General features: G+C 49.8%; 1 protein-coding gene across 1 annotated transcript; it reads right to left on the reverse strand.

Annotated features, from left to right (window-relative positions):
• Window positions 1-8835: 8835 nt before the first annotated feature.
• LOC142582708 (mothers against decapentaplegic homolog 6-like) lies at window positions 8836-120849 on the reverse strand. Its single transcript, XM_075692672.1, has 4 exons — window positions 119531-120849; window positions 55638-55694; window positions 53316-53378; window positions 8836-15018 (listed from the first exon to the last, which is right to left on the reverse strand). Exons 1-4 carry the CDS (start codon window positions 119967-119969, stop codon window positions 14387-14389), a joined length of 1191 nt encoding a protein of 396 aa, XP_075548787.1. The 5' UTR covers window positions 119970-120849; the 3' UTR covers window positions 8836-14386.
• Window positions 120850-144179: the final 23330 nt, after the last annotated feature.

A 144179-nucleotide genomic window follows, 5' to 3' on the forward strand; every position in this document is an offset into this window, starting at 1 on the left:
GAGGTTGGCGATGAGGTCATGATATTGCGCACATCGCTAAACAACAAACTAGACGTGCAGTGGGAGGGCCCAGCACGAATTGTTCAGAAACTGTCGGACGTTAACTACGTGGTAAGTCTGCCAGGAAAGCGGAAAGCACAGCAAGTTTACCACTGTAATCTGCTCAAACCTTATAGACAAAGGGAAGCAGTGGTGTGCATGATGGTAAACGTTCCTGAAGAGCTTCCGGTCGAGCTTCCGGGACTAGGCTCAGTGACGAACAGGGAAGACACCGGTCAAGTCATTAGTGACCTTATCAGTAAAGCGCCGCTGTCGCCTGAGCAGAAAACCGAACTACACCAGCTATTACAAGAGTTTCAAGGTCTGTTCTCTGAGAGGCCTGGTAGGACTTCTGTACTTACTCATGATATAGAACTTACCTCCACAGAGCCAGTACGATCCAAGGCGTATCGGGTGTCACCCCGCCAGAGGGATATTATGGAGGCTGAGGTAAAGAAAATGCTACAGCTCGGTGTTATTGAGGCAGGTGAGAGTGATTATACCTCCCCTTTGATTTTAGTTGAGGTACCGGGCAAGGAACCTCGTCCTTGCGTCGACTACCGCAGGCTTAATTCCATCACTAAGGATCAAATTTATCCGATCCCTAACATCGAGGAGCGCCTTGAGAAAGTTAGTAGCGCTCAGTTTATTTCCACCCTAGATCTTGTCAGGGGTTATTGGCAGGTTCCACTTACAGAAGAGGCTAGTAGGTATGCGGCGTTCATTTCACCAATGGGAACATTCCGTCCTAAAGTGTTGAGTTTTGGTTTGAAGAACGCGCCATACTGTTTTTCAAGCCTCATGGATAAAGTGTTGCGGGGACAGCAAGAATTCGCTTTACCGTATCTAGACGACGTAGCGATATTCTCCGCATCCTGGTCTGAGCATATGGCACACTTGCGGGCAGTGCTAACCCGCCTGCGCGAAGCGGGCTTGACAGTCAAGGCTCCTAAGTGCCAGTTAGCACAGGCCGAGGTTGTCTACCTCGGTCACGTGATTGGTCAGGGTCGTCGCCGCCCCTCTGAAATAAAAGTGGCCGCTGTGCGAGACTTTCCGCAACCGCGCACAAAGACCGATATTCGGTCGTTCTTGGGTGTCGCCGGCTACTATCAGAGGTACATCCCTAGGTACTCTGATATCGCGACTCCCCTGACGGATGCTCTAAGAAAGACAGAGCCTCAAACAGTCGTCTGGGACGAGACAAAGGAAAGAGCTTTTAGCGCCCTAAAGAGTGCCCTAACAAGCCAGCCTGTGCTACGATCGCCAGACTATACAAAAGGGTTCGTTGTTCAGTGCGATGCTAGTGAGCGAGGCATGGGCGTTGTACTGTGCCAACGGGAAAATGGAGAAGTAGAACACCCCGTCCTGTATGCTCGTCGTAAGCTGTCCAGTCGTGAGCAGGCGTATAGCGCCACCGAGAAAGAGTGTGCGTGTCTCGTGTGGGCCGTTCAGAAATTGTCATGCTATCTAGCCGGCTCGAGGTTTATCATTGAGACGGATCACTGCCCTCTCCAATGGCTGCAGACCATCTCTCCCAAAAATGGCCGCCTCCTGCGCTGGAGCCTCGCTTTACAACAATATTCCTTTGAGGTGCGTTACAAAAAGGGGAGTCTCAACGGTAACGCCGATGGCTTAAGTCGAAGCCCCTAACGTAGGAATCAGCCTCAAAATTGTTTGTTACTGATGTTTTTCTTCCTGAGGCAGGATTTTTTTTAACATATTGCTTTTGTTTAGTGTTTCAAAGTGATGATATGCTTTCTAGTGCAATTTTTCAATTTGTGGACGCGTTCTGAGTGATGCTAGACTACTGTAAGGAACTAGGCAGTGGTATAAAAAGGGGAAAGAGCCTGGCAGGGCTTAGTGAGGGTTGTGCCGTGCTTGCTGACTGAGCGGTTGAGTTTCAGCGTAGTTCTAACGCTTGCCGGGAACGAGAACAAAAATGTGAACTCTCCCGAAGTCACTTTGCAGTGTCCCGTGCGAACCTGAACGAGAGAACGAGGCCTTCTCTGTGCGCTGCGCTCAAGAAACGTCGAGGGACGCCCGACTTCGGTTATGAGCATCATCGAGCGACATCCCTCCGGACAGCGGATGCAGTCCCCTGTCCATCGGGATCTCCTTCCCCCGGCGGGGCGGTCTGTTGCGTTTCGCCTGCGACACGTGGTTTTGCCGGCGCGACTGCGGAGGGGCGGCAGACATTTTGGCCCGATCGTCGTCACCGCAACGCTCATCGGCAGGTGTTTCCAGGCGCGACTGCGGCGATGCGACCGCAACGGATCACCCTCGCATTCCAGTCATTGTGCCCGAAACAGGCGATGCCAAAGCAGGGACCATCCTCTCATTACAGTCATTGTGCCCGACCGGCAGCGCTGCAACAGGGTGCTACGAGATCGTGCTCGACAGGGTGCTACGAGATCGTGCTCGACATGGTGCTACGGCAGCGCTACGACAGTGTGCGTCACCATTAGCCCATCGTACATTCACGTGCTCGTCTTTTGAGGGGTTCCTTCTTGCCCTCAACTGCGAGAGTATAAAAACAGCTGCCCCCGGACGCCAAGAAGGAGGGCTCCGATTTCTTCTGTTGAGTGAAGTGCTCTCCCGTCTCTCTACTTCGGTCAAACCTGACCACCTACTCTTTGCGATGTTAAAATAAACAAGTTGTTTCGTTGTTACCAGTCGACTCATGCTTTGCCGGGACCTTCGGATGCTTCCAGTTGTACCCCAGGCCGCCAGGCCAACGCTACCCTTGGGGCTTGCGACCCAGGTACAACCACGGGCGTCAGCGCCGAGTTCCCAACAGATCGTACCAGCGGTGCGATTCCAAACAATGCAAATAAACTCCATAGCTGTGAGACATCGACACCGTGAACCGTGATGTCAGGATGACGATGTTTAATCTTTACTTAGGGAACAATGGTATATGAGATGTGTATATGCAGACAGAAGTGCGACGCGAAAGACTACGGTGACACAAATACGTTTACTACATATTCGTCCGTTTCATTCTGGAACGCACGCACATGCTATAGATAAAGGCGACATGACGCCCGGGGTTCTTCGCCAAGACAGCATGCAGCTAGCAAAGATCGGTATAGAGTTCGCAAAGATGGCTTCGCTTTAAAAACGAACTTCGTCCAGCACCGGGAAATTAATCATGTACTATCGCGCTCAATATAATTTGCAACACGGACATACGGTCGTCAGTTCTTTCAATAATAAAAATGACAGGTGTCATTTTTCTTGTAAACGGGGTGCTATGTACCAATAATCAGGACGGTGTTCAGCAATCTCTGTGTGTGTGTGTGTGTGCGTGGGCTACAACGATCGAGTAGTATGTGGTGGCGTCCGTGTGCATGCAAGTATATCGAATGATACTGCAAGCGTGCAATGCTGCATAGCGGACGAATACGACGCTGCGTGCATCGCAAATCTGTTCAAACGATAGCGCCACTATTTGAGGAGAGAAAGAAGGCGCTATTTTCTGCATCCCTTTAGGGAGCACGGCTTAGCACCTTAGGGAAGCTATACCACTCTAAAGACAAAGAGAGCTCCGGGCACTCTTTTTGAGGGAGTAACTGCTTGTCCCATATTTCACTCTCCTTTCGAGAGTAGATCGACCCTCTTTGCGAGAGAGTAGGGCAACTCCTCCTGACAGAGTTTTGTTACTCCACCGCAAGGGAGTGCTAGTACTCTTCCGGAAAGTGCTAATACTCTCCCCACAGAGGGAATAGTACTCCTCCAAACTCAGTACTTCTACTCATCCAAGCCGTGTTTCTACTCCCTCAAAGAGAGTGCTTTTATTCCTTCAGAACAGAGTGCTATAGGAGAGGGGGACATAAAGAGCAAGCAAAGCAAAATATTAGCGTTCTCTCCGAGAGCCTGCTGCTGTCGCAGCAAATAAGTCTAGAGCCCATGCAAATAATTGCTGAAATCTGCTGGTGTTATAAAGGGACACAGCTCAGTGCACATGAAGCTCAAATTTAATGTATGCAGGTATTTGCATGCCACATGAAGAAAGTTAAAAGGTGTCCGAAAGTTCAAACGTTACGAGAACTAACGGTTCTTCTGTGGACATGCGCGATTATCCGAAGGGATCACTTCGTTTTGCTGGAGCCTGCGTGTTGAACTACATATGCAGCGGCAGCCATCTTAACAAAATTCACACGCGTACGACCATCACAGAGAAAACGAAACTAAATTCAGCGACTTTCTCGCTGAGTTTTCCAACACTTGTCCTGCATCCGATGACGGCAAATGATGATGATCATTTACTGGCCTCCACTGTGAAACGGGGCGGTGACAAATAGCCACCTATAGGCTGCTTGAGTTAATCAGGTATGTTACACATATACTTTTCATTCTAGCATTTTGCAAACGTCTCCGTAACCTTTTTGTTCTTCCTCAAAACTACTCCATCTACCTTGTGGCGCCACCTATGCCTGTAGGGGATCCGGTCATATCAATCTCTTCCCTGCATTTTTTTTTCCACCAATACTCTAAACGTCTCTTGCTTATCTAGACTGATGACAGGTTGGTGCCTCCGTACACTTTACATCCAAGCGTTTCTGGAAGGCGTACGTTACCTACGGGTCTCACTCGGTGAATCCCTTCGCATTTTATCAGGACGTGCTAAGTGGTCTCCGGATATATTTTTTTTTCTGTAGCATACACATGCCTCATCTTGCTGCGACAAAAAAGAGAGAGATAACAAAGAGGGGAAAGGCAGGGAGGTCAACCAGACCAGCGTCCGGTTTGCTACCCTACACTGGAAGATGAGAAAGGGGGCACAGAAAGAGGAAAGCGGGATAGAGGGAACACAGTTTGCGCACGCAGCGAAGTGCTTGAATATCAGTCAAGTCAGTTGACTATTTGGTCCGGTATGTTTTTGTCCTTAGGCAACCAGCACGAGCCTCAAATGGGAAGGCACTGCCCTTTGTGTTATCGTACAGATTCTCCCTTCAAATTTCTTTCTTCCCATTCTTGTAAATCCCCATGGCCTTTCTTTTTTTTTTTTTCATTCTTTGCATCCAATGCGCTGTCTCTGTTTCTCTCACTTTCCTTCGAAAGACTCCTGGCTGTCTATTTACACTTTCAATTACCCTGTACTTGGTCACCTGCATTGCCTGGTTGCCTGCATCACAATCAACCGCATTGCGAGCGCTCCACCAGGACGCATGCGCGGTATCCAGCGCGAGTGTTCGCGGTCGTGGTTACTATCCGTGGTCTGCGGTTTCTTGGCCGCAGGAGTTGCAGAGGTGTCGCCCGATCTTCACCGCGCACTCTGCGGCCGCATTACTTAATTCTTGAGGCACTGGAGGCGAGAACGTGACAGTCAACGCGCGCACCTGCATGTGGGAGGGCGGACATTTTCCTAATGTTTGCGTGTTGACTGTCCTGCAAAGCTCCGCGGACTCTCCACAACTTTCGTCCACGAACCCATTCTTCGTTCACAAGTCGAATGCGTGAGTTGACTGCTACCCCGCCTTGGGAAGCACTCTACGCTTTGAGCCAAAGCTGCATGGCTACCTTGCAGCCAGCTTGTCGCGGGGCCCTCTAGAACGGGAACAGTCAGCGGAACGATAGTAACCTCATCCCGATGAACTGCTGCAGCGGAGTGCATGACGCCGCGTCACAGCAGCGCGAAATTTCCAATAATAATAATAATAATAATAATAATAATAATAATAATAATAATAATAATAATAATAATAATAATAATAATAATAAAGACACTCGGCGGAAATCACCTGAGAATTCTTGTCAAACTCGTGCGATGGCTTCCCGAGAAACCCAATCAGATATGCTGCTCGTTAGCTCTATTGGTTAAGAGGAAGCTTTAGCTCGGGCCCAACTCCGACGCGGCCTATTCAAATACATGTAAAAACGCAAAAACGTTTTTATGAGATAACCCCTGGACCGATTTTAATGAAATTTGTTGCACTTGAGAGGGAAAGTGAAATTCTAGTGACTGTTGGTCGCGGAATTTCTATTTAGGTCCTGCATTTTGTTAAAAAGATTTTCAAAAATTCGAAAGTTTGAAAAAAATAGAAGCATGAAGTTTACAAATTCATAACTCTGCATCAAGAGCAGATATTGCGGTTCTGTAAACGAGATCCATCAGATCATTGAAAGCGGACAAATTCGATACGTCATTTTACATCTTACGTGAATTTGTTACGTTGTTTACAAGGGTTCTGCAAAACCTATATTTCCATTTTACAAGATTTTTTGACATTCATGTGTAACCTATCAATTTTGTCCGCTTTAGATGTACTATTAGATGCAGTTCACGGAATTGTATTAACAATTTTCGTTGCTGAGTTACAGAGTTGTAAACTTCAAAGTTTCGTTTTCTGAAAATTTTCAATTTTTGCTAATTTTTAATAAGAGATTGACGACCTAAATCAAAAATCCGAAACCAACAGTCACTAGATCTTAAGTTTTTCTTTTAAATGCAACAAACCTCGTCAAGTTTGGTGCAGTGGTTGCCGAGAAAAACGAATTCTGCTTTTACATGTATTTAGATAGGAGCACCCGAGCTAAAGCTTCCTCTTAAAGGACTTCGGAGAGAGTATTTTCGACATTTTTATTTTTGCGTTAAATGAAGGCGCCTTGGACCTCAGAACCATAGAACAAATATTGGCTACAGCGCCACGTTCACCCCTGCTAAGACTTTGAAGCCTTTTCAATGTGTCCAGTTGCCTATAAGCGCCCCTTCTATGACTATTTGCGATAAGGATCTTACGTTCCTTAGAAGTTAATCAGTTTGGATTGTGTCCATATTGTGTTACGTTTGTGACACACACGCAGCACGAGTTTATTGACGGTGGCTCGCCTTCCCTTTCTCCCTTTCAGCCCCTCGCGAATAGTATATATTTGTGCAGGCTTCAATAAACATGTTGCTGGCAGTAAGCGCTGGTCCTGTGCTCTTCCTTTGTCCGTGCGTTCTTCTATTTTTTTTTTTTTTTTTGCGCTGTTTAAAATGAATGATCCGTACCAACTAGCTCGCGTCCAAACCCTTCCGAGGCTTTAGTGTTCTTTCTTCTCATAAGTCAAGCGGCAGCAGCGCACCTCGGGCTCTCGTCATACCAAGTATATATATATATATATATATAAAAAAAAAAAAACCCAGAGATATCCTCATAACTGCAGCGGGTTCTACCATGAGCAAGTTGCGACCGTGGTATGCGGGGGCGTACCAACGCCACCTAGACTCATAGTCTAGGTGGCGTTGGGCGTACTCGAATTTTCAGGCGCCTGCGGTGCCTTGCAGGTAAGTTAGCTTACACGGGCGTGGAAAAGGTCCATCGTCGAACCAGTTGCGCCGTGACCGGGGTGTCGCGCTGCAGCGCCGACGTGTGAACTGATGTCACATTTGTGCCACGCTGTCGTCCCCTCACCATTTTGCGACTGTGTTCTTCTCGGTATACGTTGCCGTCGTGCGGGATAAATAATAATAAATAGACGTAATAACTTTATCGTTATGGTCCAAGCACTTTTTTGCCTTGCAACTTCGTGTAATTGCGTTGGTTTTATCTGCGCGGCAATGCATCGTGCACGACTTCTGCTACACCAGATTTTTTTTTTTTCTACGACTCTCCGAAGGCTGATCGTTGACAGCGATCAGCTTCGGGACATCCGACGGAGGTAAACTGCTGGACACTCAAACGTCCAGAGAACGCAAGAAAGTGCCCCGTATAAACGTGCACGGAAACTGCGCATACTGCAATGTAATGGTAAGCGTTGCTCTGCCATTTGGATATAAGGAGCAAAAAATTTATAACTTGGCATCGGAGAGCACAGATGAGAGTCAGACAAAAAAAAAAAAAAAAAAAGTTCGGACCTCAGATACTTTACCTGCGTTCATATGCCATCGACTACTTCCCGTGCAGGGCGATTATCTTTCCATTGCTTCAAGGGGTGGCATCGCAAAGTCAATTTCGGTTCCCTTAGGGGTCGCCAGGTTCTTAAGGCTACTCACCTGTCGCGCAGCAGTTCACGTGGGCACTATCCACACAGCGCCGGAAGACTGAAAGGCCGCCTCCACCGTGACGTCACGGAAATACAAATCCTCTTCCGAGTTAGCAGCGTTCTTAGGTTCTCACTGAATTTTCATAATGCACATACATCCCCGCTTGTACAGAACTAAAACCCCTTAAACTTCGTAAAGTAGTGCCACGCTTTGAAGAATGCCACCCCCTCCTCGCGCACTCTGGCCGAGGCCGCTATTGGCCTAATACATCACGTGGGCCCTCGCGCAGTGCATCAGCGCCATTTTGCTCGAGAAGAGTCTACAGAGTGTCGAGGAGCTCATGTTGGCCGAGGAGAAACGAGGAGTGAAGGCGGAGGAGGAGTGTCACTACTTTACGAAGTTTAAGGGGTTTTAGTACAGACCCCTCACTCCACGCTTCCCGTTCTTTATCTCCCCCTATCTCGTCCAACCGCGTTGAACGCGTTTTGCACTTACTTGAGGGTCTGGGAACCTCTTCACGGAGTGCCCTTCTTCGGGAAGGTTCGTTTTGGACATCGCCGCGCTGTTGCATTTGAAACACGCCAGCCGTAAAATTACAGGCTACGCTGTCAATTGCGTCCTTGCGCCGTCTCCATTCTGTGTGTGCGTGTTTTTTTCGTAGATTCTAATTGTTCACTGCGCTCGGCTGAAAAATACTTTTGCTGCATTCGGAATTTTAAACCATTGTTTAGCCGTTGCAAGAGCGCACCCCCGCTCACGTTGAGCATTCGAGGTGCTTGGACGCCACAAGCAACAGGCCGAAAGAGGGAGGCGTGAAACGCGAGACGTAGGATACCTGTACCTTTATTACAGTATAAAGTATCTTTTTTCATTTTGTACACTTCTGACAGAATTTGTACAAAGCCACGCATTTGACAGCGGAACCGGTCACAAGGGGAAAAACACATACCTACTATTAAAAAAAAAAAAACGCATTATTTACACTTTACATATGTACAAAAATGCATGGGAAAAAGGAAAGCTTTCGTTAAGTCATTCTCATCGTGCCTCCACACTCCAATACAATGAAACAAGAAACATATAATACAGCACAGTCTAGGACGCTTGAGCAAACTTATTAAAACACACATGCACGCACACACTGCTTTTTCGTACATTTGCTTCTATTTCACAGTATTCGTAAGGCATTGAGGCAGGCAGAATGGTATTGGATTGTCACTTCCATACCACGCGTAGAAAAGTTTTTTCATATGCTTCTTGGAGCCACAGATATCGACACATGCGTCTGAAGAAAAGAAAGGGCAGCACAAAGTTGTTTGGCTATTCTAAGGGGAAAGAAGACTACTTATCTAAAAGAAAGTGCATCTATACACACACGCTCAACAACAGTGTACGGATTACACAATCCCCCCCAGCCCCCCAACCGACCAGGCACTTTCCGCAGGCTTTGCCTAGCTTCTATAGCTGCGTAACAGTATGTTCACACATCAGTTATATATATTTATATATTTATATATATATGTATATACTTATATAATCTTTCTGTTACCAAAGAGTGGATGGAATAGTTTTTCTTTTCAGAGTGATTTGCACGTGCATGTACCACAAGAATGCGCTTTTGCTGAAAACATTCACAGGTTTGCTTAGCATGCAACAGACATGAAAGAGAGATGCAGTGAGGCACTAAGGCCTTGGCCTGCTAACAAAGCTGTAGCCACGGCAGCAGATGTGATAAGTGTTTTCACCCCAACGAAAGATGCTACAGCATCCTCAGTTTCCCTGCATTTCCCCCCAACCTGAGCCCTAACAAGAGACGCAGACAACGACGACGTTGCTGCTACAGATTTTGGCACTTCTTTGTGTTCTTTCATAAGTAAAAACGAGAGGAAGAAAGAATAAACAGACACAACAAGCTAGAGAAGAGGAGTGCAACATGACAAGGTGCCCTAAAAATGGCTTTTCAGCCCAACCCTGTTTTAACTCGCAAAGCCTACTAGACTGCTAAAAAGAAAAGTGTCACAGGAGGCGCCACCAATAAAAACTCCATCTCTCCCTCACAAGAGTTTAATGCCGAGTTCCATGGGCAGGTAAAGTGGCAGAGCGTCCGCACAACTCCAGACCTGCTGAGCCCAGTGTTGGTAGAAGCTCAGTGCCTTCGCTTGCAGCAAGGCCTCCATAGAAAGCATAGAAGGCTAAATGGGGAAAGGTTACATACGGAGGCCACATGGTGACGCAGGTGTGAAAAATGTGAGATGTGTGACGAAGAAAGGGGACTAGGCCCTCCCCTGCTAGAAGGATAGGGTCTGCCCAATATGGAAGACATGAGCTGCATACACGGAGGGCCACGTTTGCGCGATCAGGAAGGCAAACCAGGCTGGGCGCCCACTATGCACAGTTCTAGAGAACGAGACATTTCCCCACAAAGTGCGGTGAAGTGGACAAACGTGTACCCAAAGCTTGGCAATCATGCTTTCAAGCTGTCAATTGGGAAGAAGCAAGCTCCCACAAGATGTTAGAGGAAACAATAAAAGGCACATCACATTCCTACACAATGACAGGTGGGCTTGGTCAAGATGCTGTACTTCAGAAGAAAAGGTAAAAGTTGCGATGAGTGAGAAGACAAAGCATAGCAATCAACATGAAACACTAACAACACACATTAAAGCATGTTGGACTCATTCAAGCACTTCCTTTCATACAGAGTTTTCGAAGATGCCATGTGCAACATATGTATGAGCTACACGGAAGCATTTGCATGCATTTCAAAGCAAATTATCAACAAGGCGTCTTGGGGCAACTGAAGCATCTTTTTTCAGGTTGTCTGGTCAGAATTCAAAGGAAGCAATATTGTAAACTGCAACAGCACCAAGAGCACTCGTTTAGCTAGTTTTTAAAACAGTGTGCAGGCTGTATTTGGCTGCTCTGGCCAAGGTTAGTGCTAAGCAACTCAGCAAAGCTGCCAGTCTAAGCTCAGGGGAAAGTCATGACAAATGAACAGTGATAAGAGTGGCAAGGGAAATGTGGAACACTCGTCTTGACCCTTCAAAGGAACAGGAGACGCAACCAAAGCTTCTACAAATGCACCTATGAGATAAAAATGCCTCCACCTGAAGCAAGGTTTGACTGTGGGGGGGAGGGGGTCTGTAGAGAGCCAAGTCAATTTGGACAGTGCAAGAGACAAGCATTGGGGCATCAAGTGCTCACCCTAGCCCTAAAGGCTGTGCTGTGCCACAAGAAAGGAGTTATTGTGATGACCTGATTAAGAACAAGTAGAAAAGAAATGCACAGGTGACTCGAAGCTTTCTAGGAAGCAAACATCTGTTCTACAATAAACATATCTCTCAGGCTGGGCACCGGTTTATGAGAAGAATGAGCACAGGCGGGCGAGTCCGAGAGCTTGAAAGATGAAGATGACTCAAACAACACGCATCTGATTTAAGTAACTCCATTCTTCATACTTACCATTATAATATTAAAAAATAACTAGATACAGTAAACCGCGTGAGTTCTCAACAAATTAACACACTACACAGTGTCCACATGCTCAACACGCAGCTGCTTGCAAAGATACCGAGTTGCAGCAAAGCGGATACAGACACACCAAAGAGAATGCAACAAGCAATTTGTACTCTGTTCTTTTCCTTTCAGGAGAGGCTTTAGAGAAATGAGAGCAGGGATAAAATGGGAAAAGGAGGCTGTGCTGAGACATCACAAGCATATATATATATATGTATATATATATATATATAAAGGCATAGCAGGCAGTCCTTTCTTCCCTACTCAGCGGGAACCACGGTAATAAATAAGCTGACTCGCATGAAGGAAGAAGCTGCTTCGGGCAAGCTAGTGCCTTTTGCACTCCGCAACAACAGAGACTTCAACACTAGGGGGAGCAAGTGGGTCCTCTTTTAAGAGAATAGAAATGTTATGAGAATGGCATAGTGCTTCCTCTCATCAAGGTTAACACACCTCACAAATGATCTTCCCCAGCATTTCACCAAGCAGAATATAGGCTACACGTGACAGTGCAGCACGCTGCACTTTCTACCTGCCTCACAGATTCTTCGGTCAACACATGTTGCACAAACTTGACACCGGTTATCATAGACTACACCATCAAGCGCTGTATTCATCTTTGCAAGCATCTCGACCATATCAGCTAATGAAAGAGAGAGGGAGGGAGGGGCATTGACATAAACTTACAGCACAAGTCTGGCACATTTTGCATGGAAACCAACAGTATTATTTTAGTGATTTTCTGAAAGACACTGAAATGGTTAACAAAGATGAAAAGATGATACTCAAGCACACAACTTGACAGAATATATAGCTAAATAAATCCCAAGACAAGGAATGTTGCCAAATTCTGTAACATGGTAAAAATTGTTTGCAATTTCAATGCACTTTGCAGTGCCAGGCAAGTTAAATTCATTCCATCATGCTAGCGATTGATGCTCCTACACAAGCAACATGCAGTCATCCAGCTGACGGAAGAACAGTCAAATCAAGGGAAGAGTTGGCCTCAGTACTTGCCTTGGCAAGCAGTTTACAGTAGCAATACTGAAGTTTAACAGATTTGGAAAACTGACACTAAATGTTCATAATACACCTTCATAAAAACCATTTCAGTGTCTCGAATGGTCACAATTAAGACATGTAAAGCTAGTGTAAAGAACAGCTCAAGTGTTTCCATCTGCGCTTTGAGCAAGGACAGAACTATTGAATATGACTGATTTCAGCACGTCCTTTCAGAACACACAACAGAAGCATCGGCACAGGCAATTTCTGCTTCTAAACATTTGCTTTTACAGTTAACTGGAGCAGGCACAAGATAGCTGCTGAAACCTGTGCCCAGGGCTACATTCAAAATACAGTAGCAACAAACATACAGCTATACAGTGCCAATAGGAACAAAACTTTTTGCAATATGAAAAATGGGCACGTCTTTATGGAATCTAGACTTCTACAACATTTATGTGAATGCAGCCATATTTTATGTACTTAATATGGTATTTCAGTGGATTTTTTGTTTTGAAGATATCCATAAGTGCACACACTATGTGTACTCCACTCTTTGCTAACCTGGCAAATAGCACGAACCCAGAACACCCCACAAGAAATGAAAAGCCACATCCCTTTGGTCAAGTAATGCAAGGAATAAGACTACACAAGTCAATCAAGGGCTTGAAATGCATTTTCTAACGACCAATAAGCGTATTCATATTCGTTACGCTTTGCCTTGGCAGGTGAGCATGGATTAGAGTACACAGTAGCAGATGAAAAGGTCAACATAATGTGCAATGACGGACTGGGTAGTACAGAGCAACTCTTAATGAACATAGCGGCACCTAAAGTCGGCAACAGTCCATCTTTACAGTGCTCTATGCGAGTTAACAAGATAGCATTTACACAAAATTAAGCTGTGCTCTGCACAATGTTTCAATTTCAAGCTCTCAGACGTGAGGCTTTGATGCTGAAAAGTATGCGATTGGTATACTTGCATATTGATCATGGTAGTTAGATCGTAATGACTGCAAAGCGTGCCCCTGTTAACTGCTTAAATCAAACGACTCATTGTAGCGGATTTTGATCCTCAGTACATACACAAACGAAAGCATGGCAGGTCCATGAGAACAAAACCCAAAGACAACTTTTTGATAAGCACACTTGAAGAATGGGAGCAGTGCATTTCGAATGCTTCAATAGCTCTTAACTGCACATGACTGATGATTGCAAAAACTACACTATCTGCTAACACATGGTTTCATAACATGCGCGCCTCGGAGAACACCGGGCTTGTGGCATACGAGCCAATTGTGAGGGTACAATACAACCAATCAGCTGTGAAGAAGTACAACGACACGATCTGGCCTAATCAGTCGCAACGCAACGCTCGTTTGCGTCTTTGCGCTCTGGTGCGATGGCAGTGCCTCGCCCTCAAGCCAGTTGTTTCCAGCTGAATGGTCGGGGAGCAACAAAGCGAATGAAAGAGACGGTGCCACTTCAGCCTACCCGAGGAACTTCCCGCGCACACGTAACCAGAAAGCTTTCACACGCCCTCTGCTTCCTCGGCGCAAACCGTAAAGACCACAAAAAAGAAAAAGCCTCTCCCTACCGGGGTCTCGCTCCCTGCCACAACGAACGCGTCCGCGCCGCCTTCATAGCGACGGGACGCAGCCGCTGCCGCGTGTCCGGCTGACACAAGCACGGGGAGTGGGGCAGTGCGAGAATGTTAAGGGAAAAAAAAAAAAAAAAAAAAGAGGTCAGGCAGACCCGCAACCCGCGACAACAGCGGTCTGCACGGGAGCCTCTCGTCCAGCCGGGGCCGAACAAAGAAAACGAGAGTTCTATTTTTTTTTTCGTTTCTTTTCAGCCCCATCACCTGGGCGGAGGCGGCGTGGTGCGAAAAAACAGTTCGAGGGAGCAGGGCAGTGCGGTGACGACCTGGCGGACGTAGTTGGGGCCCCAGCCCTTGACGAAGGAGATGCGCGCCACGTTGGGCGCGTACGGGCCGTCCCACGAGACCGACGGGATGCTGCGGTAGAAGCGCGCCCGCTCCCAGTCGAAGACGCGCAGACAGTAGCCGGGCAGCACCTTGAATACTGTGAGGTTGCGCACCGTGGGCACGTCGAGCGTCGGCGACGCCACAAACACGGCGTGCTGGGAGCGGTTGTAGAGCCAGACGCCGTCGCGCTCGTGCAGCAGGGTCAGGCCCTGGCCGATCTTGGCACGCGTAGTCCGCACCACGTCGAGCTCCTCCTTGCACGGCGCGCCGGGGGAAGAAGAGCGCCCAGCCAGCGAGTGCAGCCGGAGCGCCTCTTCGCGCGCCGACGAGGGAGCGCACTCATCGAAGGTGACATGCAACCACGGCCGCTGCACCGAGTACAGGTCTCCCACGCGCTCGTTCAGCTCCCAGTAGGCGATGCGGCACCACGGTTCGCCGTCGTCCCCGCTGGCCTCTCCGACTGGCCCAGCGGTGCAGTCCACCACCGGGGTCGTCGCCGAGTAGCCTGCGCACGTGAGAAGGGAAGTACGAGATCAGAGACACAGTTTACATTTGAAGTTGCGCCAGCAAAGCGCCCGGACTACGGCGACTTTCGAGACCCGCTGCTGGCGTCCTGTGAGCACCAGACGCGCGTCAGACTGCAACGCAAGTCCGAGACACAGCCTAAAAATTACAACAGGTAGGGAGGTAGCCGAGGGCGGCTTGGGCCCTGTACAGCGCGGGTCGACGTACTCACAAGTGCCCTTGCGCCACTCATTTTTCAGTCATGAGGTACAGCGTTATGTTTAGCACGTGCTCGAGTGAGTGCCCGTATACGCGAGTACGAACTTAAAGTGACTGCGATTTCGAGTGGCACTCAGTATGAACGTGAATGATTATCGCCGATCGTGACGTATATGTATGCAGCGAGTGCCGGTAAGTGTGAATGGACGCTACGAGTGTGTACTGCGCTCAGCAATTCAAACGCGGTTGGGGACATGATGCATTGCGGCATACAATGAAAGCGAGAGCCGTACTGAGTGAATGGGTCCCCCAGCGCTCACTGGCGGCGCAAGAAGCGCCGGCTGCAAGCACTGACACAGCCTGCGAAGATAACGGTGAGCGAGTGGCCTATGCTGCACAGTGCTGTCGGACACAAGTGTGAGCTCTGGGCTGACTTACATTCGCGAGTTTCGTATGGGTGGCAGTTTTTATAAAGCGGTGGCCTTTAAAAAGTACGCACGCAAGAAAAATAAAAATGCGCTGTCATGCACACAGACACACAGGGATGTAGCACTAAGTACGATGCGGACACTGAATTCGGTCGCCAGGCCTATGTCCCACACGATCGCGACGCTTGCCACCTTGCCACTCAGCAATGTAACAAAAATTGCACTGCCCCGCGCCAGCTTTCACTCTTGCCTCACTACTGCTTCAAAGCTACGGCGGCGACCCGGCTAGAGGGAGAGAAAAAGAAATAAAGAAGCGCCCTAATGAGTCGAAAATGTGCGTCTACGTCGACGTCTCCACCATCTGCCACACACGCGTAACGGGCGAAAACCTGCGAAGCCAACGACCCGCCAGAATAACCCCCTTTGTTGTTATTTTTTTAAATCTCCCCTCCGATACCGGCCACCGTATGCCTTGGGGCGGTCTACCACTGGCGCCGCTGCAAAGCCCCGTCCCTCGAAGGCAGGCAGCTGCTAGCATGGCCAGTCCGATTCAAAAGACGTGCACGAGCACTTCCCACCGCATGCCCCCCTCTCATTTGCTCGAGGAACCCCAGCAGAGGACAAGCCAGCAGCGGTCAGTCAGCAGCGAGACAGACGAACGGCGCCTGGAGGACCTTCCCCCCTCCAACCCCGTCGCGTCGCCGCCGCCGACGACGGCCCAGCGAGGAAACCGCTCTCTCGCTCAACATCTCTGCCGCCAGTCAAGATGGAGGGAAAAAAAAAGTGATAAAAATGGTGGGCGACCGGCAGGCAGGCGCGGCGGCAAGAAAAAGCATAGACCACCACCGCAAGGGGGCTTGCCGCAGCCGACCCAGAATTGCGAGACGCAAAACCTTTAAAAATATCGCGGGCACGATCGAGCGAAAATACTACGTTGCGGCAGCAGCACCGGCGCGAGCGAACGCGAAGGCCTTCCTGGCGCCGGCTCCCGAGTACAAGCGAAGACCAAGTCCTTGGCTCAGACAAGGCTTTCAGCGAGAAAAAGCTGGGGAGATACGCGGATGGCTGAGAGTTTCTGAAGAAAACAAACAAACAAAAAACCCTGCGCGCAGAGAAACCAGCGCAGTGGGCACCTAATTTGATCGGCGAGCTCCGTCGAGAAAACTTGCACCATTTTTTAATCGCTGCCTTCGTAACCAAGACCCAACTAGTCGATACACGCTGCGGGGTGCGACTCCTCAGGCTCATCGTTTAAAATCGTACCTTTGCTAGAACCGGAACAGAGAGACACGCGCATATATCGCTGAATTGCGACACATCTTTAGCCAAAGCGATTCGCGATGCGACGGCAGGCACGTTGGCGCAGCAATGCAAAGACTGGGCACACCTGTACCAGCAGTGAGGACACCAACGCGTAAGTGTGCTGCTATGTTCTCTTATCACACAACTACCTTGCAACCAAACAAACTCCTCTTCCTGGAACTGAGCTCACATACCAAATTCTATTCACGAGGAATGGCTGCCAAAGAGGTGTTTCTGGCAGAAAGCCTAACATCGGAATTCAGAAGGCAAGCCAGCGTAGCTATAGAACCATGACCGTACGGATGGGATAAGGCAGAGTTGCCATTTCTAGCAAATCGTAACGGTTGGAAACAACTTTATTTTAGCAAATAGTAATCGTCCTGCGAAACCCACCGCTTATTCTGGCCTCTAGGCACCGAAACAGCGTAACAAGAACTTGACTTGCCGGTTTAAAAAACTGACAGCCGATTGTTACTATGAAGAACGCAAGACGGCGCCCAGTTGCCGTTACCTTTTGCGGTATCGCTTTACAGTTAACAAGTGAGGGCATGAACAGTGGCATGACACGCTATCTACAAGCGCCTATTCGAGGAACAAGTAAAACTGTAGCGTTACAAGCGAGTCTCAAGTGGCGCACATGGCAGTGCAATAAGCGTCATTTCAGCCACGCAAAACATAACCTACGTTATGTAGCAGAAGGCTCGCGCAGCGTTCGTAAACAACCACGCGAAATAAAGAAAACGAAATCCGCAAGAACGAGGCATGAGCTCGGCATCGCAGAAATACCTGATGCGGACGACAAGGACGAGGCCACTGCGTTGCACCGACGGCGCAGAAGTGCGCGCAGCGCGATGACAAGACGCCGAAGTCTCTTGACAATTCCTTTCGAGAGACGGAGATACTTCTTGAGCCGGCGCAGCCAGGCCAACACCAGCATGCGGCAACTGCACACAGTACGTTCCATGGTGGCGGACGACGCTATGCAGGAGGACGTCGGCATAATCAAGACTACGCTGTCGCAGTGGCCGACGGCGCCAGGGATGTAGATTCAAACGACGACATCGCGCCGCCGCCAGCGCACGAAGAGTGACGCCGCTGCTGTCGAGGCCGCCATTGCGGCGCCCCTGGATGCACGCGTAGAGAGGGGGGTTCGCTCGTCGCACGCAGACTCGACTCGGCACCGGTTGACGCGAGAAAGCGCGCGCGGGGAGCCGTCCTCATTCTCTCGCCAGCAGCGCAGTCCCTCCACCGCCTCTCTCAAGCCAGCCCTTCCCCCTCTTGCCACACTTCCGGATACGCTTGCCGACACCGTCGACAGATGACGCCAGCAGCAAAGGAGGCGTAAAGCCAGGAGGCGCACCGCCGCGATGTGCGAGTACGCCGGCGCAAACGCGCCCGTCGATCCGAATGAAACTTTTGTTGCTGTGGTTGTTTATGTTCTGTCATGACAAACGCAAACCGGAAAAAGCACTGTCGACTACAACGCTTTAACTCGCAAGAACGCAAACGAAAAAGAGTAGTCACAATGGCCCTGCCTCACCATGGGCAACGCATGATACGCTGAGGGCGATCCAGAGCGATAAAATAAAAGGATATGTGCCTTGCGGCCTGAAGTGTTTCAGTTCATGTTGGAGGGCCGTGCAGTGATCGATCCATATTGCGTACCCAGTAATGCGAAGCTCTGAAAGTTAAGAAAACTTTTACGGCTCTTGCTCGGAAGTGTCCCGCAATCCCAACCGCACGGTCCAGCTCTACTCGCGCGTACTGGGGAGTGAAACGTTCCATTAAGTCTGCAACACAAGCGAACTTTATCGGTCGACAAGTGCAACGGACAGCGAGTGAACTGCTTCCTTACTGTCTCTTCTGCAGAGCTGTCTTTATTCTGTTGAGACCCACCTGCATGAGCAACAAGAGTTCCAGAACTTTAGATTGTGGTTAGATAGCGATGACATGGAACGCTTTACCTACAGTGCGACATGTTCTAAACAGACCAAACTACCGACAGACCAGCTACCGACTCCGTTTTGACGCGCAGAGCGTGTGTGGGAAGCGTCGCTACGATGGGCACAGCGGTGGGAGCAGTAGCAGCTATGCTGCTCTGACCGAGTTGCTTCAGTGCAGGTTTCGATACGGCAGAACAAGGTAACCGCGCTTCGTCGATGTTTACTATGAAATTTTAGTAAATGCCTCCCGTTAGGCTGTTCTAGGAGTAACCTTAACTGATGAGCTATGACCTCACGTGCTTACTAGAAACTGCGTGCACCGTTACGGGCCCCCTTCTGGCAGGCCGAGTGCTGGCTTCTGGCTCTTTTAACCCTGCACGGAACTAGCGAGAGAAAGAAAAGTACGGGACGTGGATGGCGCCTCCAGCTCCGGCAGGCCCCGAGTGACGTCGCTTCCTTCGTTTTCATATATCGCCGGCGCGACGTCGTGGCTCGAGCCAAAAATACTTTTCATCCGGGCGGACAGGAGGAATGCATCTGCGAGGATGTCGTCCAAAAGCGTTGCCCCTGATCGCGCCTCGAGCTTAGCGACGTCAGAACAGTAGCAGCAGCCCGGGGGAAGCTTCTCTCGGCAGATTTCCATGTCTCTCCCGCGCATGCCACGGCGGGGTTAAAGAATTCCCCCCACCGCAGCAGAGTTGGAACGACTCCGCGGAGTCATTCTGAGCGCACCTCGGCGCGAAACGAAGACAGGACGGTCTTGGTTACAGGGCGGAGGAGGTAGCAAAACCACTCGCCAGGTGTGTCACAAGCAACCAAAACTACCGCTCATCTGCGCGTACAGGTATAAGCTTAAGAAACCTGCTGCGAGAGCAGACGTCATAGGCGGAACGCCTCTGAAAAAGTGTACTCTCACTGTAAACTAAACGCGTTCGCGAACTTTGAACGAAACATACCGTTCCTTCCACAGTCCCGTTTTGTCGCATCCAGCTCCGGCTAAACGATGCTCGCGTGTCACCAGGACGCTAAACATTTATGCCGCCGTCAGCATAAGCCTCTCTTAACCTATAGGAAAACGCAAGGTTAGAAAAAGTGGCGGCAGTTCCTGATATATGAAGGCGAGGCCTGACACCTAGGCCCAGCTTACAATGCAATTAGTCGTCGTCGCGCGAATTTATTAGCTTGGGATATCCACGAGGTCTCACGGACCGCCCGATGATCTCGGAGTCCCTGGTCCCACGCAGTTCTCGGCAAAGCAGGAGAAAAAATGTGCCGTGCCGGCTACAGCCTTTTAATCTATGCAAACCTTATTACTATTCCATCTTAACTGCGCGCATACAATGTGCGCAATAATTGTGCGCTAATTTGGTGTCACGTAGACGCCCCCGTCCTTCTGGGCCGGTCGGGTTGGTCTTCTTCCTTGCGACTATTTCCGGCTGCAATCCTGGGCCGGTGTAGTGTGTGGATTCTCTTTCGCTTGATTCTATTCCCTTCTTGTTCATCATCCACCGTCAGCCGATAGCGGCGATAAGTCCATGAACGGTACACCACTCCGGCCACTGACGATGCGCAAAAAAAAAAAAAAAAAAAGAAATGTCATTGAAATATAACAGTTACATTAATGCAGACCTGTTCGTCTAGCACTACGTTGATGTTGGACCTCGGCGCGCCTGCGTTTAGTTATACCTGCGCGCGCACGTTGGCAGAAATAAGCGGGAGCCCTGCGCACTCTGATATGATGGCTCGGAGGCGCCAGCGGGTCGATCGTGCAGACAGTTAACGATAACGCTCCTCCAGTGAGCAATAACGTCCGACTAGCTGCACTAAAAGTAACACTGCACCCAGTCAGTCATGGGCTGAATTCACAAAGATTTTTCGTTCGCCAGTGTTGTTTGCCACTAGCCGGTCGCCTTCGTTTAGTACGTCCAAGGGCGCGCTATTAGCTAGCGCCTGCTCTTATGGACAGTCCTATATAACGAGAGAACTTTCTCTCTCTGTGTGTGTGTGTGTGTGCATGCGAATACAGGACGAGAATGCGCTTTGCCACAAAGAACGACAGGAAGTGTTGCGGCGTGTAACCGTCAAACAAAGCGGATGCTTTAATCGGGGCCCATTGCTTACGCGGTTACTGGGAGCGTACAGTTCCGTATTTGGCGAAGACGCCCGGAGGTCTTGTCCAAACGTGCTGCCGGAAGCGTCCTTCGCCATTCAGACAAAAGAATCGCTCGCTCCCGTTTGCTGGGACCAGCGTACCTGAGAAGCAGCGGGGCCTTGGCGCCCGATCATTCGTCCCTCAACTTTCGGGTTCGACCTTCTTCCGCTCTAAACGGTCCGCTACTAGACCGCACTCAATGCGCAGCGATCAAGAGGCGAGGCTGGGTCTCGCCGTTCACTTCTGCGAAATGTGCTACATTGACACAGAACGTCCTTCTTCCTTTCTTCTTCATATCACCTCATGTTATCATTCGGAGAATGATAACATGAGGTGATATGAATAATTCCCCCCACCGAAGCAGAGTTGGCATTCGGAGAATAACATGAATTCGGAGAAGCCGACAATACAGCGGTTGTCATGCTATCACTTTCAATTTCATCGAAATAAATCACTCGCTCCACGTAGTTGGGCGTACAGTGTGATTCAGCAAAATTTTAAACTGCGCGAAGAAGACGGGACATGAACAGTAACATACATATGACGCACACACTGCGCTTTATGTGTGCGTCTATGTTTCTGTTCAGGTCCCGTTTTCTTCGCGCAGCAGTAGCTACAAGAAGCGCGACCTCGCACCTCCACTGGCAGATGCGTGGCTCGGTTTACTTCACCTGTCGAAGACATCTCTCTGCGTAACGTCTTGATTTCCCTATGTAATGCAGCGATGGTTTACGGCCTCGAATACAATTCAGGCGTGTCCTTTTATAATTGGTGCCCACCGAACAGGTGGTATACACTGCCACCGCGTGGTCGCGTAGTGTTGTACAGCCAGCACGACAAAAACTGCGCGCTATCTTGGCCCATTTATCCTATCCTCCTGAGACCCCGCTATGGGGATTTGTCCAATATATTGGACATTCAGAAGTGAGACAGTACTCCTGTGACAAGGCTTTCATCCTCCTAAAACCACGCTGTCTAACTTATTGGACGCCTGCTTGCGCCATCTATGCAGCATTTATGAAAATACATCGTACAAATTCCCACCGAAACAGTTCCACAATGGCGGCATCCAGCAGCGCGGCGTATTACGGCAGCTGCCGGAGAAGTAAGCACTATTTCTCGTATTCCTACCAGCTTTCAAGGCATATCCTTGATTTTATATTAAGTTAATACAACAGCGTACGCGCGGAATACGAAATTTAAACTGTTAACGCGCTTACTTTTTTTTACGCTTCCTTTGATTTCGCGTGTCCATTACGTTGGACGCTAGGACTCAACCCGGTTATTTTGACCGCGCTTTTGCGATGGCCTTGTTATGAAAAGCAGGCGAGTACTGTTAGCATTTAGCCGCTTGTCGACGAAATCGCGTCTCTTTTTTTTTTTGGGGGGGGGGGGGGGGGACCGGCCTCGTGTGTCTGATGAATTAAGCCGACAACTTTTCTTTTTTCAGTCTATGGCTAGGACTCGCAAGGCAGCTGTGGCAGGCCGTCTCGTAAGAGAAAAAAAAACACATCGATATCCCTCAATCAGATGTGTGCATGTACAACGCCAAGATGGGTGGTGTCGACAAGGCAGACCGAATGATAAGTTACTACAGGATAAAAGCACGCGTTAACAAGTGGACAATCAGAGCCTTCTTTCACCTCTTCGACATTGCCCTCAGCAACTCCTGGGTGCAGTACACGCGGGACATACGCTCACTAAAGAAATAGCGGAAAGAAATACTCAAATATATGCAGTTCCGCTAATCTGTTGCTGAGACTCTCGTGGCTCAAGGGAAGCAGGATGAAACGGAGAGTGAGAACGAAGCCGAGTGGCATCTCCCATCAAAGCAGGCTCGACTGTCTCCTCGAGAACCCCAAGAAAAGAGCACTACCCACTGCTCAATGCAGGCAGACACTGCAAACGCTGCCCGTTGCAGACTACAGGGCTGCGACATGAAAACAAAGTTCTTTTGCACCAAATGTCGGCTCTTCTTCTGCGTCACAAAGGAAAAAAAGGCGTTTTGAAAATACCCACATGAAGTAAACACAAGAGAAAAATTTTTGTTGAGACGAGGAATGCTCTTTTTTATGTACTTCATTCACTACTTTCTCTTTCGAGTTATGAAAATATTTTTGCACGCGAGTTTGAGCGCAATATCTGCGGTACGTCATTACGTGTGCGCTGGGTGAAAAAAGACCGGGTAGCATCCCAGTGTCCAATATATTGGACATCGCGCTGTGCTGAAACTATCAGGGCTATTGAAAAAACATTTAACACTTTTCACCTTCATAACCCTACTGACCTATTCTGAAAGTTTGGGAAAAATCTGTGCACCCAAATACATCCCGGGTCTCAGGAGGCTATATAGCAGCGATGTGGAAGCTGTGAATAGGGCGACAATATGGCGTGCGTGACGTCACGTGAATACTCCTATACACGCTTACGAGACGAATACATTGGCACGCACAAATCTCAATACACGTAAATCGAAGCGTCGAGCAGACAACAGCAGAAACAGAGGGACAAACAAACGAGGCGAAGGAGATACGTTCGCTCGGGTGATAGCGATATGTCCGCGCAGTGCCAGGTCAGCAAAATAACAGGAATATATTCGCACGTCCGCTTACCTCGCTATTTTGGCCGCAAACGTCGACAAACGGACGACGTACTGCAGGAATATCTCCACCTTGCATGCAGGCTCAATAATGTTCGAGGGCACATATTGGACACGTACTCGTGACGTACTGTCCATGCAAAAGAACTATACCGTTCAAAACACAGCGAATGAAGGCCGAGAACCAGCTGGAAGCCATAAAATTATTCCGTGGGATTCTGGCCAACAGCACAGGCATTCCGTTTCGAGGGCTCTGCAGACGCGAGTAGCAAAGGAAACGGCGTGCCTCTAAGTCTCTAAGTGTTACCCCTGACAAAGTCTGCTCAAGAAGCCGTGAAATAGTCGAGGTCTTCTAGAGCTTTAGGCCAACTCAGCAATGCGGAATGCAAACACAGATAGAACTGCCGATCGTCGCGGAGAACAATGCTGCTGCTGACAGAGAGTAAGCCGCAGCTGGGCACTGCATGCACTTAGCAGGCGAACAGCGTGGAAAAAATATGCGGACAAAGCAGAAGCGCGGTCGCGGCTAGGACCGACGAAATGCGCGCTTCTGGCGTCTTGCGATGTGGCGGGTCGTTACATATGCATGTCCCCGGGAAACACACAAACCGAGTTGAAGGTCCAGAGACTATATTACGCCTTACCGACCAATTACGATTTAATAAATTCTCTATTTCCATGGCGAGTGAAAGAATGACAACAAACATGACAAAATGACAAACAAATCAAAGCTCTCGGTCTTCGTACAGCCAACTTCCCATTCTTTCGCTCACCTACACTTCAGTGAGACACGACGAGGGTGAGAATAATCAGAGTGAGAGTTGGGGGAGGAGGGAGTACGGGCGATTACGATACGTCGCACGCACAAGGAGACTCGTTGGACTGGCAAAGAAGGCTAAGGGGAAAGGGGGTGCCTCGCCGCAGTTGATGCCCGCCTAGCGCACAATGATAAGAGACGGAGCGAGATGAATAAAAAGGGAGAGAGAATTCCATGAACCCATCGCTTTTTCTTTTTTCTCAAGCAGCGGGCTGCTGCTGCAGAGCCGGCGCGTCGTGACACACGCAGCATTCGTCATGGGCAAGCGGCGCGTAACGGCAGCCGTCGCAAAAACCGAGCAAGAGGCTCGCGAAGTGCCCGAGAAAATTTGGCCTCTGGGAAAGATCTCTCTCGTCTCGGACTTCAAACGCACGGCCGCCAAGGCCTCACAGCCCCGCCGTTAGCCTTTCACCGCTGACGTAGAATGGGGCACATTCGCAGCACTCTGTTATGTGCCTTGGCCACCCAAAAATTCATTTGCCGGGCGGCACGCTATAATGACAAGGCGACCGTCAGCAAACCCTAGAAGTTCGGTCCCGCGACGACAGAAGAGCGAGATATGGCGCGAGCAAGCCAGCGGTAGGTCTATTTGCAACGATTCAGCGTACTCTGAAAACTGCTGCATGCCGTCTGGATGTCACTCTGCTCGGAAACTGCGACAGGTGAGCCTAAAGAGGGCAAGAGTCAACCGGAACTCCCCTTGCTGGGCGCGTCAAGGTACCGACTCCCCTTCACCTCTTTCCGCGCCCCCCTATTTCCTCGAACCAGTAAGGGAAGGTCACGCGCTTGCGAGGACGGAGACAATACCAATTAACGCACATACACAAGAAAGAAGACAACAGATACACAATGCCATGTCTCTATTTCGTCGAAGAAGCGTCAGCGCCGGGGTCCTAATTGGTCAGAAAAACTGCCTTCTCGGTGGCAGCCCACGACAGGGTGCACACAGCAAATGCAGCGGCAGCCGGCGCCCCGCCTTGCGCAGACACAAAGTGACAACAGCAGACGGCCGGGCAGACAGTCGGTCGCACGACCGCGTCCCCAAAAGCTAAGCAGCAGTGCGGTCGAGAGCACAGCGGCGATAGACGCCACCGCACTAGCTGCCGGGCGCAGAGAGAAGAGGAAGGTTTTCTATGATTAGCAGGAGGGCAGCCCGAGCGACCGACCGCGCGCCGTGCTGGTGGTGGCTGCTGCTGCGGCGGCTGCTGGCGGAAGCAACAAACATCGTCTGCGGCGGCGCCGCCGCCGGTGATGTACGAGCGAAGGCTGGCGCCGAAACTCGCCGGCGCCACCGGCTCTCCCCAATCCTCTCTCTCCCGAGTCGGCGCCGCCGCCGCCGCCGTCGCGCCGGAGCCGCCGCCCGCGATCCAGGGACGCGATAAAAGGCGACCGCGGACACTGCGCATGCTCCGATGACGCTCCCGCGCTGCCCGCGCGGTGCGAGGGGAGGAGAGAGAGAGAGAGAGGCAAGCAGCAGCGTGTGTATGTGCGCATAGTGAGAGAGGTCGTCGTCGTACGTACGTACGTATTCGCCCGTACGATCACTCGTCTCGTCGTCGCCGCCGTCAAACGCTCCCTCGGACAGATGTCGCACGCCGCACCGCACGCCGGCGCAAGCGTAGCACGCCCACTAAGCCAGAGGCGCCAAAATCGATTAGCCTCTTTACCGTTTCTTTTTATTCTTCTCGCACCCATGCCGACGCGTGCCGTCGCGAAACACGTGCTGTGCGGCGTCAGCCGCAGACCGGAACGGTTTTCGTCAGCACCTAGTGGCGTCGTTCTCTGCGATGGCAAGGACACTTCCCTTCACGCGCAAGGACTTCGAGCGCACTGGGTGCACGTCTAGCGCATTGTTGCTCTTCTAAAAGCCACGCGAAATGGGTAAGCGAGCAGGCTACGTATAGTCAATTGGAACGTCGTTAAGCCTGCGCTACAAAGCCTACGGCAGAAGTGCTGCTGTCCTACGTCGGCGCGTGACTCGGACACTGTGATAGTAGGTACGCTATTATACGCATTCCAGCGTCATCGAATGCAGACAAAATAAGCGGTACCAAATCGGTGCACAGTGCTAATAAATTAATATCTGATCTGAAAACGTTTAGCTCAAGAACGTGCTGTCGTTCGTTCTCTTCGATGCTGACAATCATTTCGATGAAAAGGGACCGCCTGCTCTGGCATCCCAAATTTTGTCTTCACTGTCGCTGCTGCTGGCGCCCGTCACAGCTGGTAACACGGCACACGAAATAAAGCCAACATGACACTCCCCATGGTTCAAGCTGTGACAGCGCGACTTGGGACGAGAACATAAAAACAGATAGCAGACGAGGGCCACGCAGAACCAACTAGCCCTATCTTTGACGTTAGCTACCTGCGCCATACTCTAACCTATTCCGTCAAAGGTCGGCCGGCAAGCGTCTGACGTACGCACGGTCCGACGGCTCGAACGGCAGCAGCGAAGGCCGCCGCAGCCGCTCGAGCAACGGTGTTTACTCTCCGCTGGAAACCCGCGGTCGTCCGGCCCCAGGGAACGACTTCGCGAGAAGTCAATAGTGCTCCCCGACCAAGTTGTAGAAGCCAGGCGAGCACAAGAAAAGAAAATTCAGAAAGAAAGAAAAAGAAAGGGGGGTGGGAGGAATACGGCAGCAGGCGACGCGCGCTCCGACACGGAGGGAGAGGCTCCTTGGCTCGGTGAAAGCGGCGCCGGGGCGACCACGACGCGAAGGTCGCGCCGGCGCCACCGCATACGACAGGAGACGGCAACGCGCGCGCGTGCCTCAGACCGACAGGAGACGTCGATGACGCGATGCCGCCGGTTAAATATGATTACCAAGGGGAAGGCGTTTTAAACCTGCTGTGCACGTGGAAAGGCGCGCCTCCCACAATTAGGAGGGTGAGAGAAAAAGAAATTTGCCCATCGTCTGGCGCTAAGCCCTAGCGCGAGATGGCAGCGCCGTACGAGGCGAACATCTTTCCGAGTGAACGAGACTTGTCGGCCGTCCGATACATTCATATTCGTCATCCAATTTGTTGACAGGTGCAATCTGTCAGGCCCGCTGCCCGCTTTTCTCGTTTGCTAGATTTTCGTGTTTGTAAAGACCCGACTTTGACCAGTCTCAATGGACACTTGTTTGCTTTAGTGAAGTCAGCCGTCTCACTCTCTTTCACACATATACGCCAGCCTTAGTTTAGCTTTTTGATCAAACAACGCGTTTAATATGTGTTTGTGACAAACATACATACGCGTTTGTACGCGCCGTCCCTACACGTTTAGCATGGCAAAGCGTATGCACTTGTCTGACAGGACAGTAAGGCAATGAACTAATGAATAATTTTTTTTTTCGTGCAGCAAACGGTTTTGATGCTACCACAGAGCAGTCAAACGGCATCAAACTTACGTTCACGGTGTTTTTGACAAACTTCCCCCACAACTCACTTTATCAGCCACTCAAATACCTTACGGCTTCCCCGTATTGAAGCTTCGACATCGCTCTCCAGGCTCTTATATTAACTGTGTATCCCCTTGTCACCATCAATAGCGCCAATCGTTGCCGATATAGAAACTATCGTTATCTTGTCATTACGCCATCGCGCAGCCGCTTCTCTCGGACCTTCGCCACACTGCGCTCGATACAAAGAGTTATATATCACGGATAAGCCAGTTTCAAGCTGTTATCTACACTCATACCAATGTAATACTCGTAATACTTATCTTTCTTCCGCCCCCTTCCTGAAGTGCAACATAGCGCCAACCGGGCGATACAATGGTTAACCTCCCTCCTTTCCCACCTTCATCTTATCTCTCTGACTGGTTGCAAGCATGAGTAATCGTTATTTAGCAATGAACACAGCCTTGCTTGAATAAGCACGAGTTAAAGTTATCCAGGCGTTAGCGCAGGACAGGGGTGATTGATTGTAGATCACAAGGACAGGCCTTCGTCCTGCAGTGGACATAAAATAGGCTGATGATGATGATGATGAACGTTATCCAGAGAGGAGTACAGCTTCCCTAATACTTAACCCGAACAGCTTTCTTTCGGATGACGTTGGAGATTGATGGTTGGGAATGGTTCTTTGAAAATGCTAGCATTATGCGTCTTCCTTCCAAAGCACTGGATGTTTGCTCCTTAAAACCTGCATTTGTTAAAATTAAGCCGCTAGAGACGCATATTCATGGTTTGGGTAGAGTCTGACGGCGGATGTATAAGTTAGGAAATGAAGTTGTAAATACAGAACAAACAATGTATCATTAAAAGAAGTACTACGCCATATTGCTTCTAAACTATTATTATTATTATTTTATTATTATTATTATTATTATTTTATTATTATTATTATTATTATTATTAATCGCTATCCTTCTTGCAGGGCGGCTGCGAAAGTTGGACCCAAGTCTGCAGTTTACTGGAAACGCCGTAGAGGGCAATTGTTTAGTGGTCTGCGTTTTTCATTCTAGCAACTTTAAAAGATATCGCGCTTACCACGGGTTTCGTTTTCGTCGAATTATCGAAGCATGACTGCACCTATTAGTTATCATCGTACAATAAAACACTTAAAGTTAGTTTGCCCGGTCGCTTTAGCTTTGTCGACCGACAGCGAAACCAGTCCCACCTATCTGCGACAGCACAAAGTGCGTACAAAAGTAGCCTTTTCTTGATCTTTATTTTCACGTACAAGGCGTTGCTACAACAGATTATAGCTCTATTATCAAGTCTTTTGATTAATTATTCGCATTGAAAAATATAAGGCGCGAAAGACAAAACATGGCGGCAGGCGAAAAGTCTTCGTTTAAAGTCGTTCGAATAAATACGCAGATCACCTGTTCCCCACACGCAGAGGTATATAGCTTGTTTCAAAACGGGTCAAAAACTGTCGCGCACTCCAAGATGGGCAGCCACGAGGCAAGCATTTCGCAAGCCCACTAGACCGCGTTCCCGGGCAATAAATAACTCACGTGCAACATTGCGTCGAGGTACATAGCTACGAAACGCAAATAACGATTTGTTATGCGAAATCATTAATCCCGCGTGCAGTGGCAACGCTGCCACTCGCCACGTTGTCGGAAGGAGGGGTCCGCATATTTTCCGTTTCCTGGCTATGCGCCCATCGCTCTCTCTCTCTCTCTCTCAGCCTTCTTTCCGGCAGCTAGCTGTCGCGGCATCGCGTTAAAACCAAACCACGTCAAGGAAACGGTGGAATCTTGAATCTTGTCCAGAAGCGCGCTTTACGCCCGCACCAATGCAGAGAAGCGGCAGCGAAACAACACGGATAACAGATACCACTGCCAGCGGAGAGAATCAAGGCACACGTGGCGCGCGCCTAGCATTTAAATAAATAAATAAAATGTGAAAGGAAAGCATCCAAGCTATTACGGGTGTTCGTACTTTATTCTTGCGCTATGTACGAAAAGGCGGGGACAGGAAAACGGAAACAAACGCGCTGTTGAGCATTATTACGGGTGCCTCTGAGCGCAAGTGTGCGTCAAAACTGTAGCTTAGTGTACGCTCATGCAGCTTGAGCACAGCCGAGCCGATCTAACGTACACTGCAAAACGCAGACTACAGGAGGGTCGATGGTGGCGGCATCTTGATTAACCAAGATATATCTGACCATGACCTCCGAGATTCGGTGTCGCGCCGAAAGATGTCGGAGGTCCGTGTGTGGTGCAAACGTATCCGTAGCGGCATCAGTTTTTTGCACGTTTTTTTTTTTTTTGCAAGTATTTCTTGCACGTTTTCTTTTTCGAAGGAAAGTGCCGCGCACCACAAGAACGTTCCTAGCTCGCTTGTGGTTGACAACATCGCCGCGAGATGATGTTTTCAGCGCCGTTACTGCGTCGGAATACATCTTACGGTGCACCCCCGTTCATGCTGAATCTAACAACCTTGCGGATCCCTTGAAAACTTTCGCTGATCGATTTCGATGTGCGTCTACATAAACAGTGCGCGGATCCGGACTAATGTACTGGTATTTTGCGCTGGTATTTCTTGACACCGTCGATCACTGCATCCTACTCAATAAACTGAAGTGCTATGGTTTTTGCCGACAGACTGGCGAGTTTCTCGGAAGTTACTTAAAAAACTGCAGCAAGGTAGTTTGTAATGAATAACTTCATATCGTACCTTCGGCGAAACAGAACACGTGTTCTCCAAGGATCAGTCCTGGGACTTTTTTTTATATATTTTTTCTGTACATGAATGACTTGCCCAATGCGCTAAGCTCTGCACAAATACTGATGTATGCCGATGATACAGTGATAATAGTAACAGGGGATGATGTCCAGGATGTTCAAAGGAAAACTAATACCGAGCTGACTAACATTTTTAGATGTTTAGCCGCAAATAAATTAACAGTTAAAGCAAAAAAAAAAAAAAACTCAATGCACTTCCACTTTGTGAAGAAGGATGACTAGCGAAGCTGTGTATGTGGGCCCCTTAATGACGAACTGCACCTCAGCCGCGGGTCCGTCCGGCATTGCACTATCTTCGGGATTTTTTTTTTTTTTCCACACGCAGACATGATAGTGGAGAAAGTAGCCCTTAACAGCTTCGCTGTAAAAATTCACGATCGTTCACTCGAGATATCAGCCTGTAGATATATCTTCAGGTAACATAGCACCTAGTGAAAATCCTCTCGAGCGTACTCCTTCGTTTAAATAGCTTGGCGTATTAATAGACTGTCGCCCACACTGGAAAAACCGCATTAATGTGCTATGTAGTAAGCTTTCGGGAGGATGTTATCAATTATTACAAGCCCGAAATTACTTTGACAGCAAAACACCCTATATTTCGCATTCATACATAGTCATTTAACTATTGTGCTGAAAAGCGGGCGTGGACTTTCATTACATACATTCAGCCGGTAAGTAAAATTGAGAAAAGTGCTAAAGAAGAATTACTCACACTGACAGATTTCATCATAGCAAACAGCTATTCAAAAATATGCAGGTATAGTTACAACTCGATCTAACGAAACCGGATTTTACGAAGCTCCCGATAAAACGAAAAAATTCTCATTCCTCGGCATGGAACCCATAGGGTTCCACGTTTTCATCAACTTGACTAACCTGTCCGAACTCAATTTAACGAACTTTTTCCTGAAATAAACGAGTAAAAAATAAATGAGAAAGAGAGAGAGAGAGAGAGAGAGAGAGAGAGAGAGAGAGAGAGAGAGAGAGAGAGAGAGAGAGAGAGAGAGAGAGAGAGAGAGACCATTCGTTGTGATGAATGTGTATTGGTACAGAAACTGAACAAGAAATCCTTTAGAATGCCAACATGAACTTTTGTGAGAGGAACGGAGCATCGATCGCCCGCAGTTCTAATCAAGCGCATTACCCTTATCCCCCATGCCCAACTACACGATCTTGCTGGTTTGAACTTGAACTTCAGAGCCTCCCTCTTCGGGTCCGCAACCCGCACGAAACGCACATGGGTGGGCGCGCGTTTAGTACAACCGTGCGGCCTCGTCGCGAAACCGAGGCAAGGCCTTCCAACTTTCTCCGCAATTCCGACTCGGGTCCCGTTTCCTGCTGCTTACGCGCGGCGTGCGAAATCGGAGGGTGCAAACAAACGAGCACCGTGCCAACAACGCCGTTAGTTGCACGTGCCCAGACGTTGTTGCCTCGTTGCCGCCGTTGTCACGCAAGAGAAAACAAACAAACAAACAAACAAACAACCCCCCCCCCCCCTTGAATACGGTGCCAGACCGAGCACCGTTTATCCTCATTGTGGCAGTTTACAGGCACAGAGGCGATTGCTGGCGCACTCTTTTTTTTAAGCGTAGCCGTCCAATTAGAGGGGTTCTCGGCCTAACCAAAATGCCGTACAAATAATAGCCGAGAAGAGTGGACAACGCGAGCACCGACTGCCAGAGATTTACTGTTAAAAAAGATGTTGAAGAAGAAGAAGAAGCAGGGCGCGTATAGAACCACACATTCCACTTTCTTCTTTTACAATTCTCGCCACTGACCCTCACGTCTGCTTAGGCCACTGATATATCTTCGTGATTAAAAAGAATTGACTGTTTTTCTTAAAACGACAATTTATCTGTAGCAAAAGCGTGATGCCACGATTGCTTCCAACACTTTATTGACGATAGTTTAAAATCTCTTGTATAACACACACACACACACACACACACACACACACACACACACACACACACACACACACGCACACACGCACGCACACACGCACGCACACACACACACACACACACACACACACACACTGTTATCTGGTTTTCAGCACCATGGCTGTTAAGCTTTGGCACAGGATTCACGTAACTAACTAGTGTCTTACATTTTCCTGCTTGCTTATTATACCCGATCTGCGTTTCCCGTTCACCGTTTGGCTTACAGTATGCGGCCGGGTCCTAGTACGCCCTTGTTGCCGTACAGATCCTTGTATAATGTAGTTTTCAATAATGCTAAGCCAGTAAGGACTCGCAGGCGGGGCTGCGTTCGGTTTGTGTACGTAGAGAAACACCGTCGAGACGAAACACAGCGGTCTTCCGCAACTTTTTATTTATACAGCCAGACCGAGCAGAGAATGCGGCCACATGGCTTTTCTGCAATCACGCAATGGCCTTCCGCGTGCCGCGAACCAAGCAACCAATCAGACGGGTTTACAAATCTCAAACGCACTTACTGTTTACACGGCGCAGGTTCCTGACACACGTTAATGCTAAATGCTGCGAGCGTGCGTCACGCCATGCGCACCGGTGGCAACAGCCCTTTACAAATCACGTTTATTCGGACGGTTACGCAACGTAAAAGCTGATAAATAAACTACATGCGCGAGGTCGCACGTCGTGCGACAGTGGTTTCCGCGTGTGACACGCTATCCTAACCGAAACAGGAAAGTTTCTAAAGCGCGGTTGAAGGAAGCCTCACAAGATGGCGCTAGCAGTACTGCTTGCTGCTGCCGTCGACGTCTCCGGTGTCCTGAGGGGTATTCCGTAAACTACACCTTTTTATGGACAAGCTTTGATAGTAAATGAGGCACCCGTATTTGGCGGCATTGCCTGCTTCCTGTATGGACCTGTTACTCGTGCGGGAAACTTGTCGCGGGAACCGCAGGCCAGCGCGAGCACAGATAAGCGTCACAGTGCTGTGGTTAGCACGAGTACAGCATAGGAGCTAAATGATAAAAGCGACGCAGTAATGACAACGAAATTTCGAAGCAGTCCACGTTATCGCCGAGTTTCTTCCTGTTATAGTCTCGTTTACTATCTTGGCAAAAAGTAATTGACGGTAATTAGTTTTCCAGGTGAGAAACGAAATTAGAAGTGTTCGAGCTAACAACGAAATGCTTTTTTCTCTCTCTCTCTCTCTCTCTCTTGGGCTGTAGATTCTAGCTGTCTGTTATAAACCGCAGGAAAGCACATGCGGGCACCACGCATTTCTCTGCACGTAGGCTCCGCAGTGGAGGCGCTGCGCAACTTCACAACTCTTCTCTCTCCTCCTCTTCCATCCCCTTCCCCCTCTCGCTATCTATTTTCCCACTGGGAGCGTTCCTTACGACAATGCGTATAGTCGCTCGCATTATTACTCACTTTTTATTTTCTAGACGTCAAGCACTCCCAACTTTGGCAACACTAATTTCTCAATAGAGGACATAGTTTAGAACGGGCTGTTGGAAGAGCGGCGGACACTGTGTCGAGAGACTAAACGAGACGGAGAACTAGACAATGGAACGCGGGAAAAAAAAAAAAAAAAAAGGAGAGAGAGAGGGGGGAAAGCAGGCACAGCGGCGCACAGAAGCAGCATGTGGGGGAAGGCTGAAGAGGGCGCCCGGCGGGGTTTATTCAGGCTGACACCGTGAATGGCGACAGTAGCCGGCTGACCGGTCCCGCAAGGCGAGAATGCTGCGGAGGAGAGGCGCGGAATTTTGCACCGTTGGTATGGTCTTCCGATTCTGCGCTTCCACCCAAGTTGTCGGCACGGTTGAGCTGTGCACAGTTGGTGATAAAGGTTACCGTCCATTTCATTCATATCTCAAGAACCACTACTACACTACCGAAGTTTCTATGATTTTGTGCTTATTTCACGAGCAAAGCGGAGTTTATGCGCAACGGCATTCGGTGAATCCGTCACGCAGGTCGTGCCCTCGGCGCCTCCAACTGAGAGTTACCCAGCCAACAGGTTCTTGTGGTGTAGGACGACACTGCAGGGACATCGGAAAAGTGAACCGAGCGTCAAACCCGCAGCGGGGCACTTATATTTAAATGTTCTTTCCTGCGAACGCACTAAGATGTTGCACCGGCGGCCTTCCTCACGACCTATGTCGTCTAACTTTCGGACCACTCATGCTGGGAACGCGGCTTGACTCTCCAGGCGATTATTTCGCTCCCTCCCTCACCGTAATCAAGCGCACCCTGCAGCACTCATAAAATATTTTTACCCCCAGAAGCATTAAGCGGCAACAAGAACAGGTCAGCGAAGACGCACGACCACGCCACCAGCTTTGCTTCTATTCGCAAGCAAAGCTAGCGGCGACAAGTTGCGAAGATGCGCTATGGCGGTCACCTTAAGATGACGGCGGAGAGGGGAGAGGTCACACACACAGGTACCCCCCCCCCCCCCCCCCGCCGACCAGGCGAGTAGTGCGGCGGGAGCACTCTTTTTGGAAGTGTTCTTCACCGGGACCGCTCCGGCCCCCACTTGGGGTCCACGCGAGCGAAGTGCCCGCCAAGAGAAAGGCATGCCAAGTATGCGAGCAAGCGCGCATGCAACCAGCGCTGCCACCATCGGGGACGCCCTCTGACGGCCGGCGGGAGAAGTCGGCGGACCGGCGCCAATTATTGCGGCCACTTCGCGAATTCCGCGCGGACCTAGCGAGACTTCGAGGACAGCGAGTTGCCCCTGCTCCGGACGGCCCGCGTAGACGGGAAGCTAAACTATCCTGTGCGCGCTAATTAGCTGGTTACCACCGCCGGCGGTCGCCAATGAGCACCGAGGTAGCTCTCTACGTCGAGGGAGCTGGTTGGCGGAGTTGTGTGCAGTCAAAGACACCACAGAGAAACGCTAAACCAGGGCAGCAATTTGGGCGCGCTGGTCTAAGTGAGTGAGTGACGGGAATGCAGCGCAAAGCACCGAATTGCGGGAAGAAGTGGTTAGCGGAAAGAAGTACAAGCACACGCGCTGCCATAAACACTAAATCAGCTTAAAGTGGTAGGGTAGCAGAGGTCGATTACTAGAAGAGAAAATAAAGGCCAAACTTCGCTTCTTTTTCTTTCTTTAATTCGCCTATTTCCCGTAAGCCAGTGACATCACGAGTTCTAAAGCTTTCTACTTCCTACGTTCGGTCTTTGGCGTGTACAGTACAGCGTGTACTATCTTTACCGATAAAAAAGTTGACCAAGCCCGGAATCGCTGACGTCACGGCAAACTGGTGCGATCATTAAAGGGGCGCCAGAGTAAGTTGTAGGCATACTACAAACAAGTTACACGAACAAAATATTTAAAAAAAAGCGACTCTTTCCACAAGAAGCGCGGTAAGCAAGACGGAGGAACGAAATAGCAAGTTTCAAGAACGTTTGCACCGAAGTAAGACTGACGTGCCGGCGCTCCGTGATCACGATTCCTCGCATGTGGCACAGCCCCTCCATGGGGGGTGGACCACGAACAAGGTGGTAAATATGATGAACGAAACAAAAATGGGCACGAAATTCAACGAATTGAACTTTTACCTTAATTTCCTGTTGTCACAATCAACTCATTGCCGCGAAATTGCAGAAATAGAGTTTTGAGAATAGTAACAAACAAATTTAGTGTCTTTGTGTTTTCAATGTGCAACTACACGTTGCATTTTTTTTTTCTCATTCGCTAAACTGTTTAATCCGTGTCCTGCAATTTCTCACTGAACGAGCTGGTCACAGGAGTTCGATGGAGCCGCGCAGTTGGCTCGCCAGGCTGCCCGACATGAGCAGTCCGCCCGCTCGCCTCATCGCGGTTTTGGACTTCGCCTTGCGCCCAAACACGGACAATGCCGGACGCATTGCCACGTCGGGGTCGGCTGCCAGTGCCCCGTTAAGAATGTGCCGCACTCGGTATCAGTAGTACGCTGACCGCAAAACGCGTCGACTTCTGGGAATCGGCGGCTTCGATAACCGCGAAAGAGCTCCGAAGAAGACACGTATCTGCAGCTCGCGACGAAAATACAGGTCAAGCGGCTTCTCCTCTTGTAGATGGCTGCCACGGGTGTGAGCACGAGTGAGCGAACGACGAGATTCAGGTAGGAATCACGATAAGAAACCCTCGCAGAAAAGAACAACAAACAGGGGGTCAACGCAAGCAAAGCCCCCATCCAGCAGCGGGTTCTCCTTTCTGAAATGCCACGCATCATGTAAGTAACGCAAACCATTTGCGCATCCCTTAATCTAAAGCTATGAACGTGGCCTCGCAGATAGCACCGGCGCACTTCGGTGCGATCGCTGAGGCCAGGCTATCAATCAAACGGGAGTACACCGTTGGTAAGTCTAACGCGACGCTTTTACCAATGCAGCCAATGACGGCAAATGATAGGGGCACGATGTAATATCTCGTGGAACACTTTCACAGTCAATCTGTACAGCTGGCCCTGTTCTTTATGTATGATTTTTACGAAGTTGCACGAAACAGGGGTTGAATTCACAAATATTCGCTGATATGTTGGCTATCAAGGCTGGTTGCATTTGTTCTCGCGAAGTGACCCAGCCTAAGAACTGCTCCGTGGATGCGGGCCCTGCTGTTTGTTTATTTGCTGCCAGCAAAGCGCAGGAAAACCGACTTTCAATTGGAAAGACGTCACAGAACAGGACACGCCCCGCTGCGGGGCGGTGAAGACGCCCTCAACCGCTTTCGTTGCCACGGAAACAGGTCCGCGGTAACGCAGCCGACCTGTGATCCCACGTGGGGCACAAACTGTCCTTTTTCGGAATTAGACTTACGCGTCACGAAGTTCACGCACCACTATACAGACTCCCAAGTCCATTGGCGCCACTGCAGACCTGCGACTACGTCGGTGGCGCTCCGCATATCGCTTTCCTGGTTACAGGACACGCAGTACTCGTGGTCAGCTCGCGTCTATCTCGGTCGCACATCAGTAGTGCCATCCACCCAGCACGGGGGCGGCGCTGTCCTTTCCTTCAATCGACGAAAACATAGTGAGTATGCAGCACGGCTCGCGTTCAACTTGAGTCGCTACGGGGCGAGATGCTAGGCTTTTCTACCTGCTTCAACATCCCTCTTTCTCTCACAGAGATATCGACACAACAACAGCAGCAGCAGCAACAACAAAATAAGATTGCCACGACACGAGCGTGCAACAAACATGAAAACGGAAGAACAGAGAGCGAGAGGGAGCAACTGCTCGCGGCAGTCTGCAATGGCGCCACTCCCTACGCATTCTTTCGGAGCCGCGTTCTGCTACGCGGGGGTCCTCCGTTGTAGCTAGGACAACGCCGTGCCATGAAGTGAGCGGCTACGCTCTTTGTAGCGGCGTCCTTCTTCCTGCATCGGGGAAGGAACCCACCGTGCCCCACCTACACGGTTTCCCCTCGCGCTTGTACACCCGCCGGCCCACCCCGCTTTCGCGTCTCCCCTCCCATTCGCGTAGGCTGAAAAGCGGAGCACTCAAGACGACGCTTCTCGCGAGACCCACCTTCACTGCAATGCGCGCGACAAAAGGCTGACCTCGCACGAGTGCGTGTCGAGCGAGGGATCAAGGAGGTCCTCGAAGCGCTGTACTCCAACGTATACGCGACGACGAACGCCGTACATACAGAGGACATCGAACATTTTCTTTCCTTTTTCAACGCTATTTTATATTTTTCGTCTCCTGCACAGAGTTAACAACAAAGCGACGACACGAGTTTACCACAAGCAGATACGGCTAGCCAAGGGCAAAGGCTTCACGCGTCACGTGGCGCACCTTGTCGCCCCACCACGCGATGGCTCGGAACACAAGCCGCGTGTTTACCGTTTACATGATCACGACCGTGGCGAATCGTACCCAGCAACCAAGTACGAAACACAGGAATACAAAAGAACAATCTCCTAAGTGCATCGCATGGGTAAGCGTAAGGCTGCGATAAAATCACATTGATGTATATGCGAGCTTCGGTGTCGTGCAAGTTGAACGCGTAGCGATCATTCGGGCATTTTGAGCTATTACAGGATTAGCTCCGTAATATACCATAGTACGTACGATTACTGCTGATAGTATCACACCCACCGGACGGCGTCGGTACACTTTAGTAGAAAATCGTCACTGCTGTAGTGCGAGCGAATTCGTGAGGCGCAATAGTTCGGCTGGTGCACCAGCACTTGGAAGCCGAGGTAACGGTACCACCACCATGCTAAGCAAAGAGTGTCCAGTCTCCGGATTAAACGGAACGCATACAGCTGCAAATGTAAGTCGCATAACGGAAACCCGAGCAGACCCAAAGGCAATGTGCACGTCGAGAGGGATCAGCGCCTCCGGAGGTGGTAACTGAGTAACTGCTTTCCGCCGAAACGTCACTTCCGTTCGGAAGGCTGCCGGAGCGGTGACTCGTTGCGGGCGTGACCGAATCGCGAAAACGGTGGTTCTCCAAAGAATCTTTCTCGCACATACCAAACGTGTTTCGGTCATTGGCAAACGCAGTGTGTAAATATACAACTCTCCCGGGCCCAACCCCCTAAGAAATCGAGTCAACGTGGGTATGCACTTAAAACGAGCCGTTTGTTCTTGCTCGCGCAGCATTTATGCGTAGCCCTTTTCCGGGGTCTGAACCCTGTTCCTTCCAAAGCACGTTGCCTGAACGCGGCAAATGAAGGAAGACTGTCATTTTGCAGTCATTACGCGGACACAAGGCTGCGCATGCTTCCTGCAAGGTGCTTTCAGCTGTACACTGCATTCGGGAAAGGCGTGTCGTGCGACATGTACGCCTTGCTCTGCCAGGTAGTAGACACGGCCCCGTCGCACTGTGTTCGAAACGAAGTGCGTAAACACGCGCCACGAGATGAAGCGCAATGAAGCCTTATTGCTCTCTGGGCTGGTTTGCTGTTTCTGCTTGGTGAAGTGGTGTTGTTTCTCTCCCTATTTTAGGCACAGAGTAAGAGCCACACGGCCGCACTAATGGCTAATCTGAACATCTGTTCCGGTTGGCCGCGCGCAGTTAATGCTTATTTTATTGGCAACACTTAACCGCACTTACGCGTGGCGCAACCACGACCGACGAAGCAACTGCACTTTAGCTTTCCAAACAAGGCAGAGGTTCACCGGAATATTGAGACTTGAAATGATCAACAGTTGTCGAGCAAGGGATGTGCAGGCACCAGCTTACCGCACCTCTTGTTTAAGCACTGTATCGGGTCTTAAAGTTCGTTGCTTAGCCGAGCATAAGTGCAGCAGGCCCTTAAGTGTAGTTCAGCTTAACCGTGGTTAACGCGCTTGGGCAATACACTTCGGAAGCAATCTTTCGCACTACGATATTAAGCGACTATAGCGAGTGCTCGGTAGTTTGCTGGAAGAAATGCGGTGAGTCGTCCTCGAGTAACTATACACAGCACAGTCCAGGCAAACAGTGCGGAAAACGAGCCCAGTTTACGCCGACGTTTCGGAAGAGCGTGAAACTTTTCGCGATGCGACAACGGGGGCCCGTACCAACGACACTTTCACACGCGACAACACACAATACCTCCGCTAAAGGCGCGCGACTGGCTGTATAACCTACAGTGTTTATCGCTTGGCGCGAGCCGGCGCGAACTGACGCTTGCAAGTGTGTTGGACGCAGGCAGTGAGTCATTCTGCAGCTCGGGACCCCTGCGGCGGCGGTCATGACGAGCGGACAGAGAATGCGACGTTTTTGAGAAGCAGTTGTCGAGCAGATGCGCGCTTTCCCTGCCGAACACAAGCGACACGTTGTTTCGAATGGAGGGGGGGGGAGAGGAGAATGTGTGTAACGAGGATGTTCCCAGCCCAAAGAAAGTCCGCCTCTCACATCTCTTCAAGAAGCACGACACGCTGTGCATTGCGAACGCAGAAAAGAACCGTCACAAAAAATGTCGAAATTGTCTCGTTAGGCTTTGCCCGGTGCTTCACGAGAGAGAGAGAATAAGGATAGGAAAGGCAGGGAGGTCAACCAGAACAGCATCCGGTTTGCTACCCTACACTGGGGGTGGGGGGAAAGGGGAATAGAAAGAGGAAGAAAGGGAGAGAGTAACTAGTTGGATAACTAACTCCAGGTGCTACAGAGCGTTCCTGCACTGGGCAGCCCACAATGACTTGAGGCCAAAGTGAATGGCAGCGCCAACCTCCGATCGCAATGTGGTCGCTGCTCGTCAGTGATACCCCACATACAGATTTCCGAGCGAGATAGGGTGAGCGGGTGACGTCCGCGTCAATTGAAATGTATTTCTCGAGCAACTCCTGTTCTGACTAGAAATCACCAGGTAGCTGAACCAGGAGTTTACACATACATCGGAATATAATAATGAAAGGACGAGGGCTACGGTGTGGGGTGGGTCGCGTTATTAATTGGGTACCACGGAAGCACGATTTGCAGCAAGCGCGGAAGGTCATGCGTGATGCGCAGAGCGAAATGTTGATTCACGGCAGTTTGGGAATCCTCCGGCGACGCCGGCCGAGTGCAATCCGCCACATAAGTGACTCCCAACGTGGTGTCTCGATCTGTCGTGGTCATTTGCACCATTCACGGGACTCCCTCCCTCCCTCCTCTCGCTCACTCACTCACACTCACACACACACACATACGGAAGGAAATAAAAGCCTGTTTCCGTCGTTGTCCCTTTTATCAACCAGGGCCAAGAACCTCAAGCATATGCACTGCGGCGGGAAAGAAAGTGCGCCTGCCCTAGCGGCCGGGCCACGAATAAACGGAGAGAGGACAAGACGCGCAGGCAGGAAGAGGAGGGCAGCCGCCGCCGCCGCCAACAAAGGCGCGACTGCCGCAGAACAGCAACAGCGCTCGAGAAGTCAGCGATGCGAAAAAGGGCGCCGCCGCCGCCGCCGAGGGTCAATGCTGCCTCGGGAGAGGCCGAAAGAGCGCTGGCGGCAGACCGTGACGTCAGAGAAGGGGAGCGGCAGGCAGCGCAGCTCAGTGACCGCTGCCTGCGTTGTCCACCGGAGAGGCGAGGGAAACGGCCTCACACAGCGGAGTCCATTCACAAAATATCGGGTAAAGGAAAAAAGGAAATGGAAGAGAGAGCACGGTTGCACACGCGAACCCCCTACCTAGCCTCATTAATTTCGCGCACCACGGAGGAGCAACACGAAAGCGCGTAACGCAGGAAGAAGGGTGGGTGGGCGGGAGCAAGACCGTAGCTACGCAACTTCATTACGGCCAGAGTCTTCCCGCATCCGGTCAGTTTCATGAACGACGCAGCGTCACGACATCTCCGGGAAGAAAAAAAAGAGAAAGACACGCAGGGTTCAGGATGAGTGCAGCTGTCGCGTTACGTTACGCTGACTGCTCGACCACTGCGGTGCCGGAACTCAACTGCAGTGCGTCGGAGCGCGACGGTTATGTGGCGGTGACAGCTTTCGAGTCTTTCAGCGTGGCTTAAACATGACAAATAGATCGGCGCGGGAAGACGGAAGCATTTTTTTTTTTGTTGTCTGTGTGTCGCGCTTAGCGATGGTGGCGCCGTGGACAGGGCTGGATGGAGGTCGATGATCTGCATCCAGGACGAGTTATGATGGCGTAAATACAATGTCTATTGGCGACTGAACGACTTATGACAGGTCACATACCGATTTTCACCCTCCTACCTCCCCCCACCCCCAATCCTATTTTACTTCTTTCTTTTTTTAACCGGGTCGTGTTCGACGAACTCTAGAAGCAGCCCGACCAGGGGGACGGCGAAACTCCATGAAGCTTCCTCAAGTATGAAAAGAAGAGCAGCAGGCTCCACGTAGAAGGCATGAATTATGCATGTGTGCGCGACGGCGTGCAAATCGACCGAACGCCAAATGCATTTGATCCCTGGTCGCGAGGAGAACGGCATCTTGCTCGTGTTTGAAATCACGAGCGCTCTCTGAGCTCCTTCACGCATCGGTCGCGCAGTTCGAAGGAGTCGCACGCAGATAAAGTAACCATAACTCTCGCTAGAGGTCTCCTTCACGGCTCTCGAGGTGTGATCAACTGGAGGCGCTAGCGAATTGTGCGCGACTTAGCAAACAATCTAAATTCGCACGATAGTTCTTATTATCCGAGAATACCAGAGCCTAGGAGAGAAACGATGAGAGAAACGCGGTTGAAATTAATGGTGTCACGAATAAAGCTGTAATTTCCATACGGTTATGGCTCACTAACACCACACAGCCTTGATGTAAACATAACTCGCGCGTTCTTTTTAAAAACGACAGCTCAATGTAAAACAGCTCACGACACCCCTCTGACGACCTCTCCCAGCTTCTATCATGCCTCGAAGGTCTCACCGGCTTCAAAAATTTTCGGCGTCGCGCAGACCCGGAAGAACGTACGAGTCTATAGTCTATAGGTCCAAAAGAGGATCCAGGGGGGTGAGCCCTATATCCGCAACGACCAAAAGGTGCGGCGTCGACCTAAGTCATACAGCTTCGGGAGAATCCACAAACAAAGAGTCTCGCACAGCCTTTCGCGCCGTTAGAAACGTGCAACCGCCGGCAACCTGAATCCGCGGATTTGATTCACTGCCGCCGCTGGACTTCCCCGGTCGACAATCGGGAACACCTAGGCAATTGCTAAATGTCCACTCACTGACATGCAGCAGCGGCGCGCGATCGCGACTGCCCGTTCCGATGGAACTGTCGCGATAGCAGTTCGATAGCAGGATAAAGATACGACGGGCTTCCTGGCCACGGGTACGTCGCAGTAGACGCAAAAAAAGCCTGCCGCAAGAGCCGGCCGCATCGCTTTCAATAACAAAAACCTTCCCCAAAGCGACATACGCCGCAGGATACACCCCGTGGCACGAGTACTAATCCGGCGCGTCCTTTCAGCCATCACGGCGTCTGCGTACATACACCAACGCGCTTTGATCGGACACTAGACCAAGCGTGTAATACCTAGCGCGACGCACCGAACGTTACGGGTCACTGCTGACGGCGGGGCCGACGTCCTGATGTGACGCCTTCGGGAAACCACGAAGCAACGCTTCCCCTATGCACCCGGCGTCTTCCATATGCTCTCTCGGAAGCCGCCGGCGTTGTCACCGCTCGCGCGTGCCCGCTCACCGCCAACCTTCCCCCACTTCCTCAAGAACCGCTGCCAGCGCCGGAAGGTCGGAACGTGAGAAATGTCCAGAAAACAGCGGCGGCGGGGGAGTGCAGCGCAGCTTACGCGGCTTACCCCTTCCCTATCCACGCAGGCGACGACGCCAGAGGAGAGCAGTGCGCGCAACAATGCGCGGCGGCGGCAGCGCGATCTCCTCCGAGCCGACCGAGCGTATCGTTCTTGCACGCTATCAGCAACGGTCGACGGAACGGGTGTGCAACACGCCGCCCGTGTCACGTAGGCCGCTGCCGCCGAGGTTCGCATGCAGCAGCCGCAACGTCGCGACACATAATAAGCCGCCCACAAGCACACGGGCGGGCGGGCGAGACAAGACGGCGACGACGCGCCCGTGCGCCGCCCACCCACAGCAAGGCATCCGCGGTGCAGTCGGGCCGGCAGATTCGGGCTATTGTATACGTGGCTGGCTGCTCACGAGCTCGAGGCAAGGGGATGCCACAAGTGAAAGTAGTGCGCACAGTGCTTAATCGTAATCGTGCAAGTTCAGAGAGAGAGATACAGAACTTAGAAGGAGGTAGGGGGAAACAGAGGGAGGGGGCTCATCAAGTCGCCGCAACACTCTCCTATAAACATGCGCCTGGTATCCCATGTAAAGGTCCTTTTCGTTTTCCATTCTTTCTTCTGCCATTTTTGCCATTGGTCCGCACGGACCCCTGCCTCCGTTATCACCAGTATCGGCCACTCGCCGCGACGGGTGATAAGAAGTGAATAAGTCCGAAGGAAAGTAATCCTCACACAATACACGACCCTGGAAAGAAGTCAGCGTTAGGTATTGTGTCCTCCACGTGCATGGCCGTCGCGCACACGCAACGGCGAAGCCCCGAGCACTGCAGCGCGACGATTCCAAATTCCCTAGAGAAACCGCGTCGGTGACTTCCGCCGCTGGCCCGCCGCGAGTTCATTCGATGCCGCGAGCGCTGTAAAAAGCTAAAGCCCCTCCATACACGTTTCCGCCGACCAGGCGGCGGTGGCGCGTAGATGCGGGGGCTTTATAAAAAGCGAGCGCCTGCGTGCGTCGTCCCTTCGACCGCTACGGAGGAGTGCGCCCGCCGGAAGGAAAAAGAAACGCTCCCCGGCCGACCACGATGGGTCGTCGCCTTCTCCTGCAGGTGACGTTCTGCCGCGATAGAATCGCGGTGCGACGCGCCAGTTGCGTCAGCTCGCCGTGGAAATCGCCTCGAGTTGCACGCATGCGCGACTGCGTAGCGGAACCGTCCACCATATATGCATTATTTTGAATAGCTACCGGGGCCCGTGTAAGCTGTAAATCAGGTGGGTTGCATCATCAGATTTGAATTAGTCGTGTCTTTTTGGATACCTGAACACGCGGCCAGGCTCACGCTCACAAAAGCAGCATTTATGCGCGGATTACGTAGGTTCAATTGAAAAGTTCGCGTCCCTGCTGCCATATAACATAGCTTCGCCATAAACACCGTAGAACAGGATTTGCCTGGTTTGAGGCAACTCGGTGAAAATTCCGTTTTTACGCCAAATTTTTCAAGAACTGATAAATTTCTAGAAAATTCCAGCTATCCAGGTTCTTAACCAGGTAGACCTACAACCGCGCACCGGGGTGCAATAGACGACTGTTCTCTTCGCGTGGCTCGAGGCGCGTATACAGTCGTGAGCAATATGATATGAAACGCCGAAATTGCTTTTAAGCTGGGATTAGTAGCGATATGCGGGGATTCGAATCTGAAATGTTCACAATCAAAAAAGTATACATATTCCCGTCCTCATTTAGCACTTTTATGCGGTGCGCGTGCTTAACTGCTACAGGACGTCTTCAAAGTAATTTCGTTTCATATTTTGTTGCATGCAGTGCGCACATGACACCATAGCCGCGTTTTAAGCGTTTGATTCATTTGAGCACGACTGACAGGTACGACAGACCAAAGCGTCCGCCACCGTTAATGCACCGATTGACTGCGTAACTGTACAGCATGCAGCAGCGGAGCCAGACGCTGCAACAGTGCCTCGCTCTTCGACCGCTAACTTTGTTACGAGGAGCGCCGGGATGTTCGTAACGAAGATCAACGAGCAAGCAACGTGCGCCTACAAGCTCGAACGCGCCTGGCAGGATGCCAACTCGCATGTCGCCGCATATATTTTAACCGCAATGCACATATTTACCGAGGACATGCCAATCCGCGTGTCGCCGCGTATATTTTAACCGTATTACACATATTTACCCAGGACACGGAACTGCGGGAAGCATTTGGGCCGACTTCGCAGCTGAAGGCGCACTCTTCCGAAACATATGAAACGCAAAAGTTGCGCATCTAATGGGCTTACTATTACGCTCTCAAAGGAAATATCTGACGCTGTCACTTCTAGTACGAAGCGCTGCTTTATATTCGCAACTTGCATGTTATATTTAGTAGTGTTTGCATTGGTTCGTACAGCCTCTTGTCTGAATCCTCTTTTGCGTCATCTGTGCCTTCGCGATGTCTAATCAAGCAAACTTTTACCTACGACAGTAAGCTATATTTAAATCCTCACAGGCTCATGTAATTTTGTCTGGGTCCTCTAGTTCCTCATACGTAAAAGCTAAAAAAAAAAAAAAAAGGCGGAAAATGACGCAAATCGCCGAATGCGGAACTAGATGGCGCCACTATACCGCGCCGCAGCAAACACTGAAGTTTCACCAAGGCGCGTAGTATCTGCATCGTCTGCACCGTTCTCTAGCTCAAGTTTGTCAACGTGCAACTGAAGCGGCTATTCATAAACAAGAGCGCGTACATACATCCAATCGAAAAGAAAAAAAGTCGGGCTCCCGTTTACCCTAACAAAATTATACATGATATAATAGACGTACAGCGCGAAGGACAACTAATTAGCAACTAGCCCAAGCCTCCACCCTTGTTAAACATGACATTCAATTGCACCTCCACATAAAGTCGATATACGCCAATAGAAGTCAATAGAAATACAGTAGACATTTCATAACACCTGGCCTGTACGGTAGGCTTACGTCAGCGACATTCGCTGTGTGCAATAGAGATCTGAACTTGCTATCGCAAGTCCGTTCAGTGTTGGTTCCATGCGAAGAGCATTCAGCATTTGTGTTCCTTTTCTTCGAAATTTTCTTTTTTTTTAACAATAACGCCGTCTAATCGCAAGGTGGACGGTACGCAGCAGTTGTATAGCGACAAAGCGTCAACCATTTTCTGAAGGAGGCGCTCACAAAGTACTTTCTGACAGAGGAGAGACAAGTCCCAGCACCGAGCTTCACCAATGATCTCAAAAGATGCACAAACACACCACTGTGCCTTGATGCACTCCGCACCGGTTGAGCGCATACGAGCAGGCAGCCCATTTCTTTCGCCTGTCTCGAAAATGTTTATCGCTCTCCCGTCACCTCGACTCGTACGTACTGCGATTTCCCAGAACGTCCGTGTCAACGCAGCAGCGCCAAGTGAACGAAACGTGTACGCGACCGCCGTTCCCTTCGTCTGCACACAGCGTGCACCGATTTTACGATCCACAAAGCCGAGCTTGTACAACGTCCGCGCAGTCCCCGGGGGCTACGAGCGCCGGCCCCGATCCACGTTTGTGGCGGGCCGAAACAATAAGTCCGGGGCCCGAAAAGAAAACAATGGCTCGCGTGGCACCTGACGCTGGCAACGGACACGACGCCGCCCCGATGCCGCCAACCGCCGACATTGGGAAGGAAGCGAGCGCCTGGGCGAAACCTGACATGATTGGGCTCCGTCCCGCGCTGGCTTTACGCACGGACCCTAGCTGGCCACGGTCGACGCTTGCGATGACTCCTGCTTGTGCACACTACTGGACTTATAAGCTGGGCATAACTTTGAAGTGCTTTAGAAAGAGAACCGGCAAACGGCTACAGCGTGACCACGAAATACCCGTCCGTACCGCGCTGAATCCGAACTTTGCTTGGAGGCAAGGAGGATTGGGCGGCCGCGATAAGCTTTGGGACCCTAAATTCAGGTCTCTCAATTATAAATGAGGTTACGGCAAAGAAAAGGTAAAATACGTGTCTTACTCCGTTTTACATATGCTTATGTAACGGAAGAACTGGAGCAAATAAAACAGATATATGCAGAGACACTGACGATTCAGCTCGGGTGCATGTGCGACGTAACCGTGGGAGTTGGTGCGACGATATGTACTATAGTGCCCGTTGAGGGACTGTTGATCCGTCAATTGAGCATGGCACTCCGGATGGTTGGTGATATGTACGAAGCGGTGCCTACGTGTGTATATTTGGTCGTCTTCGCGGCGTTTACCAGTCCTTGGTTTGACGGCCTGGTACAGGTATCGGCGGCCGTTTACGCAGGTGGTACCCGGTGGCGCACCCAGGCTCCCCTAGGGCGAAAAGTTACCTAGATATATAGTTCCCGTTGGTGCCGCGGGGACGGCGCTGCAGTCGACCGGCTGCACAGGCGAGGAAATGTATATGCACTACCCGGTGCCGCCTGCTGGCGCTGTGCTCCTTAAGGCAGGTGAACAACAGCAATTGCGCTGTCGCTCACGTTCAACTGCCGTAGGGCTGCACAAATAGCACTTAAAAACATTGCAGAGGCGCACATATTCTCGCCGCCGCACCCAAAATTAAGCAAAAATCAGTCTGTCGAATGGCGGCAGTTACAAACCAGATCCTATCGGAGTCCAGCTTTCATGCAACTAATACACCTAGATTTATACGCGACTGAAAAGAGCAGATATTGCGACCCTAGAGCCACCCTAGAGCATATCCTATGGGAATGTACGGGGATAATACACACTAACGGTGATGCAGCCTCAAACAGCGACAGCCTCCGCGCGCGCTGGGAGTTTCCTTGCTCAGCTCGGACCTGCAGCACCAACTCTGAGCCGTCCGGCAAGCCGAGGAGGCCGCGAAGAGCCAACAACCCTTGGCCGAAACCTAGGCGGGGTCCAGACACACCCCACCAAATCGCAGGGCACTCAAAGTTATTTGAATGAATGACTTTAGGTTTTTTTTTTTCAACATAAGCAAATAGAAAATTTATTTCGCAATCCCTTTTGCTTTAAGGTCAAAACATAACGAGGAACCTCGCCTTGTAGAGAGAAAGTCTTCTCGGATCTCGCAAATTTTTCCTCTGTACCCGCACACACGGCGGCCGCATATACAGCCCACGAGCGACACTCGCCCCGCAACACCGAGACGCGCGGAGCTCGAAGCGCTTCCGACGAAAGGATTTCGTTATAAAGAGAGCTACGTACACTGACTGCAACGCGTATCCAATTTCTCTGCTTTCACTTGTTGGAACCGAACTGCACCCACGCGTAACGGGACAGACAGCGAGTGGTTACATGGTTATGGTTAGGCTTAGGCCCTGTCTCAGTTCTCTCTCGCGTGTTTTCGTGGCGGTTTCGCCCCCCCCCCCCCTCTCTCTCTACTTGCGTGTACGCGTAGCGCCACGTCCGCTCCTCCGACAGCGCGCGAAGGGACGCGGCTCCGGCCGCACACGGGGCAGAGTCGCGCTACGTGACTGGGGACCAGAGAGAGCCAGATGAAAACGAAGAGGGAAAAATAACGAAGCATGCCATACATACACAGGGGAAGAAATTTTCACAAAGAAACGAAAGCGCACGCGGCGCGCGGACAGCAGCCACACACACACGCACGCACACGCAAGCGTGCGCAGCAGCGCGCTGGCGACGCCGCCGCCCACCCCGGCGCCCGCCTGGCTGAGTGCACGGCGGCCTTGGTGGCCTTGCGGTCGAAGCGGGCCCGGCCCGCACGGCAGGCACGCACGCATACAACACACGGGGCGGGGATCCAGATGGAGAAGAAAAAAGCAACCACGACGGCAGCCAGCACAGGTGGGCAGAGGAGACGCGACGCGGTCGATGAACAGTGTCTAGACACGGCTCGGCCGCCGCCGGCGTTCATAGAAGGGAGACGCGGGAGGGAAGCGAGAAGAAAAATCGGAGCGCGCTTGATCGGCGGTCGAACGGGACCGCATAGCGGGCCGAGAGTCGGCTGCCGCCGCCATAGGGCGCGAGATGCTTCGTATTGTGCTTGTTCGTACATGTGGATAGGGCACACGAGGAACGGGTGCACGTCCCCTTTAAGCATGCTTCACTGTAGCGACGTTGAAACGAAGGTACCGACGTTAAACGAAAGTAATCAAAGAGAACTGAAATAAGCGAGAGAAAGAAAGAAAGAGGATATGAGAAACAGGGAGCTTTATTTTTTTGTATTGTTTTATTGGTCGGTGTCCTTTTTCACCTTTTATCAGGGAGGTCAACCAGACGAATGTCTGGTTTGCCACCCAACACTGAAGATAAGAAAGAGACAAGGAGAGAGATAGTGGACACTATGCGCACGACTGAAAATGCGCACAAGGACTATAAACGGTCACTCAACGGGGTTGTTTTTTTTTTTTTTTTTTTTTTTTTTGCCGACGCCGGATTTGGCCACGGTCCTAGTACTTTTGAAGCAGAAAACGGTCGGCAGTGCGGCCGGTCTCCCTCCAGAATCGAAACAAAAATGACAAAAATCAACACTGTGGGAAATGACGAGTCCATATCCATATTAAATAATAATAATAATAATAATAATAATAATAATAATAATAATAATAATAATAATAATACAGGCAATTTTCGATTTCAGCAACGAACACGAGAAAGTTTTATGACAGACAATGAACAGCGTGCGGGACATGCCAGACCATAAGGTGAGTTACTCTGGAGATGATTTCCTGGACGTCCCTGAACAAGGTGCATTAAACTGCCTAAAGTGGCCTACCGCGGTTACTCAGCGGTTATAACGTTCTTCTGCCGAATGTGTGATCGTGGTTTCGAATCCCGGCCACAGCGGCTGCGCTGGCATTGGAAGGTTGAAAGGAAAAGCGCTAGTGTACACCCGTGAGCAAAAGTATAGGGACCAGGGATTGCACGATCAAGCTGATTGCTTCCTTTGCCAATGAATATAACTTCAAAAACAGCACTGCACTCCAAGGTTGGCATTGCGAAATTTCCAGCGCACACGTCAATTCCAGTTTATGCATGTTAACTACGAAGAAATTCCATTCTTTCGGCGACCCCGTGGTCCGTACACGTTTGCTCACGGGTGCACGTTGAATCGCGCGTACACGTTAAAGAAACCAACGTAATCAAACACTAATCCGAAAAACCCGCGCTTCAGCGAGTCATAGCGAGTGTGCTGGTTTGAAATGGTACACCAGTGCGCCCACAACAAACAATCCGGCGACCAATTAATAAATCGTCAATTAATCAATAAATAAAACAAAATTCCGTGTAGCGACAAAGCTCTATAGAACACGCCTGTAGAGCTACTCACCGAGGCCTTTGTCGGACTTGTGCACGGTCTCGGCCCGTTGGGAATTATTTAGCGCCAAACCACTCTATAGCACCGCACCGGTCATCAGGGCATCGGACTGGACAATTAGGCTCCGCTCGCAGCTACGGCACCCGCCGAATGAACGTGATACGGCGGCTTCCGCGCGAAACTTGCGCAACGGTAATGTTTTCGTCAGGGAAGGCGTGCCTACAGCGTGCCACGTTTTCGTAGGGCATGAAGGCATCCGACCATCTCTTGCGCCTCCCTACGATGGCCCTTTCGAGGTACCGAAGCGGACAGAAAAAAAAAAAAAGAAACAACGTTACCATCGACCTCAACGGACGTGCAGAAGTCGTGGCGATACAAGGTGTCGAATAAGCGTATACCTGGCGACCTCGCCAATCACTATCCGCTTTGAACGACTTTACAACCACTGAAACGACGGATCTACCAATCTACCCGATCGCCCGGCATCTAAGGCTGTTTCTTGGGCACTGCTGCATCACGTGCTCTTCTTCTAGAAGGAGGGCAGCCCTCTAGCGGCCATCGTCATCTTCCTCGGCCGCCTTTCATATATGGCGCGCTCCGGCGCACGTGTCTCGTGCCTCATGCTGCGAGCTTAGAAGAAAACTGGAATAATAATAATAATAATAATAATAATAATAATAATAATAATAATAATAATAATAATAATAATAATAATAAAAGAAGTGCTTCGGCGCCTGCCATCAGTCCGAACGGTTCTCAGGTGTTTCGCACGCTGACTCATACATTGTTGTAGTGGACCTAACCTCGGTCCCTGTAGTAGCAATGGACGAAACGTGTATTATATACACATTTGCTATCTTGTACCCAGAAGATAAGCGAACGGCCTTGCCTTGCCGCCAGACCTCTCCTCGCCTATCGCATGCAGCAAAAGTGGATATTTACCAGAAACTGGGTTTGCTATGTGGCTTGTCGGCGTCCAGGAACAGGCTATAGTCGTTCATTTACCACGTGCGGTTTCCTATCAACCGTTGTAAGATATCAAATCGAGAAGGAAACCGCACGAAACTCGGGACGTGGCAAAACTTCCGTGCAGAATTCCAGCAAAAGTGGAGTTACAAGCGGTGAGCCTTTTCGTAAGTTGAAGAGGTTAGAATAACGCATCTTCATTATATTAAGTTATTCATTATACAGTAAACTCTCAGTTGTACGAACGTCAGTTTATCGGATATTTCAGAATAACGAACTTTTTAAAAATCCCCGGCAGTTTTCTTATAGATTATATGCAAAAATGTTTCACTTAAACGAATTTCGGAACGGTCAATATTTCAGTTTAACGAACTCGCTCAGAGGACCAAGGCTTGCACTGCACTGCACTGCAGGCGCAACCGATGCCCGCCCTCATCAAACCACCGTTTATAAAGCGGTGCATCAAACCACCTTTCCAGCGGCAATGTAACGTCGCTGGCGCTACAGCGCCCCTGGGGCAAAGCGGCGGCGCGGAAAACGAACGGCAACGAGGCATGGCCTCCGTGATTGCGCGCACAAAACGAGCAAGCATGTAATCTCGGAGGCCATGAACAAAGTAACATCGCTGGCGCTTACAACGCCGCCGGAGCAAAGCGGCGATCTGCCACACCACAAATCACGTGGTGTGTTTTTTCCGACCGGCTAGTCCGGGGCATGGTCGTCATCTCTTTCTTTCCAGTCTCGTCGGTTCCGCGTGTGCACACAAACGACCCACGTGGTGTGTTTTTGATTGATATGTACAAATTCCATTTCACACAATTCTAACACTCTGGATGCCATGTCTGTTGCTCCATGATTGCACTTCAAACTTTTGACTCTGTATGCCATGTCTTATGTTGGTCTAGTGAATATTCGGTTTAGTGAACTTTCAGTTAAGTGAACTATTTCCTTCGGTGCCTTGAAGTTCACTCAAGTGAGAGTTCACTGTATTCATAACTTAATGCTTCCTTACATTAGTGTTCAATTTCGTTATGTTAGAGTGCTTATTGCGACGCACTTTATCGTACGTGCTATCACCCTCAACAGTCGCATGCATGAGCTGCGGCCCACGTGGCACTGAACACCACGCTTATATTGTCCTTCGTGCTTGTCCCATTATAGAAAACTCCTGCGAGGGCGCTTATCCTGCACTGATATCAGGAACGGACAGCCCACGCCTATACGATGACCATACGCTGCCCTTAGGATCGGCACGCCCCTGGAGTGTGTCCCCTATTTAATGCTATGCATTGAAGTGAAACAAGAAGATAATGCAAGGCACACTCACCGAAAGGCGACGAGCAGGCATCCGCCATCGACTGAAAGCTGTAAGGAGGCGGCGGCGACGATTCTGTGAAAGGCAGCAGCGGGAACGGATTCAGAATCACGTTTGACAGGCGGTATCGCGCAACGCTGGAACTATAGAGCTACACAGCTTCGCGTTCTCGCGTAACTCCCGCAATTAGATGAACGCGCGCAGTTACAAAAAAAAAAAAAAAAAAGATAAAGAAAACAATACGTACTCAGGTCTGTCCCTTTCCCCCTCAAAAAAAGAAACAAACAATACGCAGTCGTGCCATGGCTCGCGCCTGACTCGTGACCCCACGGTCGAATCGACTCATTCGTATAGGGTTGTGCAAATACCAGTTTTTGAGACCTAATCGAATCTAATCGAATATTTTTCTAATAGTTTGCGAATAATGTGCATCTGTGTCACCTTTAATATCAAAGAATTTTAACATCTTGGTATTAACAACAATAGAAAGTTTCCGTCATTACAGTGCACATTCTAAAACATGCTTTATTAAAGACACAAATCCATCATTAGGAACGACTAATCAGGTCGTTAGCAAACTCGGGGCTCCTAGGAGAATACGCGGTCATGCATTAGCAGCTCGTAAAAGTAACCTCGAGGACAAATTAATATCCCTATACCATCGCGACCAAACGTGCATGTCGTCTGCGGCGAGGACATAGTGTAGAGAGAGAGAGAGAGAGAGAGAGAGAGAGAGAGAGAGAGAGAGAGAGAGAGAGATTCTTCCGTTCGAATTGTCGCCGCAGATGGTGACATTAACGTATAAAGTATGCTGCCATGCAAGGTGTTCCGATTTAATCCGATGAAAGGACACAGTTGCTTCCTTTACGGGAAACAGGTGATGCAAGCTATAAATAGCACCGAACAATACCCACTGCCGAATGCCGTGTCTCAACATTTTATTGCTAGTGATCGTGCTTAAGCGGAAAGGTCTGGCTGAAGGTTGGACGAAAGTTATTGCATTCGATGTTTGATCGTGTACAGCTGACGACGTCAAGTATTCGAAAAATATTGGTATTTTCAATTAGTGACTATTCGATTCGAGGACCGAATCGAATAGGGCAATATTCGAATCGTTATCTGAATGTTTCAAATATTCGCACACCCGTACCCGCTTAAGACGAGTGCCACAGGCAAACGAGTTGACTCGACCGCGGGGTTCAAGCATCAAGTGAGCGTCCTGCACAACGTCATCGGTTCAACCCTGGTGCGTCGCACCGCAGTCTACAGTGTTATGTTTTTCTTTTACTTTGAACGCTCTCTTAAAAAAAAAAAAGACGCCCCCAAAGGCTCCGCAAATGACCTCACTACATAATAATTATGTGCGCAGGCGGACATCATTCGCAAGAAATGCCACAGGAATAAATTAAGTAATTTAACTGCGCTAATGAACTTCTCAGTTAACCTTTAGAGTACATGTTGAAATTATAAATTCGCAGGGAACGGAAATAAATTTCTAGCTCCATGATTGAACTCCGTGATTACACTGTTGAACACGGTCATGCAAGCCGAAATTATTGACTTACAAATTATTTGTTCAATTTACCGGATCACGCACGCAGCACTGCAAAGCACAGCTCGCGGTGCAACCTTCCTGTGACGTAGCAGGGCGGCATAACAAATTGAAGCTGGGTTAAATACGGCGCGTTAAAGCGGTTCGGTCCGCCTCGCCCCTGCTGCTGAAGTTAACTATATGCATCCAGAGAGAGAGAGAGAGAGAGAGAGAGAGAGAAAGAGAGAGAGAGAGATTTCATCTCGGCCCCCCTCTGTCCGGGGCTACCGGGCGTATATTATAAGAGGCAAGTGCGATGTCAGCTTAATTATTGCGCCGCCCTGCTACGTTACAGGAGGGTTGCACCACGAGCTGTGTGCTTCAAAGTGCTGCGCGCGTAATCAGGTAAATTCAACAAATAACTTGAGGCTAGCTATTTCGGTTTACACGGCCGTTTTGAAATGCTGAAACACGGAACTTGACCTTTATGTAACAACTTGCTTCAGCTTTCCTGCACGAAAATGAGCCGCAAGAGTTGTAAATAGGAACTAGACCTCTATTACGATTTCCTTCGACTTTCCGACATAAACACGTGCCGAAAATATTGAAACTAAGTAGTTTATTAATACAATTAGTGCAATTAGCGAAGCGATTCCTCTGCTCTTTCTTGCAAATGATGTGCGTCTCGGTACATAAATTATCTGTAGTGACGTGATTCGTGTAGGTGTCGTGAACTTCTTGTAATGTGTCCGAAAAAAAAAAAACATTGAATACACAACGGCTGATGCTTCCGGCACACTCACCAATGGGTAGGTAGCTCTCCTCCAAGGTCTGCAGGCTGTACGGTGGCGGTGGAGACTCTGCGACAAGAGAAGAGAGGTGGCACTCAGCTATACTGGCTCTAGCGAGGCGAAAGCTCAATGTTATACACGGTAACACCGTTCACACAAGTTTAAAGTCGCTGTTCCCAGTGAACAGCGAACACTGTGACATATGCAAATCTATTTGGTACGTGGAAAAGCGCGCTACTAAAGAATGCGCCAGAATGTTATGCATACGATGAAGAAAACCCCGGTTGCAGCGCGGGGAAAGACGTAAAACAAGCCAAGAAATCGAGGTAGCTATTCACCACTGGACTTACCGCTGGAATGAGCACGTAGCAAATATCCAAACTGTTTTCGAAGTGAAGCCTGCATTAATTCTGCTAAATTTTTAACAGAAAATAGCAAATTTTGGTTACATGCAGAGAGAGAGGAAGAGAGAGTGAGAAGACTAATTTTTCAAATTAGTTTTCATCGCCAACATAGACGCTCTCTTCATTTGCGTCCACAAGCGACTGCGTCCTCCCATACCGGAGCGAGATGATCGCGTGACGAATACGTCACGGTCCCCGCCTTCTTTTTTATTCCTCTCTCGCGCGTGAGTCGCGTTTGTCTCGTTTATGCACAGCGGACGATCTTGCGCGCCTGCACAAAAACGCCCTATAGGCGGCATCATAAGTCAGTGCCACAATCACGAGCACCGAGGCAGACGCGAAAGAAGGAAAGAGTATGATCGCGGTTCTGGAACACGGTACCGCGACCGTACGACGCGGGAACAAGCTGACGAAAGGGAAGTACATATCTCTTTTGCTACGGTACGAAGTGAAACAAGGACACGTAGACATTCGGTTTGTACGTCTTGTTATTTCTCTTCGACTTTAATTCGTCTGTTAAAGCAACATATTAAGCAAATAACTGATGTTGCCTAGAATAATTCTCGCAGTCACATGTCACTGTGAGTGACGTCACAACACTGCCATGTGCGTAGACGCACTTGCGCGCTTGTCGTCGATTCTTCGGCTGGAAGCGCAGCACCCGGGAGGAAGAGGGGAAAATGCGACGTTAGGTTTGAAATTTACCGTAGAGATTCATGTAAGGGCCGCACCCGTGTAACGGCCGCGCCCCTCAATTTGGCAGCCCAAAAATTTCGAAAAGAAACAAAATTCCGTGAAATAAAGTTCCGTCGAAGAAGCAATCGCGTTCGCTGCCCCGAATGCCGCCCGTGCGCATGGCGGAATTTTCGCGCGCTGCGTACTTCGGCGTGCGGCTACTATACTGCGCGTTGACCTCTGACGCAATGGTACATCCGGGGATGTGGCGTGTGCAGTAATCGCCGGCTGCGCCGGCACCACTTTGACCAAAAGGTTCAGTCGTGTGTAAGGGCCGCGCACCTCGTCGAAATTGTGAGAAAAAAAAGAAAGTGCAGCCCATAGGCATGTAATACTTAGCAGACACGATCGTTTGCGCGCATTGTTAGCACTGCACTTGTCAGCTCAAAATGGCCAGATCTGGCGAGAAGACAAGTGTCCCAAAAGATAGTGCGCGGCAAGAATCTTAACAAGGAGACAAGTTTTCCATGTGAAACACGTCAAATGCGCCAAGTTTTTTCTAAATGCCACCGTTTAGACGAAGCACAAGAATAAGGATGCAGAATATTGCGCGCGCTGTTGTGTGTGTCCCTTATAATTTTGTGCTTCGTCCAAACGCTTGTCTTTCAACAGGTGACCCATATGCTACACCAACCGGTCAAAGTTTCTACCTTGCTGAAACGTTAAATGTCGTATCAAATGTCTCGTGGGGCAGAGGATTTACTTACAAAATAAAGGGGACGGGGGGGGGGGGGAGAGGGGTGGAAAGGTGTACGTGTGTTGTTTGTAAAATGTTGAAGAAAGGGAGTAAAAAAAGTCTTCCGTCTCTTTAATTTCATAATGACGTGTTTCTGTGTTCCTTGTCGCTGTTTTATTCTTTGTGATATGTCATCTTGTTCTTCCTTTCCTTTTATTTGCTTCCCTTCTCCCTATCTTCAATCTCTATGCTCTCAGTTTTTATACTCCACTTGCTGAAGAGTATAGGCAAGCGTCGTGCCCCTTCGGGTGCCAATCGCCAGCCTGCTTCTTCCCTTCTTTGCCCCTCTGTCCATTGTACACGTTAAGAATGCACACGTTAAGAATGAGCGTTAAGAATGCATAGTTCCCCGTACCCAATCGGTCATGCTCGATGAAAACTTTGCGAGCGTTGGGAGGCGCGACACGTATGAAAACGAGTAGGTCACGTGACACCGCCGACACGAGGAGAGGCAGCGCCAGGAAACATGACCGCGGGAAACTCCTCCACGCAGAGAGAAGGCAGGGAACAGGGAAAAAAAAAATACTGATAATAAAGTATGCGAAAAGAAACGAACTGATGGGCGAACGAGGTGCTGAATAACCGCAATTCGACGCTTTCTCTATGCACTGGCTGGGAGCGCGCGAGCGATAAGTAAAACCGATTGCGGCAGTTATCACACAACATGCCGCTTAAAGGACATATTTTTGAAGTTGCGTGCAGCAACACTACCACACGCGTCTGACGCGTTACAAAAAAAAAAAATAATAATAGCACTTAGCAAGTATAAAGGTCACAAGAAATGCACAGTGTTTTAATTTGATACTAAAGTTGATTTCGAAAAGCCGGAGCGGCTTCAACGACCTTCTCGTGACGCTTGTGATACGGAGCAAAAATTCGTTGACGTGTAGTACTAAGGATCGGTATGATGTTGCTCATAACAAACAAAAAAAAAAACGATAATAATGTGTGCCGCGCGCATGTTTCCCCGAGTCAGAGCGATCGCAGGAACGGTGCGTACCAATGTACAATGACGTCATGACTCACGGGGCACTCACTTTCTGGATAACGAAATCGAAAACGGTTCCTTGCAAAAACTGATTAGTCAATTGTTTGCGGCGCTCTAACGCTTGCAAGAATATTTTTCTATAAGGTCTTGTACAATCACTGAGTGAGGTAAAAAAAAAAAGAAAGAAAGGCAAATCGGAAACGTAATCAGTACGCAAGCAGAGATATCATTCGATTGTAAATTCTTGAATCTATATCACCGTTTGGTTCGCCGCCGACTGCGACTCCAGCATTCGCTGCAGCTAACGCGAGCACAATGCGCAGCCTGGTTACTCGCTACGAGATGTTAACGGTCGGTGCTAGTGAAAGAGAGGAAGAAACCATAAAGCACTTGCGTTCAACATCTTAGGCTCACCACAGTAATTACACAGCAACGCAGCACGAGAACTTATGTAATACCCTGAAAGGGGTCCTTGCAGGGACAATAAATAATGATGATGATGGTGATGAACACTTATTGGCTTAAGAAAGCTTCGCACATGAAACACGTGGTATATTCGCTTTGTCGCACAGCGGCGCGTCATCTACCGTTCGAACGCTGGCTAGTGAGAGGGACATGTACATCCGTTCACGGCGGTTAACCTACGGCTGTGGCGTGGGACGTTTACTAATTCCCGCCCGCAACCCATCAGCTCTGATATAAGCTCACACGACTGGATTCGACAAGACGGCAGGAACGCGAGTTCGCTCAGAATAGCGCACGCAGCGAGAAAGAGTCGCACGAACTCGCGTGCCTGAAAGCTGCAACTGGACTCCACCACTGGACAGAAGACAGGACGAGTAAGGACAGCCACCTCCTCCTTTTCTTTTTTTTTTTTTTTTCCGACACAACGGCCAACCCATACCAACCCATTGCGGTGCCCGTGGACCGAAACGCCTGCTCGTGAAAGCCCTTTCCTCCTGCGACCGGCCGCCGACGCAGGCGAGCGAGGACGAGGCCCCTGGGAGAGCGGCTGCCGGACACGCCGCGAGACGACGAGGGAGGTACGCCGGCGCCGCGACGTCGGCCGGCTGCCAAAGCAGCGCCAACGGCCGCTGCTCCGAAGTGGACGAGGGGGAGGAAGCAGCGGCGTCGGCTATCTTCGACGGCAGCAGAGAGAGAGCCGGCGGCGACCATCGAAGAAGAACCAGAAATATCCGCCGCTGCAACCCGGGGGGGGGGGGGGAGGCGTGAACCTCCCTCCCTACTATTCCTCTCGCCTTCCGTCAGCTCCGGAACGACGCCGGAGGCGGTCTGACAACGACTCCGGAGACGAGCGAAGTCGAGCCCGTCGCTCGGGCAGCATCCAGCGAGCAACCCCCCCCCCCTCGCTTTTTTTTTCCCCCCACTCTCTCTTTTTTCTTTTCCCCGGCATCGACCGACGGACGTTCAAACGAGACGCGCGCGCGACGTTTCCGCTCCGGCGTCCGTCGTTCCCTTTATCCGTTCCGTGCAGCACGGGGACATGAGAAGCAAAGGCGAAACGCGAGAGGCAGCGCCGACGTTTCCTGACAAATGGACACGCTGCCGAACGAGGTCCAGGAACGAACGCTTTCGGTATGATGAGCAGCAGCAACAACAAAATCACGCACGCGCCCCGGTGGAGACAGCGGCGCGCGAAAATTCAGGTTTCAGGCTCTCTTTCTTCTTGATATCATTCCGCACTGACGGAACTGTAAACGCATGCAGAAGTGATGTGTAATCGTGTTACGTATCAATGGGATTTTGCTAGGGTGGGTCAATTCTCGTCACTACCGCCCATTCTCTGCCATGATGGCGGAATGCCATGTCCCACACAACGGGCACCACCGTACGTAGCTGTTAGTGGCTGCAGTTTGCGCATGACAGAGGATAGTCTGTTAGAAAATGGATCGCCAAATTAGGGAAAGCGAGTGACGAGAAAGCTTTCCCCCTTCCCCCACGTACATGCTATTTTTTTGTTCTTGCTGAATGGCCGGTAATAACAATGAATAAAACCTCGCACAGGCCATGGCCGTGCGAGAGATACTGGACCGTACAGCACAGGGTGTTAACAAACAAACAAGAATGTTTTAAAGATGTAATTGTTTGCAAAAACCCAGGTCAGCCAATGGCGATGTCACTGGCCAACACAGCCCATAGTTCTTACGGACGAAAAGCTTTGCTCAGTCGGGCTACGTGAAGCGTTACGCCATGTTACCTCGTCATAGGCGGAAGTGATCGCACATTTAAAATCGAGCTGTGTTACTACTGCACCCATTGTACAAGGCAGCCAGAACGCTCGACACACAATTGAAGAGAGAACGAGAGAATTGACGTCACAGGCGTAAAAAGCGGTGTAGAGGGAAAGGGCGCGATTCCATTCAGGCGTTGATAAGCGGCGGGCAAGGACGCAGTTCGGCCCCTTGAGCAAACGCATGGCGACACTGCGGCCCGACACGCCATCAGCCCGCGGCTCGCCTATTTACCGCACCGCTTATCAGACGCCGCCGCCGCACTTGGAGGGAGGGGGGTCTCTACTCCTGCCTCGCGACACTCGAGTGCACAAAACACTGCGCTATCTCCACGACCGAGATGAGCCTGCCCACTCGACGGGCCTTACACACACACACACGCACGCACGCACACCGGGGCACTATACGCGACAGCGGCGAAACACGCTCGTTGAAGCAGTGCTCGTCACCAGGGGAGGCGCCTCTTTCCGCAAAGCTAGGGAGCCTATGCTCTCTAGGCACAGCAAGGCAAGATGTCGTATGAATGCAACCTACTAAGTCAGACCGATCGAGGCCCCCTAGTACGTAAAATGTGCAACGTTCCCGCCGACACTTTCATCTGCTGTCAAAGTGTTCATTTGCAGGGAAGCTTAGCAACGTGATCAGTTCATATCCCAAACACAATCTTAAGCGCTAAAAAAAAAAAAAAAAAAAAAAAAAAAAAAAGGGAAGACGCAGGACCAGAACGAGTAGTAGTAGCGCACAGTACCCGACGTTAGAAGAGTCTGATATGGATTGCTTTTGGAATTTGTGTACACAAACTTTTTTGAAGCAAGAACTCCTCCTGAATATGGCATCTTGCGTTGCAACAAGAGGGTGGCCCAGTTACCATTGAATTTCTTTTCTGCGTGTGTGTGTGTGTGTGTGTGTGTGTGGTTTCTTTGTGTAGTGGCGCCCTACCCCATCTTTACACACTCTTTAAAGAACAGAATTCGTAAACCATGACGCGTACTTCGTAACATCGTAGAACGAGCACTAATTCGTAAACTATAGGCAAAAAATTCGGGCGAGTTGGTATAGGGTCTTCGTTCTACTGACTCATGCTATCCGACGCTTCCCTGCCATCCCTCGCTTCTCTTCTCCAGTTCCTAGTCATAAGCACCGGCTAAACGGCCTGCCCACCGCGCCACAAATGTGGTCATTGAGCAAAGAAAGAAAAAAAAGAAAGGAACCGCGCCGTCGCGAGATTAGAACGCGGGCTCCCTTTTATCTCGGCTCACCGTGGCACCTGAGAAGCACACACGCACGCACGCGCGCGCGAGCGCAAGTCGTTCTCTTTTGTCGCATAACAGCTTTACGGCCCACAGAGGGGACGAGGGAAAAGATCTCGCCGGCAGGAATAGCTCCCCTCTGTCTCCCCGCTGCTCAACGCTCGCCGGCACACCAACGGCTACAGCTGCCGCTGCTTGCAGCATCGGGATCTGGCAGAATGACCTAGTTTCATTACTACGGGGCTTAATTGCGCGCGCGAGACAGAATTAGGCACTTAGACATAGATAAGCTGGTAGAAAAGCTTTCAAATGAGTTACGACCACGTCACACACGGCATGCGCGACGCTCGCGCCAGAGGCGCCGCTTCGGGAATCTGTAAAGCTGTAAACTCGAGTTCACCGACACAAGACAGAATGACGAGAAAAGGAGCGGGTCCCATAAACGCGCTTACAGCTGCGCTAACGTCGCAGCGCCAACACTACATCAGCTCGTCCAGCTAAAGCGCACGACGGTCTTCGCGTTGTTTTTGTTCTTAACGGCAGGCAACAACTATAACACAACGGCAAACACTCCTGCTGGTTACGGATCACGGCAAAAGCACCATATATGTGGCGCGTCGGCGGCTCGGAAACCGGTATTTCGGTGCTCCACTATTTGCTACTTCACCATTCTGAACTCTCCACCAGAACATCTCCGAAGGTCGGGTAGCAGAGAGTTTGGGTTATGCATACCCTGCGTCCTGCCGGGTGCGCCACCTCCAACCTCTGGTCGTCAGTAGGTCCGAGCGACACACCGACACGGTCGAACTCTCGGACCCGATACATCGCCCTCCTGCCATGGGCATTGCACAAGGTTAGCTCACTGTTGCAATTTTCTTCTCCCTCGCACACCAGAGGCGTCAACGTCACCTTAAACGCTTCTTCGCGAGCCACTCATCGGAGCTTAGGCGCTCGTCAACCATCTTCACCGCAACCGCGGCCACCTTTGGTCTCCAAAAGCTTGCTGGCTAGCTCACGTTTATGCGGTGTCGTGTAAGGGGGAGGCTGAGGTGAAGAAGAGACACATACTTCTGGCGCCGCATGCGTAAGCATTCTAGGGCTACTTCCCTCAGAAACCTGCCCGTGTGTCCGTCTACCTGTCGTCCTATGGAGGCATATATGAGAATTCCTCATTACTGTGTGTGACTACCGAGATTTATGGTTACGACTTTACATAGTGAGTATTGTTTCGTTTGGCGTATTAACTGAAGAGCGGAGGCCTGCGTGACTGTGGTTCCGATGCGAAACAGCATTTCACCGAGTGAACGTGGACACTGTAGTGCTGATTAGTACCAGAAGGTGCGTCTTTCAGTGACGGGCTGCGGCGGGGGAAAGAGACGACCGAGGGTTTCCCCATAACTGCAGCAAGAGACGCCAGGAGCTGGAGCGGCTTTACCTTCTGGCGAGCTTTCGCCGTTGACATCTTCCAGCCCCGTCGTCAGAAAAACACTGGGTATGGTATGCTTGCTTACCCCTTTCCGCATGTGCTTTGTAAGTAAGTTTGCCTCTCTTATGTACATAAACCCCCTTGTTCATTCATCCAACCTCTCGACTCGTACGCATCACAAAGAAGCAACCCTCGTCGAGAAGGGACGGACGACGGCGTGGGCCCGCCTCCGCGCGACGACCCGGTAGCGTAGGCTAGGGCGGAGACCCTCAGCGTGATACCAGACTCGAAGGCTCCTTTGACATATATAGGTAAAACAGAGAACTTCTACTGGCGTTCTAGGCAGTCCAAGAGGTCTTCCTTGAGCTGTGCGAGTATATCTTGTGCCGAGAGGAGCTGTCGGACACCAAAGATTTTGTGAGGCATGAGTCCCGAGCCTTCGAGGTACGAGGCGAGGCGATCGTGAAACATGTGTTCCTAGGAGCTTTCCAGTGCAGGAAATGAGAGATGGGCCGTAGGTTGCCGATTTGTAGTGGTTTGTTGGGTTTTGGTATCATAGTGACTTCTGCGTGCTTCTATACTGCTGGGAGTTCGCCTTTTTCCCAGCAGTCATTCATGCAGTCGAGGAGTCCATTAAACCTTGTCTGGGAGGTTTCGTAAGTTCCTGTCGGCCACCTTGTCATTTCCTGGCCATGTGTTACGGGTGCCCACAACGCAAGAAAAACAATCAAGATGCAGCTTCAGAACCGCTACAAGCCATCGAAGAAGCGTGCGAGGCAATGTTAACGGCACAGAGCCTGGAGGACCAGAAAAGTCTGCTGGACCAGGCCAGCGACGCGGCATTAGCCAACGGCTTTCTTCAATCAGAGAGACGCCCATATAGGCCGAAGAAAGAACACTTTCGCGCGGTTTGGTCCAATAAACGTTTATTGCGCCTCCTCTCTCTTCTCTCGGAATCGGTACGCGCCTCTGACACGGCCCCTCGCGAGGGGAGACGCGAGGGTGGCGTCCAAATCGAAATACCTAGTTGATTAATATAACTACCTCATTTATTTATGTAGTTGCCTAATTGAAAGGCGTGCCTCGAAAGTTGGGGAGGTACGCGGAGTCAAGTTGTGTGTCCACTTAAAAAAACTCCTTCACACTGACATGAGAACAAAAGTGGGGACCCTTCCAATGTGTGAAAATGTTGCGCAACCCACACTGTCCCGCCGGTACCAATGGCCCACCCTGCGGTCTAGCTGGCACGCGCTCATCATGTCCCCTGAATGGGAGGCGAAATGTCCCGAGTAAGTTGCGCTTATGGTCGCTATCGTAAAAAAAATGTGCACATGCACTAGATTAAATACTCCCTCTTTACATTTTTTCTCCTCGCTCAACACTTACTCATATCCTCCTAAATCGTTCTTCTCGGCAACCACTGCACTGATCTTGATTAGGTCCGTGGCATTAAAATAATAAAAACTTGTAACGGTAGCAAGCAGTTTATGTATTAAGGCCGTTATGTTTTTCCAACAAGAATTAAACTAAAAAAAAGAACTCACGTGCGTTTTCAACTCTAACGCAGTTACAAATAATTATATCACATTTCTGTAAACACGCCCTATTAAGAGATCCAAAGAGGGCAAAGTTCACGTAATATAAATCGCTCCATATATACCACTAATTTCTGAGAAGGGCTTCGACAAAAAAATCTCGCAAACAGCGTATAGCACTTTCACGCAAGTTCCGAATTCATGTCAGATTTGTTCCCTTCAGATGCCCCAACAATATGCAGTTTACAAAACTGCGATATCTGTCTTTGGCGAGGAGTTGCGAATTTGCAAACTTCGTGGTTCAGTCTTTCTTGAAACTTACCAATTCCCGGAAATCTTAAAAAATATATATATATTCAGGCGCTAAATTGATATCCTCCTTCCGAGAGCCACCTGTACTTAACTTTCTCTCTGTAATGCAACGAATTTAATTCAAACGTGTCGTAATTGCATTTTCCCCCTCCAATAACAAGTAATAGCCTTTTTTTTTTTTTTGGCACAATGGGGCGTGCAGTGCAGCTCGCGCCTATACGCCGTGTTGCGTTTCGCCTGCGACACGTGGTTTTGCCGGCGCGACTGCGGCGGGGCGGCGGACATTTTGGCCCGATCGTCGTCGCCGCAACACTCATCGCCAGGTGTTTCCAGGCGCGACTGCGGCGATGCGACCGCCTAGGGATCATCCTCGCATTCCAGTCATTGTGCCCGAAACAGGCGATGCCAAAGCAGGGATCTCATTCCAGTTATTGGGCCCGAAACAGGCGATGCCAAAGCAGGGATCTCGTTCCAGTCATTGTGCCCGAAACAGGCGATGCCAAAGCAGGGATCTCATTCCAGTTATTGGGCCCGAAACAGGCGATGCCAAAGCAGGGATCTCGTTCCAGTCATTATGCCCGAAACAGGCGATGCCAAAGCAGGGACCATCTTCTCATTACAGTCATTGTGTCCGACCGGCAGCGCCACGACAGGGTGCTACGAGATCGTGCTCGACATGGTGCTACGGCATCGCTACGACAGTGTGCGTCACCATTAGCCCATTGTACATTCACGTGCTCGTCTTTTGAGGGGTTCCTTCTTGCCCTCAACTGCGAGAGTATAAAAACAGCTGCCCCCGGACGCCAAAAGGAGGGCTCCGATTTCTTCTGTTGAGTGAAGTGCTCTCCCGTCTCTCTACTTCGGTCAAACCTGACCGCCAACTCTTTGCGATGTTAAAATAAACAAGTTGTTTCGTTGTTACCAGTCGACTCATGCTTTGCCGGGACCTTCGGATGCTTCCAGTTGTACCCCAGGCCGCCAGGCCAACGCTACCCTTGGGGCTTGCGACCCAGGTACAACCACGGGCGTCAGCGCCGAGTTCCCAACGGATCGTACCAGCAGTCCCGATCAAAACATCTGGTTGGCAGCGGTGAGATCGCCTCCGACTTCAAACAACTGTCTGCCTGCGGTGAGATCGCCACAACGGAGGCCAGCAGCGAAGAGATGCAGTTGACGGTATGCTGAGCAGCTCAACGACGATCCGGGAGCAGTGCAACGAGCCCTGTGTGACGACTGGTTGCCTGCAGCGGAACGACTGCGCGGAATTCCTGCCTGCGAGGTTTGGTGAGTGCGGGACTTTCTTCTTCTGAGCTTTGCCAGGCTTTTTGTTAGTGTCAGAAACAGAGCTGGTAATTGTGGTTGTCGTTGCTGCCGGGTTAGTTTGCGGCAAGACAATAGTAAGCAGTAGAGAAAGCAGCATTCAGAGCAGCCATGGATTTGAAGTCGTTGCGCAAACCGAAATTGTTGGAGCTTGCAAGAGAGTTGGGTCTGGATGTCTCAGACAAACTAAGAAAACCTGAACTGCTAAAGGCTATTCTTGAGTTAGAGGCTGAGGATGACGAGCTGTCGGAATGCCTTGAGACTATTGAAGAGAGGGAGACTGCAAAAAGACAGGAGCGCGAACTTAAAGAACAAAAAGAGAAAGAAAAAGAAGAGCGTGACCATCAACACGCTTTGGAAATGAAGCGTCTCGAGATAGAGATGGAACGCGCTCGTAATGGAAGTCAGGCACACGGTGCAGGAGAACGCGTATTGTTCAAAATGACTGACCTAATGCGGCCGTTTAAGCTTGGAGAGGACATTGGTTTGTTCCTGGTTAACTTTGAGCGAACGTGCGAGAAGCAGGGGTTCTCTCGGGAAACGTGGCCACAGCGCTTGCTCACTTTGTTACCCGGCGAGGCGGCCGACGTAGTCGCTCGTTTGGATAGAGAGGAAGCAGAGGATTTCGACAAAGTAAAATCGAGTCTGCTAAAAAAGTACCGGCTGTCTGCGGAGGCGTTCCGTCGGAAGTTTCGGGAAAATGAGAAAGGCAGAAGTGAGTCATATACAGAGTTTGCGTATAGGCTTATGTCGAACATGCAGGAGTGGCTCAAAGAAGAAAAAGCGTTTGGTGACCACGATAAAGTTCTGCAGTGTTTCGGGCTAGAACAGTTTTATAGTCGGTTACCTGAGAACGTGCGATACTGGGTCTTGGATAGGCCAGACGTTTGTACGGTGGCTAAAGCCGCTGAGCTAGCCGAGGAGTTTGTGACGCGTCGAGCTCGCGGAGCTAAGGACGGTCAAAAGGGTGAATTTGGCTCGAAGTTTGAGAGGCCAAAGTTCACACCCATGAGATTAAAGGGGGACACGCGTAGTGCGGATGCGAGCGAAAGCAGTCCGACCAAACGTAATGAGACGGCGGCAGCCAAACGCAGAAAGCGGTTCGAGATGAGGCGAGCGCGCTTGTGTTATACGTGCCAGAAGCCGGGTCACTTTTCGGCGCAGTGTCCAGAAACGACACCAAAAGTTGTGTTTTTTTCAATAGGCAGCACTGACGAGAACATGAAGCTTCTCGAGCCTTACATGCGAGACCTCCTCGTGAACGGGAAAGAGTGCCGGGTGCTTCGCGATTCCGCAGCTACGATGGATGTAGTTCACCCGTCTTACGTAGAACCCCATATGTTCACGGGCGAGTGCGCGTGGATCAAGCAAGCCGTGGAAGCTCATAGCGTGTGTCTGCCAGTAGCAAAGGTGCTTATTGAAGGACCTTTCGGAGCGCTGGAGACGGAGGCGGCAGTGTCATCTATGCTGCCACCCCAGTACCCGTACCTATTTTCAAACAGGTCCGATCACCTCCTGCGCGAGAAGGGGCTTTTGTTTGGTGAAGCTAGTGTTCAGGCCTTAACCAGGTCGAAGGTTCGGGAGCTCGCTGCAAAGGCGGTAGTTGCGGGGCCGACGTTATCAAACAACGAAAAAGGGTCAGAGGCGCAGCAAGCTGATATTCCGAGCACGCCCGAACTGAATAAACTTGAGTCTGTAACGTTAAAGGCGCCAGATACTGGAGAGGAAATGCCCGACACGGGAAAGTTAGAAGAGCTATCTACTGATTTGCTCATCGCGCCTACGTCAGACGGACTTGATAGGTTGCTAAAAGTCAGCCGGTCGGCTTTGATAGCCGAGCAAAAAAAGGATGGCAGCCTGGAAAACATTCGCTGCAATGTCAAGGAAGGTATCGCCAGGAAAAATGCGCGTTTTGTGGAAAGAGGTGGAGTCCTGTACCGGAAGTATCTAGACCGCCGAGGAGTGGAGTTCGATCAGCTGATCGTGCCTCAATGCTATCGTCAGGATCTGTTGCGCTTGTCGCATGGGGGTTCGTGGTCCGGACACCTAGGAGTTAAGAAAACTAAGGACCGTCTCTTGCAAGAGTACTATTGGCCAGGGTGTTTTCGGGACGCAGACCATTTCATGAGGACATGTGACACTTGTCAGCGGGTGGGCAAACCAGGGGAGAAATCAAGGGCGCCGTTGAAATTGGTACCTATCATAACGGAGCCTTTTAGACGGCTCGTTATTGATACAGTGGGACCTCTGCCGGTAACAGCCACGGGGTACAGACACATTTTGACTGTGATCTGCCCAGCGACAAAGTTCCCTGAAGCAGTGCCGCTTAAAGAACTCAGCTCAGTTGAGATAGTTAATGCACTACTGTCCATATTTGCGCGAGTTGGTTTTCCTGCAGAAATTCAATCAGATCAGGGCACAGTGTTTACTAGCGCTTTGACGACAACTTTTCTCGAAAGGTGTGGGGTAAAGCTGCTACACAGCTCAGTGTACCACCCACAGTCGAATTCCGTTGAGAAGCTCCACTCCGTCATGAAGCGCGTGTTGAGAGCGTTGTGTTTTGAACATCGAACTGACTGGGAGCTGTGTCTGCCTGGGGTGATGTTTGCTTTACGGACCGCGCCGCATGCAGCTACGGGGTTTTCGCCAGCTGAACTGGTGTACGGTCGCTCGCTTCGATCTCCGCTTCGCATGCTTCGAGAATCGTGGGAAGGTAGGGGCGACGACCCAGTCGTGGTGGAGTACGTGCTTAAGCTCCTCGAACGCTTAAGAAGGGCACAGGAGTTGTCAGGTGAAGCAATGACAAAGGCCCAGCAGAGGGCCAAGGTTTATTATGATCGGACAGCCAGGGCCCGTCGTTTTGAGGTTGGCGATGAGGTCATGATATTGCGCACATCGCTAAACAACAAACTAGACGTGCAGTGGGAGGGCCCAGCACGAATTGTTCAGAAACTGTCGGACGTTAACTACGTGGTAAGTCTGCCAGGAAAGCGGAAAGCACAGCAAGTTTACCACTGTAATCTGCTCAAACCTTATAGACAAAGGGAAGCAGTGGTGTGCATGATGGTAAACGTTCCTGAAGAGCTTCCGGTCGAGCTTCCGGGACTAGGCTCAGTGACGAACAGGGAAGACACCGGTCAAGTCATTAGTGACCTTATCAGTAAAGCACCGCTGTCGCCCGAGCAGAAAACCGAACTACACCAGCTATTACAAGAGTTTCAAGGTCTGTTCTCTGAGAGGCCTGGTAGGACTTCTGTACTTACTCATGATATAGAACTTACCTCCACAGAGCCAGTACGATCCAAGGCGTATCGGGTGTCACCCCGCCAGAGCGATATTATGGAGGCTGAGGTAAAGAAAATGCTACAGCTCGGTGTTATTGAGGCAGGTGAGAGTGATTATACCTCCCCTTTGATTTTAGTTGAGGTACCGGGCAAGGAACCTCGTCCTTGCGTCGACTACCGCAGGCTTAATTCCATCACTAAGGATCAAATTTATCCGATCCCTAACATCGAGGAGCGCCTTGAGAAAGTTAGTAGCGCTCAGTTTATTTCCACCCTAGATCTTGTCAGGGGTTATTGGCAGGTTCCACTTACAGAAGAGGCTAGTAGGTATGCGGCGTTCATTTCACCAATGGGAACATTCCGTCCTAAAGTGTTGAGTTTTGGTTTGAAGAACGCGCCATACTGTTTTTCAAGCCTCATGGATAAAGTGTTGCGGGGACAGCAAGAATTCGCTTTACCGTATCTAGACGACGTAGCGATATTCTCCGCATCCTGGTCTGAGCATATGACACACTTGCGGGCAGTGCTAACCCGCCTGCGCGAAGCAGGCTTGACAGTCAAGGCTCCTATGTGCCAGTTAGCACAGGCCGAGGTTGTCTACCTCGGTCACGTGATTGGTCAGGGTCGTCGCCGCCCCTCTGAAATAAAAGTGGCCGCTGTGCGAGACTTTCCGCAACCGCGCACAAAGACCGATATTCGGTCGTTCTTGGGTGTCGCCGGCTACTATCAGAGGTACATCCCTAGGTACTCTGATATCGCGGCTCCCCTGACGGATGCTCTAAGAAAGACAGAGCCTCAAACAGTCGTCTGGGACGAGACCAAGGAAAGAGCTTTTAGCGCCCTAAAGAGTGCCCTAACAAGCCAGCCTGTGCTACGATCGCCAGACTATACAAAAGGGTTCATTGTTCAGTGCGATGCTAGTGAGCGAGGCATGGGCGTTGTACTGTGCCAACGGGAAAATGGAGAAGTAGAACACCCCGTCCTGTATGCTAGTCGTAAGCTGACCAGTCGTGAGCAGGCGTATAGCGCCACCGAGAAAGAGTGTGCATGTCTCGTGTGGGCCGTTCAGAAATTGTCATGCTATCTAGCCGGCTCGAGGTTTATCATTGAGACGGATCACTGCCCTCTCCAATGGCTGCAGACCATCTCTCCCAAAAATGGCCGCCTCCTGCGCTGGAGCCTCGCTTTACAACAATATTCCTTTGAGGTGCGTTACAAAAAGGGGAGTCTCAACGGTAACGCCGATGGCTTAAGTCGAAGCCCCTAACGTAGGAATCAGCCTCAAAATTGTTTGTTACTGATGTTTTTCTTCCTGAGGCCGGATTTTTTTTTAACATATTGCTTTTGTTTAGTGTTTCAAAGTGATGATATGCTTTCTAGTGCAATTTTTCAATTTGTGGACGCGTTCTGAGTGATGCTAGACTACTGTAAGGAACTAGGCAGTGGTATAAAAAGGGGAAAGAGCCTGGCAGGGCTTAGTGAGGGTTGTGCCGTGCTTGCTGACTGAGCGGTTGAGTTTCAGCGTAGTTCTAACGCTTGCCGGGAACGAGAACAAAAATGTGAACTCTCCCGAAGTCACTTTGCAGTGTCCCGTGCGAACCTGAACAAGAGAACGAGGCCTTCTCTGTGCGCTGCGCTCAAGAAACGTCGAGGGACGCCCGACTTCGATTATGAGCATCATCGAGCGACATCCCTCCGGACAGCGGATGCAGTCCCCTGTCCATCGGGATCTCCTTCCCCCGGCGGGGCGGTCTGTTGCGTTTCGCCTGCGACACGTGGTTTTGCCGGCGCGACTGCGGCGGGGCGGCGGACATTTTGGCCCGATCGTCGTCGCCGCAACACTCATCGCCAGGTGTTTCCAGGCGCGACTGCGGCGATGCGACCGCCTAGGGATCATCCTCGCATTCCAGTCATTGTGCCCGAAACAGGCGATGCCAAAGCAGGGATCTCATTCCAGTTATTGGGCCCGAAACAGGCGATGCCAAAGCAGGGATCTCGTTCCAGTCATTGTGCCCGAAACAGGCGATGCCAAAGCAGGGATCTCATTCCAGTTATTGGGCCCGAAACAGGCGATGCCAAAGCAGGGATCTCGTTCCAGTCATTATGCCCGAAACAGGCGATGCCAAAGCAGGGACCATCTTCTCATTACAGTCATTGTGTCCGACCGGCAGCGCCACGACAGGGTGCTACGAGATCGTGCTCGACATGGTGCTACGGCATCGCTACGACAGTGTGCGTCACCATTAGCCCATTGTACATTCACGTGCTCGTCTTTTGAGGGGTTCCTTCTTGCCCTCAACTGCGAGAGTATAAAAACAGCTGCCCCCGGACGCCAAAAGGAGGGCTCCGATTTCTTCTGTTGAGTGAAGTGCTCTCCCGTCTCTCTACTTCGGTCAAACCTGACCGCCAACTCTTTGCGATGTTAAAATAAACAAGTTGTTTCGTTGTTACCAGTCGACTCATGCTTTGCCGGGACCTTCGGATGCTTCCAGTTGTACCCCAGGCCGCCAGGCCAACGCTACCCTTGGGGCTTGCGACCCAGGTACAACCACGGGCGTCAGCGCCGAGTTCCCAACGGATCGTACCAGCAGTCCGGATCCAAACAGCCGGCATCAAAGTCGCGATCAAAGTCTCGATGAGAGCGCTACCACCGAAGCCGGACGTTGACTCTTTGATCGTGGCCATCGTTGTGCGCCAGTGCCAAGAGGAAAGACCGTTCAGTGTCGCTTGCATCTTGCACCGCGCGGTCGAGGACCAACAGGTGAGGAGAAGGAGCACGTGGTGTATAGAAAACGCTAGACGACGGACGCGCGCACGGAAATCCCGGCCGGGCAATGGAGCTCGCGACTTCGTCTTCAGGCGCGCTGCTTCCGGCGTGGGAACAATCCTCATGGCGCGAGCAACACAAGGCGGCGGCCACCGTAGCGCGCATCACGCCACTGGCGGCAACGGCGACCGGATGACGACGGCGCCGACGGAAACGGGAGGCGACCGGCGTTGCTCGTCCTGGCCGGTGAAGTTTCGTTTGCTACGCTCCCAGCTCACTCGGTCAGTGCAAATGCTGCGGAAGACGGCCACGTGGCCAATCGCTGACCCAGTTCTCAATCGCTACGAGCAACAACCGATAGTGCTAGGCTGATCGGCTGGAGCTTCTGACGTCCGTACTCCACCTTACTAATTCCATGCTGTATACAGCTAAACTAGGCTACGCGTCAGCCGACTGGGAAGAAAAATTAAAAACGAGAAAGAAACAAAGCAAAGGAAAAAGAAAGGAAGGGGCGAGGGCGGGCTTTGATACACACTATGAGGGTGGTTGGCCGGCGAAGCTGTGATATCGCCTGATGCGGTAGATCAATGCGACGCAGCCTTGAACCGGGTTTTGCCGATACTGAGCACGACATCGTTGTGCATATTGACGTTGCTGTTCCTGTCATCATAATGTTCCCGCTGCTCTTCAGGAGTCCTAACTGCGTAGCCTTTATGCGCTATCAGAACAAAAATGAAATCAGTTGCTAGGTGGGTTCCTCTTTTACATGTGAAAGTGTAGTTACGTCACTCTCTGCTTCGTATGGTACAGTTGCCGCTGCCCGGGCAATTGCAGGTTATGCAACCGTAATCTTTACCGGGAAACGCTTGCGGCAAAGGCTATACGCGAAGGCGAGCTTCCTGGTTCCTTTTTGCCGCTGGAAAGGCCGGTGCCACCGCTGCCGCGGAGGCGCGCGCCATCTGGTGGTGCTGCAAGGAACACAGCGGCCAGCTCTCCCGCTGTGATTGACTTTTTGCCCACGGACACGACAAATGCACTGCGGCGCAGATGTATGCACATTCGCTGTAAAAAGCACCAAAGGTTCCTCCATTGTCTGCCTCTGATGGGTACCTCCTCACGGGCATGCCGTCTGAATCAACCTGAGGATTAGCAGCGTACACTGGGCGAGCCCTACTCCATTCTCTAGAAAGCGCCGGCTCTCCTTAATCACTGGCTGACACAAGCCCTAGCATACGCTGCGCTGCACGGAGTTTGTGACGCGACTGCATAGAGTGCCGTCGGCAGATTAGGTATCGCCGAAGCGATCGCTATCAGTGGCGGGCTCTAAATACTCAACGCCGCCCAATGAGGAAACGCTCTCGCGCTAGACAAGTCCAGCGATACGGGCCCTCTTTGTCAGAAGCCGGCGACGTTCGGCAATATCATGATTTCGCCGGCCTCCTCCAGTTACGAGCCGCTCGTTCTATAGCTGGCAAGGAAAGAGCGCAGAAAACACGCGCGCAACTTGTCCGAAGTTCACACTTTCATTCAGCGTTCGCACTACGTGAGCGCAGGACCTGAGTGTGGGACCCCAAGTATATATAGCAATACGGGCGCCATGTTATTCAGCAGCCGGGCCCTGTCTACGAAATGAACAGTGCGGGCTGCTACTTCGCGAGTGCATATCTTTTTCTGCCTGACGCAGACTCCACGAGTTCTTCGTCAATGTGTGCTTCGGTGAAAAGCGACGAAATACGCGCTGCAACGTCACAGGAGTCCCAACGTCGAACAGCAAGCAAGCAGTCCGGGTGCTTTGCCAGCCAGCATAGCACACGTGGAACCTCTCCGGCAATGGCAGCATGCAGCACTGCAACGCGGGCGGCTCCTCCGTGAGAGGAGGAAAGCGGCGCGAGGGGTCGTGCGCTGCGGAGGAAGAAGGCAGCCTAAATTTGCGCCTTCTCGGAAGAGAGGCCTCTGCGGAGCTGACCGCTTTTATATTTAGTGGAGTGGGGGAGGAAGGGGGGGGGATTGGGAGGTGGGGGGGGGCGACATTGTTGCCGCGGAGCTCAAGACACGCAGGGAGGAAAGAACCGGCGGGTAGAGGAACGCGTGCGCGACATTGCAAAACTGCATGCTCGAAACCGCAGCTGCAAGCACCGCAACGTGTATATCTGGGGATGACGATAAGGGGCTCGGTAACTATACAGCCGGAATAAACCGCCGCCAGCGACCCACCCCGGACGACTCAGCGCCCTTGCTGGAAATAAATGAACACAGCTTGAGTGAACAGTGGACAGGCTGTCCTAGGCATGCAGCAGTGGCCAGCCGTAATGTGTTCATTCTGAACAGAAAATTCGCACGAAAACGCAGATGTTGCATTATTACCGTGCAAGCGCACCAAATCATCGAGGAGCCAGCCGCAAATTACAACCGGAAGAAACGTGAAGCAGAAAACCTCGGGAAAGCATAATGTACACACAAAATGAATAAATGAATACTCTCTTCGGCTCAGAGGCAAGTATTCGCAATATAATGCTAACCGTGTTTCAAGCTCTGCGGCATAAACATGCTTGGTTCCACTGAACGAATATCAAGAAGCAGCTCAGTACCCCGAAAGGCCCTCTCGCCAAACCACATTCTTTGCTCAACTCGTGTTTACAATAAGGCAGCAGCACGCCCCGAGCACCCACCCATTTCTTGGACGAAGCGGCGTGGCTTAGTCCGGGCCACGGTGGTCCAGGCCCACCCTTTACTAGTTAGAACGTGTTAGAACGTGCTGCAAGAAACATTTCACGCGCACAACGTGGGAACTGGCGTTCTTGGTCTTTCGTAAAGCACGACGGCACACACACTGGGCCACGGACGGAGCCCCTATAACTGCGCCATTTCAGATTCGAAGCACGTATTATACCTTGCAAACACCTCTGTACAAGGCAGCTGTGGGAAGCTCGAGCACGCGCACAGAAGCGTGCACACTTACGAGCTATTACGCCCCATTAAACACCCGCGCATATTCAAGCGATGCACCATGGTGCGACGTGAGTACAGCCGACCTAACGAAGCGCCAGCGCATGCATGCAAACGTGCTCCGAAACGGCGCCTTTGTGTAGGGGACCTTTCCCCGACTCCTTGAAGGGCCACACAACAGAGAAAAATAAGTAGAGATGTGTTCGCTTAAAGAAGAAACGAACGAGAGAAAAAGAAAAAAAAAAAGCGCTCTTGTAGTAGAAGGCTTCGTAAGCGAGAAAAAATGCAATAACAAAATACCGGTAACGACGCCGCCTTCAAGTACCCGCACCAGCTCGCCATGACGTCATGGGTTTCGGCGACGTCTGCTAGGGCCGAGGTAATTTTTTTTATCCGTAAAGATGGACTACATTGTATTCTAAAAGAGACAAAATTTGAGTTTAACAGGTTTCAAGACTTTTTTTTACTGAGGCATAACAGCCCAAATACGAGAAAATACTTTGAAATTTGTGACGTCACACTGGCGTGCTAAAAAGGAGGAACCATGGATTTCACCTCCTCTTCTAATTACGGACCTATTCACGCGAAAAACTGACACTAATAGAGTTCTGAACGGATATTATCAGTCTAAATAGATCTAGTGTTTCTCTTTAGTGATCCTCGGAGGCAGCGCCGCCTTCGGCTGGAGTGTCTACTGCGCTACAACGCTCATCGGCGATTCCAGAGCTAAAAATTCGCCACCAGGCCCGCCGAATAATCGTGTAATCGCCGAACAACGTGTAAGAAGACGAACGACGCGCGTTTTTGGCAGCGTCGCCAACACCTCACGATAGTTGGCGTAGGGACTTACCCCCTACGCAACAAAGAGCTGTGGGACGATGCCCTCCGCGACGGACCTCCCGAGGTCCTCCGAGCTGTGATACAACGGGCTCGAAACATCGCCGGAATCATCTTAGGGACCCTGGACTGAGGGTTCCTCCCACACTGCTCTCGCCATTCAAATATTATTAATAAAGATGTTTTACTCTCTCTCTGTCTTGGACACCAATGGGCTATAACTCAATCTGCACCCTACAAACAAAAGTCGCAGTTTCGTCCGAAAGTCGAAGCATCGATTGCGATAGCAAATCAGCAGACAGCCATACGAAGTAAGGACAATACTTTTATCGGCCGTAAATAAATTAACAAGCGTGGTGTCAGTGTGCACGGCAAACATTAACACATCGGCCTCGTTGACCGCGAACACTCGCTGTCAAAACTATGGCACGAGGAAACACGGCAACATCGGCGAGCGAAGTCACCTTCGTGCTGTCTATCTCTTCAACGAAAACTGCGTGCCGAAAAGACACAGCACGCACAAAGCTACCAGCCGCCGACGCACCTATAGACAGCCCCCAACGCAGATCGCTCTCAAGATACGGCGATAAGGCCGCGCGACCGCCCGCAAGCGCCACATGAAAAGTTGCAGTCGCAGTAGAACGCCGCCGCCGCCGCCGCCGTGATAATCGACCAATGCCGGAGACGGCGTTCCAACAACGTCTCTACGGACAGTGTACGATGCAGTCGTCTCACTGCGCCGGGGTGTCTGAAAGCCATAATGAGGCCAGTGGTGGTCGCTCTGCTCGGCCACAGACATCGCACGCAGAGCTGTCAGTCGTTACGCGTAAGCCTGCGTAATGGCGACACCTAAACCAAAGCTGACGTCGGTGCAGTCCCTTTGACGCGACCTCCTACTGAGCGAATGAGCCATCAGGGATCGTCTCGCTCTCTCGGCTGGGCAGCGGAGGAGCGATGGATGGATCTCGTCACGGCGAACGAGTTGCGCGCAGACTTTGGCGGCTGCCTGCTGGAGCCGAGCCAGCGCGAGGGGCGACAGCTCGGCGCCCGTCCACACGTCTCCGTTCCGCTCGGTTTACTGGACCCCCCCTTCCTGCACGAGCCGCCGGTCACGGCCTTCCACAAAGTGACACTTTTTTTCTGCGAAGTGCCCACGCGGACATTTCGCGGAAGGCGCATTCCGCCTTGCGCAGCAACCAAAGCGTTAACTACACCAACCTTTACGTGAAATGTATGCGAGCGGCTCGCGTCAGATGTTTGCTTGACCCAACCCGACCACACCGCAGTTACAACTATGCTTTCTCAGCCAAGGGGGTCGAGTAAGCCATCCACGCCTAGCAGGCTCCGAGGCTCCCATGGTCCGACCCACTAGAGTACAAGACAAATCGGATTTCGGTATAGCGCAGCTACAACTAACAATGCGAGCCCAGCGCGACAGAGTGACGAACGACTGAGGTTTAAAAAAAGAGCTGGAAAGGGCGGTAAACCGGGATGATCCAAAGCACGCTTCTTTGTCATAACCAATACTTTATATTTTTAGACCAGGGCAAGCAAGAAGAATTGCGTTCCGCTCGAGCACGCAAGCAGCCTGGGTCCCAGCGAAACCCAAGCAGCCTTTAGGTTTTCTTGGGCAAGCAAGCCGCTCCCGTCCCCTATAGACCAAAATCATTTACAAGAAAAGTCGCTGAGAGAACGCCACTTATCGTAGTGTCAACATGATTATACAACAGGAATCCGGCCATACAATCGTTCCTGAAATAGTACTCCTCGATTCGCTATAAATGCCACTCCCAACAAACAAGTCCATGACACGCGTCACGCGCCGTTTACCCACTAGCAGAACGCAACGTGTTGCTATTTCAAAAGAAGACGCGAATACGAAATGCGACGCATACATTTTTTTTTTTTTTTTTGCAGCCGGAAATTCATACCGAGTCTCGCACGTATGCAAACTATTGAAAGGCGCGGAATCTAAAAAAAAAAAAAAAAATCGTAAGGAAGGTAAACAGGCAAAAATACGCGGAGCTATGCCCAAGGCAGACTGAAGAACATCTCGAAGAGACTCGCGTCTTTAAAATGCCACGGCTGGCAAGGGCAGTGCACCTAGTAGCAACACCATTTATACAGAAGCTAGCAGTGCAAGAGAGGGTGCCTCGACGGCGACGAGGACATCGAGGCACCATGCACCTAGCAACAGCAATCGTTCCCGCCACCATATAAGGATCTCTCGATCGTCTCGGGCGTCCCTTTTCAGAAACTGTGCTGCACGATGCCCCCGCTCCAAGGGAGCTCGTTGCTCCGACTACGAAATTTAAATCGCAGAAGTAGCAGCGCTACAACTACCCACATACACAAATGAACAGGCTCAAGCAACGACGCTGTCGTGTAGCTATACGTGCACTTAACGTAATCAAGAACATGTTCCCAGCCCTTTTAACAACGTATTTGATTGATTGATTGATTGATAGATAGATAGATAGATAGATAGATAGATAGATAGATAGATAGATAGATAGATAGATAGATAGATAGATAGATAGATAGATAGATAGATAGATAGATAGATAGATAGATAGGTTAATCAGACCCACGTCCGGTTTGCTACCTTGCACTGGGGGAAGGGGATATAAGGATGAAGAGAGAAAGAGAGAGAGCACAGTTTAGAGCGTACTCACTGTCGCAGGGGGAATAAAGCGTGCACACTTTTCCAGAGCGTTGCAGACCACCTATACCACCGAACGAACGGTATATACTGTCGCGCACCGACGTGAGTACCGTACGAAGACCAGATAATGAAGCTAGAGAAAGCATAACGGAAGTTAATTGCAGTGTTTCATTTAATTGTACAAATATTAAAGTAAAAGGAAATGAAAATGGACGAAAAGTCGAACTTCCCGCAGGCGGGCACCGAACCCACACGTTCCGCATCACGTGTGCGGTGCTTTATAAGCTACCGCGGCGCCACCTCTCCGCCCACTTTCCAGCGTGTTTGTGTACATTAGTCTAGGGATTTTTAGCCAGCGCCGCTCATGCTCAAGGCGGCGGACGTGGTACGATTGTAACAAAAAGATATCAGCAGCCATTCTACCTTGTGAGGTAAGTCGACGTACAGCGAAGCTGTTACTGACGTTACAGAGGCACCACCACCACAAGCGACGTACGTATAACACGCGCACGCGTGCGCGTGTGCAGAAGTGCAGCATATATCCTCGTTCTTCTGGGCTCTCCGCCAAGCGCAAGTGCATTATTGTAATAAATGAATGTTAAAAAGTAAATTGCGCCGTAAAATGCGTAGACTTGCGCACAAGCTGCAGACGTGATAGCTTCCGATTGTTATTCGAATATACGAGAAAACATAAATCTGTTACGCGGAAGCTGAAAGGCAAAGCCGTTTTCCAGCTGCCGTTTGAGGTCTGTCTGAGTGGCCGCAGCGGCTATGTGGCGATGCCGTTAGCACAGCATACATCCTCATTCTTGTAGGCCCTCCGTCAACGCAAAAGCGTTATTGGACTAATTGAATTTTTTCAAAGTAAAATTCGTCAGGAAATTCGTAAAGTACGACTTACACGCAACCTGCGGGCATGATAGCATCGGACTGTAATTCGAATTACGAGAAACGATCATTCTGTAACGCGGAAACTCTAACACAAAGCATTCCAGCTGCCGTTCGTTTTTGGGTGAGCACGCCACAAAAAATGCCGACCAACTATAAAGCAACAGCCTGGCTGTAAGAAATCAAGCCCACCATACGTGAGCAGCCACACTCAACGAAAGCTATGTACAGTACAGTTGACTCGTTAAAAGGAACCTCCATCCAGTAATAAAGCGAATGTAACTAAACCATTTCTTAGCTTCGTACCGGAAACGAGTTACCAAGAAATCAACTGAATCCACATTTACACATTAAAAATTGTTCACGGTCCTTTATGCCCGATCACAGCAATAATCGATTCCCGAATACTAAATGCGCGTTTCTTTTAAACGGGTACCGTGCTGAACATAGATGTAACATCACGACCTAATCGCAAACACAATTACGATACAGCGCGAGCTGCAAACCGACATCATCCTGCGGGAAAACTCTCTCGCATGGTTGCGCAGCACAGGGTCCGTCTGCACAACCGCACAGAAGCCGTCAGGACGGACGGACGGACGTCGACGTGACGCTTCCAACGCGCCCCGCTAACCGCAGGCAGAAGCGGGAGCAACAGTGATCGGCGTGTCGACGTGCTCGCCAAATCGGCAGCGGCCGCGGAGCGCTCTCTCCGGGAGGGCGCCCCGGCGCCCGACCCAGTTTTAATTTTCGGCGCAACCGCTGCGCAAGCGGAGGGAAAACGTCGCTGCGACGCTTGCACACCGGTTCACCATGCTCCCCGGGAACCACAGCGACCGCTCGCCATACACCCTCGCTTGCGAGGAACGGTATGCGTGCACGGCGCGCGCAGTGAGGACACATCATGCGGAAAGTGAGCGCACCTCTGCTCACTCCGAAAATAGTTCGGTGTCCGCACGCAACCAATCGTCGCGGTCGTGATCCGCACTCGCTGCATAGTGCGAGCTCAGTCCCGATACGGCACGGTGTTCCATCACGCTCGGTTTCCACTTATCGCTAAAGACACCCGTGCCCACGAGGCAACGCCCACGATGGACCTCTTCCAGGAGGAAGACGTGCCTCGCGATATACACGTCCTGCGGGCTTGTATAACGCCGCCGACTCACTTCATCTGACGCAAGTAACGACGCCGGAGGGTCGCGAGGAGCGCATCCATTTCGTTTCATTAGAGCCGGGGGCGTCGGCTTGCGCAACGCAGGCCGCACGCGGAAGAAAGAAAGAAAACGCGCTCGAGGAGACGTGCATTATATTTCGCAGCCTCGCTGCGAGCAAGGTCCTCGCGACGGCGCGTCTCTGCGTTGAATACCGCTTCCTCGGTCGGAATGCTTCGCGCGTGAGGGCGTGCGTAGCGCGAGACATTTCTTCTACTTGGCCGCCTGACAACATCCCGGGGCGTCACCAATGCGCGCGTGTTGTACACTGTTGGAACACATGGCTCTGCCGTTCAAGAAAAGAAACAAAGGTGTTGACCAGAGAAGGGTGGCGCGATTCTGTCGCGACCAAGGCGGATAAGTGTGGAAATTCGGCGGCTTGCAGAGTAAACCAGCTAAATTGAAGGTATTTCTTCTCACAGAACAGAGCACATCGCCTCTTGTCAGCCAATTAGACAAGGAATGCCTGTTACAGTAGCCTACAAAGATCTTGGAAACACAGTCACGCACATTGCAGCTGGATAATTTAGGCCACTAAAGAGCACTGCTGCGGCTCCTGAAGCCATCCGGGATGAGCGACCGTATCTGCGCTAAGATTTCCAATACATCGGCAACACCAGTGCATATAAACTCTTGCCTCTCATTCTCTAAATCTCCCCTTTTCTCTCTGTGTAGGCCAGCCAACCGGGCTTAGTGTTGGTTAACTTCCCTGCCTTTCATTTATCATTTTTACTGTCATATCTTTCTCTCCCCACTTCGAGAATGGGAAACAAAAATAACAGTCAGTCAGTGCGCACACGTTAACAGAGGAACGTACCCTGACACGTATGCCCTTGACACGTATGTCCTTGACACGTAGGCGCCTAGACTCAACGACCGCCTGTGACCAGGCGGTCTTTGAGTCACAGACGGTGTGATTATAGTCATCATAGCGGCGTGACTATAGTCACAGGCGGTCGTTGAGTCTAGTCGCCTACAGGAAGCGTAATAGCATTTTAGTGGCTTTATGCATACAAGGGCACTTCGGCTAAGGTCCCAGGATATCTTCTAGCGAGAGCGGCGTGTATGTCTGGAGAGCCATCAGTACGTGGCGGTCCCAAATAGACCTCCCGGCGAAGGAGGTCTATAGGAGGCTTCGCCGACGGACTAAGACTCGCGTCCCGTGACCGAACGGTTGCTTGCGCGTTCGGAATGCATCTCGCAGTCATCAATTTACATGTGCATTCCGAGTAAACGATGAGGCGGGACCACAAATTAGGACTGACTGTATTTCGGCGAGAACGAGGCCAAGAACCGGCCAGTGGCGAGACGGACGAGTCAAGCGTCCCGGTTGCAACGGCCACGTTAGTCCAGGAGCTCTGGAAGTCACGTGGCTCGGGCCACGAGCCTCGCATCTCTCGGCCGCCAGGAGGCGGCAGCACTTGGGTCACCCGCGTCGTCTGCTACAGAGTGCACAAGGACGAGGGCACGGCTGAGTTAAGGAGACGCCATGGCCAATAATAACAATCGTTTTATAATGGCATGGCCGATTGACTTGAAACACTATCCCTACTTCTCCGACAGAATAAGGTTGACCAAGGCAAACTAACGGACAAACTTTATTTCTTTGGCAATTTCGCGCCCGAACCGTAGGGCCAATTACTTCATTAGGGAGTTATCGATTTTGCGTGCGCAAACGGGAGTTTGGTTACCCAAGGAAACCGTTGCGCACGCAAAGCGCCATACCCAGCTTGCGTTGTTTTACACTCCTTCGCGTTTTCTTTTTTTTTTTTTTTTTTTTTTTTTGGTAGAGCCTTCCACGTTCTCTTGTAAGCCCGGCAGTTTGCGTCCCCTAGCTTTGAGTATGCAATATAAAAAACTCCCTATTGTTACGTCATTGATTTCACAGTATGCTTTAGCGTACCTGGACCCGTTTTGCTGATAGAAAAGTTCCACGAACCTTGTTTATCAATAAGGTAATTGCTACGAGCAGATAACGCAGGGTGTGTGTGTGTGTGTGTGTGTGTGTGTGTGTGTGTGTGTGTGTGTGTGTGAGAGAGAGAGAGAGAGAGAGAGAGAGAGAGAGAGAGAGAGAGAGAGAGAGAGAGAGAGAGAGAGAGAGAGAGAGTCACGAAGAGCTGAAGCAGGTATTCGAAAGTGGCGTCGCCGCCGGCCCCCTCTCTCGGCACCATTTTTCGCTTACCACACCTGCGCTCCTGAAAAGACTGGCCCATATTCCCACTACTTTAGAAGTGAAAGCCATCTTACCCGTATAGCACAGGTTATTTCTGACATAACATATTCCAACTTGTCTTACTTTATTTTGCCCCTTTGAATGAAATACTGATGTCCTTACACATAGGATATTTTAGCAAGCGGCCGAGTGCAATAAATGCATTACTGTGATACATGAAAAAAAAAAGAAAGAAAGAAGATTCTTGGATTTTGCATGCCAGAACCACTATTCGAATCTGATGCCCGCCGAACAGTGGGGAAATCCGGATTGTGGCCACCTGGGGTTCTTTCACGCCCACCCAAAGCACGCAGCACGAGCGCATTTGCATTTCGCCTTATTCGAAACACGGCCGACACGCCCGGGAATCGAGTCAGCGACTTAGTGCTTAGCAGCGCGCAACGCCAAAATCTTAGTACTAAGCCACCACGGCGAGTACTACGATACTTCTTTCTACAATCTAGTTTCGGATGCTCGCCCCGCCCGTTCCCGCGTGCGCTCGCTGCGGCTGCCACGTACACAAACAATAGAAGCCAGAAGAAACGCACGCAACACTCTTGTTTTAGTATTGTTATTATTTAAGCTTCCCAACCTTCACGCTTCGTCATATCTCTCTCTCTCTCTCTGACGCGCGCCGTAGAGATTCTACAACTATGCGTATGTGTCAGCGCTGACACAGTTGGGGCAACGAGTTAGCCAACACTACTCGCAAAGCCACCCTCATATGCGTTCTCGTCACGTCTCCGAACAATGGTTGTTGCTTCGCTACATGTTACAGTGCCGCCTTCGAAGAATATTGTTTCCGGTCAACGTTGGCAAAATTGTTTCCCAGCGTGACAAGCGCCCTCAAGAACGAACAGCCTTACAGTAAATGAAATACAAGACCAGCGACATTTGCTCGCACCGCCCACCTTAAGAAAGAAAAAAAAAAAGGGTTGACCTATAGACGGACAGACACTGTCGTTATACTTTTCCAAGGCAACTTCAAACTCTGAAACACCTGCGCATATACAGTAAGGACTTGTTTTATTTTATTCCTTTATCTTTTTCTTCCTTTCTTTTTTAATAGTCGACAGCCACACGTCAAGAACATCGAAAAGCTACGGTTTTGTTGTTCGGCATTCCGTTTATGTCATTGTGCAGCGCGGTATCAAGGTCCACAGCAAGCTGTCTCGTGACCTCGGGTGGATTAGTGCCCGTTCCCCGCTGCATGTCATGCCCTCAAGGGTTCCTTGCAGCATTAGCAACGCAGGAAATAATGACCATATATTCCTTTGACTGACACAATGCGCAACGACTGCGCAAAATTTCACAGCACACGTATTAATTTTGCTCTCCTTCGCCTTTTGTTCCCGTGAGAATATATGTTAACAAGGTCGACGTATGCTTCGCTCGGCTGCGTGTAGTTAGTTCGTTATATATATATATATATATATATATATATATATATATATATATATATATATATATCAACGAAACCCCCCTCTTCCATACCCTTCGAAACACACCAACCAGATGGCTTTGGTGTCCGATCCCTAATTCCTCTTAATAATAATCAAATAAAAGTTTGCCGAGTTACTAAATGCTCGTATTTAAGAAGTTCAGGACCGCTGACCCTCTCGCCCAGATGGGCAGAGCGCCGGTCGGACCACTGAGTTACGGTTACACCAACCCGCTCCAGTATATTAACCGACACACAGGCACGCATGCAGTCGTGCAAAAAGTTGCCCGTTTCGGCTGCACCTCGCCGGCCAATGAACTGAAAACCTTTCCCGCTCAAAGCTGTGGTACACGCCCAAGGCGCTCTCCCTTGGACGCGGGGGTGGGCGGCAAAATAGGCGAGACGACAGGAGTAAGCGTGAGGAACAGGGTCCACTACATCGCCTTGCGGCTCGGCTTACACGGGCGGCGGCGGCTCGCTCTGAAGAGGACCGAGACCTTCCACCCCCCACCCCCCTTCCACGGCTGCCCCCAGCATCTGCGGCTATAGCACGCGATCAGGTTACGAGCAGCCGCGATGGGACGAGGACGCCGCGCATTCCTGGCCGCATCTGGCCACGGCTCACCCTCACCCGTGCCCCCTCCACCCCTCCTCTGACGAAAACATGAACGCAGGCCGTAACCGCCTGCGTTGCGGCCAAGGGTGCAGGAGGCGGCGTGGAGCAGCGCTTGCCCACCGGACACGGGAACCCGCGACGGTACAGCGACGCAAATGCGAGCGGATCACGGATCAAAGGTGCAGGGGTCGTACGCGAAAGTTTTCAAGGCGTGAACATACAGGTCACGACAGCGCTCAAGCATGCGCCGCGGTATGACTTCCGGGATTGCGCGTAATGCCACGCTGCTTCGCAGCTTTACGTAGCCTCTGTGATCGCCGCGCCCTCTCTGTTGTTCGTACACCGGTGCGGCATTACAATATGGGAGGCCACGGTTTTGACATACTGCGGTGGCAATAAGGAGTTCATTCACCCGTTTGGCGAGTTTTGCAAACCCCCGTTGACTTTATTTTACCAATGTAACTATGACTGTATATGCGAAAGGCGAGGTGTGAAAGCGCCCGTACACGTGTGGACACCGTCGCTTTTCGGCGGTTACTTCACTGTAAAGTATAACATCGCTCTGCTGTAGGCAGATGACGCAGCAGTGCAAGCGTGCGCCGTCGGAGAACAAGAGCGTTGATTTGCTCGGTTTCTCGAGTGCCGGACTCCCAGTCCAGCCATAACTGTTATTTCGCCATCTTGGCCACGACAACTATACGATAACGAAGAGCACAACTTGCCTGTAACAGCTAGCGAGTCATGGCAACAGGAAAACGAAAGCGGAATCTCGTCCAGACTGGCACAGTGTACGCCTCGCACCTTGCCGATGATAAAAAAAAAAAGACTCCGGACGGCTTTCGCGAAACGGCGCTAGACGAATATCAGAGTCAGCGGAAAGCGCAAAGCACCAGTGAGCGAAGAAACAATCCGACCAGCTGCCGTATGGCTGGATGCCCCCGGGCAAGACATACCGTCAGATTTTCCCGTCAAGTATCCAACTTCGAACAGTTCGATGAGCCCCACGTCCGAAGAATCGGAGTTCTTTTTTTTTTTTTACGCACGTTTGTTTACCATTCAAAACAGAAAACACACGTTACGATTGTGTGTGCGTGATCCGACGTCGTATCCCAAAACCGTATGCATCAAGTTTTCAACAGCTGTCATCAGGACCCAGCGAGTCCCAACATAGCCTCCTTCCGGAAGCGTCGCGCGTCCATATATCGGCCACCGCAACTTACCACGCGTCTATACCGCTAGAAGTCCAAACCGGAAGTTCGACTTTACACGCAACGGAATGAAATCTTTACACTAGGCACCTTATACTCATCAAAAATAGCGTATACAGTAAACGGCCCGCTGTTAGAGGGAACGCATGAGTGTAGAGCATTTCCTTCTGGCAGTTGCACAATCGCCCAGCATTGCAGAACCCTACTTCTGATTGGTGGTACCGGCAACTCCCAGTGCCCCTTTGCGGTGCGTGCATTGACGTATAGGTTCGGTTCGCCGCCACTTGCAGTTGAGGCGCCAGCAAAGTGAAAACAGCAAAGTGAGATCCTCACATTGAGGTGTTCTTTTTAATAGTGGTCCGCTGCAATACGCAGCTCAAAACAGACCACTACTACTACTACTACTACTACTACTACTACTACTACTACTGCTGCTGCTGCTGCTGCTGCTGCTGCTGCTGCTGCTAATGCTGCAACAACAATAACGCAGTAGCGTGGCTGTTGCGAAAGCGTCTCCGCTCTCTCGCGCCCATGACGGGTGTCCCCCGAGTACCCGATAGCAGATGGGCAAGCGTGGAACGGAGACAGTCTGGCCTCGTCTTGCGGCGCCAGAGCAGCAGGAATCCCGCCGAGGGGAAAGCAGCGACGAGGCTGGGGGGTCGGGGACACGAGGGGAGGAGGGTGGGGGGAGGCTAGACTTAACACGTGCCGCCGATAAATCAGCGGGAACGTGAACAAGTGAAAGAACATTCACTCACGCACTAACAATGAGCATTGTGTGCACAGTTGTCGCCTGCGCGTGTAAAGCCGAATGAATAACGACAAGTGGTGTGCACCCTAATAATCACTCGCAAACGGCGGTGGTTGCGTATCTGTGCTGCCTTTCTTTCTCCACTTTCCTGTCGCTTTACCTCCCCTTCCCCAATCTCCCCAGCGTGGGGTAGCAAATCGGATCTTACCCTCTGGTTAACCTCCTTGCTTTTTCTTCCGTCTCTCTCTCTCTCTCTCCGTTTTTGTTCCACAGCAATCTTCGCGCGTGGCTTTGGCATAAGCAAACGACGCCCATCAAACGGTGCGAATGGAGTGACCGCGAGCGGCGCAATGGTGATTTCCATGCTGATCTACAATAGGCATTCGCCACTCTCGTATCCAATTGCTTCCGCGTCATAGTACACTGCCCCGTAAAAAACAAAAAAAGGAAAAAAAATTAACGAGAAGCATTTCTTCTTGCGCTCCGGTACTTGTACCTTACGACCGAAACGAATAGCTTCGGCTCGCAGACAAGGTTCGTCTCACTCATTCGCTATTTTACAACTTCCGTGCGCGCGCAGATATGTACATTTATACACACGACTGAGTTAGTTGAAAGCGGATAGCGTTCGCTTCCCGTTCACGAAATGGGAAGCACACGCTTAAACCGAAAACGTGGAGACCACTTCGCAGGGCCACGGGTGACAGGTTACCCATTTATAAAACATTTCGAACTTGATCTGTGCGTGCTCCGAACCCGCGTAAATAGGCGGGTCTAGCCAGCTCTGGAGAGCCTGCCACTTCCGTCAACGTTGCTCCTTCTCGAGTTCATTCCGTGTATCAACAGCGTTTCGAAGAGCGGACTTGTAAACATTGTACCTTCTTGCTGCAAGACAACCCTCACGTATGCATTCCGATAACCCTACATGGTATGATTAACCGTTCCGGATGCATAAGGACTGCGTAAAGGTATAACACACTGTTCATAACACTATTATGCATGTGTGTGTGATTGGTGTATTGGTATTGAACGTGTTACGACATACACCAGAAGCCGCGGTAAATTTCAAAGCAAATCAAAGCCAAGAACCCGCAACAGCTATCGTCGTACAAAAAGAGAGCAAAGGGACGACAGGAAAGGGGACCTTGCGCAGCGACTGAAACCCCCTTTTATAAGGCTAGACGCTGCGACTGTGAACTGCCGAAGAGACGGAGGGTGCAGCCAGCCGGAGGGTTTCTTCATGTAACCGTAATTCTAGCTAGTCGTACACACCCTCCTGCAGCCCCGCATGCAGCTGGAAACTGCAATTAGGCCACCGGATGGCCCGAGCATCCTACCGACGTCATCTTTCTCTTTCTCTCTCTTTCTCTCTCTCTACCCGCTTCCTGCGCGTGTGAGAAGAGAGCAACAGGGTCATGTGCAACGCACACAAGGCAGACGAGAAAAAATAGAACTTAAGCGTGTTCGTGTACTTATTCCTTCTTACGGAATAACGTAAGGCTGCAGCGCTGCAACCGACATCTCGTGACGCTTTGGTCAACCATAAACCCGCGCAAATCGGAGCGCTAGAAATACATTTCATCACGTGCATTGTGCATCGGAAACTGTGCCGCAGTAACACAAATTCCCACAATCTATTCTGTGTTGTTTCAGCGGTGCACTCGCTGAAAGGAGAAGACAGAGGGCGACTATACGTCAATGATTGTTGCTGGCAACACCTTAAGACCAGCAGCTAAATATGACATGGTTATTGTAATAGACCCTCTTCGCATTTGTAAAGCTAGCTTTCTTGAGAGGAAGATTGCCCAATTATAATGGGCGGCTTAGTCATATTTGCAAACACCGCGTAGATGTACATTCTGCGTGTATCATGACATGGAAAATGTAGGCGTGGCCCTCAATACGAAACTATGCGCTAGAGACAATCCGCAGCAGGTACAGCTAGCACTTTGACTTGATCTGAATGATGGCCGGGGCCACCATTAGTTGGGCAAACGTGAGGTGCAGAGAAAGCGCAGTTACGAACGATGAATTTTAAGCGTCTCTCTCACAGTTTTGTATGCTCTAGCAGAACTAAGTGTCACAAGGTGGTGCCGCCAGCTTTCCGCGTCTCCACTGTTCCATAAACGGCAATAGCCGGATTACCGCCATTGCAGCTTAGATATGACATTCCTCAATCGAAATTTCGTCTGAGTAATGGTCCTTAATATCTCGATATCAAGAAATATACGCTTCCAAATTCGTTTTACCTACAACTACCGAGCGTAGTAAGCATAATAACTGATTGTGATGTGTGTTGTGCTTCAATTCGTGTATATTTCTTCATTGTTCCTTTTTTGTCTGCTTAGTCGGGTAAAATATTCATGTCATCGCCCTTCGTTGTGTCTAAAACCAAAGCATACTCCTCGAAACGGTCTTGCTCGTAACAGAGTCCTTCAATTGTGCTGAAGACAACAGCATCCATAAATATTCTGACCACACACATGCGCAGACAGCGAAGGAATCGAGGCACACGGCATGGAACAGGGAGAAAAAAGATGAATGAAAGAAAGAGGGAAGCAAAACAAGAGAAGTCAGATGAAAGGAGCACGGCGGAGGAGATGGAGGGGAGGAGGACTCGGCCGAGGGAAGGCGAAAGCAGCAGTGGCATCGGCAGCGGCCGGCGCCGCCGTCGCTACAGCCGAGGCAGACAGAGCAGAAACGCCGGGGCCCAGTTATTACCGTGCTCGCTGATTACAGGTTCCACCACTCGCGAAGCGAGTGAAGGAGAGGACAGCGAGAGGGTTCGGCAGAATGAAGAAGCCACGGCGGCGCCCACGAGAAGGGCAGCAGGAGGAGGAGGAAGAACCGACTCCCGCAGCACTCAGCAGCCGAGCGCATTGTTTCTCTCTCCGGTTTTTAGTTCTGCCTCCTCGCGCGGAAGGCGCCACGCACGCACACACGTCGTCATTTGCGGGCGGCGGCGAGGCGCCTGCAATTGTGACTCCGCACGGCGGCGGCGGCGGTGGTGGTGGTTGTTTCTTCGCATTCGTCCTCCGTCCCACTACCGCTGCCGTAGCAGTGCCGGCTGGTTGGTGCTGCACCCCCCCCCCCCCGCCCCCTCCCTTCACGGGGGACACGCTCATCAAGCCCCGTTTTCAAGATGCTGGGACCTACCTTCGAAAAGGGGATTCCACAGCGCCGCGCGAATTTTTTTTTTTCTCGCTCTCTTTCAACCTGCTCTCGCACATTAGCGTAAGTCCAAATGTGCACCCTCCCCCCCCCCCCCGCCCCACGTTTTTTACCTCCGATAGACGCCACTCCACACAGCCCACGTCCTCCTAATTTTGGGAACCTTAAACTAAGGGGTCTCCAGAACTGTGGAGGGAGTGGGGGGGGGGGGGAGAGGGATAGTGATTCATGTTGTGGGTTGCAGCTGCGAGGCATGGCGCAACTAAAAGCGAGAACAAACCCAAGCCATCCAAAACGGAACGTACACACAGACGCACACATAAATTCGCGCGCACATAACGCAAGAGACACCGAAGATAGCGAAGCTGCCTTCACCGATTGCACGCCGCGAGAGAGTCCGGCGTTGAGAAACCGTCATCCCAGAGCGCATTATCTTTGCTCGCTCATTATGATCTCCGCGACTGCCACGTACAGTGCAAGGCTAGCCCTAATTAGAGGGTCCTGTTCTCCACCCGCCATTACACGGACTAAAAAAAATTCACGAGGATTACAACACTCCCTAATGCGAAATTTGAGCGCAGCTCTACACGCATTTTCATTTCGCGAGTTATTGACTGGCGCGGACAATATCTCGTGAAGCACGTTGCAAAACAAGTAACACTCAATCACAACTATAGCGGCAAGCATAGTCGGCGATGGTCGAAAATTGTACCTGCGAGTTAAGCACGTCGGATTTTATACAAGACTCTTCGAAGGTTCCAGGGTAATAAGCTGGTGCCTGCGTAGCTTCCAGAAAGTACTACACAATTCGCGTCGCGCATACAATCAGATTGCAAAAACGTTTTGGTAACAGCAGCCAACGGACAGAAATATCGATAAAATTCGATAAACTTCTGGTACACGCAGGCGCGTCGTGCGTCGAGGGATAACGCACATATTTGTTAGCCGATAAAAAGGAGCGACCGAAGATAAAGAATTGAACAGACGACGCGACGCGCGATACTCTGTCGCCATCTCGTAGCGATCGTCGCGGAATACCTCGCGCGCGGCACCAGGCACGCTTTTCTCTTTGATGCTCTTTCATGCTTCGCTGTTGTGCCCGTTCGCTCTGTTACGCCGCCGACGCTCGCCGCAGCAACGGGCTATTAAGAGCTGCGCTCTAAAAACCAGGCTTCCAGGTACACCTAATCGCTCGCCCTCTGGAGAATGCGCGAGCTCTCGCGCCGCCGGAGTTGTCCGCTACAATGCAATCGTACCCTGGTAACGGCGGATGAAAGCTGGAACTTCGGAGATAATAGTAGTTACTGACCCCTGCGTCCGACACCGGCGAGAAGGAAAAACGCCATCGTCGCGCACGCAACGATGAGATAGTCAACAGGTTGGAGGGACGCTATATAAGGAGGTACACTGAATTATATTTACGGTAATTTCGCGACAGTGGGTTGATTATTAGGAGAAAGTCAAGGTCGAAGTTCCCATGCTTTAAATTTCGGACGGGAACCTTCGTGTCTGTTCGGCAGTGTGACGTCACAGATTTCAATGTATTCGTATATCGTGCATTGCGGCTCAGTAAATGTTCTTGAACTTTGCTAAGTCCTGTGCTTGACTTTTTAAGAGTAAGTGTAATCCAACTTCACGTACGGATAAAAAATAATATAATAAACGATTCCGAGCACGCACTAATCCATGACGTCACAACGAGCTGCAACTGATTTTTTTTTTTTCGTTCTTGAGCATTTTCTTGCTTATCAACCTCTTCTCGGAGTATAAGAGCGCCTTTTCTTTGTATTGCAAAATGGTAATTTACTAACAGAGCTCAAATTATTTTTCTCATTAGTGTAACTTTGAGTATTCCTTTGTAAGTTGCTTCGAGCTTATATTTTCCGTTATTAGTTATTAGCTAACACTGCATTCGCAACCAAGATTGTCGCATAAATTTTAACCTACTGCCAATCCACTGCTTTTTGTTCATTGTTAATAACCACTCCCCTCTGTAATGTATTTGGCCCTGAGGGTATACTAAATAAATGCTAAATAAAATGTCAACGCCTATGCCTGTGCAGATATGGACAGGCATAGGCCTGTGCATTGTTGCGTGCATTGGTGCAGGTTGCGTGACAGAGGCCATCCATATTCAAGATAGCAGGGAGCATGGTGGGATGTGAAGGCATTCGCGGCAATGCTTCCGTCTGCTGAACGGCCCACGTTCAGATCTCCACAAGTAATGATAGCGATTTGCGCGATAACAAAGATATCGCAGCTAGGATGGTGTTGCGGCTCGCGGTAGCGTTAGAGCAACTCATCCACCAAGCCCATTGACGAATACGTCCCGTAGTAGGGATGAAGAAAAAATGGTTTATTTGCTTAGTTACACGGCTCCAGTTACGGAAGCCCACCCCATGCAGGAGCAAGTTAAACATCCGTGTTCACATCAGGACCCTCGGACCCCACTGCACGAAAGTCTCCTCTTTTAATACCGTCGCCCTTCATAAGCGAGTCGACTAGGGAATCTGAGGACTGTATCGCAGCGAATCACATTCGTCGAATCCGTTGCGATACCACGCCCATGCTATCACAACGCTCCACAGTAACCCCGCCTCCGAAGCCCCATGGCACGGAATATGTCAGGATAGCAACCTGCGAATCCAAGGTTGTCGTCTTTCTTCGGTAGCATTTGATCTTGGACCTTTTCATCGTTAGTTTATTAGTTAAGGCCGTCAGGTAGTGGTAGTGGCCTTTTGTGCACCCGTCAACAGTCGGTGTCCGCGCTGTGTTGACGTCTATAGATAGGCGCTGATAGATGGGTGGGGGTTGCCTCGTGGCAAACGGATAATTAATGCCCTTGGCCGTGTTGAGACGTAACAATGGCCAGTAGCGGAGGGAACTTGGCCTCTGAAGTATCGTGACTACGCGCCCAGGCTCTGTACTTGCGCTAGAAGCGTTCCTAAGCGCAATTATCGAAATCGGCCGGCCCAATGGCAAGGTGCAGTTACGAAAAAAAAAAAAAGAAGAAGAAGAACATTGTGAACGGCCGCATGTACAAAGTATTTTGTGACAACTGAAAGTAAACTGCATCACAAGCGGTTGTACGTACGCAGGACTTCAATTAGGGCAAGTTCGTTCATTGTTAACTGGCGAGAAAGTAGCAGACAAAAAAAAAAAAAGAAACAATCAGCGCCCGTGTAATGCGCTTCCTTATTCCCTGCCTCGATGACCTTCTCGACGTATTCGCGCTGCGTTCTCCCCGAGTGAGCGCGCGCTGGCGGAGCTTTTCGATTGAAGTCCACTTGAGACACTTCCTTTCAATTCCCGCGGACATTGTGCAAACCAATCGGAACGGTTCCCGAAATGACACCCGTTCCGCGAGCCTGATTTATACTCGAGAGAACCCGCGCGTGCCATGCACCACCTATGGTCCGAGTGATTCAGCGAATGCAGAGGGCACTGGGACTCCCGACGATGACTTGGTGGCGCAACCCACCGCCCCATTCCAAAGGGGACGCTCATAACATCCATCCATCCATCCATGGTGCAGGCTTCGGCCCTAGCTTCGCGATTGGTTACGCTGGGAAGGTCGAGCTCTCGCATCCGTCAACCGCCAGAACGTGTAGATGGCTGCAGTGCAGGCGCGACATTGGCCTCGCCTTCGCTTGCCACCGCGGTCGCTCATTTGCGTGCTGGCAGGCTATTTTAGTGCCAGCCGCGCCGCTTCCCCGCGGCGGGCCTTCTTTGTTTTGAATCATGTCGCTGCCCCGGCGGCGCTTTCAGATCCAACGAAACTCCAGCAACAAACTCGCCCCTGTTCCTCTCGCCTAAAAAGAAGAAAGACAGAAAGAAAGAAAGAAAAAAGCGGTTCCACGGAACGCGGGAAGTTGCGCAACCGCGTGGAAGCCACAAAAGCCGAAAGAGCAAACAAGGGCGAGCAGAGCGCGCGCGCCAGTGCAGGACACCGTGGAAATATCCAGTAGCGAACTGGCAAAGAACGCATGTGCAAGGCTTAACGCACCTCCTCATGCAAGCGTTGAAGGAATAGAATAATCCATACGCAAGTGACAACAATGGCTGTAGCTCAAAGACCAACATCAAGGGCACTTTATTTATTTATTTATTTAATCCGTTGTTCCTTACGTACTGCGTCAGCCATATAGCGAAGTTGAGAAGCGAGCCTTCTACTTCATGATTAGTCGTCCGACTGCCGAATGGAAGTGGGACTGACAAGAGCTACGCGCGAAAGGTGGAGCGAGGCAGAAGATCTTATACAAAACGAGAGCTCGCAGACTACCTGCACAACGGGAAACGAACAATGAGCGGATCTGGTCTCTTCAAACGTAACGGGTGAGCGTCCGCGACTTCGTGCGCCACGCCGAGCTATGCAGTGCTCTTGTCAAAAATATGTGGGCTACTCGACCCTTCGCCGTATACATCGTTCGGCTATGTGGCGCAGTTCCCCTGGGGCTTCTGACACTTCTGACACTCTGTATATGCGAGTACGAGAGTTCCTTTAAATCTCCGAAGGGTTGGAACTCTGGCACACCACTGGAATTACTTTTAAAAGGCCGCTGTTAGTCTGGCCGTGTCACGCAACGTCGTAGACCGTATATTCATGACAAAGAGTAGGCCAGACAATTTTCGAGTAAAGTATTCCTCCATAAACAGGAACGCAACTTTCGACCGCAGCAAGTGACAAGTCGGTGCTAAAGGCACGCCAAGTGGGACCGTGATTCCGCGTTGCCAAAAGCGTTCGCAATTGCATCATGGCGCACGCCGCCCATTCGGCACCCGGAGTATCGCAGATTCGGCGTCCCCTCAGCGCACACGTAGCAAGCGGAGTCCGCAAGAGGCTGCCCTTGTGCGTGTGTAGCGAGCTCATCGCAACGCCTGCAGCGGGGACGCGGGTGGTGAAGGGGGAGGGGGGGGGGGCTCCATGGATGGGGTGCGGGTGCTTTCACCCCCTTTACATGTAGTCGCCCGGGCGAAAGTTGCGGGTGGAGAGCGCAACCGGAGCTGCGGCACGCAACAGGGGGCGAGGAAGAGAGAAAGCGGGCAGCAGCAGCAAGCACGCCGTGGGGCGTCGGAAAGGCGCCCTCAACAAGGCTGTCCCTTGTGCCGCCGAACGCCGCCGCTGCTGCTCTGGCGGTCCGCCGTCTTCCGCTCTTCATGCCTCGGCCGCCCGCAGGCTCGAGACGAAGAGGAAGGGGAAAGCCGAAGATGTAGAAGACTGCCCTCTCCCCCCCCCTACCACACGGACAGCCCGCCCTCGCTTGGTCGGGAGGAGACCCGGCGGAAACGCTTCTCGAGCCACACAACGGCACGCCGGAGAAAAGTAGTGCGTGTGTGTTCGGGGACCGTCCAACATCGTAGAAGAAAAAAAGGAGAAAGGTGGGGGAAGGGGCAGCAAAATGAACGCGACGGAAACTTCTCGGAGCGCCGAAATCGGCTCGCGACTCATGCGAAATGCGCGCGCGTGAGTGCGCAAACAAGTTGGTGCTGCGGCAGCGGAGAAAGTCTACATTTAGTCTTGTTTCGGTCGATTCACGCAATGTTGGACCGCTTTATATATAAAGCGGCCGCCTTACAGAAAAGGACTACGTTGGCTTGCTCAGTGGTACAAAAACACATACCGTGTGCTTCATTATCTGTAGTTACTCCCTAGTAATCACAGTGGTAAATTGTGCCGATAAACGCGTCAGGGATTTGTGAAGTGCAAAAATTCAGAGTACCACGGGGGCGGGGGTACTGTGTTGCAGTTATTGCCTGCCACCGACAGCGCACTCGCGGGATTTACAGTGAGTGCGTAGTCTAGTGAGGCAACATCGATAGATCCGTTCATGGGTGAAGACAAAAAAAAATATTATTCTATTTGGTGCCATTATGGACCCTTTAACTGGTTCGCTTCACATATACTATGCACTTTCCACAAGGGGGTAAATTAGCCAATACTATAGTGACCGTAGATACGAAAGCAAAAAAAGACCCAATAACAACAGTGTAACATTGATAGCAGGAAAGGCAGCAGTGTGGATTAAAGATAAGACTAGAGTATGCATATTCTGGTTTATATTACGACAAAAAAGAAGCGGGGTGGGCTGGAGCCTTCATTTTTCGTTTGGCAATGACACTGGAATGGACCTGTTTGACACAATAGAATTCTTATCCTTAACGTATTCGACTTCCAAAATTGTAAATTCAATGAATGCAACAATTAGTGAACGACGCAATTCAATTTCGCTGCGGACAAAACTTAACAAAAAAGGAATAATAAAGTATGGTAAAAAGTGGTTTTTTCTATTTATCCACCAGTAGCGGTGCATGCCACAGTGAATCGGGCGCGGCACCCTACTTTACGGCGTTGTAAATGGACGAACAATGTCTCTTTCACAAGAAACAAAAAAAAATGCGAATAAACACGGATTCCAGAAACATTAATAATAGCGGATTATGCGTGTGTTTTGACAGACCGCCGCCTCCAAGCAAGGACAAAAAGCACTGAAAGAGCGACGAGGAAGCTTTGTAAAAGCAGAGGGAACAGACGAGCAGATATGCATTTTGCGGGGAGGGAAAGTGTGAGGGTCTCGAGCCGGCCTGGCCGGCGCCTGTCGCCATCACTACTAGGCCTAGTTCCCACGTGCAGTCGACGACAGGCAGCGCGCAGGAGAGCTGCAGCCTAACTGCAGTCTCGCCAGCACTAACTGGAGAGAGAGCATGATAGCGCTCGCGCGCGCGAGCCAGCGACTGTTTGCGGAAGCGCACCATGCGTGTAGCCTAGCCTAACCTTCCCCGCCAGCTCCGGGGCCGAGCAGCAGAGAGGCAGTGCGCGGCGGAGAGCAAGTCAGGCGATGAAGAACATGCGAGAAACAAAACTGCAGCGGCGGAGAGGAGCGGTGGAGAAGGAGAAAGAGAAACGGAGGAGGAGGGTGCAGGTCGCGGGCAACGGTTGTTACGCAACAACAGTGCTCCGCTTGCCGGCGCTGCTGCAGCGGTGAGAGAAAACGGAAGAGAGCAGGGAGCGAGAGAGAGTGAAAAAGAAAAAAAAGCGGCCGCCGACGCCGGCTGCCATTGTTTACGCGCCCCAGCGGCGTCGACCGACCGGCCGCCGTTGGGCCCCGACGTAGACGATCCACGGAAAACACGAAACAGCCGCCGCCGCCGCTTGCGCGGCCCCACGGAAAAAAAAAAAAAAAAAAAGAAAGAGAGAAAAAGGAAACGACGCAGCATAGGAGGCACACAGTACAAAATCAGGCGAGATGAGAGCAAGAACAAAACGTAATAAAAACAAAATAGCGTGAGGTGGGGCCTGGTAGTGGGTGAGGTAAAGGGGACTGTAGCGTTCGCGGTGGCTTTGAGTCGGCGGCGAAGTTTAAACACGCAGAGACGCAAGGGAAGAAGGGAAAGCGTCAGGATTCCGAGAGGAGTCGCATAACCGACCGACCGACCGACACCGCGCACCGTTGGCTGCTGCGGGGCCCGACAAGTGGAGCCCACCGAGCGGCAGCACCACATTTGTCTTGGCTGCTCGGGCCGGAATCTGCTGACACAAACGGCAGCGCTAAACAAAAGATGGGGGAGGATTCACGTCGAGCTGGGAGTGGCAGGAGCCGAGCCGGGCGCCGAACAACTGTACAAAAAATGGTGCACGCCAGCGGCTGACTCGACGACTGACTTCCGCTCCCGTGAGATGCTTTTAGTGATGTCGTGACAACGAGGTCCGCAGTATTCCGCGACAGTCGTCGCAGATGTGGCATACCGTATGCAGGATTGATTCAACGCAACACCGTAAAAGGCAGAGTAAACTTGAATGCACCAAACCTGAAAGCGGCACAAATCTACAAAGAAACCCCACGAGGGCAGCTCAGGAAGGATGCTTCGCCACTGATTTAAAAAAAAAATAAAAGAAGATCTGTTTGGGACAGCTGAAACCAGGAACTATGGCCTTTCCGGGACAGTCACTATACCAACTTTAGCTGACCAGGAGGCCAACAGATAGGACGGATAAAGCTATAGTTGGGGTGGTTTGTTGGGCAACTTGACGAATGAAGTGAAGGTATGAACGTTCCAGCAAGGTGAAAAGACACCAGCGCAAGTAGAATGAGCACGCAGCTAGGACAAACCGTCAGATCTATAATTAATCAACAACTACAAACAAACTTTGCATCACTGCGAGAAGCAACTGTACACCGTCTCACCAAGGGACAGCTATGGTGAGATCGTGTATTTAGTAGTAGAGCACAGTACGGTGCAGCGAAGGCTATGAATGGCGTCAGACAACCAGAAGGGGTCTTCCATTGTCCACCTGTAAACGTCCTTAGAATTCCTACGCACAACAACCGAGGAAGAGCGTCAGGAAAGGTTCAGCAGCGCATAATGGGCGAGCCCTCCACCCTTCTGTGGAGCACGGTTCCAGCTCCTCATTACTGACTGGCTCACACAGCTACACACAGCCCGCAGACACGGCAGAGGGAGGGTGATATACGACACGTGTATTCATCACGGAGAACGATCACGCCCGGCTAGCAGACAAAGCAACGAAGAACGATGGAAAGCTAAACACGTAACCAAGAACAAATGCAGGGTGGCAGTGATGGTTCGAACTGTCCTTTCGGAGCCGCATTCTGGAACGATTCTTTGCCTTCTTCGCATTCTTTGTATTATGAAGGTGTTCCTGATGTCCGGTGGAATATCTCTCTTTTCTTCAGTTCGCGTCTGGTATTGTATTGCCAGCTTGTTTAGTATTGTCTGTCCAGTCTTCGTGTGTGTTAGGCGTTCACAGTGTGATCTCCTCTGTGCTTCTGTAATTTCGTCCAGCGTATGTGTAATCGAAGGGATAACTTTTTCGTTTGCTGTGTTTGGAGGAAGGTGTAATGCTTGTTTTAATGGTTTCCTTATCATTATGCCAATCGTGTTCTTCTCGGTATGCGTGAAATTTAAGAATGGCGCACTATACGCTATATGGGAGATGATATTGTTCTCTTTCATGCCGGCGTGTCTGGTAGCCATTCTCGATATAAGGCGGACAACCTGTGCCGTGTATGTCTTCAAGCGTTTAATTGTTGTGGTGTTTTTGGTCACTTTGTAGGGACGATACCAGTACCCTTAGGCATGGAACCTGGGGTATGAGTACACCTTTGATTTCCAAGACAATTCTTTGTTGGTTGGAGGCTTGCGATTTTCTTTGGTATCTTGGTTTGATCAGTAGGAGCTCAGATTTCTCCGGGGAACATAAGAGTCCTCTCGGTTCTACGTATGCTGTGACTGTATCTAATGTTTCCTGCAGGGTCTCTTGGATTTCGCCATCGCTGCCACCCGTCACCCATAGCGTTAATTATATCATCCGCATAAAAAAATACAACGCGAAAAGCAAGTATCACCGCGCGGACTAAAGTGCCCAAAGCAGAGAAATGCGACACTTCATTTTAAATCATTACATCGATTACGTGCATCTTGCAGAAGCGTATTCACAAACTGTTGTACGTTTCAATTTATATCAATTCCGGCAGCGTTGAAAAGCACATGTAATTCGCAGTATTCTGACATCAACTTTAATTGGGGAGATGTGTGTGCATGCTTAGAAAGCGTGTTTTTCTTTTCTTTATTTTTTTTTCTACAGAGGAGCTTTGTTGTTGTTGCGTTGTCAATCCTTCACAGTGCATATGTTCTATACGCCACTCAGACAAAAAACTATACGGTAAAAAAGGAAAGAATAAATGAAGAAAGAAAGCGATATCCCATGCACACCACCCTTAGTGGGTGCGAATCATGTCATAGGATCATCATCATCATCATCATCATCACAACGACGGAGATAGCAGAGATGAGATACGGGACAACAGCGACAGCCCCGTCCGAGAAAAGACGACAACGATCACACGTTATCATGAGCGTTGCCTCCTGGCCGGCACCATGAAGTGACCAAAGCAATAGAACCGAGAGAACACGAGATCGTCAAAGACAAAAAAAATAAAAAAAATAAAGAACTAGCTGCGGTGTCAAAGACTCAACAGGAGCGTCCAACCCCCCGACCACCACGAGAAGTGACTCGTCCGTCCCGGCGTGCTTTGTGGCGCCACATTTCGCGCGGATATCCGATGTCAGCCAATGCACAGAGGCCTTACGCCATTGTTCTTCTCGTTCTCTTTTTTCCTATGGCCCTTCCAGAAAGAGTCGCGTTACCGTGACGCCACCGTCGAGGTCGAGTGGCCGCTCCTTCAGAAGTGAGTCGCCACCAAAACTGTCGAGGAATTATTGTCCGTGACTCGAGGCATCGCCGAGGAAAGAAGAGACACGCATACCGCGTTTCTTTTCGCAATGCTGGGCCAAGCGACAACGGATCACTGCTCGACAAGACTTTCGCAACTGACTAGCCAGTCCTAAACCAACCTTCCTAAATCTACCACACCAGCGTGATTGGCGTCGCGACGCACGGTAATCGCCTCCCATCTTGAAATTTGATGTCGTTTTAGCAAATCGTGCCCCCTCCCCCACCGTTTTGCATTCCGATGGTTGACTCGCCACCGCTAGACATTACGTCCAGCGGTGGTGAGTCAGGATAAAAACAGAAAAAAAGAAAAAGAGAATAAAAATGAGAAAAAAAAAGAAAGATACGTCTAGAAAGAATGAAAACATAAAGTAGGATAAAATTCCGAGGAAATTGTCGTCATCATCATACAGTGGCTTTTTGACAAAAACTGCGTGCTCTGGGCCGCAAACTGACGACTTCATCCTTCAAAAAAAAAAAAGGAAAAAGAAAAAAAGAAGAAGAGGAAGCAGGAGAAGAAGGAGAGAGAGAGAGAGAGAGAGAGAGAGAGAGAGAGAGAGAGAGAGAGAGAGAGAGAGAGAGAGAGAGAGAGAGTTACCGACACTGGTCGAGCGCAGTCTCAATCTCCCGACCCCGTCGTTTAGCTTTTCCTGCAGCAACTCATAGAGAAACGTAATATAAGGGCTATTTATTACAGGCGTGAACGATTGCTTGGAAATTCCAGGAAAGCTTGTTCTAGCGCAGCAAAGATGGATCGCAGTGTACGACGTGACAGCTATGTGTGCTGCCATGGCTGAAGTGAACGCTCCTCGCGCGGTTCTGCGGCTAAGCGCACTCAACGAGAGTGACAGCTATCTACTGCGCTTATCGCTGCGACGATCACCATCACGTGAAATCCCCACAAATCATGACAGGCTAGTGTGACGAATAACGACGAGAGCTAACGCAGCGCCAAAGCGAGGCCAGAAAATGCAATCCCTTTACACCGCTTGCCCCCGGTTTCATGCAACGCGCTGGATCAGGCTGGGCCTTAGTCAGCCGGGAGAGGTGATTGAAAGCTGAATCATACGCTACAAAAGCTGTTAACTTTTTAACAGGTGGCCGCGACTATACTTCCGCCGAACTGAGGCACCCCAGACAGCTCGGGGCGGCCGCAATGCCTCACGCGTCTAGACAAGCTCGTCCTATGTATGTCCTGCTTCGTACCATATATGCCGAGAGATAAGATAGATGCTGATTTTTAATTAAGCGTTGAACATGTTAGTCTGGATAATTGCCTGGCATGGCCGGCAGGTGGCACATGCCTATAAGTATCTGCTCTGTCTAATAAGCTGCTGCCTTCCGCCTCTACAAGCATAGCATGATTATAGCGTGTGCTGCAAAAGTAAAGCCTATAAATCACTTTGATCATATACGTAACTAAACGAGGCCAAAACAGCACTACTGCTCGCGTTACGCTGCTCGCTATGCTTTGCAACTGCGCGCAATTGTTTAAGGCTTCAAATGCTGGGAGGTCGCGTCAGTCGTACGTTAAGAAAGCTACGGTCCACGTAAATTTACTGTACACTAGAGATGCCAATAGGAAGTTGCACGTGCCGGGTGCGAGAAGTGACGAAACTCTCCAAGGTGCACATAGAATGTACACCACAATCGTGTCACGTTTTTTTCAGTCCTTTCTCCACTGCACCTATACATTTATACATTAGCAAATAAAATAAATAAATAAGAACAGCTTCGCTGATTTCAAATTTAACTTCATTGTTCCATTAGTGGTACACATATATACATGTTATACAGAACGAGGTCCCACAGTTTATAACTTCAGCGGGACATTGCAACGAATACATTAATAAAAAGGCGTCCATTTCAACCAGAAATAAACAAAAAGAAAACGTTTATGGAAGTTATACAATGATGAAGCAGTAAAGCTTAACGGATCTCTGCAAATCCGCGCAACTGAGAGATCAATGTCAGGGAGGCTGCATAAGTGCTGTTCTCGTAACCGAGTTTTGCAGACGCTTGACATACATCCGGCGCCACACCTTCACTACACCGGAGTCTTTGCAGACGCTTCACAATATCCGAGCTTAGCATTTCTATACTCTCCGTTAAATCCGAAGCGTGTTCCATGTATGATGTGCTCGCTTCGCTCTGAAAAATGCGTTTGTGCTTCCTCGATATCGACCACGTGCGCAGCCACGAACACGTTCCCGCCGTGGAAAGAAGACCGCTGCGGAACACCTCTATATACGTCTTCGTTGTATAATATTACCCACTAAAAAAAGCCACAGTTAAATTTGCAAGCGACGCAATACATGTTAACAGAGCACACGGAAGCAATGTCAAGTTTTAAATGTTCTTTTCTCAGTCATCCATGACAGTGGCTAGCTCTAGCCTATTTACATCAACGCCATCACCTCCAGCTGACTCACCTGTACATACGTCGCGATCATATATTTTCTTGTACCGTTCTTTCCTTTTCCCACCCTTCTCCTCCTCCTAGAAACTTACTGTCTCTGATCCGTTCCCTGCGCAGAGTAGCGTGTAGGCCCTCATTTCGTTAAAAAAAGATCTCTCTCTCTCTCTCTCTCTCTCTCTCTCTCTCTCTCACGGGAGCAGAAAAGAAGCCAGAGCCCGGCGGGATCCACCAAAGGCAATCAACCACGTGCGCTGCCACACACACGTTCCCGCCGTAGCAAGAAGACCGCTGCGGAACACCCCTATATACGTAGCAAGCGGCTTCCAACTTGGCGCTACACACCCCTGAGGTGGGGCTGCTATACGCACGAAAACCGTGACTCAGGGCATGAAATAACACTCGTCGTCTGGGCTAGGTCGGCTGCCCCCAGGCACGTTAATTCCCAGACAATTAGTCGCCCCCGGGGGCTAAAAATAAGAAGGCCCGCCCGCTCTCCAGCGGCGGCGAACCGACGATGCAGAGCGCAGGAAGCAGACACAAGTCGAATCGCGGCCAACGCGCGGAGCAGCAGTCGACGGGACATCATGCTGGAGCGTGCCGCTGCAGTCTGCAGTTAGCACCACAGTGGAGCCAAACGCTGCCGCTAGGGGTCGCGTCATCACGCGGGAGAGAGGAACGTGCGCCACGCACCACGGCGGTCGATCCCGCAGCGTTTAGCATACGGGGGCCTACTGAGGAATATCTTCAAGGGACACTAAAGAGAAATATGGTATCAGCTGTATTAGTAAACTACCCTCCCACAACAGCAAGAAAAAATCTCTCTTACCGCGAGAAGATGCTCAGTAAGCCTTCTAGAAAAGACGAAAGAACGAAAGACTGGTGGCGACGCTGTGCCTTGAAATTCTCGCACCAACACGCTTTACGCCATCTGCTTGGGCCTAATTAAGCTTTTAATGGTCAAAGTATATTTGACTCGGAGAACGGTGTTAAGTCCAATCTGCTTAAAGCTGTCCTCAGAGTCAAAGATACTCGGACCGCGGCCACGCCTGTCATTGGCACGAAAAGCGATTCGTGCACTAGTACACTACTTGAAGTGCATCGGCTTAAGAGACCGTTTGTAGTGTCCCTGTGCATCCTCCCACAAGCACTCAGTGCTCACCACTCTCTCTTTTCCTCTTTCCATTCCCCTTTGCCCACTCCCAGTGTAACGTAGCAAACCGGGTGCTCATCTGGTTGACCTCCATGCCTTTCCTGTCCTTGCTCTCTCTCTCTCTCTCTCTCTATCGGTCAAGATGGATTACACTGTATTCCAAAAGAGCGAAAGACTCAACTTGGAAAGTTTAGGAACGTCTACTAAATCGGCAACGGCCGATACGAAAAAAAAAAAAAAGCAATGCAATCCGTGACGTCATGCTGACGTACCGACCCTTATGTTTCGGCGCGAAATTCGAAACTGAATCTTTGACGATAGCTTAACCCTCTAATAATTGGCGTATTACCGCGAAATCAACGTAAATAGAGTTCTCTAAGAATACTTCAGCAATCTAAACTGATTCAGTGTTTCTCTTTAGTGTCTCTTTAAGCTAGCATCTCGGAGAGCACAGTGTTCCTATCAGAATGGGAAGCATCAACAGTAAGTGTGGGTTTTTGACTTCATTCAAATAAAATAAAATAAAATTTATTCATTACAAGAAAGGAAAGGGTTACATTTTTGTTCTACAGACGAGGGTCCCAAAGTCGAAGACTGTTACTGTGTTACCGGGACACTTGGTGGCTAACTAGAAGAAAAATTATTTACACAGGTGGCAGGATAGAAACGGAATTTACAAATGTTCATTTTGTAAATTAAGTGCACTGCACTACATCGAAGTCGCTTATTATTTATTTATTCATTTACTTATTATACTCTCAGGGTCAACAGACATTACAGAGGGGAGTGGTATAAAAGAAATAGAAGAACAACAATGTCTTAAATACAAGAAGCAGCACAATGTTTCCAATTATGTAACAGTTAAGAAGAGCCAGAATATGACATGTTACAAAAGAAAGCTATATATAAAATGAAGCAGTACACAGTTAATAATTATGCATTAATAGCTATAAAGAGTAAGCATACCACAAAGATGTTACCCAGCATTGGTTAATAAAGTCACAAATATTTCATGATCTGGAATTGTTACTAACAATTTTGAAAGGCAATTCCGATCATTTAATGTGCGTGGTATGTATAAATGTAGGAATTATCCTGTTTTACACAACGGAATGCTAACCTTATGAGCATGATCCAGACAGTGCGATACGTAATGGGGAATAAGTATTAGTAAATCGCGCAGCTAGGAATGGTGACACAGTTTGTGAAAAAGGCTCAAGTGGAGCGTCTCACGTCGAGAAGAGAGCGTAGGAAGTTTAAGGTTAGCCTTCGTTAACGTGATGCTCGCGATTCAATTGTAATTAGGGAGTACATAACGAAGCGAATTACTTTGCACTATTTCCAGCGAATGCACCAAATTACAGGGTTTGTCCGTGAAGCAATGAGACTGGGTCTGGTAAAAAGAATTAATTCATCCCATCGTTATATATATATTATTAAAAATATTCAGAATAGCCTCCTTGGGCGTCGATACACCGCTGCCAACGCTATTCCCACGCTGCAAAGGCTCCCTGGAAGTCAGCTGCCGATGCCTCTTTCAGAAATTTTGGATGGCGGGAACATCGTCGAAACGGCTACCTTTCACGCTTCTCTTGAGCTTTGGGAGCCGGAAAAAAAGTCTCCCCCGGCTCACATCGACGCTGTACGGTGGCTGCGGCGAGGTTACCACCCCTATCCGGGATATATATATATATATATATACCGCGCTGCTCCAGCGAATGCTCCATTTCGTACTTTTTCTGCCGCGACAAAAACTCGAAAACAGCCTCCGCGCCACTTCACATGCTCGCTGCGTCCGAGCTCGGACTACCATTGCCGCCCGGTGCGTTACTTGGCATAGAACCCCCACCACAAATCCCGCCTCCGGGTCACGACGTGACGCAACACTGCTGTGTCGGCTGTGGGTAGGAGTAGCATTCACCAACCCCTACAGCTATCGTATTGGAATGGCGGACTCGCCAATGTGCGCTATGAGCAAGTGCGAAGAGACCATCAGTCATCTTTTGTGCCACTGTTCTCACTTTGATAACCAACGTAAAACTCTCCAGTGTGCCTTGAATAGACTAGATGACAGGCCATTTACAGAAGCAAAGATCTTGGGAGCCTGGCCTCACAGTTCGTTAGCCCAGAAAGCAGTTCGAGCGCTTCTTCACTACCTGAAGGCAACAGACTTGAGTGCCATACTATAGACATCCTACACCTAACTTAGCGCATGTGAAACTGCGATATAGACTCACGTTCTCTCTCTCTCATTCCCCTCCCCACGTGTAGGGTAGCAAACTGGACTGATCTGGTTAACCTCCCTGCCTTTCCTCCCCCCCCCCCGCTCTCTTTCTCGCTTCCGGGAAGCGCGCTACTGGCGACCGCAGCGCTGGGCGGCGGGCAATCTCATTACTTTAGGGACAAACCCTGCATTACGATGCGGATCCCAAACGGACGCGGCATATCCTAACTTCCAGCGAATCATAGAGAGATAATTTATTTGAAAGGCAAAGAGGTCGGCCTGAGCTAACGCGCTCAGGCCAATGAGTGCTTCGTATATGGTATTAGTTTGAGAGACGATGGCGATTTTGCATAGTTACGACGAAGGTATCCGAGCATGCGATTAGCGTTACAGACAGCATGAAAGGTATGAGTACCCCACGTTCGATTCCCACTAATGTGAACTCCGAGGTACCTGTATGCAGATACGCTGTCGAGTTGTGCGCTATTTAAGTGATAAATGGGCAAACTAGTAACCTTTCTACGCACTCGCTTGAATTTGTATTCTTCAATGTTCAGCTCCATAAGCCATGCATTACACCAGTCAAAGACGGCGTTAATGTCAGACTGAAGAAGAGCGGCGTCGTTTGGAGCTGTTATTGCTAAAAAAATTACGAAATCATCGACAAATGAACGGATGAGGAAACGCAAGGTGGTTATAATTGTTAATGTAAATGAGGAAAAGAGAGGACTGAGCCCTGCGGTACGTCAAAATGGACTGTGCATTCTTCGAAATTCGTGACAGCTGAAACAAAATAGTAGGGGTAAGCAAGAAAGCAATTAGCAAGAGAACTTTCAATCCTGCAATCATTAAACTACTACTTCTTTGTTTCAATCCAGATTAAAATGCAGGCATCAAGCTTAAAGGGACACTAAAGGTTACCAGAAACTCAAGTTAAAGTGGTAGAGCAATGTTCTAGAACGTCTAAGGCGTCAATATAATCGCGAACAGAGCTTTAGTAACCGAGAAATTGAGGTAAATGCATGACACGATTTGAGACCCCCCAGCGACATTCCGGTACTAGCCCGATGACGAAAGGTCTCCTCATAATTTGTGTTACTAATACTCAACTACTCGTATTAAAAATATCATTTCATTCGATTATAAGCCGGAAAGAATGCTACTTGTCTACGTCTATTCGATTCTAGGAAAAAATAACATTTTGACGTTACCCTTCAGTAATATGGGAGTTCGAAAGGTTTCGTTTTCGCTCGACTCTGCGCCGCGCACGCTTTGGAGTTTCAGTAGTTTCGTTATCGCGTCGTGCTGTGAGGGTTCTGCTCGCGAAACTTTCATTTGGAACAAGCAGCGAGAATGCCACGTCCATGTGATGTCGTGGGAAGCCCTCGTTGCTTTCCCGCTCCGGAGAGCCGGTGTCGAGGCCGCCGTCGTAGTACGCAACGACGCCGGCAGTGCGAGCCCTCAGAAGCAGGTCGCGCTCGTCGGTGCTCAAATCGCTGAAGTTGAGCCCACCATCGCGAGCCAATCTGTCGGTGTCAGGGTCCATTGCGACGAGCGTCGAAGTTAGCGTCATAGAATGAAGTACCAGCTTATGGGCGTCTTGCGCTGGAGTGTGAGGTATAGTAGCGGCGCCTGGTGGCGGTGCGGGAAACGACATCTGGGTCGTGCCAGCTTGGGTCGTATTGAGCCCTGGCTGTGGCGAAGCACGTTTCTAGGCCGAGTTTTGCGTCGATTCGCACATTTTTATGCCCTGTTGCGAGTGCGAAAAGGCTCGTCGCTTCTCATAGACCACGCCGACCACGCTGCGAGCTCGCTGCAGCCTATAGTTTAACGAAAACGGACTCTCCGTGTGCCGTGGGACGTAACGTAGGACGTAATTCGTTTCTCCTTCCGCTAGCCACCATACTCCCGCTTTCGCTCTGCTGTCGGCTCTGTCTTGGCTCTGTTTCTGGCCGCGCGTTCGCGTTTTGCGCAGAAAAGCCGTAGCGCCGTCTGCGGACGCCGTTCTACTCACCGATGGCGCAACGTCACTATGAGACCATGATGTCAGTTCTCCTCGATCGGAGGCGGGCGATTTGAACTGCGCTAGAGGTACGCGGACGCTTCAGAACGCATTTTCTCTTAAAATAAGTCTCTCCTTGGCACGAAACAAGCGTTTCGAGGTTTCTGGGATGGTATTTCAACAGTCCACGTTGACTTAATAGTAACCTTTAGTGTCCCTTTAAGCAGTCGTAACTTATGAATGAGCAGATTGTGACACACTATGTCGAAAGGCTTTAGAAAAGTCAAGAAATATGCAGTCAGCCAAGGACCTATTGTCATGAATCGTGTTTAGTTTGTGTCAAAAATGTGTTAATTCAGTTTCACACGAGTACCCGCTGTGGCTGCTTAGTGGCTATGGTGCTGGGCTGCTGAGCACGAGGTCGCTGCATCAAATACCGGCCACGGCGGCCGCATTTCGATGCGGGCGAAATGTGAAAAGGCCCGTGCAGTTAGATTTAGGTGCACGTTAAAGAACCTCAAGTGGTCGAAATTTCCGGAGTACCCATTAAGGCGTGCCTCATAATCAGATTGTGGTTTCGGCACGTAAAATCTCGTTTTTTTTTTTTTTTCACACGAGCGTGATTTGCGAAATCCACGCCGCGATGGTGCGAAATGAATGTGACTCGAAAAAGGGTACCTAGGCGAGGAGCCAAGATATGCCCCAGCATCTTATACAAGGTGTACTAGTGAGCGAAATTGGTCTGTAATGCAGAGGGGAATGCTTATTGCCTGATTTATGGATTGGTACAATCACCTTCCCGACTGTTACTCGCGTATGCTTCCAATAAGCGTGCTCTTTACCCTTCGGAAGCATAATGTCTATCCACAATGTCTAATGTCAATGTGTCAATGTCGAATATCCATAATGTCTATCCACTGACGTGCGCGCGGGTGCCCACACTCGCACGCACGCAGACGCGGACGAACGGTCAGAATTCAACACCAGCCCGCAGCTTCCGACTGCACTGCAGTGCACTTGCTCAGCGTGATGGCACTCGCAAGTAGCACGGGCGCTCCACACGCTACAGCAGGCACGACGACGCCTGCGACAGGTAAGCCAAGATAGATACACGCGAGATCAGCGCGCCGGTGCCCAGCCGATGTGCACAGCCAGTGAGAGAGAGGAGGCGATAAAGGTGGAAAATAGTTATATGCAGCAGCATCGAGACAGCGCGCGCGGGTCCATCAAGGACAACACGATGCAGGGACAGCGCGCGGACGATATCCAAGCGCCGTCTTAGGATTCCGGCGCGGAGGCGAGATGCGATATAGGCTCGCCACGCGGTTCTTCCTGCACGGAGCTTCGCGGAACGGCGCGCGTGCATTTGTCCCGTGGGATGATGCCAAAAGCGCTCGGTGCGACTATCTTGGCTTCGGTGCCGCGGAGCTCTAGAACACCAAGTTAGTTGGAGGAGCGCATCTTTCTCTGTTCCTTTTCGCTCGTTGAACGCTGCACTAATCAGTGTCGAGCGTCACCTTATTAAGCGCCTTTGCGGCCCCGCAACAGTTGTATGCAGTCGGTGCACAGCCAAGAGCTTGTGCCGTGAGCTCACTGGGTTTTTTTTTTTCTGTTAACTGTGAAACCTAACCAGCTGATCAAAATCAACACGTTTCGGTACGGAAGAAGCCATGCTGCCGGTGAAACTTCCCAACGGCGCAGGAGAAACTCTGGCAACTATGAACAAACACTCAACGCCGTGCGCTCGTGGGGAGGGATCTGGCGGTCAACCGGCACATTGCAGGGTTACAATGTTCTCGTCTTACGTAACGAGAGCCCGAAGTTTCAACAATATACTTGACGCAAATGACGCGAAAAAGAAGCCAGGATGATATACGTCTACAGGCTCAAACACGCAGAGCGTTTAAGAAGCCGAATTGTCAGGTCCAGCAGTAGCGATATATTAAGTTCGAACCACTACCGAAACAATCCTTGGCTATGCAGTTCGAAGCAATGGAAGGCATTAATTGTGAGACGACACACCGTTTGTGGTTCGAGGTCTTGGCGCTCTTTGGCCATGCCTGGCCCTTGCGCCAATAAACACCATATACATCATCATGTGGTTCAAGGTGGGGAAACGAGGATAGGATAGGAATAAACTTTATTTGTCCAACGGTTATTGATGTTGGTGCCCGGGGCTAGGCTGCCAGGGGTCCATCGCCCCAGGAAACTCTTTCCGAGATCCTCGGCAACGGCCCTGGCCCGCTGGACGCCCCACTCCTGGTCTTCGGGTGACTTGCTCAGGAGGGCGGCTTGCCATCTCTCACTCAGGCGCCCCGCTTCACAGGGTCCTGCTGTTGTCTTCCCCCTTCCTCCTTGTCCTTCTTCCTCATGGCGTTGGCATTCCCAAAGCACATGGGCCATATCGGCCCGTTCGTGCTCGCACCACGGGCAGCCGGCGACGGGTGCAGCGCGGGCCACAGGCGGTGCAGGTGGTAGGGGTTGGTGAAAGTGCCCGTCTGCAACCGTCTCAGGTCGACCGCCTGGGACCTGTCTAGCCGCCCGTGGTGTTGTAAAGCTGCCGGTTTAAATGTAAGCCACATTCCCCGGGGCCACGGATGCTTTCACGCTTTCAAGTTGCACCAGCGCTTCGCAGGGTCGGCTGCCTGCTGTTCGTGTCGCGATTCTCCTCTCGAAAAATCATCCCTGCTTCGCAATTAGGCCAGCTGTTCACCGTAGCGTAATGCGCCCTCGAAACAACCTGCCGCACTGTTTGATGCCGCATCCGTATGCACCGCTACTGGGCGAGATGTGCCACATCGTGTCGCGCGTAATGAGACGTCCGCGGTATTTGTGTGACACGAAATTGGGCAACAGCGACAGACGATCCTATTGACAGCCCTGTCAATATCACTATAGGCCATAGTTTGCGGCACTGAATATACGTGCCCTCTGTGTCCGTGACGGTGGGGTGTGTTTCTCAGTAGTGTAGTGGAGATTCTGTAGCACCGTTTCTCTCCTGTAAAAGCTTGGACCTGTAACGCTTGAGAATTTCGTTCACAATACGACCACACGGGACGTGAGCTCCTGTAGCTCCCTGTCAACAGGGAGCTCCAGAAATAGCGTACCAAAATACAAATACTATAGTGCTTGCGGCTAGATGCTTACTTTCTAGCCAATGATGACGATCCGACACTGTTTAGCCTCGCTCACTTTACAACCACAAGAGAAGCGACGTAGAGCAACAGGTCCGGACAGGCAACGAGTCCGGCTTATCTAGGCGCACGGTGGCCTCGCTGTACAGGCGAACTGCGACTGCTACGACCGTATACGGTCGTTGTGAGCTCAATACGCACGACGAGTACGCCACTACAGCGCGTACTGAAGTCATTTCCCTGCCTCTTCAACTCTTATTATCTGTCTTGTACGCTGCCGCGGCGCTGCTAATGCTACACAACGCCCTCCTAAAAGAGCTCTAAGAAATCTTCAATCAAGATAGCAGCTTACGCAACGATACCAGGTGCGCGACAGGTGTTATTGCAAAAGGAAAAGAAAGCGTGGCTCTAAATTTCGAATGAAAAATTATCACATTAGAGAGGCAGAAAAGAAAGGGGCCAGAGAGCGGCGTCGATGGTCCTGAGATCCACGGCCGCATGGAAAAACGGCGCCTCCGTTCTACTTTTTTTTTCCTTCTACCTACATTCAACTAAACTTTTCTCTGGAGAACGTCAGTTCCCTTATAAGGTGCATTTAAATTGACACAATTAAAAGAAGAAAAGAAAGATGTCCCTTCATGTCTGCAGGCAATCTTGAACGCGCCTTCCCAGGTCAGTGCACCCTCTGCTTGCTCCACGACGCGAGGGGGTTCAAGGCCGGGCTATGGCTGCTGTAACATTTTTCTTCTCTTCTCCTGCGTTCCGGCTTTTGCCCTCGCATATAGAGGAGCCAATAATATGTTGCTCTAAGCGGCGTGAGCGTATGAATCTTGTTTCGTGACTCGCTGTTGCGTAGGGCCGGCGTGACTCAAAATAGCCTAACAATGATGCTTTGTGTAACGCGTAGAACAATAGCTCAGCTCGCCCTGTTTCTTTCTCTTCATTTTTTTTTCCCCTTCCGCCGCGATGTCCTTTATTCATACTGAAGCTCCTCGCAACTGAATACTGCCAGCGACCGAGCAACGAAAGAATGTCGAAAGACTGCCTTATTGCTCATTTTCTTGCTGTCTTCTTCCAAATAAGGGCGCGTTTCGTTTTTTTTTTAGACCCCACAGATTTTTTTATAGAAACGTTGTAAGCGCAGCGAACGTGGCGTTTTCACAGAAGAGTTCCTAGGCGAAGTGCAGATACTTTGCCGCTAATAACATCAGCTTCAGAATAATAATAAACAAAAAATCATTAATAAACTTTCATATTGATGGCTTGGGGTCAGTTTAACTGACAAATTTGGAAGAAGTCACATTTTAATGCACTCCCACTGTTTAAAAATCTTCAACATCGCACCTAATTCGATATATTCATAATCGAATTTCGAAACCCAATCGAGTAAATCCAGGTGCGCGCTACGAGACCGTCATCGAGTTGGTGTTGTTCATTATGCTGTTGGGCTACTCATATATATATATATATATATATATATATATATATATATATATATATATATATATATATATATATGTGTGTGTGTGTGTGTGTGTGTGTGTGTGTGTGTGTGTGTGTGTGTGTGTGTGTGTGTGTGTGTGTGTGTGTGTGTGTGTGTGTGTGTGTGTGTGTGTGTGTGTAAAACTAGATATAACGAAACAAACTTGGCCGAACTCGATTTAACGAAGTTTTTCTTGGAATGAGTGAAAAAAGCGGTGATTGCTTTCTATTTTGACATAGACGGGCTCTTCTTCAAGCGTGCGCTCTAAAGCTATCGCGTTAAAACATCTAGGCGCCATGGTCACATCCCTAGCTTTATTTTGACGAGGCTGCAGGCCGTGCCCATGCACGGGACAGCCAACACCGCCTCGGTAGGGGCGGTGGTTGCTTTCGTCATTTCATGGTTTATGCGACAGATGGCTGGATTAGCGGCAAATACAATGCCGCGGAAGCCTTTGAGCGTCGCTACGTTGCAATTTCAGATTTCGAAGGACCGAAAAATTCCTTTCTCGATTTTACGAACTTTCCGATTTAAGGAAAGAATTCGAGCATGGTAATCACTTCTTTAAATCGTGTTTCAACTATGTGTGTGCGTGAGTGTTACTGTGAGCTTAGGTCATTAATTAGCAATAATTACTCAAGAAACTCTTAAAGAATTCACACGCGAAATCTTAAGTGCAAAACTTGTAGAGCCTACTGAGAAATACCCAAGTAATTTCTTTCCATGAACACAGCTTCTGCCGTTTTAATTTTTCGGGGATTCAAAGAAAACACTGTGGACCTACGCTATCTCGAAACTTCCTCTAACTTGCGCGAAACCCATTTTTTTCGGTGCCCCCCTCCCCTTCCCCTACGTTGAAATGTGTGAGAGTACCCGGACCATTTATCGGCTGCGTCATATAGGCGAGCAGCACTTGTTCTTGTGGCTCCTGTGCGGTGTCATCGCCATCGTTATCAGCCTGCAAAGGAACCTCGAGGACCTCCTCAGTCAATGTTAATTTACCCTTACGTCAGCCCTACACATTTTGACATCTTCGACAATGGAGCAGTATATGAACAAAGACACAATTTCCTTTTGACTGTGCGAGAGCTTGCTAGATCTAGATCGCTCGCTAATCCGAGTGCATAGCTGACCGCCTTGGAAGTCTGGCTTAACCGAACGGGCGATTTGTGTTATGAGGATTTTTAAGGCCTATGACAAATCAACCAAGCATTCGCACATCGTTCGGTATATCCGAATATGAGGGTATTCGGAATAAGGGTTCGTCTTAACGGGAGTAGGCCATACTTTCACATCAACCGCTGGACGGATACTCTCGACATTCTACCAGAATGACGTTCAATGGCTTCTGCACCATTTACACGCGGTACGCACAAATCTTCCTCATTTGCAACGTTTATTCTACAAGTGCGCCTTCCCCGATACCATGATCTGGATTCCAACAGCATGGTACTTCCTTCTTTATTACCTTTCCTATCCCCCCCCCCTTTCTGATAATTCATTCATTGCCGTTCGCTAAACGTGCGTACTTTTATAGGTACCTTCCTCTTCATCACGCCCCCTATCTCGTAAACTTTTATGCAGTTCTCCTGCCCCCTTACGGAGTGTGACCGCCTATGCGGCCAGAGCTAGAATCGCCGTAGTGTCTATAACAAGGAGCAGAGTAGTGACTGATATGGAAAACAAACAATGAATAGTGCAGCGGATACAGCGCATGTGCTCCGTTGCACAATAGATGCGCACGTGCAAGTTATGGATTGTAGGGGATAATGAACTTCTTTGCATGCATCAAGGCAATGAAAGGCTGACAAAAAGCGCCAAGCAGCGCGCACATTCTACATACATGACCGTGGCGGTAATTACGTTTTTAAGTGTACCGCTACAGCGGCAGTCACGTCGCGTCATCTAGCGAAAGGCACAAGCCCGTCTCTTGTCCTGACCGTGGAACGACTTCTCAATGTTGTAACACATACTACGTTTCGTACTTGGACGGCAACGAGCGAAAGTTGCCCCCTCCCCCGAATCAAATATATCCCTGCTTATATCCCTCTACATCTACACGATTTAAGATGGTGGAGCCATCGGGATGGTATAAACCAGGCAGAACCGTGACGCGGTTCCGTTTACAGAGTAGCATTACAGCATAACGCGAGCTGATTAAAAAAGTAAAAAAAAAAAAAAAAGAAATGGAGGGGGGGCTGTCCTCTTACGAAAGGCGCGCGCGCGGTCTCCTTCCAGACACACACACGGCGCGCCTTTAGCCGGCCACCGGAATTCATGGCCAGAGGAGGAAGAGGGAAGTGGGGGGGGGGGGGGGTGAGGGGTTAGCTGGTCGATCTATTAGTGCGGGCGCGTGCCAGCCGGCCAAGAAGGAAGGCGCCGAAGAAGGCAAGATTCCGTGTGCCGCCACCGCCGCGACGACTGATTAATGACCCCCGAGCAAGACCACAAGGTCTGTCCAGCCAACGCGCCCAGAGGGAAGAGGGAGGGTACACAGCAGAAAAGAGAGGGTGAACAGGAAAGAAAAGGGACGCGAGCTTCATTACGAGCGCAAAACGAGTTTATTTGACTCGCGAACGAACGCACAATAGCGGGCGTCACAGTAGCAACATCGGGGGAAAGCTGGCGTAGAAAAATCTTGGGACAGCGGAAGGACGCAACCAATACCACGGCGGAGGCAACACCGCAGACATCCTCGCTGTGTTAAGCTTTTCAATTCGCTTAACTAACTGCCCATTACATTGCTTGAGGGATCAACAATGGAGGCTACAGCCTGGTGCCAACGATTCAACAGCGGGACTTGAGGGAGATAGTTGCGAGCGAGGCGGTTTAAAATCCTTGCGCCTGAAGGGAATTTACGGTGATTTTATCCATTCCCGGTAGGGTGGGGGGGCATTTCGAAGCGAGTCTGGCACTGCAGATGGCTTGCACCTAATTTCAGGGACGAAATAAAGAGCCATTTACAGCTATCCACAGTGTTGCCACGGGTATAAATAAAGAACACCAAAATACAGGAGAAGGGTTTTGCATATTATGTAAGGGGACAAGCTACGGCCAAGTTTCCGGATCAACACCACGAACGCCTTGACGATCGTCGTATTCGTCTAGCTGTGCCTTCATCACGGTGCGGGAATGGCCCGTGGCATACGAACTTGCTGTAAAAATGAGCATTGCTTGAGATCAAGAGGATCGGCTCAAAGCATGATTTTTCGTCATGCTACTAGCCCTTTCGTCATGGCTAAACAGCAATAAGACAAACACACAAAGAGAGCACAAGTGTGTTTCTTGTGGTCTTCTGACGCTGTGTGTTAATGCTTCGCTACACCAATTAACCCAGGAAGCTTGCGATGCACAGATGCCGGTCAGTGCGATCCACACGAACAGCTGCACGCGCACAATCAAGGATTATTTTGGGGTGTGTGCGAATATTTGAAACTTTCCAATTAATGAATCGAATACTATCCCAATTCGATTCGACCCTTGTATCGAATAGGCAGCGTTCGTAAATACCAATACTGTTCTTAACTTGTATTCGAACACCTTAAATCGTAGACTGTGCGCGATCTAACATAGAATTGGGGCAATAGTTCAATAAGTCCAATCCCGGAGGCGATAAGCGACATCAGAGACGAGAAGCTCCGCAGTGGAGCATGCACAGGGAGTCAGACGTTTCCGTTAAGCCGCAATCATTCGCACCCACCGAAGATTACCGTGTGCGCGAACAAAGTTTTGTGTCTTTAATAGACAACGCTTCATAATGTGCAATGCAATGACAGAAGCTTGCGAGTGTTGTGAATATACTAGGATGTGAATACCATATTATATTGCCGGTGCGAACGACTGCTCATTATTCATAAACTACTAAAAGCATTCGATTCGATCGTTCGATTCAGTTTCAAGAATTACCGTTTGCGCGTACCTAATTATTTCATTTTTTTTTCAATTTCACAGTGAAAATTCGGTGTGTATGTACACTTCTGCGCACCTTCGGTGCATACAATGAGGCTGAGCCAACTCGCCTATGATAACACGCAGCTTCACGGCAAAGCACCCAGAACAGACGTATATAGTCCATATAGGACGGCTATTTGTCCCAGCAGTACTGGCCGAATCTTTCTATCACCCCACAAAACATCACAGGACAGGCGCAAGACATGGCTGCGCTAAGATGTGGCTGGCACGCGACAGCATTTGACCTAGGCAAACGACCCGCAAATCTGCCGTCTCCAGCGCAGCATTCCGGAGGCCAGAGCAAATGAAAGCACTCAAGGACTCCAGTACCGTCAAACACATCGCTCAAGGGTGCGCACCGCCCTGCACGGGCTGCCATAAAGAACGTGCTCGGTTAAAAAAATGACAACGCACAATTTAAACGGGCGCAACGCAGCGCGTCGGCGTCATATAGCCACGCCCCCGGAGCGTCTCCAGCGCAAGCGCTTCGTATCACACTGCGCGATTTGTGTCCTAATCCAAAGACCCCAGAGCAGCTCGAACACTGGATTGGTTCGCAAAAACAACCGGTAAACGATCACTTCAGTCTACGTATCAGCGATCACAGCCTCGCATAAAGTTCTTCCGAACGAAACGCGTTGTAAATTGTTGGTCAGTGCGTTTTGACATGAAGCAGAGTTAGAAAAACCGTCAGCGATTCGTATGAGAAGCCCAGGGAAAGCGTGCGGCGAAACCACGCTAACACCCCAGCACAGGAACGGTAAACAAAGCATGCATGTTCTAAGCGCCGCCGCCCAAGTCGGCGCAAGAGTCGCCTTGGTCGCCATTTTTAGAAGCCGCTCGCTCAGCCAACGTCAAGGCACTGCTTTATTTTTCGTCTTCCCGTACAGTGCGCGCTTTATGTCCGTGGGGTACTTTTGCCTCGCTTATTTTCGCTCCTTCAGTTTCTCCTCGTACACGTTTCCAAGCAAAAGTGCTTTGTCGAGTCTTTCTTTTAGCTGATGCCAAACGATTCTGGGAAGTCTAAACTCGGCCAACACACTCACTCATGCCAAGATGACAAAAGCCGTTTGAAATTTCCTTACGTTTAGAGCAGAAAAGAAAAAAAAAACGCTCATATATATTCACGCCTCGAAGGTAGTAAAACACACGCACACGCGGAAATGAAACAGTCCCTTCGCCTAAAACGAATTGGAATTCGTTCCAAAAAAAAAAAGAAAAACGAGCCTCCCGCGCGCAGTGCAACTGGCTAAGCCGTTGTAAATTTTACTGCCTTGCCTTCACATTTGGCGCAGTCTTCGCTGACCAGCCACTGCCGACGACCGAGTGAGCTCCATCCAAAACATGTGGGAAGGGAGCGAAAGCGCTGCCAATGCTAGAAACGCTGCTGAGCTGGCTTGCAGCCACGACAGCTTGCGCATGCCGTTGCAGTCCGGCGCTTTGGAGGCGTGCCTGTGTCCATTGGCTGCACCTGCGCCTAGCAAGTGGATTCTATCCAAACACGCGGGAGTCAGGCTAGCGGACGCCTGCTGTTCCGAAGGCCGTTAACGAGCTTCTACCGCTACCACGAACCAAAGCGCAAGGGGCGACGGGCATGAACGAGAGGAAATATAGTGTGACCGCGGGCTAACGTCAGGGACATAAAACGTTTTACTTCCCGTCGGTAGGAAGAAGCGCTAAGATGTCCGGCGATTATTCGTCGCGGTACCAAGGTTTCTCTGGAAGCCCGCTAGTTGGGCCATATGCGGCAATATGAACGGTGCTCAGCAAGCTGCCAGCAGGCTGTCCGATCATGATGAGAGAGATCAACGCGAGCAGTTCGCAATTAACGTGGCTTGAAGCATAAGAGATGGTGTAAGTGGCGATAAAAACCCCGTTCAACAGCTGTTTCCAGAAGCGAGTGATGAGGGCGCCGACAGGTTTGACAACTACGCTGCAGTTGATATAAGCGCGTTATTTTGAATATACCAAACATCACCAGGGCGTGAGCCTTCGCGCAATGAGCGCAACGATAGACAGCAGTTGGGTGCAAACGTCAGGCGCGTTGCCTAAATGATGCGAAGCGTAGCGAGCTAGGCCCTCCGCCTCAGTATGCCGCATCTTCATAAGCAGCCTGAAGTAACGAATGAGAGAGAGAGTGTTGAACAATGCGGCGTTTACTCTCCCCAGATGGCTTGCGGCCCACTCTCACCGCTCCAGGTACTGCGGGAAAATATAAATATACTCCCCGCGCCGGCGCCGATCAAGCAGAGGAGATAGGGAGAGAATCGCAGTAGTTGCCAGCCGCAAAGCCGGCATCCTGGCGGCGGCGGCAACAAGCTGATCGACATCTTACCTGGCTTCTGCACGATGCTCCAATGGTATGGATTGCAGCAGACCTTGGGCGGCGACGCGTCCGCGCACCACGGCAAGCGCCTCAGTTCGTAGTCGTGCCGGAGCTGGGGCCAGCGCCAGAGTCGGCAGCAGAGCACGTGCGGCGCCACAACCTCGTGCAGCAGCTTGACATCGTGGTGTGGCAACAGCAGGCAATCGCAGCCATCACGTCCCTTGGTCTGCACCGCCTGCAGCATCGTCTGCAGCTGCGGTACGCACAGATGCTTCAGCATCGACTCGACGGCCTTGCGGTCCTCCAGCGAACAGAAGGCTTCATAGTTGACCGTCGGCGATGCCGCCGCGCACAGCGGCGGCTGCGACGACGCGTAGTACGACTTTACCAGTTTGGCGCTTTCTTCCCACAGGCGTTTCACCAATTTGCACCGCTTACTGGCGAACATGAACGCACACCATAGCGCCGAGGTGTCCCAGCTCGCCGTGGCATACAGGCCGCCGAGCGGGACGCGCTGCTCACCGCTGCCGCTGTCGCCGCCGCCCCAGTGCGGCCCCGCCGGCCCCCATGGCGGCGGCTCTGGGGCTCGACGGCCGCCCGCGAGCACCGCGCCACATGCACACGGTCGCCACTGCTGCACACTGCTGCCGCCGGGCCGCACTGCTAAACACGACCGGCGCTAGAGCACGGGCCCGCAACTGCCGATGAGACACGCTTCTGCTGCTGCTGCTCGGCGGCCATGACTACTGCGACGACGACGCGCGGCGCCCCCACACGGTAGATCCAGTCGTCCCACAACAACACTCGGCGCATAGCAAGAGGCCGACTGGCGCGTCTGCTGGGGCCCCGCTGGCGCCGGCGAACCCTCCTCGCCCTCGGCGCGCTGCCGCCGCAGTCGCGCCCCCGTCGGCGACGGCTCGAAGCGGCGCCGAGGTCAAAGCACCGTTTTCTGCTGCTGCTCCTCCTCCTCGCCCGGGTTCAGAGTTCGGGCTCCGGGCCGGCCTTACTTCTTCGAGTCCGGCTCTATGCACGGCGGCGGCGCTCTTGGGCGACCTAGCACCGCGATCACTGTGGAAGGAAGCTGGCCGAACGGGCGCTGCTTGCACGGCAACGCATCCGGTTCTCGAGCTCCTTGGGAAGAAGAGGAGGCGGCGGCGGCGAATGCACGCGTGTCGTCGGCCGTCTAGACTGGCCGGCGGCGCTCGCCCCCTCCTCGAAAGCGACCGACCGACTGCGGCGCAGAGCTGATAGTTGCGCAAATGACAGATCAAATTACCTCCAGCTGCCGTGATTACGGCGCTCACGTTCGTTCGTTCCTGTTGGTCCTGTTTCTTTCTCGGTGATCCTCCGGCGGGCGCCGTCGGCTGCGGCTGCCCGATTATTGAGGCATCGCCGACTCTTTGCCTTCTTTCCGAACCGCCTCGTTTGTCTGGCCGCGGAGAATGATCTATCTGATAGTTGGCCCCCTTGGATGCACGAGTAAAAGTAATAGAGAGCTAGGCAGGGGATCAGGGCCGCGCTATCTTTCGTCGTGGTGAAATGAGTCAGCTCATCACGTTCTCCGTTTGTCTTTTTCGTTCCCAGCCTCACTTTTGCTTATGCGACAGGGTGCTTCCAAGCAGGATCATGGGGCTCCATTTGGCAAGCTGTTTGCGCAATGTCTGAAAGTAGCCACCCTTGCGCGCTCTCTCTCTCTCTCACTCTCTCTCTCTCTCACCGATCAGCAGTCAGCCGGTGAAAGAACTTAAGCGGAGATTCGGCATAGACGGGTTATGTTGTCGATAGATTACTTTCCATCACAGTGGCGCCCTTGTTCAAAGCTAGACTACGATTCAAAGCGTTACTTACGCATTCGGAATGTCCACTAATTACGCCTGTGGAGACAATCATCCACTAACTGAAAGAGGTACGAATAAGAGGCACATCGCAGCTATATATAAACAAATTTCGCCTGCTGCCTGAGCGTATCACAGGTAGTTTAGCAGAAGTGAGGTTTATCGCATTATGATAACTATTCTAGTTACTGTTATCGGCCGCCTCCGCTTTGTCACTTGTAAAAATTGAAGGGGGATTTAGTTATTCCTATGTGAATGAATGCGAAAACATTGCGAACACCGCGTGATGCCTATGCTCTTTCACCCGTCTTAATTTAACTTCCTCTTAATTAACATCAAAAGTCGTGGGTTCGACTCCCACCAAAGGTCCAGTGTTCGACTTCCACCAAAGCCTTACGGTTCGAGTGTCTTAATTAACTATATCTTAATTAAATAAATCCAAATTAGCTCCGCCTTAATTAGCACCGAAGGCCTTGAGTTTGACTCCCACCAAAGGTCGAGGGTTCGTGGCCTTTTTGTACCATCGTATGGTCACGCCAACGCCGGATTTTCCACCTCGATCATCAGCCATATAATGTTTTTGCACTAAAGTAAGTTGCGTGACGTTATCGGTCCCTGAATTAGAATGCTTTCGTAAATTATAAAATGCCTTCCTCTAGTGCTGACACGTCTCTTATCCAAGAAGGCATTATCAATGCATCCGCTCGATGTACCACACGGGAACATGCGCCTTAATCCAAATAAGAGTGAATTAACGCTCTGATGACGTCGTTCTATTTTACAGTTACAAACTACAGCAGTGATGGCAGCACATTAGGAAAGGTGGTATTTAGGAGCACAGTGTAACATACTAACCTTTCTTGGCAGGCATATTAATTACGTAGTCACTGCATACGCAGTCACTGCAGTGCTAACCGCATTCCATGTTACATGCGCAAGAATGTTTGCATGGTAAAATAGCACCATGGAACCCTCATCCGTTCAAGCTCGAGTAGGGTAGCTCAGCTTTAATGTATCGTTACTGCCTTAAAATCTGTTCCACGTCGTAGTGTTATACGTGTCATTTCTTCAAACTGGCTTAGAACATTCAAATCATTGTCCACGAAGTCTGCTCTCAATATTGCCTTCCTTTTGTTACGTAGAAAAGTGCCCATTTAGTGCTTTACCTGAAAATCTAGCAAAATCATCAGTTAAAGCAAATGCTACTTTCTCATATGATCAACAGTAGTTTAACAAGCGATTAGTCGTCCTGCCTTCGTGAGGGCAGCAGCCGCTGCTGCAGTGACGACGACAAGACTTCTTTTTAATTTTTTTCTCGAAACGTTGACCCTGTCAGCGTCATTCCTTGTGCGACCACTGACTTTTTTTTTCTGATGCATTTTGTGCACGAACCTGCTGATAACCAACAAAAACTATACTGAAATTATTAACACAGCAAGCTGGGCGAGTTGGTGACTGAACATATTCCTAGGGGTGGGCAGCGCAACCCGGACGAAGCACGAAAAGTGGTATCGTCCACTTCCTTTTGTCCTGCGTCCGGGTTGCGCTGTCCACCCCTAGGAATATGTATAAACTACACGTTCCATTTTCTCGGCTAAGCTTGTTTCTCGAATGGGCTATTTCTAATGCACTCAAATGATGCCCCCCGCCCTTCTCCCCCCCCCCCCCTGCCCGCCTTCACGCGTGCGCGGAACTCGATGCGTCTTCTTTTAAGTGTCCACAGTCGAGGAATATAAATTAGTTACATTGTGCAACTGTGTACATTTTCTTTGTTTGCACCATGCGATGTGCCGCTCCCTTTTGTAAAGCCTTCAGCACAGAGAATATTGAAATAAATAGTTAATTAATCGTTCCTTTAATGAAGTATCAACAACTTTCTAATACCCAATTATCAGCAAGTTGCTAACATCAGAACATGTACATATTATTTATTATTTACATAGTAAGTAAATGCGGGTGCAGCGAAATAAATAGGTTTTTTTAAAAAAAGTAAGCATACGGTGCGCAACATTTCCTTCTTTATTTATTTATTTGATTTAACGTCCCAGAGCCACCTTGGGCATATACGAGATGTCGTAGAGGAGGGCTCCGGATCAATTTTGGCCACCTCGGTTTCTTGAACGTGCACCTAAATCTTAGTACACGAGAAACAGAGAGAAACGTTTACTGATTTTTCTTCTAGGTTTTTTTTTTTTTTTAATGAAAGGCAGCTCCTGTGTTCCTTCCGTCAAGGTGTCCAAATCATGATGACTGTTTCGGTTCTCAACAGGTATAGCAGGCGTAGCAGCAAGCTCTCTCATACGGCTTTCCGGTGCGCATGGGGTCACCCTTGGAAGGATCCACTCGTCTGACGCAACAACGGCTGTGCTCTGTAGCCCAGCAAAGATTTTGCTCAGTGCGAACAGGCCGGCACATGTATGTAGCCTGTAGCCTTAGTAGCCATATAGCACTTGTAGCCTGTAGTAGCCATATAGAATAGCCGGGACACGCCATGGACATCCGTCTAGACGGGCTACACGGACACTTAGCATTTCGCCCCCATCGAAAGGCTGCGTTTACCGCGGCCAGGAAAACATAAATATAGCCTGTGGACAATGCAGTCTGAGAAGCTCTGTGCAGTCTGTAGGTGGTCGAGCAATGTAACACGCATATATAAGTCTAGAGACCATATGGACTTCTGGCCTGTCATAACTCCACATACCTTGGACTCGTATCTCATGCTGATAGGAACCAGTAGACAAGAACCACCGCGCATTCACCATATCATCGTATAAGCATGGTCGGTCATAACTCTACAGACTCAGTATGCCGATAGGCCTCATTAGTAAAAAAAAACAAACACAAAGAACAAAAACATCCGTGCATTCACCATATCAGTCTCGACGTGGCCCGATAGGCCAAATTTAAGGGACATATTAGTTCGCCGATTGTTCCACGTGCGATGTTCCAGAGGACTTGCAACTTTTCTGTGTGACTCAGAAACGAAACGTAAGCAGGAATTAGGTGTGTACTGTTACGTTTCGCCTACGACGCGCGGTAAAGCCGGCGAGGATACAACAGACGCCAGGGCTTCGTTCAAAGCGGCAGACATTTTGGCCCGTTCGGCGCCGCCGCTACGCCTCCCTGCCAAGCGCGTCCAGGCATGTTCCAATGCCACGTGTCTTCATGTGCGTGTGTGTGTGTGTATGTGCATGTTGGTGCCCACGCTTGTCGAAGCGCAGCAGCCGGGGAGAGGAGCTCCCAACAACTGTGAAGCGAGGTGGTCCGAGCGGCGACGACACGACGGCTGCTCCACCTTCTCTTCCCATTGTGCCCACGCTTGTCGAAGCGCGGCAGCCGGGGAGAGGAGCTCCCAACAACTGTGAAGCAAGGGGGTCCGAGCGGCGCCGACACGACGGCTGCCCCACCTTCTCTTCCCATTGTGCCCGAGTGGCGCCGACACGACGCTGCGCCACCTTATCCCATTGTTTCCGAGCGGCACAGTCACGTGCTCGTCTATAGAGGGGTTCCTTCTTGCCCTCAACTGCGAGAGTATAAAAGCAGCTGCCCCCGGACGCCATCAGGGCTCCGATTTCTTCTGTTGAGTAACGTGCTCTCCCGTCTCTCTACTTCGGTCAACCTGACCGCCAACTCTTTGCGATGTTAGAATAAACAAGTTGTTTTGTTGTTACCAGTCGACTCATGCTTTGCCGGGACCTTCGGATGCTTCCAGTTGTACCCCAGGCCGCCAGGCCAACGCTACCCTTGGGGCTTGCGACCCAGGTGCAACAACGGGCGTCAGCGCCGAGTTCGCAACAACTCGCGCCAGCGGCGCGACCACAACAGTACAAGAAAAAGAAGAAACAAAATTAAAGTCACTTGGTTACAATACATGCTTCGCTGCAGAGAATTTGAAAACTAAGGTAACCGCAGTAATGAAGTTTGTACAACTAACATTCAACAAAGTTGGCGATTTCTTGAGCACACAGCGCCCCGAGTACGTTTCTAAGGAAACCTGCAACTTATTTCAACCTGCGATACTACAGTGACAAAATAAGAATTCTTAAAACAGTCAAGATGCGCTTTTAATGGTACAGTGTATAATGCGTGACATCGACGTGTTGTGCGAAAAGAGGAATCAATGAAAGATACTGGCGCATAAGATGAACGGACTATCCTACCCTGGAAACAGGGACTATCCTTCCCTGTTCCGAAGAGTGTCGTTGTGCTAAAAGCTGCAGTAAGTGCCTACCAGCATGCGATGAGGGCGAGGGATAACGATCGTATATATTTATAAGTATTTATGCCTATATACCTGGCCAACCGCCACGGATCTTCAGTGAAGTTTAGGAATGCGGGCTCGTTCGAAGATATTGCGAATGTTCCGTCAAGTTTTAACGAACAATTAAATTCTGTCTGCGAAAATGCACCGTTCGTTGTTTTTGGTGTGTTGTTTGTTGGCGCAAAATCTTTTCAGTGTGCAAGATCGCCAACTAGCCCAGCAGTTAAGTCTTCTAAAGGTCTCTTGATACCATCAGGTACACCACTGCGTTAAAAAGGAAAAAAAAGAAAAAGATCGGCGTTCCCTCTGAGTGCACGGTTCGTTGCAGTCTGCACAACTCAGCCCGGAAGACGAACTGACCACGCAGTACACATGAGGCTGAGTCGTAGCCGAGGTGCCGAGTGACGAACAGCAGCAGCAGCCGAGCGAGGTCGACGTCCGGGCCCCGAGCTGAGCCGCTGGAAGAAGAAACGCGCCGCTCGGGAACTCGACCCGACGTAGCGTAGCACGCTGCCCCGGCCGTGACTCAGCGACTCATGACTCTAACGACGATGCGTCATCGTGAACGTGTCATGACGCGAGAACAGCGCGCTCTCTCTCTTCCTTTCGATCTTCGTGTCATTCTTCGTTTTGGCGCGGTCGAGAAGCTCGCTCTTTTCAGGTGACCGGAAGTTGTCGTTGCCTCGAAACGTTGGCTCGTGCCCAGGAGGGCGAAATTGGCCGCACCAGATTGATTGAGAAGTGCACCCAACAATATATATCAAAAGGGGTAAAGGCAAACGTTCATAACGAAGCGTTAGCCAACTAAATGATCGCACAAATTTAGAGAGGGCCAATATCTAAGCTTAGGGGGGGAAAATAAATTATATAAAATGTCCCGCGCTCGGTACACTAACAGCCTAAGCTTCCGGACGCTTCAATGAACTTGCGCAGAGCAGTAATGGTTTGTGCCTGATTGACAGGTACCAAAGGACAATATGTGTGGTGTGCTAATTCTAAATATGAGGAACATCACTGCGGAGGGAGAAGCGGCGGCAAGAAAGGAAGAAATAGTCAATAGTTTCTGATTCATTACAAAAAAGAGCAGAGGTCAGTTATGAATAAACCAGATCTATGAAGGCAACAATTTAGGTAGGGAAAGCTACAACGGAAGCTTGATAACGCCACCTCGCATAGTCGTGAAAGGTATTTGCTCGTGTTCCACCGAAATTTTAGATGACGAAAATCATCTGCGGAAACTAGGGATGATTCATTACAATTTAGAAATAAAAGACGCGTAAATCTAGCTCATGTTATAAAAGAAAAAACCAGGAAGAATATTTAACGCTAGACCATTTAGTGACGGCGATGCAAGTAAGTCGGCTGATTCATTAAAAAAAAGATTCCACTATGTGCAGGAATCCGTACAAAGCGGACTTCAGACAAATTGTCCGGAGCAAGAGTCAAAAATATACTCTGCAGGTATGGCCGATTATTGGAAGCTTTATCTGTACAGACCGAACGAGCATCTGCTTTAGATTTCTGTGGACCCAATTTTCCAATGGCCAGAATAACTACCAGAAATTCTGCAAGAAATATTGGAGCGTAATTAGCGAGATGGAGACCAGTTAAGCTGATTTGGAAAGATGCCAACTCTGGCATTGTCTAAACATTGTGTCGTGTCCGTGAAATAAGCAGGTGAGACGAAAGTTGACTTAGATTATCTTTAAGGAGGGCTTCAAGTATGCGCGCTGGAAGAAGTTTTGCGTGTTTTGGAAAAATATAATCAAAAAGCTGTTTCACCTTCAACAAATTTGTTTTTGCAGAAATCAGACACGGTAGGCGAACTTGAAGTCTTAATGACAGCACCTTAACAAAAACAACTTGTGGCTGTCGATAACGCCGCCAGCCTGTTCTGAAGAATTATTCGGGAGAATTGATGAAAACGGTTTGCGAAAGGGAGAGGAATGCATCGCGAAGCTTCAGGAAGGTCAGTACGGTAAGTTGCTTAAATCTGAACTCAAGCAGAGTAATTCCGACCTCCACATAAATCACATAGCTAACCACAAAACTAGGCAGCCCAAGACAAAGACGCAGCGGTTGCCTTTCCAGTAGTATTAAAGGACTTAGCTTATATGCTGCGCATCCTAAAAGAATAGCACAGCCGAATTCGAGAATGGGCCGGACGTAAAGTTCATAAATCATCGGTAACGTAGCCCTACTAATACCTGCGTTTTTATAACTGAACCGGCACATCAATCTCATTGCACGTTGCCCTTAGCATTTGCTTCGATTTGCTGCTGCCAGTTTAGCTTACCATCATATGTTATCGCTAAGTAATTCAAAGCTCCAGCTTGCGTTATTGGTTCATTTCGATAATGAAGCGAAATAAAAACAGCATTTAACAATGGAAACGCAAGTGACGAGTATTTCTTGACGTATTTGGTATGACATATATTGATATCCCGGGATGAGGAGGAATATGCATTGTCATCAACATAAAGCTAGAATTGCACACTCTCATGAATTGGGTCGCAAGATAATAAGATATTAAACTAAAGCGGAGAAAGAACTGATTCCTGTAGTACGCCTCTCGTCTGTTACCCGATGTACCCTGTGTCACCCCATTCTTGAAACAAAAGAATTGTCTACCAGAAAGGAAGTCTTGTATGCAGTCCACTAAATAGTCGGGAACAGCACAGCTCGCTAATCTAGAAATTAAAATTTGGTGTTCGACAGTGTCATAAGCTTTTGCAATATCTAAAGTTACTAATGCTGACTCACCTCCTGATAGTTATGCGAGTCGAATGCGGCTTTCTAAATCGACTTGAGCTGACTATATTGAACACTGAGGCCTAAATACTCCAGCACAGAATATCCTGAGAAGTAAATTCATTGAGCCTGAGATGGATTATATTTCAAATATACTGACTAGCTTCGACGTAAGGGAATTGGCCGAATGTTGTCCAAGACATATGCGAGGTTTTGATCTTTAAGTAAAATCACAATTTCTGCGATTTTCCAAGAGCCCGGAATTCATGTATATTGTAGTGAGCAGTTCACTATATTCAAAAGTTAATTGGGGAAAGAGTTAACGAATAGTTCATTCAAAGCGATTGCAATGTGGTCTGGTCAAGGAGCCAATTGATGTGCCGTTAAGATGACATTGGGTGATTCCGTTATGGTAACTTCTACAAACTATCATGCCGAACTTTTAAACCTCGTAGGTCTGGGACACTGCGAAGAAAAGCGTGCTTTAAGCCCCTTCGCGATATCATCTAGCGATTCCACCACTTCTTTGCTGGAAGAGCAGAATGTGACCACATGAACTGTTGAAAATATTTTTTGCTCCGTAAAAACATAAAAAGTGCCGATCTCCTTTTCGATTTCTACAAAAAAAGAAAAGTCAATGCAGTCCGATCTAGTTTTTGTTCAATTTTTGGCTATTGCCGCAGTTCTTTTAAACATAGCTGCATCGAATTTATAGCCCATCCAATCATTCGGTGACTGATTATGTTGGGTTCCTTTTCACGCTGCTTTTCTTCGCCTATAATCCTGTGTGCACGCTTCCTTCCACCAAGATGAGTTTGACGGCTAGCTGCCAGACATAACCGTAAACTCAGTGGTCTGGAAATCAGTACTTAAAAGCGATACCACTGAGACAGCCCTCCGTTGTTAATCACAAGTGGTCAACTATGATAACCCCGAATTTATAGATGATTTATAAGTTTTATAATTAATGAGCCGTCTTTGCGGTACAACAGGAGCCTGAGGTGAAAGCACAATGTCAAATGCAATTGTTAAGTGATCGCTACTTGTTCCATTGTAAGAGATGTCCCAAGATGAAATAGACACCTGAGCCGAATAGAAAGTTGGGTCTAACGCAGATAAGAACCGCCCACGTAGAAAAGAAATTCAACCGAAATTGTGACGTTGAACATTGTTATCACGCACCGAATTCCACAGCTCATTTCCACAAACATCCGTTTTCGTTCGCCGAGAGGTGTTATGGGAATTAAAATCTCCTTCTAGGAGCATCCGAGTGAGTATATAATGAAATAGCCTCCGTCTTCTTCTTTCCATTTTTTTATTTTTAGCGAAACTTTCCTTGCTCCTTCTCCCCACTTTGCGGGTGATGGCTGCTGCCGGCTGCTGTGTTGTCTTGTGGATCCAAGCTCGCCATATTCACTGCGACACTACCCGCTATAGGCCACTACTCGATATGCCCACTTTAGCCTTGTCTCTATGCAATGCTATAGGGCCCGATATGTGGTGTGACAATGCTGTCACTTATATAGCCATTTTACTAGGGGTGTGCGAATACCGATTTTTGAGACCGAATCGAATACGAATCGAATCGAATATGGTATACTTTTCGAACAGTTTTCGAATAATGAATAGCCGTTATCAGAATTAATATAAAGCGGCATTGGCATCCAAGTGTTGTTAAAGTTATAAAGTTTTTGTCATTACATAGTACGTTATGAAGCTTTTGTTTAGCAAAAGCACAAATGGATCATTAGGAGCAACCAAGTAGTTTCTTCGCATGCACAGGTCTTTTCAGAGAGCGCTAATGATCGATTTACAGCCTGTAAAGCATGGATACCGAAGGGACGTAGCCTACTCCACTACGCAAGTTGTTATATTTTATGTATAAACTATTTACCTTACTTTTGCTCAAATGTTATGTTTATTTGGGCGCAATTGACGTTTCGAAATATTCGAAAAGTCCTAGTCGATAATAACAACAACAACAACAACAACAACAACAACAACAACAACAACAACAACAACAACAACAACAACAACAACAACAACAACAACAACAACAACAATAATAATAATAATAATAATAATAATAATAATAATAATAATAATAATGAAAACCACCGGGCGGAAAAGTAGCGGCATGCAAGGCAGAACAGTAAGGTAAAAAGGCGCAATAATACTTGTTTAGAAGATGGACAATCTTTGGTAATTTGAGAAACTTTAGAAACAGAGGATGCCTACAGCGTCAGTTCACTCCTGGTTCGCTATATCTAAAACCGCTTCAGTCTTTTAGAGCATACTTCAAGTTTATTAAGCTATATGCATTAATTTACTTCTTTTTCAGTGAGAGCAAATACTAGACGCCAAGTCTATGCTCTGGTAAAGCTCTGTTAATAAGGAGAACTTCCACTGGACGAAGCAAGATATGTCTTGCCCCAAAGGAATCCGAGGTCAACGGACAAAGCACCAAATGGCAAATGATGATTTCTTTGTCGAGCGCAGTGTAATCCGAAGCAACGTACATTGACATCAAATTTTCCTTGCGGTAGTGCTCGATAGAAAGGGCACATGTCTTTGTCAACGTGTTCTTCTTCTTCTCTTTTAGCGTGTAAATGTTGCGAACGAGTTCAATCGCCTCGACCTTTTTCCTTTATACATCTGCACAGCTCCGACGATGCGCGAAAAAAAAAAAATACATGTATAGGGGCGTAAAGTTTACCGAAACTTGAATGCGCTTGACCGGTCAACCTCGCACTACTGTCCGCATAGATTAAGGTTCACGCAGCGCTGACCTCCACTGAACCTGCAACCTCTGACTCATCTTCTTGCTTTCTACACTTTGCGGTGAAATGCATTCTACTTCTGCCTAGCGATAGTATCAAATAAACTGCTCGAAGGTTGAACTTGGCACGCGTTTTATGGCAGAAACTTATCGTCGTGCATACAACTCAGTAAATACCAAACCTGTGCGTCGACATAGCCGCGACCTTTTCATTGTAAACGCTCTGACGGCTCGCAGTGCGCGAAATATTCGTGTTATACAACCTTTGGCGCTTATTATTTTATTTTTGTTTGCTTGCTTTCTTGTACGCTTTAGCGGCCGACGACATTTATAGCATCTAGCTATGATCACATACATTTTTGTTCCTGCTTGTCCAATGCGCCTTTCGTACCATTCTTGTTGTCGCGTACTAGCCGGTTCAGTGGTGACGAGTTCGATCCCTAGCAGCAGCGTCCGTGTTCCAATGGCACGGTACCTAAAATTTTGGAGCAAGTTCAAAAACCTGAGGTCGCTGATGTTGACCGGCCATGTTGCAGTGGACATATTTAAAATCAATCAATCAATCAATCAATCAATCAACCAACCAATCAATCAATCAATCAATCAATCAATCAATCAATCAATCCTTCATTGTATTTCCAACGTGCATGGTATTCGTCTCCGCGAAGACACCTTATAATGACATTTCCCACACGCGCAGTCGTGCTTTCATCATAATCATAATAAACGTTGTCATCGGCATTATCAGCGTTCTTGTCGCTGTTTACAGATAACCCTTTTTATTTCTTTAAAGCTTTGCTTAGCCTGGGTGCTGGTAGTCGCATAGTTTCCTTTCTTCTTTTCTTTCTTTAAGGCTCTTATGACACGTATTTCTTTATTTATGACGCGATTCGGTTTTAGACTTGTCTTTCCTTGTTAGCATCCTTAAGGCGAACGCAGATAACGCATTTAAGCTAACGTCTCAGCTGATTTGCTTCCACCTTTCGCGAATCACTCAGCCTAAATAGTGGCTACGAGTTTGCTTCACTGCAGTGCAAGAGTTCTCCTGGTGAAGCCCACTTTAAAGTAAAGGGATGCAAACGTTATGTTCCAACGAGAGGTAAACTTAGTTTTTTAACCAGACGGGTGTTTTATTCGCCTAGAGATGGGCGACCTTCTTCGTTCAGCTAGCCATGGCTTGTGACCGAGGACCGGGCCATGTCCACCATTCGCAGCTGGTTCTCAGGGTTCTGTGACGTCAGCATCACCTCGCACTGGTCCTCTGAATCTTGTGCTACTTCTTCCTCAATGACTAATCCCAATACTATGTGTACGAGGTGTTCGCTGCCACAGGGCCTATATATATATATATATATATATATATATATATATATATATATATATATATATGTATAGCAGTTTTTTTTGCACTCGATTTGCAGTTAACTGCTCGGAGCGATAAATCACGAGAATTAGCAAAGGAAGTGGTATAAAACATAACGAGAGACTGGGCGTTACGCATTCCTTGTAGTGCTGTCGCCGAATGAAATATTTCATAATGAAAGCAAGGGAGGGTCCTCGATGACAGTAGTAACGGAACGCAACTTATGCGGCTGATCCATTCACAAGAAAAAATATGTTCACTGCGCTTGACCACGTTGCGAACATGCACAGTGATTGTCTTGGCAGAAGACGGAAGCGTATCAGTTTCACCTTTGCGGAATTGCTTTTGGACAGACCTTGTGGTCGTCGGTGTATATCCAGACCATTTTTACATCATTTCACGCTGTATGACATAGAAAAAGAAAGATATAATAATGGTGACGTTTGTCATACGGACAAAAATGAAGAAATAAAGGAAAGAAAACGGGGCTTGCGTTTGCAGCTTATCTTTCGTAAGCGCTATCCGCGACAGGCAAAGGCTGTGGCGGTCGTCGCGTTATCGAACCGATCGTTATCACGAGCGGCGCAAACCCGGACGCGTGCCAGTTGAGGAAACGCTGTCGCGATAGGAGAAATTTTGCGAGTGGGAACCAACTTCATAACTCATCTGCTATCATATCGAGAGTAAAAAAAAATACAAATGAGCAAAACGCGACACGGATTAAATAGAAGCAGATAACGACCGCGTTCACAAGGACAGAAAGGGTGGCGCCAACTGCGGGACACGGCCATGACACACGAACGGGACAGCCACTCCGTATCACACGCATTCTTTCTGCGTGACCGCAAAGAAAAGACAAGAAGGAGAGCGAAGAGTGGCACGTCAAAGTTTCACCAGCGGCATAAATTATGCCCCGGCGCCCAGACTTCGCGTCGCCATGGCCGGCCAGCGCGTCGCACCAGAAAACGAAAGAGAGGGAGGGGGGTCAGAGGAAAAGAGTCGCGGCGTCGGCGGACATCAGTCAGCGACTATACCGCGAGTGCCACGCCAGCCATCCTCCCGCCCCAATCAAAACAGCCATAAATCCGTCGCCTGGCGGCCTCAGTAACCGCGCCATGGAGCGAGCAGCTCGGAGTCGCCAACGCGCGCCCATCGTCGGTAGGCCTGCAGTACTCGCGTGCGAAGCATTGTCCACCCCCTCTGCGCGAGGGTGAGAGGGCGCGTGCGGGCCCCGCGCGAAGACTTCGCCTGCGCGTCTCGACGTCGCCTCTCGGCGTCGCTTTATATGCCGCCAAGCGCTCCGCGTTCATTCAGCGGCGCGGTTCTTGTGTGATCGCGCTTGGCAGGCGATTCTTTCTCCTTTTTTTCTGCCTTCGACCCTTTCGCCCCGCCCCATAGTTTGACCAGTATTATATCCCGACATAGAGAGTAAAAAAGTAGGAGGCTGGCTGTGAGCAACAACTAGCAAAAAGAAAAGTATACCGCTCCTTTGCTACCCTTCGTTCTTCTTTTTTTTCCGTTGCTATGGAAAGTTCTGCCCGAATGAGTGAAATGGTGCGCAATGTTTACAAGCGGATCCTCCGTCTCGTTCTCCCCGTAGGGAAAAGCGCGCAGAGTAAAAGAGGGATGCAGGCCGTATTCCACTGTCGCCCAAAACACTGGAGATCTGAGAACAGAACGGGGGGAAGTGGGGAGAAGTGCAATAGTCAAGTGCCACAAGAGCCGACAGCAAAAAACACGAGAGAGATGTGATGAGAGATAGGGAGGAGCGAAACGCCACCGCCGCACACGCAACTGCCCGCTTGACGCCTCGCGGAAAAAAAGTTTTGCGCAAAGCGCGCGGGCGCCCGCCTTGGATTCCCACCCACGCCATCCATCGGTGCCGACCAAGGAGGTCGCAAAAGCAAGCGGAGAGGCTGCACTCCCGCACCCGCGAGAGGCTTTGACCGCAGGTGAAACTGTGGTCCCGACAGAGGTGGAATGCTAAAGCACTTGTGTATGCGTAGGTCGTTGCACCCCAGGTGGTCAAATTAATCTGGAGTCCTCCCCTGCAGTGTCTGTAAGAACTTCGGCTTCTTTGATTAGCCAATCAATCAATCAATCAATCAATCAATCAATCAATCAATCAATCAATCAATCAATCAATCAATCAATCAATCAATCAATCGATCGATCGATCAATCAATCAATCAATCAATCAATCAATCAATCAATCTTGAGCGAGAAAGAAGGCATTACCTGTGCAAGTCCGCGCACACCCGAGTGATTGCCAAATACTGATACCCCGGTCGACAACGCAATCTGCTTCACTCGACCTTCACTCATCACGACACATTCTGCAACACAGAAACGTTTGCCGAGGAACATTGATATGACTACGGTGCCATTGAAACCATATTATACCAGTTTCCATATTAAAGCTTTGTTCAAGACTTAGAAGCTGTGATCAGCAAGCTGTCGGATGTGAGAATTGAGTGAAAGCTTTCAACTTGTTCGCCATAAATAGCTTACTGCACAGGCGCCTGCTGTCGTTTGTACGAAGCTTTGTGTCCGCGGGTGTAAATTTACTCGCGGGTAATGGGCATCAATGCAAGCGGCCCCTGTTTGTCCGCGGTACAACGCGGCCAGCTATAGCCACCACTGGCTTGTGTGTTCGTGGTAGTGCACACTGAGTGTAACTACCACGAGCATGGCTTTCTCACGTCCAGTGACACTTTGTGTACCTTGGTGTCCTTTTCTTGATTTTTCTCATCTAAATTAATTGTCATGTCGTAACCATTCCGCGTTACTGACTTTTTATGCGCTCTGCTGTGAGCGGAACAATTTCAGCATAACTAGAGACTACTCATGCTGTTCCAGAGCTTAATGGCGTTGCGCTGCTGAGTTAGAGGTCGTACGTTCCATCAGTCTACTCGTCAATTTCCGTTTATGCATGCTGATTGCAAATAAATTTAGTTTTTGTCGGAGACACTGTGGTCCGTATATTTTGCTCACGGGTGTACGTGTCTGTATAGGACTGCATGCTTTAACTTTCTTGAACTTATGACGTTGTTTCTTCTTATCTTACGATATGTAAAGTCTTATTATTGTTACTGTTACACGAAGAGGAGTAGTAATTATTACAGAGTGGCCACGTCTTTTTCTTTTATTTTAATAAAAGAAAGAAATGGAAAAGAAACGACGATCGTCTAAGCTTGCATGTTCATGGCACAAGATGGTGTCTACGGCTTCACCTCTTCGACATCGTCTCCACTCCGCTCGTTTGTTTACATCCTCCTTGATGGCTGTGGAGAGGGAGGAAGGGGGAGCGGGCCGCGGCTCCGGTCGGCCGGGGCGCCGTCAGACCCGCCGTCGGACAACGCGCCTGGCGCCAACGCGAAGCGTGCGACTCCGGCTTGCACCCCTCTAAACGTCCATCGGTTGGCTCGCGCCCAGAGGACAGCAACGCGACAAGCCGCGACACTTTCTGCCCCACTAGCCGTCTCCGGTGCAATCCCGCATCCTTCTTCCTTCCTTTCTCTCTTTCCCTCTCTGTACAATTGCAGTGCCCCGCTTCCTTCCCTTCAAAAGTGTCCACCATATAGAGCTATCCTCCACTCTTAATTGCAGAGACATTCTGTGCTGCGCCGTCGCTTCCTTAGCACCATCTCAATCTTCGTTTGTTTATTTGATCTCGATACTTAATTTCTTCCTCCCTTGCATTCTAATTCTCTCGTTTCTTTACATTTTTTGGTGCGAATTGTCGCTGTCGAAGGCAATATTTTACAGAAGCGGCAACGTGTATCGTGTTGTGATCGCGAAACGCAAAGAGCCAAAACGTCGCTCGGAAAGTATTTTTTCTTTCTTTCTTTTCTTTGTCGAAGAGGATGCGGGGAACTGCTTCAGATGGACAAACAGCTTTCGCCAACCTTGTCGGGAATAAGCTTTGGTGCTTTCTTGCGGGGCGTATGAGCTCCAAATTTGAATACGCATCTCGTGTACTGTATGTACTATATTGCACCGACAGTTGCTCCCGTATTTGTGGCAGCGTATCGTTGATGATTGCATTGGGCTGCCAGTGCACTAGCTCGAAGCGGCCCAGCAAGAAAAGCGAAAGTCTCCCTAATGTCATGGTTTGAAAAATAAATCGCCAAAATAATAACATTACGAAGTAACAAAATATGATAGTCAAGCGAAGCGAATTTATGAATGATACGAAACGGTGGACGAAAATTGCGGCGTTTAAAATTAAGCCAAGGCAGGCAATAATTCATTGTTTGGAAAGTGGTCTGAAGTTGCGGTAGCTTTCCTCCTCCTCATCCTCTCTCTCTCTCTGGAAGTCGTTAGTCATGTTGAATGGAACGTTCAGCATTCGTTATTTCGGTCTGTGCGCAGAAGTGTTCATGAGGGATGCATGATGTGATCAGAGAGAGAGAGGGGAGGGAGGGGGGAGGGAGTTAGCTTTATGGCAAGCGCTGTTCCAAGGTGGTTTAAACTATCCATCTAACGAGTCTTACTACTTTCTTTAACCTGCCCCCACCCCACCCCCGCTTTTGTTTTGGAGTATTTATTCATTCATTCAGGTACCATTAGAATCAATTCAGACGGGAACAATTCAAAACCGACTCGAATGAGTTGTCGCGTTTCATCATTCTCCTGCATTAGTAAGCATGACATGACGCAGGCTCCAAAACGTACGTTTGGAACTATACCACGCTTATAAAGCGCGGCAACTGAGCGACTGCACGCACATTGGTTTCTCACGTAATTACGCGCAAGTGGGTCTTCTGATCAGTTTCTTTGTGCTCGCGTTTCAGTTTATCCTGATGGCACGATAAACGAAAGTTATACAGAAGCACTTCGCCATTGCTCTATGCTTGGGGACTTATTGTAAGCCACAAAAACAGACCGTTTCCCGCACAACTTCTCTTTAATTCTTTTCGCACAAAACACCAGAGGCAACGCTTCTTTTCCCCAGTTTTCGCCCCCCCCCTCCCCCGCCCCATTCACAAATACAATCATTCAAACAAAAGACACCTTAGAGAACAATAGTATTTGGCCTTCCCGCAGCCGTTAGACAAAGGCGAACAAAAGCGAATGAAAACGATGGAAAACACAGAAGCACTATACTATGCCTGACGCAGTATATACCGCCAGAGCAGCTGCGCATTAAATTTTCCAGCGATGTCTAACGACCTTAGATGGCGCCTCAACCGAGTGAGTATCTCGCCCTATTATGTCCCCAGTGCGCACAGGTGTGCCGCGTTCTCGAAAACCGGCAACATCGGCGCGCCTATTCCTGCCTTGACTCATTTTGTGTCATTGCGTTTTCTTTTTTTTTTAGCTTGAGCAAAGACAGATCAGCACCGGCATCTTCTCCAGACCGACGATTTTGCTTACAGGCAGGTGTTTCCAAGTGGCGGCAGCGATAGCAGGCAAGAGAGAGAGACAGAGAGAAATTAAGGCATGGGCGCTAACCAAACGTACGTCCGGTTGGCTTTCCTACACGTGAAAGGGAAATATGATAGATTGAAATAAAGGAGGATGGTACATTTCTATGGTTGAAATCAACTGCTCATAATTCTCATGGTGCGATGCCGCTTGCAAGTTTTGTAGGTCTGTTTATTAGATCACGGGACACTGCCAACTTAAACGATGACGGCTGCGCAACATACTCAACAGCGGCACGAATACATATAGTCCTGTGAACGTGGTCACGCTATGCGACGTTAAAAATTTGACTCAGATCAGATGGGTAGGAAGAACGACAGTGGCCGTGGAACTGGTATATATGGAAGAGACCGAAGCATCCGTGTGAGCACGGTCATCCCGCATGCAGTCGTAAAGAAAAAAAACGATAAAGTAAGCAGCTTCAGAGCTATTTATGACAGCTGGACCTCCTTGGTAATCCCTGGGATTTTGAGGCGTACACGAGGCTTCTACATACACCACGACGGAGATGCTGATCTTGCAGCGGGTACGAAGCTCTTTGGAAGGAAATACGGGTGAGCCACGACGGTTCTTGAAAATATAACCTATGAAGTATCTCTATTGGCAATCGAATGAAATGTTGGTCTGTGACCCGGGATAAATGTTCATCAGTAGCTACGTAAGTCGAGGTTGGGTGTTCTCTGAGGATGACACTCGTCGCGGCAGCTGAATCACACCGAGGGAGATCTAAACGTAAGTGACATATGTGCGAAGGGCCTGGCCTTTCTATCCTTTTGAAGTGCACAAAGGTTGGCTTTTTCCTGCGTTCAACAGTACAGGCGAGCTATATCGTAAAGATCCCTAAGCGATAAGGACGTGTATAGTGCAAGAATGTCACTGATGCGCCTTGCGTCTTACCGCCGACAAATCTGAGCCCGTGCGCAACGGAGCTTAGACTTTTCTTCAAGTGGCCACAGTGGGGGCTCGACAAGGAATCTATGTCGATGATGATGATGTCGATGATGGCGCGAAGAAAAATGTTAAGCTTTCGTATATGAAGCAACTTGTTTATTAGTCGAAACATGATAGACCAAGTTATTAACTTGCGAGTAAATGTCACTGTAGTGCACACTTTTCTCTCGAAATATTCAGACCTTGAGCCCGCAGATACGAAGACGTCAGGCGTGCTGCCCACTGGAGCGTGACACGAAACTACAGGAATGCGTCACCGCAGATTCCCAGATGCAGAGGTCTTCAGCGTACACAGATAGGCTGACTGTCTGCAGTAAAGTCTTAACAAGGCCGACGACGACAAATTTGAAAACGATAGTGCTAAGAACTCCGCAGGATGGCGGGCAAATCTTTTTTTTTTTTCATCTGGCGAGGGCCAAACTTAGGATAAGGAAAGGGTTCACAGAGCGGTGACAGCCGTGGCAAGGATTTAGGGACGCGTGCGCCCTTGAGCAAAAGTATACAGACCACAAGGACGCCTAAAAAAATAAATTTCATTGTAATAAATATGCATGAAGTGAAATTGACGAGTACACTCGTAAGTTCGCAGTGCGAAGTTTGGACTGCAGTCCTCGATTTGAAGTTTTATTCGCTGGCAGAGGAAAAAAAATGGCTTTATCGCGCGATTCCTGGTCCGCATACTTTTGCTCACGGGTGTACACATAGCACCATCTTTCGGCGACGGCCGTGCGTCCTGCCGTAACTGAATAGGAAACACATTAAAAAAAAAACACGCAAACAAAATTAGTTGCCGAAAATACTCCCGCTTAACCTTATTACGGACCCACTGGGCCATTCGGGAAAAATTCCAATAGCATGCGCCACAAAGCACGCCGGTTCTCAGGACATTTTGAAACGTTACATCAGAGCCTATGAGACTATTTTTTTCTGTGAGGATTTTTTCGTCTGTTCCTTATTCATTTACGGCAGGATGCGTGGCAGCCGCCAAGAGATAGTACGACGTGTACATGTTCCGATATCCCAGGGATTATAGGAGCACTTCTTAAGTTGGTGAAACAAAGCTATCAGAGGAAAGGCGCAAATTAAACACGTACAAAAGTACACGGGCGCTCGTCGTGTCTATTAAACTTCAGTGCGTACGTGTGTTAAATTGGGCCCCCCTTGTAATAGGTAAGGATGACAGCGTAACGGAAAGGACTGATGGACCCAGAAAACTTAGTTTAGAGGTTTTAACGGCTGTTCGTAATAATACACTTTGAAAACATAGATACGAGTAAACAAACAAGTGAAAAAAAAAAGCCTGTTGTCCACAGTTAACATAATTTAGGTGCCACAGGTTTCGTTCAGATGGCCTTTGTGGTTGCCCAATGAGAAGATTTCCGTGTGTCACGCGTATTTAAATAGGAGTCGACGCCGAGCTGAACTTCCGATAGACGAGGAGAGCATTTGTGACTCGCACTTATTGACGTCAAGAATTTTGGAGACTACATACATACAGCACCCAATAGGTTTAGGCGCATTTGCATTTTAAGACATAAGCATAAAAGTTCCAGTATACAAAAGAAAAACAGCAACATGATTTGTTCACCGACGAATCTGACGCTACGCGAACGATATACTCATGATGAAGCCCAAAATGTGAGAATATATATATATATATATATATATATATATATATATATATATATATATATATATATATATATATATATATATATATATATATATATATATATATACGGGAGAGGGAGAGAGAGAGAGAGAGAGAGAGAGTATAGGCTTCGAGGCCATGTCATTGGCTGTGACAGAAGATATGATGTCATCGCTGGTACGCGTACACGTACGTAGAGCTTCCTTCAATAATTGTATTGTACTCAATGCGTGTATAATGAACCACTGTCGCCTTTTAACTTGTGTACTGTCAACTTAATTTGAGAAGAAAGAAAAAAGAGCCGTACTTCACTACAGAGGGCGCGTGTTCGAGTTTACGCTTTCGCCAACGAATTTGACAGTGACGTGCATGTTTCAGCTGCAGGCGCCTATAGATGACGGCCGCAAGCGGCGAGGTTTATCGTCTTATCCATGTCCGCGTCTGGACTTGTGCTGATGGCACACCCGCTTACGTAAGCTTTAATGCGAAACTGCAGGAATATTCGAATACTCTGTGGCTTTGCAGGGGTCTTCGCGTCCCTTTGTCGCTTGGTTTTCTCGCGCTTGAAACTGCGCACCACGGTCGTCGCGATTTGTTCGGCAACCGCTGTTCGCGGTTTACAGACGCGCAGCGCCGTTGGCACACCCGCGTCGCTTCAACCTACGCCTTTATCATCCTCACTCTCAAGTACTCAATTCATTCCTCACCGGCAGCCTACATGGTTCGGTATAGCCTTGCAATCCGTAAACACCTGTGCACGACTGTGCGTTGAAGATACATTTGAATTACTTCGAGGCGTCATATTGACCCGACAGCCGCATCCTTTGCGTGATGGCAGAAAAATTGGGTTTCGGTCCCCGTATGTATTCCTGTTTCAGTTTCACAGTGTTCAGAATGTCCGTGTAGGGGATGGTACAATTTAACAGGCCTCGATATTACTGGGTTTGACTGTAATCTGCGCAGAAAGAAGGCGAAGGGCGATCACTGTCGAGCTGAACTGAGCGCAACACGGCAGCGTCTGCGGCACAGTGGCAGCATAGGTGGGCACAATATACAATGCCGCCTCTTTGCCTTCCGTGTGAGTACACGTAGTGCCGAGCTGATCGATTCCCTTGGAAGAGGACAGTCTCTCGTCGCATAATGTGAGCTTCTAAGACGTGCAGTATAATCATTTTCGCCACGCACGTGGGAGGTACTATAATGCAGTTTCAATTATCGCACGAGCCGCACGTGCAGCCCGGATTATACGAACCGAGACACGCCGCCGGATCATCTCTGGGAGTGGGAGCTACTTCCAGGAAGGCACGAGTACACCTACATCCACGAGGTGTAATTAATCAGGATTGTAGTTGAATGACATCGACCAGGCTTAGGAGGGATTTGCCTGCCGTGCAGCCGAGTTCTTGGAGACGGTGATGCGAAGTAACACAGGGCGCTGAAGAACACACGGAGCTACTTGAAAGAAGGGGAAATGAATCAGAAGGCTCCTCGGAGCTGTAGAACGAAGAAAATAATTGCTCTAAAAGGCATGAGTGTCGTCATTACGGAGAATACTTCTAGGTGCCTAGTGCCTCCTATATTATTGCCTTCCGATAGATATCCTTCGGAACGACTGCGGTACAGCGTTATTCGCCGCGTAATGTATCAAAACTATAGGTGCGCTCGTAGGTGAGACCTAAAAGAGTACAGAGTACCGCTCTCAAGATCTGCAGCATGTAACCTACGAAAGAGCCAATTAATTGACCGACTTGGTACCTTGCTCCGAAAGGTCTCAAAGCTCGCCTGGTTCGACCGCACGGAAAAAACAAGACACGAACCGCGTTGGAAGAAAAGAGAAATAATATAAGAAGCGAATATAACTTCAAATCCCACCTGAGCCTCGGCAAATATCTTACATTGGGCATTCATAAACTGTCAGATGAGAGGAAAAACACACCTCCACCGCATGATGCAGCTTCTCCCACGAACTGCAAAAGAAAGACGCGCTGCTTCTCGCAGCTAAAAGCGATGACGGTGATAAAAAAAAATTGCTGCGTCAGTTTCCACGCGCGCTGTATACAACGTTCCCTCGACGGTGATCGTCCGTTAGTCAGTTCCATATATTTTTTTTCTCCCCTCGCTGCTCCACGTTTTGTTGTCGGAAGTAAAAGTTGCCGACTTCTGGGAACAGGCCGCACACGTTCACTTCACGATGCGAAATCTCACACACTTCGGCGATGTTGTCGAAAACAAGCCCCCTTTGTTCTCTCTCGGCACGAACACGCGTACAATAGACCGTCCGTTGTTTCGGATTGCCATTCATCACATTTAAGCAAATGGCACGTTACGGCTTGACACTGAACTATATATATGCACGTGCTATATAGGTGTTCTGCCGCTACGCCCCCGTATAGATATATATATATGCGAGGGCCGGCTTCATCGCCCGCACTATGTTGCCTCGCTTTACTCACGCTGCTTCATTAGCGCTGCGGGAGAGGCAGGCCGAGTGCGCGGTAACAATAGCCGCAGGTGCTTCTTTGCTGCCTCCTTTTCAGCTCTACGAGTCCACGCTTCGTTTCCCGTTGTCCTAAGAGCATATTTATCGTCTTGCGCGGAGCAAACAAGGAGCCCTCCTGACTTTATACTCCCGTTTGAGGACCTATACGTCAGTCATCCGCAAACTTCCTAGCCAACCTCCGGGTATGCCCGAGGTCATCGGTGACGTCACCTATGTGTAAAAAAAATTGTTGCTTGAATGCTCTAATCATAAAGCATGATGGAAGTAAATAGCCTCTACTCAGCCTTCTTTCTGTACTAATCTAGGCCCGTATTCGCAAAAAGCTCTAACGCTAGAATTTTTTTTTCGTAATAGCGAATTCCAGCCAATGCTGATGCCGGACTTATATTAGCGACGACAGTCAGCCAATGCCAAAGGGCGCTTTTACGAGCGAAGTGCATTGTGAATTCGGGAGTTCGCGTCGTTGCTGCATAATTTCCGTATATATAGTACGGAAAATATGTAATGTAATATCGGACTGGCATGTGCAAGATTTCATTACAGTCACAGCGAAATAGGCAAACTCTGCAAGTTCACGATTTTTTATCCCTCACGAATAATGCGGTAATCCGCTGTCCCATATTTAATTTTTTTTTCCAGCAGTCGATTAGAGCTAAGATATTACATTAAGGCCAACGTAACGGATTTCACGGATATATATGTGCCAGCGTAATGTGTACCTCGATAAAATGGAAGAAGCATATCAATTAATACATTGACTTCAATAATAGTTTTGCTTATTAAGAGTGGAGTAATGCACGCCAATTATCCCACATACCTACCGCAAGCGCGATTTTCTGTCTTTTTTAAGGAAAGTTATATGCCATTTACGTATCATTACCTAGCGAGTCCGGATAATCTCCATACAGATAGCGAGGAAAATTTATGGATTTATTGGACAGCACACGCAATGTTTTAAAGGAGTACCGAGTACTAACATAGGGTGTTTTAGACGGTGTTTCGTACAATTTTTCTTTAAATGAACGTCCTCGAGCTCGAAACCCGAGGAAAAAAAAAAAAAAGAAAATACAGGCAAGCATATCCGAGCACCCTAATTAAATTTACTGCGATAGCTTTTCTACGAACCAGTTTCGGTTT

Source organism: Dermacentor variabilis, chromosome 5, assembly GCF_050947875.1.
Source record: "Dermacentor variabilis isolate Ectoservices chromosome 5, ASM5094787v1, whole genome shotgun sequence".
Lineage (NCBI taxonomy): Eukaryota > Metazoa > Arthropoda > Arachnida > Ixodida > Ixodidae > Dermacentor > Dermacentor variabilis.

Coding starts and splice junctions, on each gene's coding strand:
- LOC142582708 (XM_075692672.1), bottom strand. CDS start 119,969: ATGTTCGCCAGTAAGCGGTGCAAATTGGTGAAACGCCTGTGGGAAGAA. Junction 53,379..55,637: donor GGAGAGCTACCTACCCATTG/GTGAGTGTGCCG, acceptor TGCCTTTCACAG/AATCGTCGCCGCCGCCTCCT. Junction 15,019..53,315: donor TGCCTGCTCGTCGCCTTTCG/GTGAGTGTGCCT, acceptor TCACGTGCGCAG/GCTACTCGGCGACGACCCCG.